The 144,179-nt window shown below is 36.0% G+C and overlaps 1 long non-coding RNA gene across 3 annotated transcripts; it reads right to left on the reverse strand.

Moving 5' to 3' along the window:
* Window positions 1-25,943: 25,943 nt before the first annotated feature.
* On the reverse strand, window positions 25,944-116,079 carry LOC147359326 (uncharacterized). 3 transcript variants are annotated; one of them, XR_015140246.1, is made up of 4 exons: window positions 115,769-116,079; window positions 106,013-106,111; window positions 41,712-41,789; window positions 25,944-26,811 (listed from the first exon to the last, which is right to left on the reverse strand). It is a non-coding gene; the product is annotated as an uncharacterized LOC147359326 (long non-coding RNA). The 3 variants fall into 3 exon arrangements; XR_015140247.1 differs by lacking the exon at window positions 41,712-41,789; XR_015140248.1 differs by lacking the exons at window positions 25,944-26,811; window positions 41,712-41,789 and adding an exon at window positions 89,423-89,510.
* Between the last annotated feature and the right edge of the window lie 28,100 nt (window positions 116,080-144,179).

The raw sequence follows: 144,179 nt of genomic DNA on the forward strand, positions 1-144,179 counted from the left end.
GTTCCATATAGGGAAGGGAGTTTGTCAAGGCTGTATATTGTCTCCCTGCTTATTTAACTTATATGCAGAGTATACCATGAGAAATGGTGGGCTGCACAATTGACACCACCCTTATGGAAGAAAGCGAAGAAGAACTAAAAAGCCATTTGATCAAAGTGAAAGAGGAGTGTGGAAAAGTTGGCTTAAAGTTCAGCATTCAGAAAACTAAGATCATGGCATCAGGCCCCACCACTTCATAGCAAATAGATGGGGAAACAGTTATAACAGTGGCAGACTTTATTTTGGGGGGGGGCTCCAAAATCACTGCAGATGGTGACTGCAGCCATGAACTTAGAAGACGCTTACTCCTTGGAATAAAAGTCATGACCAAACTAGACAGCATATAAAAAGCAGAGACATTACGTTGCCAACAAAGGTCCATCTAGTCAGGACTATGGCTTTTCCAGTAGTCATGTATGGATGTGAGAGTTGGACTATAAAGAAAACTGAGCACCGAAGAACTGAAGCTTTTGAACTGTGGTGTTGGAGAAGACTCTTGAGAGTCCCTTGGACTGCAAGGAGATCCAGCCAGTCCATTGAAGGAAATCAGTCCTGAATATTCATTGGAAGGACTGATGTTGAAGCTAAAATTCCAATACTGTGGCCACTTGATGCAAAGAGCTGATTCATTGGAAAAGACCCTGATCCTGGGAAGGATTGAAGGCAGGAGGAAAAGGGGCTGACAGAGGATGAGATGGTTGGATGGCATCGCTGACTCAATAGACATGAGTTTGGGTAAATTCCAGGAGTTGGTGATGGACAGCGGGGCCTGGCCTGCTGCAGTCCATGGGGTCACAAAGAGTCGGACATGACTGAGTGACTGAATTGAACTGAATGTACAGAATTGTGATTATAGTCAATCATACTGTTTTATATACTTGAGATTTGCTGAGACTTAAATTTTAAATGTTCTCACTAAAAATTGGAAATGATAACTATGTGATGTAATGGAGGTGTTAGTTATAAGCTATTGTGTAATCAGTTTACTAATTAAGTGTATTAAGTCAACATGTTGCGTACTTTAAGCTTATGCAATGTCATATATCAGTGATACCTCAGTAAAGTTAGAAACAAACTATTTTCAAAAATTTATAGTATTTGGTAGCATTGGCAAAAAATTTTGTGATTTTGCTTTGTTCCTTCCATTAAGAAAAATCATCCTGAATGATAAAAAAATTTTGTTTGCAAATTCAGTTTCCTCTTATATCAAACCAAATTGATTACCATGTACCTCTATGTGGTAGCATTTTTGAGGGACACTCTTAAAGAGTGTCAAAGCATACAAACTTTGCTTTTCCAAATGAAAACTTTTTCTACTGTTGTGCTAGTTAGAAATCTATAGACTTGCTATTCTGATTTAATGAGGTACCTAAAAGTTTCCCAGCGATAAACTCCAGGGGTAAGATAAGATCTTACCCTTCAGGTCATAAAGAAGTTGGATTAGTTATACCTCTTACCATTCCCTTATCACCTAGTACTAGTTATATATTACTATTTCTGCTAGTAGATATTTACTCTTAAATGTCAATTTTCTCCATCTATTAAAGTCTTTAAAGGAAAAGATTAGATTTTGTTTGCCATAGGATACTCAAAACCAAGCACATGTGAGTCACCAGTAGCTGTTCAATGGATGAGTGAATGAATGAACGAGTTAAATATAAATCAGTGTATAGATATCTAAAAGAAGAGTATACTTTTTCTCTTTTGATCATGAATGTAAAAATACAGTTCTTTTCCTTACATTTCTTTCACTTGAGATTGTAAGCATAAAGCAAAAATCATAACTTGAGGGAAAACTGGTTTCAAAATTGTTAGTAAGAAGCAAATCTGCTCATTCAGATACTACCTGGAATAAAACAGTCACAGCTCAGTGGAAGCCATGCATAAAATCACAATGGGAGAACTAAAGCAATAACAGTAATGAAACAAATAATAACAGCAGCTAATTGAATATGATGAGCTAAAACAAAAGCAAAATAAGAATTTTCATTTGAACCCAATAATTGATATTGGGTGCAGATTAAAATCAAATGCATTTTTGTGTATTGTCATGCTTCCCAACTAGGGTTTATTTGCTTCTCTATTCATTGAAGGAAGTATTGGCAATATCAGGAGACCTCTTTGATTATTACAAGTTGTTTGGTTGCTCGTGGGTCTGTTGAGTAGGGCCAAGCATGCCAGTGAAGATCTTACAATGCACAGGATAATTTCCTCTATGCCTCTGATCCCTATCAACAAAGAATTATCTAGTCCAAAATATCAATAGTGCTGAGGTTGATAAATCCTGATGTAATATGTAACAATCAATTACTCATTCAAAGCCTCCATTTGAATATTATTCTTCAAGTAAACAAATTAGATTCTAGGCTTTCCACAGTTTTTAATATTTATTCAAATTTGGCTCTTCAAAAGTAATAACTGTCTTGGGTGAAATTTTACAAACTTTATTTCCTCCAGAGTATTTCTTCTGCAATTCTGGTTTTTATCATTAGAAGACTGAATTGGAAATTTGATCTTAAAGACTTTGCTTATGTTAAAATTCTATTCACTTGTATTTTGACTGGAAAACATATAATAAGATAAACAAATGGTGTTTGTCTAATATATTTGTGTTTAACATATATATTAGTTTTTTTTAGGAATGACAAATGGACACAAGTATTTGGAGATTTAATATATGTGTGTGCATGTGTGTTCAGTTGCTCAGTCAAGTCCAACTCTTTGTGACCCCAGAGACTGTAGCTGACCAGGCCCCTCTGTCCTCAGGATTTTCCCAGCAAGAATACTGAAGTGGGTTGCCATTTCCTCCTTCAGGGAAATTTCCCTACCCAGGGGTCTAACCCACATCTCCTGCATCAGCAGGTAGATTCTTTATCACTGAGTCACCTGGAAATCCCTTAGCATATGTAAGTAATATTTTATTTATTTCAGAAGACTTCTGTATTCGTTTTTTTTTATTTCTGTTATAACAAATTATGACAAATTTAGCATTAACATGCGTTTATTATCTCATTATTTCTACAGGTTAGAAATGAAGGTGGACTCCACTGAGTCCTCTCCCTAGGGTCTCACAGGCAGAATTCAAGGTATAGGCAAGAACAAGACCCTCACACAATGCTCTGGGCAAGAATTCATTTCCACATTTGTTCACATTAGGCATACCTATATTAATTAGAAATCTCTCTGTTTTATATGTTAAATAAATTTAATTCTACCTCCAAGTTATTTTGTCACACAAAGGAACATATTCACAAGTTCCAGCCATGAGGGTGTAGATTTTTTTTGGCAGGATGAGGAGGGGGGCGGGGTGGTATTCTGCCTGCCACAAATCCTATTTTATATTTTTTAAATGTTTTAGAAATAATGACAACAATCTTTGATATTTAATTAATATTCATATGTCCTAGATATTTTAGTCGCTTTCATACATAATGTATTTCACTCATCACTGAAGTGAATTATTTTAATGTTTCTAATACAAGCATCATTTGGGTGGATCTTATTAATAAAACAGCAGTTAAAATAGCAATTGCATTGACACATTAAAAATATCCAATGGAATATTTGATTATTTTTACTGAAACTACCTTGTTTTCCCCCAAGTAATTCACTGCTACCTGGGAATTCAATGAGAGACCAAAAACAATTTGGATCCCATTCTTAAAGGACTTTAGTGAAGAGTTTTCTTCTCAACCAAGAATAGACATCTGAGGTTCAAATTAAGGGCACCTTCCAAAGTCATGAAGCAAAACTGAGGTTCAGAATATCAGGATTGAAGCAAGAAAGACCAAAAAACCTAGGAAAGAGATAACAGAAGTGTGTAACCAAGACATAATGTCATATATACAGTTAGAAAGTAATAAAATACAACACAAAGGAATATGTTAAAAAAATATCATTGTTGATTTCTTCATGACTGCTAATTAAATTTCCTTGCTTTTTTAAGCTAATTGGCTCATAGAAAATCTACTTTTAATTTATATCCTGGAAAATTTCATAAATAGGTAATTATTTCAAAAGCAAGCATTCACATAAGTTAAAAAGAAAAACCATAAAAATAGACTAAATAAATAACTTTTAGTGGCTCAGACAGTAAAGAATCTACCTGCAATGTGGGAGACCTGGGTTTAATCCCTGAGTTGGGAAGATCCCCTGGAGGAGGTCATGGCAAACAACTCTAGTATTCTTGCATTGAGAATCCCCATGGACAGAGGAGCCTGGAGGGCTATAGTCCATGGGGTTGAAAAGAGTTGGACATGACTGAGTGACTAAGCACACAAAGTAGCTTTAAGTTTTAAAATAGATCACTAAAAATCTATAAAATTTTACCTTTAATTTTTAAAAAGAACAAAGTAAATGTCATTACCATAGAACTGTGTTTTTAAAATGCCTATCTATTCAGTTTTAGTCTATATCATTACATTGCTAAGAGGAAAGATTGTTAGAAATGCTTGTCAATCAGACCAAATGAAAATCAAAATGAAAATCTGACAAACTGCAGGAAATATTTAGAGTAACCTTCCATTCAGTTCAGTTCAGTCACTCAGTCATGTCCGACTCTTTGCGACCCAATGTCGCAGCACGCCAGGCCTCCCTGTCCATCAGCAACTCCTGGAGTTCACTCAGACTCACATCCGAGTCAGAGATGCCATCCAGCCATCTCATCCTCTGTCATCCCCTTCTCCTCCTGCCCCCAATCCCTCGCAGCATCAGTCTTTTCCAATGAGTCAAATCTTCGCATGAGGTGGCCAAAGTACTAGAGTTTCAGCTTCAGCATCATTCCTTCCAAAGAAATCCCAGGGCTGATCTCCTTCAGAATGGACTGGCTGGATCTCCTTGCAGTCCAAGGGACTCTTAAGAGTCTTCTCCAACACCACAGTTCAAAAGCATCAGCTCTTCGGCACTCAGCCTTCTTCACAGTCCAACTCTCACATCCATACATGACCACTGGAAATACCATAGCCTTGACTAGACGAACTTTTGTTGGCAAAGTAATGTCTCTGCTTTTCAATATGCTATCTAGGTTGGTCGTAACTTTTCTTCCAAGGAGTAAGCATCTTTTAATTTCATGGCTGCAGTCACCATCTGCAGTGATTTTGGAGCCCAAAAAAAATAGTCTGACAGTTTCCACTGTTTCCCCATCTATTTCCCATGAAGTGATGGGACCGGATGCCGTGATCTTTGTTTTCTGAATGTTGAGCTTTAAGCCAACTTTTTCACTGTCCACTTTCACTTTCATCAAGAGGCTTTTGAGTTCCTCTTCACTTTCTGCCATAAGCGTGGTGTCATCTGCATATCTGAGGTTATTGATATTTCTCCCGGCAATCTTGATTCCAGCTTGTGTTTCTTCCAGTCCAGCGTTTCTCATGATGTACTCTGCATATAAGTTAAATAAACAGAGTGACAATATACAGCCTTGACGAACTCCTGTTCCTATTTGGAACCAGTCTGTTGTTCAATGTCCAGTTCTGACTGTTGCTTCCTGATCTGCATACAAATTTCTCAAGAGGCAGATCAGGTGGTCTGGTATTCCCATCTCTTGGAGAATTTTCCACAGTTTATTGTGATCCACACAGTCAAAGGCTTTGGCATAGTCAATAAAGCAGAAATAGATGTTTTTTCTGGAACTCTCTTGCTTTTTCCATGATCCAGAGGATGTTGGCAATTTGATCTCTGGTTCCTCTGCCTTTTGTAAAACCAGCTTGAACATCAGGAAGTTCATGGTTCATGTATTGCTGAAGCCTGGCTTGGAGAATTTTGAGCATTACTTTACTAGCATGTGAGATGAGTGCAATTGTGCAGTAGTTTGAGCATTCTTTGGCATTGCCTTTCTTTGGGATTGGAATGAAAACTGACCTTTTCCAGTGGGTTCAAAATGATAACCCTCCTCACTGAAGTCCTTTGAGAACAGAGTGTCTATATGCCAGAGATAACATAAGCACTGGAATTAAAGAAGTGAGAAAAGCATCTGTAAGGAGTGCAAGTCTATCTTTATTATGGCTTTACAAAGTATAGAAGAAGTAATTATTGTTGTTCAATCACTAAGTCATGTCTGACTCTTTGTGACTCCATGAACTGCAGCACTCCATGCTTCCCTGTCCTTCACTATCTCCTGGAGTTTGCTCAAACTCATGTCCATTGAGTCAATGATATCATCCAACCATCTCATCCTCTGTTGGCCCCTTCTACTCCTGCCCTCAATCTTTCCCAGTATCAGGGTTTTTTCCAATGAGTCAGCTCTTCACATCAGGTGACTAAAATATTAGAGCTTCAGCATCAGTCCTCCCAATGAATATTCATGGTTGATTTCCTTTAGCATTGATATAGGTTACTTTTTTTTTTTTTTTTTTTTGCATTTTGTTAGATCAAAGAAAAGGATATCTGGAACAGTATATACAATATTTGAAGGAAATTCCTTTCAGAAATTAAATTAAAAGATATTTTTAACTGAATATCAAAATAGCATTAGAAAACAAAACTGTAATCAAAGAAAAACTAAAAAAGGAAGAAAATAAAAAGATTATGCTTAGCATTTTATCAAATGTTCATTTGATTAAAAGACAACATGCAAAAAACTCAAGGAGAAACAGTAAATTGCAAAACCACATCAGAGGAGGTAAAAACAGGTGAGTTGCAACTGTTAACTTTACTAGCTAAAAAGACATTACACATCCAATGCCCGGGAGACAGAGTTTTGCAACTTCTTTAGTTGATAATATTGTTTTTATGATACCGTGATACCCTCTTGTATTGAATCCATATATATAAAATTCTTAAATCTATCAATCAAATTTAAAAGTCTGGCCAAAAATCCCATGGGCTCAACGTTAAATTTCCCCACATTTGTCAAACCAGCTTATATGGAATTTCCACTTACATCAACCTATTAGTTCCCTAGCAATGCTGTGTTTTTATAGGGCTTTATACCACTTCCTGGAGCTGCAGAGAAGAGGCAGAACAAGAGATTGACACTACCAATGTGCCTTTCTACAAATATTGAATTGCTTTGTTTTATCGAAATTTCTGTCTGATCTCTGAAAATTAGATATACAGTAAAGTCGCTTTACTTTCTACAGAGTTAGAACACAGTTGACTGAAATTGTTAAGATACCAAACGTTGATGAAATATTTACCTGCTTCTTTCTGTCTTGTCCTAATATTGAAGATTATTATCTTAAAAAATCTCTACAAACATTTCAGGACACTTTTCCTATTGTAGGAAAAGACAGTGGATGAATGTATTTCCCTTTTAGATTATAAAATGTGTTTTAATTTATGGAGCATAAACTGCATAACATCTGTCTTGGGGCTATGTTTGGCACTTAAGACTTTAGAGTAGCTGTAAAAGACAGGATCTTTTAAAAACATGAATATTTATTTCACAATATTATTTTTGTTGTTTAATCATTTTAGGTTAGGCACACACATTTTACTTTATTACGCTTAAGAAAAATTCTTGTTGTTGCATTTTGCCTGAAATTAGAAAATCTTTTTTAAAAAGTTTCTTAACAGACATGTTGTAACTTTCATATTCAGGGGAAACATTTGAAACTAGATTGATTTCTTTGATCAGAGACCAAATTGCCAATATCCGCTGGATCATCGAAAAAGCAAGAGAGTTCCAGAAAAACATCTGTTTCTGCTTTATTGACTATGCCAAAGCCTTTGACTGTGTGGATCACAACAAACTGTGGGAAATTCTGAAAGAGATGGGAATACCAGACCACCTAACCTGCCTCTTGAGAAATCTGTATGCAGTTCAGGAAGCAACAGTCAGAACTGGACAAGGAACAACAGACTGGTTCCAAATAGGAACAGGAGTTCGTCAAGGCTGTATATTGTCACTCTGTTTATTTAACTTATATGCAGAGTACATCATGAGAAACGCTGGACTGGAAGAAACACAAGCTGGAATCAAGATTGCCGGGAGAAATATCAATAACCTCAGATATGCAGATGACACCACCCTTATGGCAGAAAGGGAAGAGGAACTCAAAAGCCTCTTGATGAAAGTGAAAGTGGACAGTGAAAAAGTTGGCTTAAAGCTCAACATTCAGAAAATGAAGATCATGATGGGATCATCCGGTCCCATCACTTCATGGGAAATAGATGAGGAAACAGTGTCAGACTTTATTTTTTGGGGCTCCAAAATCACTGCAGATGGTAACTGCAGCCATGAAATTAAAAGACGCTTACTCCTTGGAAGGAAAGTTATGACCAACCTAGATAGCATGTTCAAAAGCAGAGACATTACTTTGCCAACAAAGGTTCGTCTAGTCAAGGCTATGGTTTTTCCAGTGGTCATGTATGGATGTGAGAGTTGGACTGTGAAGAAGGCTGAGCACCAAGGAATTGATGCTTTTGAACGGTGGTGTTGGAGAAGACTCTTAAGGGTCCCTTGGACTGCAAGGAGATCCAACCAGTCCATTCTGAAGGAGATCAACCCTGGGTATTCTTTGGAAGGAATGATGCTAAAGTTGAAACTCCAGCACTTTGGCCACCTCATGCAAAGAGTTGACTCATTGGAAAAGACTCTGATGCTGGGAGGGATTGGGGGCAGGAGGAGAAGGGGAAGACAGAGGATGAGATGGCTGGATGGCATCACTGACTTGATGGACGTGAGTCTGAGTGAATTCTGGGAGTTGGTGATGGACAGGGAGGCCTGGCGTGCTGCAATTCATGAAGTCGCAAAGAGTCGGACACGACTGAGCAACTGAACTGAACTGAATGTGCATTTTAATTTAATTTGCATAAACCCTGCCATTGAAAATATGTTTTAGGGGTAAAAAACCCACTCCAGTGTTCTTGCCTGGAGAATCCCAGGGACGGGAGGGCCTGACAGGCTGCCGTCTATGGGGTCACACAGAGTCGGACATGACTGAAGCGACTTAGCAGCAGCAGCAGCAGCAAGCTGAAAAATAATGTATTATATAAAGAGTTATCTACTTCTTTTAAATAAATAAGTTTAGGAAATGAAGATCCAAATTTATTCCAAATGGTAAGTATCTGACAAAAGATGAAGAATAAAATAATTTAAGGACAAAAAAAGTGCCTGCTTATATAAAACATTTTGTAAACTGTGTTTTATGAGATATTAGTGCTTCACGGGAGGAGGGCATGGTGACCCACTCCAGTAGTCTTGCCTGGAGAATTCCCATGGACAAAGGAGCCTTGCTGGCTATTCCATGAGGTCACAAAGGGCGACTGAGTGACTAAGCATAGCACAGTGTTTCCTTGGGAGAAGACTTCTGAATTGTTTACATACTAAAATGGATATGTGCATCATAAAAATAAAAAATTGAGCAATATCCTTAACTATTAACTTTAATGACCCCACTGAACATAATTCATTACTAATGAAATTATTTTCATAATTATAATTTTGTTTATCAAGATATGTTCATGGTAAATTCTTTATATTTCATCATTTAGTGGGAAATGTGTGTTACCATGATTGACTTCTCAAATTTTCTGATACAAATTGTACTCCTAGTAAAGATCTTCCAAATTTTTTAACTCAGCTTTGAAAATGTTAATTAATAGTATGACAAATCTCATGAATGGATAAATATGATGATTTTCATGTTCATTGTTTAAGTACTGCTCCTAAGTTTATTGATTCATAATGATGTACAAGACATCTGTGAAGTGCCAACTATGTCTGCAATGGAACTAAGTGCGGTAATGAGAAAATAAGAATAAATAAAGTACAATGCTGTACTTGTGGCATTTTATAGCATACAAGAGTGATTAACATATAAATTATATTTTGATTCAAGATATCAGAAGAAATGTATGAATTACCATGTAAGCAATAAAAAAAGATAGCCTTTTTATGATTAAAGGAACAATGTTCTCTTACAGAAATCAGAGCCAACCTCACTCCTATCACATGGTTAACCTTTTTTCTTTTTAATTTATTTTTTATTGAAGGATAATTGCTTTACAAAATTTTGTTTTTTGTCAAATGTCAACATGAATCAACCATAGGTATACATACATCTGCTCCCTTTTGAACCTCCCTCCCATCTCCCTCCCCATCCCACCCCTCTAGGTTGATACAGAGCCCCTGTTTGAGGTTCCTGAGTCACACAACAAATTCCCATTGGCTATCTATTTTATATATGGTAATGTAAATTTCCATGTTACTCTTTCCATACATCCACCCTCTCCTCCCCTCTCCCCATGTCCATATGTCTGTTTCTCCATTGCTGCCCTGTAAATAAATTCTTCTGTACCATTTTACTAGATTCTGTATATATGTATTAGAATATGATATTTATCTTTCTCTTTCTGACTTACTTCACTCGGTATAATAGGTTCTAGATTCATCCACCTCATTAGAACTGACTCAAATGCAGTCTTTTTTATGGCTGAGTAATAGTCCATTTTGCATATGTACCACAACTTTATCCATTCATCTGTCAATGGACATCTAGGTTGCTTCCATGTTCTAGATATTGTAAAAAGTGCCGCAATGAACAATGGGATACAGGTATTTTTTTTTTCAATTTTGGTTTCCTCAGGGAGAAGGCAATGGCAACCCACTCCAGTACTCTTGCCTGGAAAATCCCATGGACGGAGGAGCCTGGTAGGCTGCAATCCATGGGGTCGCCAAGAGTCGGACACAAGTGAGCGACTTCACTTTCACTTTCATGCATTGGAGAAAGAAATGGCAAACCACTCCAGTGTTCTTGCCTGGAGAATCCCAGGGATGGTGGATCCTAGTGGGCTGCCATCTATGGGGTCGCACAGAGTCGGACACGACTGAAGCGATTTAGCAGCAGCAGCAGGGTATATGCCTAGGAGTGGGATTGCTGGGTCATATAGTGGTTTTATCCCTACATTTTTAAAGAATATCCATATTGTCTTCCATAGTGGCTGTATCAATTTACATTCCCACCAACAGTGCAAGAGTGTTCTCTTTTCTCCACACCCTCTCTATCGATTATTGTTTGTAGACTTTTTGATGATGACGGTTCTGACTGGTGAGAGGTGATATCTCATTGTAGTTTTGATTTCCAGTTCTCTAATAATGAGCAATGTTGAGCATCTTTTCACATGTTAGCCATCTGAATATCTTCTTTGGAGAAATGTCTGTTTAGGTTTTTTTTCTCACTTTTTGATTGGGTTGTTTGTTTTTCTGGCATTGAGCTGTATGAGCTGCTTGTATATTTTGGAAATTAATCCTTTGTCAGTTGTTTCATTTGCTCTTATTTTCTCCTATTCTGAGGGTTGTCTTTTCACTTTGCTTGAGAGTCCCTTGGACTGCAAGGAGATCCAACCAGTCCATTCTAAAGGAGATCAGCCCTGGGTGTTCATTGGAAGGACTGATGCTAAAGCTGAAACTCCAGTACTTTGGCCACCTCATGACAAGAGTTAACTCACTGGAAAAGACTCTGATGCTGGGAGGGATTGGGGGCAGGAGGAAGAGGGGACAACAGAGGATGAGATGGCTGGATGGCATCACCGACTCGATGGATATGAGTTTGGGTGAACTCCGGGAGTTGGTGATGGACAGGGAGGCCTGGTGTGCTGCGATTCATGGAATGGCAAAGAGTCGGACATGACTGAGCAACTGAACTGAACTGAACTGATAGTTTCCTTTGCTATGCAAAAGCTCTTAAGTTTAACCGTGTCCTACTTGTTTATTCTTGTTTTTATTTCTGTTACTCTGGAGGTGGGTCATAGAGGATCTTGCTTTGATTTATGTCATCTAGTGTTCTGCTTATGTTTTCCTCTAAGAGTTTTATAGTCTCTGGTCTTACATTTACGTCTTAAATCCATTTTGAGTTTATCTTTTTGTATGGTGTTAGGAAGTGTTCTAATTTCATTCTTGTACATGTAGATACCTCGTTTTCCCAGCACCATTTATTGGGGAGGCTGTCTTTGTCCCATTGTATATTCTTGCCTCCTTGTCAAAAATAAGGTACCTATAGAAGCATGGGTTTATTTCTGGGCTTTCTATCTTTTTCCACTGGTCTATATTTCTGTTTTTGTGCCAGTACCATGCATACTGTCTTGATGACTGTAGCTTTATAGTATAGTCTGAAGTCAGGAAGGTTGACTCCTACAGCTCCATTTTTCTTTCTCAAGACTGCTTTGGCTATTCGGGGTCTTTTGTGTTTCCATATGAATTGTGAATTTTTTGTTCTAGTTCTGTCAAGAATGCCATTGGTAATGTGACAGGGATCACATTGAATCTGTAGATTGCATTTGGTATTGTATCATTTTCACAATAATGATTCTTCAGGAACATGGAATATTTCCCCATCTGTATATGTCATCTTTGATTTCTTTCATCAGTGTCTTATAATTTTCTGTGTACAGTTCTTTTTTCTCCTTAGGTAAGTTTATTCCAAAATATTTAATTCTTTTGGTTGCAGTGGTGAATGGGGTTGATTCCTTAATTTCTCTTTCTGATTTTTAATTGCTAATATATAGACATGCAAATGATTTCTGTGTATTGATTTTGTATCCTGCAACTTTTCTAAATTCATTGATCAGCTCTAGTAATTTTCTGATACTATCTTTAGAGTATTCTATATACAGTATCATGTTATCTGCAAACAGTGAGTGCTTTACTTCTTTTCCAATCTGAATTCCTTTTTTTTTTTCCTTTTTCTTCTCTGATTGCTGTAGCTGGGACTTTCAGAACTACATTGCAAAATAATGGTGAAAGTGGACACTCTTGTCTTGTTCCTGATCTTAGGGGGGAATGCTTTCAGTTTTTCAACATTGAAATAATGTTTGCGGTAGGCTTATCATATATGGCTTTTACTATGTTGAGGTAGGTTCCTTCTATGCCCATTTTTTGAAGAGTTTTAATCATAAATAGGTGCTGAATTTCGTCAAAGCCTTTTTCTGCATCTACTAAGATGATCATATGGTCTTTATCTTTCAATTTATTAGGTGTATCACATTGACTTGCATATATTGAAGAATCCTTGCATTCCTGAAATAAATACAAATTGATCATGGTATGTGAGCTTTTCAGTGTGTTGCTGAATTCTGTTTGCTAAAATTTTGTTGACGATTTTGTTATCTATGTTAATCTGTGATATTGGCCTGTAGTTTTCTTTTTTTGTGTTGTCTTTGTCTGGTTTTGGTATCACGGTGATAGTGGCCTCATAGAATTCGTTTGGAAGTGGTCTTTCTCTGTAATTCTTTGGAAGAGTTTTAGAAGGATAAGCATTAGCTCTTCTCTAAATGTTTGATAGAATTCTCCCAGGTTGCCATCTGGTCCTGGGCTTTATTTTTTGGGAGTTTTTTTTTTTTTTTTTTTAATCACAGCTTCAATTTCAGTGCTTGTAATTGGGTTGTTCATAATTTCTATTTCTTCCTGGTTCAGTCTTGGAAGATTGAACTTTTCTAAGAATCTGTCCATTTCTTCCAGGTTATCCATTTTGTTACCATATTGTTGTTCATAATAGTCTCTTATAATCCTTTTTATTTCTGCATTGTCTGTTGTAACCTCTCCTTTTTCATTTCTAAATTTGTCGATTTGATTCTTCTCTCTTTTTTCTTGATGAGTCTGGCTAACGGTTTGTCAAGTTTGTTTATCTTCTCAAAGAATCAGCTTTGCATTTAATTTATCTTTACTATTGTTTCTTTCATTTCTCTTTCATTTATTTCTGCTTGGATCTTTATGATTTTTTTCCTTTTACCAATTTTAGGTTTTATATTCTTCTTTTTCTGGTTGTTTTATTTGAAAAGTTAGGTTTTCTATTTGATGTTTTTCTTGTTTCTTGAGGTAGAATTGTATTGCTGTAAACGTCCCTCTTAGAACTGCTTTCACTGCATCCTATAGGTTTTGAGTTGTCATGTTTTCATTGTCATTTGTTTCTAGAATTTTTTGATTTCCCATTGATTTCTTCAGCAACCTGTTGGTTATTTAGAAACATGTTATTTAATCTTCATATGTTTCTATTTCTTACAGGTTTTTTTCTTGTAATTGATATCTAGTCTAATAGCATTGTGGTTGGAGAAGATGCTTGATACGATTTAAATTTTCTTAAATTTACTGAGATTTGATTTGTGACCCAAGTTATGGTCTATCTAGGAAAATGTTCTAGTGCACTTGAGAAGAAGGTGTATTCTTCTGCATCTGGGTGGAATGTCCTGAAGATATCAATGATCCATCTCATCTAATGTATCATTTAAGATTTGTGTTTCCTTTTAAATTTTTTGTTTTGATGATCTGTCCATTGGTGTGAGTGGGGTGTTAAAGTCTGCTACTCTTATTGTATTACTGTCAATTTCTCCTTTTATGTATGTGTTTGTCTTATGTATTGGGGTGTTCCTATGTTGGGTGCATAGATATTTACAATTGTCATGTCTTCCTATTGGCTTGATCTCTTGATCATTATGTAGTGTCCTTCCTTATCTCTTGTAATCTTTATTTTAAGGTCTATTTTGTCTGATATGAGGATTGCTACTCCAGCTTTGTTTTGCTTGCCATTTGTATGGAACATGTTTCTCCATTCTCTCATTTTCAGTCTATATGTGACTTGAAGTCTGAGTGGGTTTCTTGTAGACAGCATATATATGGGTCTTGTTTTTGTATCCATTCAGCCAGTCTGTGTCTTTTGGTTGGAGCATTTAATCCATTTACATTGAAAGTAATTATTGATATATATATATATATATGTTCTTATTGCCATTTTCTCAATTGTTTGGGATTGATTTCATAGATATTTTTTCTTCTTTTATATTTCTTGACTATATAAGTCTCTTTAACATTTGTTGTAAAGAGGTTTGGTGGTACTAAATTCTCTTAACTTTTGCTTGTATGGAAAGTTTTTTATTTCTCCATCAATTTTGAGTGAGATTCTTGCTGGGTAGAGTAATTTTGGTTGTAGATTTTTCCCTTCCAGTAATTTAATTATATTCTGCCATTCCCTTCTGGCCTTCAGAGTTTCTGCTTAAGATCAGCTGTTAAGTGTATGGGGTTTCCCTTGTATATTGTTGCTTCTCCCTTCCTGCTTTTAATATTCTTTCATTGTGTTTAGTCTTTGTTAGTTTGAGTAATATGTGTCTGGGCATGTTTCTCCTTGGGTTTATCCTGTACCGGACTCTGTGCCTCTTGGGCTTGATTGACTGTTTCCTTTTCCATGTTGGGGAAATTTTCAGCTATAAAGTCTTTAAAATTTTTCTCATACCCCTTTTTTTTCTCTTCTTCTTCTGTTAGTTAGTTAGTTCAGTCACTCAGTCATGTCCGACTCTTTGTGACCCCATGAATTGCAGCACACCAGGCCTCCCTGTCCATAACCAACTCCCGGAGTTCACCCAAACTCATGTCCATTGAGTCATTGATGCCATCCAACCATCTCATCCTCTGTTGTCCCCTTCTTCTCCTGCCCCCAATCTCTCCCAGCATCAGAGTCTTTTCCAGTGAGTCAACTCTTCGCATGAGGTGGCCAAAGTACTGGAGTTTCAGCTTTAGCATCAGTCCTTCCAATGAACACCCAGGGCTGATCTCCTTCAGAATGGACTGGTTGGATCTCCTTGCAGTCCAAGGGACTCTCAAGAGTCTTCTCCAACACCACAATTCAAAAGCATCAATTCTTCGGCGCTCAGCTTTCTTTATAGTCCAACTCTCACATGCATACATGACCACTGGAAAAACCATAGCCTTGACTAGATGGACCTTTGTTGGCAAAGTAATGGGACCTCTATAATTCCAATGTTTGATATTGTCCCAGATGTGTCTTAGACTATCCTTGGCTCTTTTCATTCTTTTTACTTCATTCTGCTCTTCAGAATTTATTTCTACCATTTTATCTTCCAGCTAACTGATGCATTCTTCTGCTTCAGATATTCTGCTATTGCTTTTAATAGCAGAATTACAAGCAATTGCTTGTAATTGCTTTGTCTCTGTATGTTTATTATTTAATTCTTCTAGGTCTTTGTTATTGATTCTTGCATTTTCTCCATTTTGTTTTCAAGATTTTTGATCATCTTTACTACCATTATTCTGAATTCTTTTTCATGTAGTTTGCCGATTTCCTCTTCATTTATTTGGACTTCTGTATTTCTAGTTTGTTCCTTCATTTGTGTATTTCTCTGCCTTTTCATTATTTCTTTTTCTAACTTATTGTGTTTGAGGTCTCCCTTTCCCAGGCTTCAAGGTTGAATTCTTTCTTCCTTTTGGTTTCTGCCCTCCTAAGGTTGGTCCAGTGGTTTGTGTAAGCTTCTTATAGAGTGATATTTGTGCTGAGATTTGTTTGTTTGTTTGTTTGTTTTTCCTCTAATGGGCAAGGCTGAGTGAGGTGGTAATCCTTTCTGCTGATGATTGGGTTTGTATTTTTGTTTTGTTTGTTGTTTAGAATGAGGCATCCTGTAGGGGTACTACTGGTGGTTGGGTGATGCTGGGTCTTGTATTCAAGTGGTTTCCTTTGTGTGAGTTTTCACTATTTGGTATTCCCTAGGGCTATTTCTCTGGTAGTTTAGGGTCTTGCAGTCAGTGCTCCCATTCCAAAGGCTCAGGGCTTGATCTTGATTTCAGCTGGAAGATGGGAGATCTGTTTTTCGGTAGATCCAGACTCCTCACGGCTTGAAAATAGTTCAATATACTTAGAAATGATTTGAATCAGAGTACTAATGATGTGCCATTCTTTCAGATGTGTCTGCTCCTTCAAAGAATCTGGGAAGCTTCTTCCAGTGATCGCTGGAAAGTTCTAACACAAACTCACTCCTCCATTTGTCTCTCTCCTTGGAAAGCACACTGCCTAGAGAGAGAGCTGCTTAGCAGCCTCATGCTGGTGTCTATGAAGCCATTCTTGCAGTACTTGGCCTGGGGAATGCCTTTCCTCCTGCACTCGATCATGAAGTCCACTCCTCCTTTACCCTAAAACGGGACAGAAGAGGTTGCAGTCACCTTCCTGGGGAAGCCAGGCAGGCCACCTGGGCACATCCCATGGTTAACTCTTACGTAATTTATTTCATTAATTTATTCATTTAAGAAACAATTTGTGTAACTTTTATGTGCAGGAAACACATATACTGCAATGTGGTATGATAAGTTCAAGAATATAGACAACTAATAAATTTTGCCTGATACACTAGAAAGGGAACTCAGAGAGGAAGCAAAGGTGCCCTTTGGACAGTCTCTGGAAGAAAAAAGTAATTTTCATATTAGAGGAGAGGATGAGAAAGTGTCCTGGGCAAACAGGGAACACAATGTGCAAAGAAACAATGTGAAAGATCAAGTGTTTAAGAAAAATTTTGTAATTTAAAAAATGACATTATTTTTGAGGAAGACTTGCCTAAGCAAAGTATGTAATCTCCTGGTTCCTGTCCAAGGTATAAATCCAAAATACAATATATACCAGTAATTCATTATAAGCATAGTGACTTATTTGTCATGAAATATACATTTAAAAATAACATAAAATGGATGGTATTTTTTAACTTTTTAATTGAAGTATAACATATAAACCATGCTAATATTGTGTTCAGTTTCATGATTGATTTTACCTATAAAATCACTCATATTGCCACCAACTAGATTATGGATGCAAATTTTCAGCATTTCTTTCCCTCTTACTCCTTTTCGTGTTCACTACCTACCTACCAAGAGTAATCATTAGTCTGACTTCTATCATCCTAAATTAACTTATGCTGTTTATGAAGTCCATTTAAATACAATCATACACCATATATATTGTGTCTGGCTTCTTTCATCAAAATTATATTTTGAGATTCTTCTTCATTGTCACATGTATCAGCATTTGTTTTGTTTTCATTATTTGAGTTACATTTCACCATAATATGTTTATTCTGTTTCATGCTGTTGCACATTTAGGTTGCTTCTAGTTTGAGGCTGAATAGAATTAAATTGCTATGAATATCTTTATAATGAATGCTGGCATACATTTCTGTTGGGCATACATTTCTAATGGGTGTGTGTACATGCTGCTTCAGTCATGTCTGACTTTTTGTGACCCAGTGAACTGTAGCCTGCCAGGCTCCTCTGTCCATGGGAATTTTCAGGCAAGAACACTGGAGTGGGTTGTCATGCCCTCCTCCAGGGGATCTTCCAGACCCAAGGATCAAACTGGTATCTCTCATGTCTCCTGCATTGGCAGGCGAGTTCTTTACCAATAGGTCTTGGGAAGACCTTCTAATGGGCATATATCCTAAGTGAAATCTTGGAACATGTTTAGTGCCAGGAGGTGTTAGATAGTATTATTTTTGAATTTAAAATTTGCTTTTATATTTTCACACTGTAGAGTGTTACAGAAAAACTAATGCTGATGATGTTGTATTAGTTTCCTAGGGCTCCTATAACAAAATACCTGATTGAGCTGGCTTAAGTGAAAGAAATTTTCTCACTGTTTTAGAAGCTAGAGGTCCAAGATCAAAGCGTTGGTAGGTTGGGTTTCTTTCCAAGCCTCTCTTCATGGCTTGCAGATGGCACCCTTCTTGCTGTCTTCACATGGCCTTTTCCTTATCTGCATATAGGTGATGTCTCTCTAATCTCTTCCTATTATGTGGAGATCAGTCATATTGAAATGGGACCCACCCTAATAATGGCCTCACTGTAACCTAATTACTTCTTTAAAGGCTCTGTTTACAAATATACATTCTAAAGTATTAGGGGATAAGGCTTCAGCATATGAATTTTGAGGAGACACAACTTGGTTATAACAGTAATTTAGTCAAACGCTCTGATTGCCACACATATTTTAACCTCTAAAAAAATCCCTTAAAAAATCCCTTGACTTGGGAAAGAATAACTCCATGAATATTAACATTTAGAGCTAAACAGATGTGATATTTTTAAAAGTATTTTCAGAGAATAACTTAAAACAGTTGGTATTTGCTGTAATATTTAACTCACATTCTATGCACCAATGGGCTTACCAGGTGGTTGGCTCAGTGTCAGAAAATTCACCTCCAATGCAAAAACACACAGAAGATGTGGATTTGATCTCTGGGTCAGGAATATTGCCTGACTACTTAGGAAATGGCAATCCACTCTACTGTTCTTGCCTACAAAATTTTATGGACAAAGGAGCCTGGCAGGCTACAGGTCATGGGGTTATGAAGAGTCAGATGCTACTGAGCACACACACACTGTACCGATAAAACAACTAGAATTTCTTAAGGTATATTCATCTATTAAAAGAAACTGCTTTCAATTATAAAGAACTTTTACTTATAGTCACATGATTATATACATGTCACTAGGCCAAAGTATCAGATCAGATCAGTCACTCAGTCATGTCCAACTCTTTGTGACCCCATGAATCGCAGCACGCCAGGCCTCCCTGTCCATCACCAACTACCGGAATTCACTCAGACTCACGTCCATCGAGTCAGTGATGCCATCCAGCCATCTCATCCTCTGGCGCCCCTTCTCCTCCTGCCCCCAATCCCTCCCAGCATCAGAGTCTTTTCCAATGAGTCAACTCTTCGCATCAGGTGGCCAAAGTACTGGAGTTTCACCTTTAGCATCATTCCTTCCAAAGAAATCCCAGGGCTGATCTCCTTCAGAATGGACTGGTTGGATCTCCTTGCAGTCCAAGGGACTCTTAAGAGTCTTCTCCAACACCACAGTTCAAAAGCATCAATTCTTAGGCGCTCAGCCTTCTTCACAGTCCAACTCTCATATCCATACATGACCACAGGAAAAACCATAGCCTTGACTAGACGAACCTTTGTTGGCAAAGTAATGTCTCTGCTTTCTAATATGCTATCTAGGTTGGTCATAACTTTACTTCCAAGGAGTAAGCGCCTTTTAATTTCATGGCTAGGAATTGTTTTATTTCTTAAGAATAGAGTCAAAAAGTAATGTTTTCTGGTGTCATACTTGCTTAGAAAAAATTACTCAGAAGAAAAGTAATGGAGAGCTTAAAAAACCTTATATGCAGTTTACATACATTATTTATTTTTAATCCTTCTCTACACTGAGATATTGTATCATCTCAAATTTACATATGTCAGAACTGGAGACTAGATATGCCAAGTGTTCCAAGTTGGGTGGCAACATCTTTGCCTTTAAGTTAAGGAATCTTTTTATAATATTTAAATTTTAATTCAAATACATGTTTTCATAGCCTCCAGTTCATAGCCAGTAGACCATATACTTATCATTCATTCATCACCACTCTCTATCCAAGCACAAAATGGGTATTCACTTACTTGTGCCTGAGACTGTGCTTGTGAAGACAGAAAATCTTTATAGAACTTACAATCTAGCATCAAGTTACGTAATTTTAGAGAATGAAGTAACGTATTTAGTAAGCATATACTGCAACCAATTCACTGTATTATCTTCCTATAATTATATCAAGTTTCCAATTTGGTGGAATCATTTTCTCTGAGGATTTGTTCAGATTCTGGAGAATGCTTGGTGCACCAGCCTAGACATGACAGTCAATGTCATCAACGTGGTGGTCGAGGTGATGAGAAGAGAGGGTTTTCATAAAGCATCCATTCATGCCTGCCACATCCTCAGTAATTTTCCTTCCAGCTCTATTTGTGTATTTCCAGTAAATTTTATTCTTACCTGTTTCAAGTTATAATAGCTCTCAAAGGAACATCTATGCTGCGGTTACCTATCTGCAGAATTCTAGGACCGTAATGGAGATCTGGAGCTGTTTTAGGGTCAAATGCCTAGAAACAGCATTAAGATTTTTTTCCTGCTTTCTCAGCATCATGTAAGGGTAAGGGAATTTAGGATTTGGCCAGTTTATTTTTTAAAAATTTATTTTTATTAGAGTATAGCTGATTTACAATGTTGTGTTAGTTTTAGGTATACAACAAAGTGGATCAGTTATACCTATACATTTATCCACTATTTTTTACGATTCTTTTCCCTTTACAGGGCATTACAGAGTATTGAGTAGGGTTCCTTGTGTTAAATGGTAGGTTCTTATTAGTTATCTATTTTATATGTAGTGGAATGTATATATCAATCTCAAGTTCCCATTTTATCCCTTCTTTCCACCCTGATGCCCTGGTAACCATATGTTTCTTTTCTACATCTGTGACTCTACTTCTGTTTTGTAAATAAGTATATCTGTACCTTTTTTTTTAGATGTCCCATATTAATGATATTTGTCTTTCTATGTCTGACTTACTTCACTTAGCATGACAATCCCTAGGTCCATCCATATTGCTGCAATGGCATTACTTGGTCTTTGTGTGGTTGAATAACACTCCATTGTGTGTATGTATATATATATATATATGAATGTTATTCAACAATATATATATTCAACAATATATATATATATTGAATGTGTGTATATATATATATATAGTTGAATAACATTCCATTGTGTGTATGTGTGTGTGTGTGTATATATATATATATATACATATACACTGTTGAATAACATTCCATTGTGTTTATGTGTGTGTGTGTGTATACCTCTTCATGTACTACTTCATGGCAAATACAAGAGGAAAAGGTGGAAGTCGTGACAGATTTCTTCTTCTTGGGCTCTAAAATTACTGCAGATGGTGACTGCAGCCATGACATCAGAAGACGGTTGCTTCTCAGCAGGAAAGCTATGACAAACCTAGACAGTATGTTGAATAGCAGAGACATCACTCTGCCGACAAGGATTAGTATAGTCATGGCTATGGTCCCCTCAGTGGTCACGTACAGTTGTGAGAACTGGACTGTAAAGAATCTGGCAGAGTGTCAAAGAATTGATGCTTTCAAACTGTGGTGCTTGAGAAGACTTCTGAGTGTCCCTTGGACTGCAAGGAGATCAAAACAGTCAATCTTAAAGGAAATCAACCCTAAATATTCATTGGAAGGACTGATAGTGAAGCTGAAGCTCCAGTAGTTTGGTCATGTGATGAGAAGCTGATTCATCAGAAAAGACTCTGATGCTGGGAAAGATTGAGGGTAGAAGGAGAAGAGGGTGTCAGAGGATGATATAGCTGGATGGCATCATTGATGCAATGGACATGAACTTGGGCAAGCCTTCAGGAGATGGTGAGGGACAGGGAGACCTGGCGTGCTGCAGTCCATGGGGTTGCAAAGAGTTGGTGATGGCTGGGTGACTGAACAATAACAACAGTATATGTACCACATCTTCTTTGCCCATTCCTCTGTTGATGTACATTTAAGTTGCTTGCATGTCATGGATATTGTACATAGTGTTGCAGTGAACATTTGTGTGCATGTATCTTTTCAAATTATAGGTTTCTCCAGGTATGTGCTTAAGAGTGAGAGTGCTAGGTCATATGGTAGTTCTAGTTTTAGTTTTATAAGGAACCTCCAAACTGTTGTCTTTAGTGGCTGTACCAATTTACATTTCCACAAACTGTGTAAGAAGGTTCCCTTTCTCTCCACACTCTCTTCAGCATTTATTATTTGTAATTTTTTCTTAACTGATGGCCATTCTGATAGGTGTGAGGTGATATTTCACAGTAGTTTTGATTTATGTTTCTCTAATAGTTTGTGGTGTTGAGCATCTTTTCATGTGCTTTTTAGCCATCTGTATGTCTTCTTTGGATAAATGTCTATTTAGATATTCTGCCCATTTTTGATTCAATTATTTATTTATTTTATTGAGTCTACATGAGATGTTTGTGCATTTTGGAAATTAATCCCTTGTATATTGTTTCATTTGTGAATATTTTCTCCCATTCTGAGGGTTGTCTTTTTCTTTTGTTGATGGTTTCCTTTGCTGTGCAAAAACTTTTAAATTTAATTAGATCCCATTTGTTTGTTCTTGTTTTTATTTTCATTACTCTACCTACCCTGACTCTGGGACCCAAAAAGGTATAAGCTCTTTTATTCCCTCTCTGATTCCTCTTCTCCCTTTCTCTGGTTGGGAAGAGTTTTATATAGCCATGGGCAATTGCAGGGGATCCAGTGACTATTCTTTTAACTTAACATATATTTTCTGGGTGGAAAAACTCTCTTTTCCAATATATTAAAATACCACACCACCATAAAACTAATCACAAAACTTTAAGAAACATGTGTTGTAGAACAGATTGACCAGGGCTGGAGGGTTCAGAGACTGTCCAGGAAGACTCAGAGAAGCTGAACTTAGGACAGAGATCTAAAGGGTAAGCAGGGATTGACTGGCTAGAAGGACTGCATGTGTATAGGTTTGTCCATAGGAGGAAGGAAGTTGGTAACTTTGAGAGAACAAAGTGTTTCTGGGGGGCAAAAGCAGTGGGAAAAGTTGTTAACGATGAAGCTGTTGAGGAAGGCAAAGGTGACATTGTGTAGGACCCTAATAGACATGTTATGACCAAACAGACATATTTGGTCTTTGGCCTAAAAGTAAATGAAAATTGTTAATGATTTTAACTGGGAAAAGAACCTAACCACATGTGATTTTCTAAATGATCCTTAAAAGAGAATGAGTTAAGGGAGTGTAAAGAAGATGCTGTAAGACCAGAGACTATTTTTAAAATTAGTTCCTTTCCAACAACAAAATCAGTACTAATTATACTGTAGATAGATGAGAGCTGGGTGCTTCTCAGGTGCCAAACACTAGGCACCTTTATGTATTATCCCACTGAATCTTCACAAAATGATAAGCCTCACTTTAAAGGTGAAAAAGATGACTGAGATTAAAAAATTCAAATCTAGGCAATCTGCATCCAGATGGAAAAGGTCAGTTTTCATTCCAATCCCAAAGAAAGGCAATGCCAAAGAATGCTCAAACTACAGCACAATTGCACTCATCTCACATGCTAGTAAAGTAATGCTCAAAATTCTCCAAGCCAGGCTTCAGCAGTACGCGAACCGAGAACTTCCTTATGTTCAGCTGGTTTTAGAAAAGGCAGAGGAACCAGAGATCAAATTGCTAACATCTGCTGGATCATGAAAAAAGCAAGAGAGTTCCAGAAAAAACATCTATTTCTGCTTTATTGACTATGCCAAAGCCTTTGACTGTGTGGATCACAATCAACTGTGGGAAATTCTGAAAGAGATGGGAATACCAGACCACCTGACCTGCCTCTTGAGAAATCTGTATTCAGGTCAGGAAGCAACAGTTAGAACTGGACATGGAACAACAGACTGGTTGCAAATAGGAAAAGGAGTACGTCAAGGCTGTATATTGTCACCCTGCTTATTTAACTTCTATGCAGAGTACATCATGAGAAACACTGGACTGGAAGAAGCACAAGCTGGAATCAAGATTGCCAGGAGAAATATCAATAACCTCAGATATGCAGATGACACCACCCTTATAGCAGAAAGTGAAAAGGAACTCAAAAGCCTCTTGATGAAAGTGAAAGTGGAGAATGAGAAAGTTGGCTTAAAGCTCAACATTCAGAAAACGAAGATCATGGCATCCGGTCTCATCACTTCATGAAAAATAGATGGGGAAACAGTGGAAACAGTGTCAGACTTTATTTTTCTGGGCTCCAAAATCACTGCAGATGGTGACTGCAGCCATGAAATTAAAAGACGCTTACTCCTTGGAAGGAAAGTTATGACCAACCTAGATAGCATATTGAAAAGCAGAGACATTAATTTGCCAGCAAAGGTTCGTCTAGTCAAGGCTATGGTTTTTCCAGTGGTCATGTATGGATGTGAGAGTTGGACTGTGAAGAAGGCTGAGCGCCTAAGAATTGATGCTTTTGAACTGTGGTGTTGGAGAAGACTCTTGAAAGTCCCTTGGACTGCAAGGAGATCCAACCAGTCCATTTTGAAGGAGATCAGCCCTGGGATTTCTTTGGAAGGAATGATGCTAAAGCTGAAAGTCTAGTACTTTGGCCACCTCATGTGAAGAGTTGACTCATTGGAAAAGACTCTGATGCTGGGAGGGATTGGGGGCAGGAGGAGAAGGGGACGCCAGAGGATGAGATGGCTGGATGGCATCACTGACTCGATGGACGTGAGTCTGAGTGAACTCCGGGAGTTGGTGATGGACAGGGAGGCCTGGCGTGCTGCAATTCATGGGGTCACAAGAGTCAAACACCACTGAGCCACTGATCTGATCTGAATATGCTTGGCAGGTTCATTGTGTTTTTTTTTTTCTTTTCAAGTCAAAGAAAACTCATTCCAAAAGATAACTTTATTTCCTCATGCCCTTGTAATTAATAGCAGGGATGTGAAAATGGTTATAAAGAATTAAAAATAGAAACTGTAGAAAACAGTTTTTCTTCATGTAACTTTTAAAACGTCTAGAATGTAAACCTAATTAGATCTAATAGAAGATTAATGTGTAACTTGGCAAGCTTTACTTTCTTCTGCCTTATCAATTTAAAAAGAGAATACTTTATATCAGTATTAGTAATGATCTATGTTTGTAATAGAGAGTATTTTCTCATATTTATTTCAAACTACTAAATTGAATGATTTTACATATTAATTTATCAATTTCATTATTCTTTATGTTTAGCTAATCCTTGTAGATACAATATTAAAAGATAATCATATTCCATGTTGTGTTGAACATTTACCTATCTGAAAATGAAAACATTTACTTTGTACAAAATCATTTTATATCACTATCTGTTCATTGTTTCCAATCCATTCAGTATAGATTATAGGTATAGTTTCCTTCCAAGTTAAAACAGAATGTTAGAGGAAATCTAACATTTTGTGAGCAAAATGATTCTTCATCATAAATTCCTTATATCATAAAATATTTAAAAGTACCAGAATATACCACTTTACCATTTTAACTACAATCTATAAACACAGGATGTGAAATCTCAGAGGTGTTCTTGTTTAATATCAACAATTGAAAAGTGAACCACAACATCTGCTGTTTGGGAATTTTCTCCCCATGATGTCTATTTCAATTTTTAAACTGAGTTGTGTCAGGGCTGGGATTTTTCTTTTAAGATGTAGACTCTTTCCTCCCTTTTCATTTTGGGCTGTGTGATGCTATGAATTTATATTTGACTACTAGAAACTAGTGGAAGGAAAATGCAGATACATACATTGAGAGAAGTTAATAATAGAGTTTGGCAAAATTCTTTACTAAGAGCCAAGTATTTTTCAATTTATTTAATAGTTCTAGCAGCAATCCAACTCTATAGCATGATGACTCAATTTCTGGAAGTGTTCCTAATACAATTTTCACACACACACAAAACCATCAGATCTTCTGTTTAAAACGATACAAAAATATGTAGAAAAAATAGGATAACACAACTAAGAAAAACATTTTTGTTATAGTTGTATCCGATAATATTATATGTTTGATAGTACATCAACTACAGATAATATTATAATTATCCATGTTCCCCTTCTCCTACTCTATAAGCAATAATTATGATTAAATTTGAGGCTATTCATGTTTTTATATTTAGTACAAACATTATCATAGCAGAGATCTACGTATGTACAATATTTATGATTTTTAATTGAAATACTATTATTTCATAACTATAAAGTATAAAGTGTTCTGCATTTGTTTTGTTTACTCAGTATTAGGTCTGTGAGTCCAATCAAAGTTGGACTCATGTATATAAAAATTGTTCTGGAGTATCTATTTTTGACAGCTATGTAATATTTCATTCCTCAGTCAGTCTCCCATTTCTCTTCTGATAGATGTTGATTTGAAATATTGCAATAAAATAGTTGTATGTCTTTAGGGCACATATAATAAATATTCTTTATAATATTTCCCCAGTATACACTGTAAATGTGAATTTTTTATCATAAGGCATATACATTTTCAAAACCAATACATAATAATACAACATTCTACAGGGTAGTTGTGGTGATTCTGCCAGCTCTCCTTTTTATGTGTCAATATCTAGTTGTTTTTTTCTTGATATTGCATTTTCCAGTTTTTTCTATTAAGCTTTTTTATATAGATGAGTCTGAAAAATATAAAAATAAAAAGTAATAAAGAATTATATTTAACTTTGTAATAAGAAATTGGATATTTATCTTTATCTAGACACACTGGGTATACTCATCCAGGGTAACTGTTTTAATACAATCTAATGTGCTTTGAATTTGGGCTTCCCTGGTGGCTCAGAGGTAAAAGAATCTGCTTGCCAATGAGGAGACCCAGGTTCGGTCCCTGGGTCGGGAAGACACCCTAGATGGTTGCCTACTCCAGTATTCTTGCCCAGGAAATCCCATGGACAGAGGAGTCTGGCAGGCTACAGTCCATAGGGTCTCAAAGAGACACTACGTAGCAGCTAAACAACAACAACAACATGCTAAGTAAGTGAAGTCACTCAGTTGAGTCTGACTCTTTGCGACCCTATGGACTGTAGCCTACCAGGCTCCTCTGTCCATGGGATTTTCCAGGCATGAGTACTGGAGTGGGTTGCCATTGCCTTCTCCAGGGGATCTTCCTGACTCAGGGATCAATCCCGGGTCTCCATTGCGGGCAGACGCTTTACCCTCTGAGCCACCAGGGAAGCCAACAACATGCTGCTGCTGCTACTGCTGCTAAGTCGCTTCAGTCGTGTCCAACTCTGCGACCCCATAGACGGCAGCCCACCAGGCTTCCCCGTCCCTGGGATTCTCTAGGCAAGAACACTGGAGTGGGTTGCCATTTCCTTCAATGCATGAAAGTGAAAAGTGAAAGTGAAGTTGCTCAGTCGTGTCCGACTCTAGCGACCCCATGGACTGCAGCCTACCAGGCTTCTCCGTCCATGGGATTTTCAAGGCAAAAGTACTGGAGTGGGGTGCCATTGCCTTCTCCGCTAATGACTCCTAAATTTATATCTCAACTCTAGGCTTCCAAATAAGCTCCAGACTTATATAAATAATAAACTATTGTACTATCAACCTGAACGTCTACTAGCATCTTGGACTTTATCATCCAAATATCAGACTTGTTCTCCCCAAACCCACTCCTTTCAACAGTCTTCTTCATCACAGTCAGTGAGAACCCCAACCTTCCAACCTCGGCCTTTGCTGTTATTAACTCTTCTTATTTTCTTGTATCCCACATGAAATTAATCAGCAAGCCCTGCTGTCTCTATTTTCAAAATACCATAGGTTTAATATTCAACCACATTTTATTATCTTCACCTTCACCACTGTCACAATCCACTGCTAAGGAAAACATCTCTCCCCTGATTGTTGCGATGGATTTCTAAATTATCTTGTTGCCTCCATCTTTGCCAGCTAATAGTCTATTCTCAAAATTGTTGTGGTCTACTAACACATAATTCACATTATGTTATTCGTGTTCTTAGGATCCTCCAACTACCCTAGTTAAAATCCAGTCTTTGCATGACATTCAAGATCCTATTTGATCATGACTCTATTACTTTTCAGACTTCTTCTGCTACATATTTCTCTGCCTTTCTACAGCCATATTGCCATCTTCTCTGTTTGTAAAATACAAGAAACTTCCCCTATGTATACCTTGAGGTAGTACACTTCTTCCAGACATATACAATATCTACTTTGAAGTTCAACTTAGGTCTTCATTCAAAAGCTACTTCAGAGGTGATTTTCAGCCTTTCTATCAAAAATTTCAATAATCTTTCCATGAAACACACCCAGAATATTCTACTTCCCTTTTCTGCAATATCTTTTTCTCCTTAACACTAATCAATAGATAATATGCAATATAACCAATGTGTTGCAGTTCATTGGTTTCAAAGAGTCAGACATGACTTAGTAATTGAACACAGCAACAACATATTTGGTTGATTCCTTAGCTCTTAGCACAGCACCAATTACATGAAAGATACATTCAGTATTTCTTAATTTTATGAAAAATATATCTAGTGAATGTTAGTTTTAACATAAGTTATGCACTATGTCACATTGTTTAAATATATAAATTAAAAATTATTTGCCAATTATAAATGTTGAAATACTTTAAAAATGAGTTTCTGAAGAGATAGCTTTACAGTATCTCTAAAACATGATTTTTAACACAGTTTCCATTTAAGAAGTATCAGGTTGCTTTTTTGGTTACTTTTTTATCAATTTATATAGCTAGTAAAATAAAAAAGATGCCACCATCTTCCTTTTTGGATATAGTGAAAAACAAATTTTGTGTGTTAAAATAAATATTTAACTACAGAAACATTCATATCTTTTCAAAAGGCTGTTAGACAATATCCAACTCCATCAACTGTGTCTGTGACACATTAGGCAAAGGATATCTTTTACGATGTAAATAAGACATATATTATTACAATTCCTTTATTTTCTGAAGAATTCTTATTCAAATACATATATACACATGATATACAAATCTGGCAATGTACCAACTTTTTGCTAGCCAGAAGTAATACAAAATGAACTATATGTACATATACATATATTTCAAATATTTAAATGCTTTACATAAATTTAGAACACATTACTGAGAAATAGATGCAAGTTGAATTTATTTGAGAATGAAATCACTTAAAATCCTGCTATGAGACAATCATTAGAGCATAGTAAGCTGTGGTCTTTGCTTCAGTTTTGCTCACAGTACCTAACTCATTATAAATTTATCCATATTTTCTCTAATTTAATAACATTCACTTGTCCCCATCATCTCCTACCTCTAAAATAAGTGAACCACAAACTTTTGATTGTGATCTTGCAGCCATAGAAAATTTGGAAAATATAATCACAATTTAAAATTAACTCTTTGTCTTTAGGTTGAAAAAAATGCTTTCAATTGCATACTTTTTTCTTAACCACAGGTGATATTTCATAAGTTTAAAGGACTGTTTCAAAAAAAGGAAGGTACTTTCAAATAATTTTCCATGCCTTCATTCAGCAGGTAACCCAAACCTTCATAATCCCCAAATGCTGCACTTCAAAGTTATGCTTAGGAAAAAAATATTGAAAAGAACAGCCTCTCTTTCCAGTTGATTTAAAACATCACTAGCTTATTTTCAGTACACATATGGAGTTACTTTTAAAAAGAAATCTTGGAATATTGCCAGACTACATACAGGAAAGTCTTTTCTCCAGAGAGAGCTAAAATTCATTATCTGAGCTTTGGGACACCCATGTTCCTTCAAAATTTGGACACATCTTTGTTCCTCCATGATTAGTGATAGGAGTTTGACTTAAAATAAGAGACTACTCAATGTGTAACTAGAGTGTGCAGAAACCAAAGAATTGCTATGTTTTGAATTGAAACTGATTAATAATTATACACTTTAATAAAATATTAGTTCCATGGTGTGATAGCTTTGAAAAAAAAACTAGAGTATTTTTTATCTGAACTTGTTTACAAACATAAGACATTATGTATTTATAAGTAACAGGAAGTTGAAGTTTGGGCACTTTATGTTATTTCTCTTCTTAAATGGTTGGCTTCTTTTATTTAAATCTATCTGATTGGTTTTTTTAAGAAGAAAATCCCTAAATCCTACGAATCTAAAGACAGTATAATTATTTTGTTATTGTTGTTAAGTGGTCTTTTACAGCAATAAATGTTTAAGAAATTAGGTCTATTTGTGATCCATAAAATAAATCCAGCAAAGTGGACAACAGGGTTACAAATTAAAAGGAAAAAAAAAGCAAAGTTAACATAGTGATTTCAGTAATAATCTGTAACATTGCACCGTGAAATACTACATAGTGATAATTATTTTCTAGATTACTCATATAAGTATTTTTTCTAACACATGGGATACATTTCATTTCTTTCTTTGGTGAAATGGTAAAATAAAATCTGCATAATTGATGCTGAAGAACCAATAATACAAATCAAAATTAATATATATTAATGTAATAAAATTAATTAGCACAGACATGTTGTCTCTAAAGTACACAATACTAACCTATGCAGTGGATTCATACAATAAAGAAGATGTTAAGAGACTATTGTTAAAATGTCAGTCTTACACATAAGAAAAAAATAAGCGAATTTTGTTGCATGCTGAATACAGAAGCTAAGGGACTTGCTTATTCCCATTTTTAGTCACTGGGAAACAAATATGCAGAATTTTAGAAACTACTTGAAGGAAGAAAAAGCTTTGGCAGGCTGGAAGTTCATTTTATATCACAGTTGAGCATTACATATCAGAGGAGTTTTTAACCACTGTGATTTTGTCCACAAAGAAGGTCTGGACACTTTCTGTATCTGCATAATTTGATGGACTTAGGTATTCTGAGCTTAATGATGAATTATTTCAAATGGAACCAAGTGTAAGTTCTATTTAAAAGAGTAATGGTAGGGCTGGGCAGGATTACTTCTGTGAAATGAATTAGAACACTATGAACTGCCATATATCAGTGATAAGTCTAGCATATTTCAGTACTGCTGCTATTGGAGAAATGAGTCTGAATCACTTGAGCATCACAAATCCTAGGCCATATTTTTATTTCTAGTCGTACCCTTTGTGCTGCTTCCAAATACACAGCTCTAGCTGATTTCAAAGGCAGTAGATGAGAGATAAAGAAGAGTAAGGATTGTTCTACCTCAGCAATTCACGATCCCTCTAAGGCCACTGATTTTGAAAGAATATGGAGACTTTGGTGTCTCAGCAGAATAGAAGCAGCTACTCTTTTCTCTTCCACTCCCGTGAGGCAGCACAAACATTTATCCAGTTTACCATAGCAAATGATTCTCCATGTCCAGAATATTACAACACTCTTCCTCTCTTCACTCCAAGGAGTCATAAAACCTAAATTAAACATAACTGTCCAAGTAATTATTTTTAGCTATGTTAACAAGTCAACAAGGGAAATAAATGGAGCCATTTGATTTGAATAATTTTATAATATGAAAAATCATAATTTGTAACATTTACACATTGCTTATTAACTTTTAAATTCTTATTTAAAAAATATTTTATGGGCCTAGTGTAGAGCTATATAGTATATTACTAAAATGTATGTTCCTCATTCTAAAATCCTTAAAACTTTCTAAGTAATACTTCTTTCATGTTTCTTATGGATTAATCCCATTTCTCCTTTGAAATTATTCTTCATTTCCATTTATATACATTTAAAAGATGTTTAATTATAATATTTCAGTAATATGTTTCAGTGTTCAAATTACTTATAACTTATCTACATAGTTATGCTAATATTTGATGAAATGGATAAATATTTACAGTTTTATGAACTCCATTAATTAAAATATCATTTCATTGAAAAGCAGACACTAAAAGCTACTGAAAGGAATACACTTTTAGGTTAAGAAACTTTAGATATATGTACTAAAAATATCTAATATTTATTGAATACTTACCAGATTTCACTCACTATACTGTTATTATATGCATCATCTCATTTAATCATTGCACAGCCCTATGAGTTAGCATTATTTTGACCCATTTTAAAGATATTAAAACGAAGAATTACAGAAGGTAAGTAAATTGCTCCAGATGGCAGATGAGGAAGACTTGAAGTTTGGATGCAGATATCGGAATTGAGAATTCTTTTTTTGACAATGTTTTATTATTATTCTGGGCTTCCCTGATAGCTCAGCTGGTAAAGACTCTACCTGCAATGCAGGAGACCTGGGTTTGATCCCTGGGTTGGGAAGATCCCTGGAGAAGGGAAAGACTACCAACTCTGGCCTAGAGATTTCCATAGACTGTATAGTCCATGGGGTGGCAAAGAGCTGGAAAGAGTCTCAAAGAGTGGGAAATATTATTCTGGTGACACATGTTCTGGGCTAGAAGAATTCCAAGATACAGTTTCTAGTTAGATTGAGTTTTAGGATTATGGTTGTTCAATAAGGGCTTGTAAATTGAATGCATAAAATATATACTATTTTGAAAACATAGAGTCTACTTTGTGTGTCAGCTATGTGTTGAGTGCAAACTAAAATAAGTAATACATGGCCCTAACCAAAAGGACCACTAAAAAACAGAGAAATACACTTTTTCTGCAAAGGGCCAGGTAGTAAGTATCTTAAACTTTGGGGGGCCACATAGTTTCTCAAAGCTAATTCACTGTCAATTTTTAGCATGGAATTTGCTACAGAGAATATAAATGCATAAGCATTGTTATAGTCCAATGAATCTTTATTAAGAATACTGAAATTGACATTTCATATCATGTCAATAAATATTATTAATCTTATTATTATTTTCATCAATTTAAATGTAAAAATACAGCCTAGCTCATTGGATGAACTTGGTCAGTCATCCAATGAGTCACTAGCCATACATACCTACTAAGCACTAAAGTTTGCTTGTGTGTGAGTGCTCAGTAGCTTCAGTCATGTCCAACTCTTTGTAACCCTATGGACTGTAGCCTGCCAGGCTCCTCTTTCCATGGGTTTCTCCAGGAAAGAATACAAAAGGGCTGTCATGCCCTCCTCCAGGGGATCTTCCCAACCCAGTGATCGAACCAGTGTCTCATGCATGTCCTGCATTACAGGCAGATTCTTTACCACTGAGACACTGAGGAAGGCCAAGCAGTTAAGTTTAAGTAACTCAAATGGAAATATACTGTAAGTGTAAAATATACACCAGATTTTAAAAAGACTTAGTATAACTTTTAAAAAATAATTTTATTTTGAAATAATAAGCTTTTGATATGATTGCATATATTACTAAAATTAAGTTCATCTGTTTTATTTTTCCCTTTTTCTTAACAGAAATTCTAGAAATTTTAAAATTACACATGTCGATCACATTATAATTCTCTATATTACTAAAATGTTACTTTCAGTTCAGTTGCTCAGTCGTGTCCGACTCCTTGCAAACCCATGAAACAAAGCATGCCAGGCTTCCCTGTCCATCACCAACTCCCGGAGTTTACCCAAATCCATGTTCATTGAATCAGTGATGCCATCTAACCATCTCATTCCCTGAAGTCCCCTTCTCCACAGCCCTCAATCTTTCCGTGAATCAGGGTCTTTTCAAATGAGTCAGCTCTTCACATGAGGTGGCCAAAGTATTGGAGTTTCAGCTTCAACATCAGTCCTTCCAATGAACACTCAGGACTGATCTCCTTTAGGATAGACTGCTTGGACTTCCTTGCAGTCCAAGGGACTCTCAAGATTCTTCTTCAACACCACAGTTCAAAAGCATCAATTCTTCAGCACTCAGCTTTCTTTATAGTCCAAACCTCACATCCATACATGACCACTGGAAAAACCATAGCCTTGACTAGAAGGACCTTTGTTGACAAAGTAATGTCTCTGCTTTTTAATATGCTGTCCAGGTTGGTCATAACTTTATTCCCAAGAAGTAAGGGTCTCTTAATTTCATGGCTGCAATCACCATCTGCAGTGGTTTTGGAGCCCAAAAGAATAAAGTCTGACACTGTTTCCACTGTTTCCCCATCTATTTGCCATGAAGTGATGGGACCAGATGCCATGATCTTTGTTTTCTGAATGTTGAGCTTTAAGCCAACTTTTTCACTCTCCTCTTTCACTTTCACCAAGAGGCTCTTTAGTTATTCTTCACTTTCTGCCATAAGGGTGGTGTCATCTGCATATCTGAGGTTATTGATATTTCTCCTGGTAATCCTGATTCCAGCTTGTGCTTCCTCCAGCCCAGCGTTTCTCATGATGTACTCTGCATATAAGTTAAATAAGCAGGGTGACAATATACAGCCTTGATATACTCCTTTTCCTATTTGGAACCAGTCTGTTGTTCCATGTCCATTTCTAACTGTTGCTTCCTAACCTGCATACAGGTTTCTCAAGAGGCAGGTCAGGTGGTCTGGTATTCCCATCACTTTCAGATTTTTCCACAGTTTATTGTGATCCACACAGTCAAAGGTTTTGGCATAGTCAATAAAGCAGAAATATATATTTTTCTGGAACTCTTTTGATTTTTTTTGATGATCCAGCAGATGTTGGCAATTTGATCTTTGTTTCCTTTGCCTTTTCTAAAACCGGCTTAATATGTGGACGTTCGTGGTTCACGTATTGCTGACAGAATGTGGTCCACTGGAGAAGGGAATGGCAAACCACTTCAGTATTCTTGCCTTGAGAACAGTATTAAAAGGCAAAAACATAGGACACTGAAAGAGGAACTCCCCAGGTCAGTAGGTGCCCAATATGCTACTGGAGATCAGTGGAGAAATAACTCCAGAAAGAATGAAGGGATGGAGCCAAAGCAAAAACAACACCCAGCTGTGGGTGTGACTGGTGATAGAAGCAAGGTCCGATGCTGTAAAGAGCAATATTGCATAGGAACCTGGAATGTTAGGTACATGAATTAAGGCAAATTAGACATGGTCAAACAGGAGGTGACAAGAGTGAACATCGACATTTTAGGAGTCAGTGAACTAAGATGGAGTGGAATGGGTGACTTTAACTCAGATGACCATTATATCTACTACTGTGGGCCAGGATCCCTTAGAAGAAATGGAGTAGCCATCATAGTCAACAAGAGAGTCCAAAATGCAGTTCAGTTCAGTTGAGTTGCTCAGTCGTGTCTGACTCTTTGAGACCCCATGAATCGCAGCACGCCAGGCCTCCTTGTCCACCACCAACTCCCAGAGTTCACTCAGACTCACGTCCATCGAGTCAGTGATGCATCCAGCCATCTCATCCTCTGTCATCCCCTTCTTCTCCTGCCCCCAATCCCTCCCAGCATCAGAGTCTTTTCCAATGAGTCAACTCTTCGCATGAGGTAGCCAAAGTACTGGAATTTCAGCTTTAGCATCATTCCTTCCAAAGAAATCCCAGGGCTGATCTCTTTCAGAATGGACTGGTTGGATCTCCTTGCAGTCCAAGGGACTCTCAAGAGTCTTCTCCAACACCACAGCTCAAAAGAATCAATTCTTTAGTGCTCAGCTTTCTTCACAGTCCAACTCTCACATCCATACATGACCACAGGAAAAACCATAGCCTTGACTAGACGGACCTTTGTTGGCAAGGTAGGAGTAAGAGTCTTTAAATTTCACAGCTGCAATCACCATCTGCAGTGATTTTGGAGCCCCCCAAAATAAAGTCTGACACTGTGTCCACTGTTTCCCTATCTATTTGCCATGAAGTGATGGGACCAGATGCCACAATCTTAGTTTTCTGAATGTTGAGCTTTAAGCTAACTTTTTCAGTCTCCTCTTCCACTTTCGTCAAGAGGTTTTTTAGTCCCTCTTCACTTTCTGCCATAAGGGTGGTGTCATCTGCATATCTGAGATTATTGATAGGGGCAGGGGCAGAGGGGAGCTAACCCACACCAGAGGTCAGGGAGCAGCCAATAGGAGCAACCCCATGTCCAAGGAGCAGCAGCTGCATGGGTGCAAGAGGGCCAAGAGGAGCTACTCCACTTTCAAGGTCAGGAGGAGCACTATGAGGAGATACCCCTCATTCAAGGTAAGGAGCAGCAGCTGTTCTTTGCTGGAACAGCCCTGAAGAGATACCTCATGTCCAACGTAAGAGAAACCCAAGTAAGATGGTAAGTGTTGCTAAAGGGCATCAGAGGGCAGACACACTGAAACCATAATCACAGAAAACTAGTCAATCTGATCACATGACCACAGCCTTGTCTAACTCAATTAAACTAAGCCATGCCATGTGGGGCAACTCAAGACAGGTGGGTCATGGTGGAGAGGTCTGACAGAATGTGGTCCACCGGAGAAGGGAATGGCAAACACTTCAGTATTCTTGCCTTGAGAACCCCATGAACATTAGAAAAAGGCAAAATGATAGGATACTGAAAGAGCTCCCCAGGTCGGTAGATGCCCCATATGCTTCTGGAGATCAGTGGAGAAATAACTCCAGAAAGAATGAAGGGATGGAGCCAAAGCAAAAACAATACTCAGTTGTGGGTATGACTGGTGATAGAAGCAAGGTCCAATGCTGTAAAGAGCAATATTGCATAGGAACCTGAAATGTTAGGTCCATGAATCAAGGCAGATTGGAAGTGGTCAAACAGGAGATGGCAAGTGTGAACATCGACATTCTAGGAATCAGAGAACTAAAATGGACTGGAATGGGTGAATTGAACTCAGATAACCATTATATATACTACTGTGGGCAGGAATCCCTTGGAAGAAATGGAGTAGCCATCATGGTCAACAAAAGAGTCCGAAATGCAGTACTTAGATACAATCTCAAAGATGACAGAATGGTCTCTGTTCGTTTCCATGGCAAACCATTCAATATCACAGTAATCCAATTCTATGCCCCAACCAGTAATGCTGAAGAAGCTGAAGTTGAATGGTTCTATGAAGAACTACAAGACCTTTTAGAACTAACACCCAAAATGCAGTACTTGGATGCAATCTCAAAAATGACAGAATGATCTCTGTTCATTTCCAAGGCAAACCATTCAATATCATGGTAATCAAGCCTATGCCCCAACCAGTAATGCTGAAGAAGCTGAAGTTGAACAGTTCTGTGAAGACCTACAAGACCTTCTAGAACTAACATTCAAAAAAGATATCCTTTTCATTATAGGGGACTGGAATGCAAAAGTAGGAAGTCAAGAAATACCTGGAGTAACAGGCAATTTTGGACTTAGACTACAGAATGAAGCAGGGCAAAGACTAACAGAGTTCTGCCAAGAGAACGCACTGGTCATAGCAAATACCCTCTTCCAACAACACAAGAGAAGACTCTACACATGGACATCACCATATGGTCAACACCGATATCAGATTGATTATATTATTTGCAGCCAAAGATGGAGAAGCTCTATATAGTCAGCAAAAACAAGATCAGAAGCTGACTGGCTCAGATCATGAACTCCTTATTGCCAAATTCAGACTTAAATTGAAGAAAGTAGGGAAAACCACTAGACCATTCAGGTATGACCTACATCAAATCCCTTACGATTATACAGTCAAAGTGAGAAATAGTTAAGGGACTAGATCTGATAGACAGAGTGCCTGATGAACTATGGACGAAGGTTCATGATATTGTACAGGAGACAGGAATCAAGACCATCCCCAAGAAAAAGAAATGCAAAAAAGCAAAATGGCTGTCTGAGGAGGCCTTACAAATAGCTGTGAAAAAAAAGGAAGCAAAAAGCAAAGGAGAAAAGGAAAGATATACCCATTTGAATGCAGAGTTCCAAAGAATAGCAAGGAGAGATAAGAAAGCCTTCCTCAGGGAGCAATGCAAAGAAAAATGGAAAACAATAGAATGGGAAAATGTTACTTGAGTTGTAATAATATCTGTAGGTAAACAGACCTCTACCTACATTTGTAGCAATTTTAGGGATTTGTTAGCTATTGAACTAGGATAAAGCGTCATTAAAGAAAATTTTTTAAAGCTCGATCATGCTTTAAAAGTAAAATCAATAGTTTCTGGACAGATAAGGAACCAAGACACTCAAGACACAGATTCCGGTACTATTAGCATAAGTCTGGGGAATTAACAGTTTGTTCATTACTACTAGAAAATAAATTATAATGTAGAAAAAAATGATGAAAGATGATGCTGCATGAGTTAACCAAGATTGGATCATGAAGGATCAGTTTGGCATGCTGAGGATCTTAAACTTTATCTAAAAATGAAGGCACTGACAAATGTTAGGCACTGGTAGGCACTCTGAAGTATTCAGGAAAAGTACTCATTTAATTAGAGGGAGGAAGTAGTCAGAGATAAGTCTCATGCTACCTGCTAATAGCACTGGGTGAACTGAAGTGTCATCTGAAGACAAATGAAATACAGCACTAGAAAATGATGATTTCTTTAGTATGTTTGCAGGTTTATTTATCCCTTTACTTTTTTTGTGGAGATTGGTACTCAGGGTGTTGAGACAATGAAAAAGCATTCAAGTTCAGACATATGGATACTTAGTAGTTGAATGGTAGTTTTTCTGGTATATGGACATTTCAGCTTTGAAACCAACAGGACTAAGTCATAGACTCAGATATTGAAAACTGTAGGAATAGAGATCCAGACATAGGAAACAGACGTGTGGACAACAATTGAGGGCAGGGGGCATCATGCTAAGTGAAGTTAGTCTGACAGAGAAAGACAAATAACCATATGCACTGTCTTGTACATGGAATCTTTTTTACAAAGAAAATTAAAAGAAAGAAGGGAAAATAAAAAATAACCTAATATACAGAAATAAAGATGGTTGCCTCAGGGAGAAGGTGGGGGATGTGGAAATGGGAGAAGTGGTCAAAAGATAAAAGGGAAAAAAGATGCAGTTGATGTGAAATACACATAAAATTTTGGAATCATATTCCAAATATTGAGTTCACATATATACCTTTGTTAAAAAAGAAAAAAATAGCTAACAAAAACGGTACATTTAGATTTATGAGATATGGAAATAAAGTCAGAGCCCAAGAGCTGTTATTATTTGAAAAATCCCTATAATCTTCCAAGCCTCATTCTTACAGAAGAAATAATGATATTCTTCAGTAATTATTTTTCATTAAAAAGCAAAAGAATGAAAATTGGCAGCATGTTTGAAGATAGAGGAGATGATGTGGTCAAATTTAAGTAACTGGATCCCATTATGAATCTATCACTTCTCAAAATCTGCATTAAATTCTCTGCTAACATGTAACGTGTTAATAGAATTACATTGAAAGTAAACATCTCCATGGAGACAAAGGGGGAAGAAGAGTAAGACATGCCTTTGGAGCTACAAAGATATAGCCATAAACCATGCTGCTACTCCTCAAGAAGAAGAAACAAAAGAAATACAAGAAAAAGCTTGTTATTTTGCTCTTCTAACAGCTACCTACCTAACAAGCTAACTAAATCACTATTAATGCCCCTTTATATACTTTCTTTCTGCCTTTTCTGGGGTCACTTTATTGTTTCCTAATTGTTTTCATACTCTTTAGTCTCTCCTCAACATTTATCTGATTTTTAGTCTTCCTTAGAATAAACCTTCTATTTGTCCTGAATCATATATGGCCTTTAGGAGAGAGAGGTCTTTCCACATATACTCTCATATCCAGTGGTTTCTGTAGAAAGAGTTGTTTCAAGGGCAGAGAATTGGAGAGAGAAGGAAGGAGATTCACCGATCAAGCTTTCCAACTTCAATGAATACAATTCTTCTTTCCTTTTTTGAACAAAAGTCAGATTTTATTTGATGAAATAGTTTCACTATTTAGAAACATAGCCAAATATTTCATTCTCTCTTCCAAATACTTACCAACTTAATTGTCTTCCTCTCACCTCTCTTGCAACCTACTCCAGTATTCTGGCTTGGAGAATCCTGTGGGCAGAAAAGCCTGGCCGACTACAGTCCACAGAGTCACAAAAAATCAGGCATGACTGAAGGGACTTAGCATGCATGCACATCTCTTTCAATGAAGTTGTAACATAAGAAAATGGGAGACGTTGTAGAGAAAACAAAAAAATGTAGACGGTTTGAAATGCACAATTTACTATAGGGACAAATGATGAGTTTTGCAACTGTGGGACCGTGGGTCATATCAGGGAAATAAGGAAGGATTATAGTTGGAAGAGGGCTTCCCTGGTGGCACTAGCGCTTAGGAACCCACCTGTCAATGCAGGAGACATAAGAGACAAGGATTCGATCCCTGGGTTGGAAAGATCCCCTGGAGAAGGAAATGGCAACTCCCGCCAGTATTCTCGCCTGAGAAATCTCACGGGCAGAGGAGCCTGGCAGGCTACAGTCATGGGGGTGCAAAGAGTCGGACATGACTTAGTGACTAAACCACCACACCACAGTACTTGAGAGAGAGTTGTAAAGCCACATCTTTGGAGAGAAACTGACAAATGAAGCCATCACCTTCTCCAAAGTAGAGAGGGCTGAAGGCTCCACATCCTTTACCTTAAGTTTTGTGAAAGGGCATTCACAGGCCTCTGGAAAGAATCTGCTCTGGGCCCACTAAACCTAAGTGGGGCCAGGGAGAAAGGATGGTGCCTGACTCACCCTTGGGAAAGCAGTAGGCCAGAAATGGCAGCATTAATAGACCTGCACACCATCATTGTGCCCCACCTAAGAAGAGAGCCTGGGCCACACAGGGACTGCAAAGTCGTTCAGGAGTGACACTGGATTAGAGTCAAGAGGGCTTCAAATGTATCCTCTGGTGATGGACTCTGAATTTTCCACAAATGCCCTCAAAAAGGACAAAGGTCACCTTAATCAACTTCAAGGTCTGGAAGTGTGAAGTCATCTAGAAAATAAAAACTTCAGTTCTATCCCCGACCTCTCCAGCCTTCTCCTACCTCATTGCTGCCATGGGAAAGGGAGGAAATGAATGGGGAGAGCTGACATCATTGAACACGCTCCTTCTAGAAAGACACCCCCAGTTACAACCTTATCATGGTTTAAAGAGGTAATAAGCTTTTAACTTGACTAAAAATAAAATGTTGATGAATATATTGGACTGGATATATTCTAATTGCTAAGTAGAGACTCTAATTTGGCACTTGAAAACACTTTAGGATTTTTATTGTTGAGGTAGCAGCAATTTCAGAGAAACTTTTTATTTTAATCATAGCCCACAAGCAATGTATTTAACATACCATTTATTCAGTGGTTGCTTCAATCACACACACACACACACACACACACACACAGAGGCATTCATTCATACATCATTCACCTTTTGAAGAAAACATTATGTATTTCTATTTTTTCCACAGTTGCACTTTTTACATCTGTTTATTTTCTTCAGAGAAGACATCAAAGTTTTGCAAAGACCAGCTGTATCCTCATTTCTTATATGAAGGAAACTTAGTTCCCAGACTTAATGTCTGTATCAATGGCATTCACCTAGAACTTGGGATGGGGCTGTATCAACACCAAGGTTACATTTAGAATTCTTAAAGGAACAGAACATGACCCTCATCCTCCAGAAGCTCACAAGCAAATGAGAGACGTTTGTGAAATACAAAAAAGAGGTCCAGGAAAGGACTGGATCTATCATTTATTTATTTATTTATTTTCATTTTCTTATTTCCCAAAAGGAAGTAGCAAAAGCTGCTTACCAAAATAAAATATACTGTATTTAACTTCAGTTCACTGTGCTCATTCTGACTGGAGTGATATTTTTCCTTCTCTCTTTCCTGGATGGATCAAAAAGAAAAAAATTTGAGCTTAATTTCTGACAAAAAATGAGGAAGGAAATAATAAATTAGGGCATTTCAAATATATCTTATAGGTCCCTATTAATATCCCAACATGAAAAATTAGATATTCCTTTGCCCCAAACAATATAGAGTTTAACTACAATAGCAATCAAAAGAAGAATAATTGAAACTTTTATGGAAAATTTTCTTCAAAGGCTTGAACAATTTTAATACCCAGTGATAAGTAAAATTTAAATCTAAAAGCATTGTTACATGCTCCTTAATTTTGATTGCCTATACTTTGCAAATCTTGATTTCCTTTTCTAATTTTGTATATATGCAAGCTATTTCCTTGTATTTTCATGTACACATCTCATTTGAATGCAGATTATTTTAGAACTCATGAGAGTGTGCTTTCCAGATTGAGAATAATAGCTCTCTGTCCAATATGATTACACATATTTATTATGACATTTTTTCTAAGCCAATTTTAATAAAAACAAACATTTGCTCACACAGAAGCAGGAGTTGAAGAAGAGATTCCTTTGGGGGTTTATCATAGATTTTTTTTTTGGTTTAAAATATGTCAGAGTCCCTTTTGCCTTTACTGAGGCTATTTGGATATCCTTTTGTTTGGGTTTTTTTGTTGTTGTTCTTGTTGTTGTTTTGGTTTTTCTTTATTTATTTTGTGCCATGCATTTTTTTTGTTTTTTAACTGACAGCAGATTAGTCCAGTCCTGCTTCTATTGCAAGGAGGAATCAGTTCAGGCGCTGAGCTACTCTGGGAAATTTTCGAACAACGAAATAATCTGAGACATCTAATTTTTCAAACCAAAAATTGTTGTTGTTGTTTATGAGCTAAGTCATATCTGACTCTTTTGCAACCCCAGGGACTATAACCTGCCAGGCTCCCCTGTCCATGGGATTTCCCCAGCAGGAATACTGGAGTGGATTGCCATTCCCTTGTTTAGGGGATCTTTGCAACCCAGGGATCAAACCCATGTCTCCTACATTAGCAGGCAGATTCTTTACCACTGAGTCACCAGGGAAGTGAAAGTGTGAATCGCTCAGTCATGGCTGATTCTTTGTGACCCCATGGACTATAGACAGGCAGGCTTCTCTGTACAGGAAATCCTCTAGGCAGGAATACCAGCATGCATTGCCATTCCCTTCTCTATGGGATCTTCCTGACCCAGTTCTCCTACACTGTAGGCAGATTCTTTACTGTCCGAGCCACCAAGAAAACCAATAGCAAAGTCAATATTAGGAATTTGACCTAGAAGTATTTTAATGCTTTGTGTATTAACTGTCCCCTGAGGCTGACTCTGTGTAGTAAACTTAGAAGTGGATTCTGGTAGAGGACACGTTATTTCCAGTCTTCCTCAGAACATCAGCTTTGTAATATAATAAACATTAAACAAAAATCTTAATAGTAGTGTAATTAAAATTATAAGGAAAATAATGTTGAGTTTTGATTCCAAGGAATTTTGATAATTATCTTTATTTAAAATATTATTAGTAATGAAATTGTTTAAGATACTCTCTGGAAATGTCCTCAAGGATATTTTACAGTTTCACTCTTTTTGAGTATGGCTAATGTAAAATTATTAGAACTACCACAAAATGTGCTTTTACCCAAAAATTAGATTTTCCTTTTTAATTAATTTGAGCAGTTTTCATTTAAAAGTTTATTCTGAAAAATCATTTGTCTTTTTTCATATCACACAAACACAAAACCCCACCTACAGAAGATGTTATATCACATTTCTTGTCAGGGACTTCAAAAACATATTGAATATTACAGTAGTGTAGAGAAGATCTTTAAAAATATCAAAATAGCATTTTTTTTGAAATAGTATTATTATATTCCTTACTCTTTTAGTTCATTCACCAAATTTAAGGACCCAGTAGATATGCAAATTCTAGTTGTAAAGGATTTAAAGACAATATCACCTGCCCTCATGTATCTTATATTCTAGAAAAAGATTACAGTAACACTCTTGTAAGAAAGCATTAGAATTACTACACTAGGAGCACTAATTGTGCATTTTATGATCAAATTTTCTCTCTTTTTTCAGTTTTCTCAGTGTTCTTAGTATATCAAAAGTGACCAAACTTCAGTTCAGCTCAGTTCAGTCACTCAGTTATGTCCGACTCTTTGTGACCTCACGAGCTGCAGCACGCCAGGCTACCCTGTCCATCACCCACTCCCAGAGCTTGCTCAAACTCATGTCCATTGAGTCGGTGATGCCATCCAACCATCTCATCCTCTGTCATCCCCTTCTCCTACTGCCTTCAGTCTTTCCCAGCATCAGAGCCCTTTCCAATGAGTCAGTTCTTTGCATCAGGTGGCCAAAGCATCAGAGTTTCAGCTTCAGCATCAGTCCTTCCAATGAATATTCAGGATTGATTTCCTTCAGGATTGACTGATTTGATCTCCTTGCAATCCAAGGGACTCTCAAGAGTCTTCTCCAATACCACAGTTTGAAAGCATCAATTCTTCAGTGCTCAGCTTTCTTTATGGCCCAACTCTTACATCCATACATGACAACTGGAAAAACCATAGCTTTGACTAGACGGACCTTCGTCAGCAAAGTAATATCTTTGTTCTTTAATATGCTGTCTAGGTTGGTCATATCTTTTCTTCCAAGGGGCAAACATCTTTTAATACTTTAATGTATTAATTTTTCATCTAGAATATGAAAGAAAGAACTTGGAAACAAATACATTTTCCTTTGTATACATATCCTACCTAAACCGAAAGAAAGTCTTAATACTCATTTTAAAGTACCTGAGAAGTCAGCTTTTCACAGGCTTGAAAATATATGTTGAAATACAGCTGTGCTGGTGGGCATGCCTGTAATATAATTTCTTTGACTTCTCTTTGAGAAAAAGAAGCCTTTTTTTTTTTTCCAAAGGCACTTCATGTAGCACGTTAATTCAGCATTAATTATAGAACATGTCAAACTGTATTTCAGTCAAAGGCCCCCTGTAAGTCTCCAGAGCTTTCTTAATGACAGTAATTATAGGTCATAAAAAGAGTCGTCTAAAATTAACATTTCTCTCATGTCTTAATAGGAAAATGTAAATGGCTGCACCGTACAGATGTTTTGATTAGTAAAATTTACACTTCCTTTTTTGTTTCAATGCTTGTCAAACTTCACAGTGTTAAACATAAGGTGCTGCCTTTCTCACATTCCTGAATAGACGAAGGTGCATCAAAGCAGTTGTAGGAGTTCTTCAAATGCTATGCCTTATTATTTTGTGCTGCAATTAAACAAAAATAAATCAACAGTTTCTTCTGCCATAAATGAAAGGATCCTTTAAAAGACAGAACAAACTGACTTTTTTTTTTTCGCTTTTGAAAATTTTCACGAAAAAAGATTAAAGAACTGTATTGGACACAAGCTTATAAAATGCTTTATTCCAACATGGAAAAACATCTTGCCTACTTATATATTTAAGTCTCCTGGTAAGCCATATTTTATCATATACCATCAGAAAGAATACATGAAACCTGCTCTACTCTGAACTGTCAAAATTTACTTACTAGAAAATGAGAATGGAAACATCCTGGTTTAAACAATGTTAATATCATCAAACATCCAGGGAAATATAACAAATTAAAAGAGAATCACTTCAAAGTATAAAAGGCCTACACCTTAAGTAATAATAAATCTAATACTTGACATTCATCTCCCTGGAAAGTAAAATTAGATAAACTTTTGCAAGGGCATTCAGAACAGCCAATCCAGTTTATTAATAATTTCCTGTTTTCATATTGGAAGCTCATATTATCTGGTCGCAGCCACAGTAGACCTCCACAGATATTTAATAAAGCTGCCTTCAGTAATCCTCTCTGATTACCTATAACCTCCCAGCTATAACACACACTGTGCTGCAGCTTCACAGAAGGACAGCACACTGTCACCAGCTATGATGTTTGACAGCTTATTCTGCTGCATCAAGCTGGCACAAAATTACTTTTTCCAAATCCATCCCTAGTTAATAACCAAAAGTAATAATGGTATTCAGCATGTGTAATACTCTGAGAAGGCAAAATGAGGCAACAGAAGGGGGGAAAAAAAAGATTAAAGAGTGACTATTATGGAAGGGAGATGAAAAACGGAATCTTGTAACATACAACGTTTCAATTATAATGCCATGTGGAGAGTTCTACGTATCACCCTACAAAATCCACACTGCAGGACCAAGAAACATGGAAGAGATTTCCTATTGTACTTACACTATGTGTATGATTTTTCTCGTTCATACCGAGCAACATGGAGAATTTTCTTTCTAAATTATTCTGAGGCATTCTCTTGGGAGCAAGAAATGACTTACCTTTAGTGGAAAATGTCTAGTTAATAGAATGTATTGCTTTGATCTCATCTTAAAGTTTGCAAGAGTAATAAGCTATTTTGCTTATAGAATAGAGCAGACTAAACTTAATCCAAATTTACAAGCATACCAAACCCAATTCAACCTTTCTTTCTTTTTTGAAGATGAAACAGCAAATTAAAAGTCTGAACTGTCAAATGAAAAAATGGATTTGTTTCATCATCTAGGCAGAATCCAGTACATTACATTTGTCTTCATTACAGGTGGGTGAATGACCTTGGTAGAAGGTCAAATATGACAGTGACAATTAATAGGGAAAAAAAATCCTTGTCTCCTTCCTTTCTTCTTTTCTTCTTTCCTTCCATTCCTCCCAATTTCTATTTCTTTCTTTATTCTTTTTTCCATTAATTCCTCTTTCTTTGTTTTCCCTTCTTTTCCTTTGCAAATCTCCCCACTTTTCCTTCCCTTCCTTCTTCTTCCTACAATGTTTTTCAGAAAAGCTTCATATACTTTTCATTTTCTAGGTGGCTAACTATACGCAGAATATAGAAATATATTTTGAATGAGCACAGATGTAATGAAGTCATAACCAAGTTAAATATTTCATCAAAAACTAAAAAAATTCCCATATGTGTTTATATTTATATGCAGAGATTAAAGGTGTTTCTCACTTATATGTGTTTTTTTATATTGGATATAATTGGAATACATAATCAATACCTTTAGCATCTGTTATGGCCTTCAAAGCAGCTTTCTTCCTGTGGTTGACATTCTCCTAGATAACATGAACATGTACCCAAGTGTTCGTGACAGAAATGGGACTATGATTTTTGATACTTTCCTCTTCTCCTGTCTATAACTAATTGTCCACTCAGTGCTACTGTTAAAATGTCTTTTGAATCCAACCATTTACTTCTCTATATCCTCTGGCAACATCAGCCAAAGCCAAGATCAGAGCCAAAGATTGTACCTAGTAGTAGCAGTTTAGTCACCAAGTCGTATCTGACTCTTGCGACCCCATGGACTGTAGCCAGACAGGTTCCTCTGTCCCTCTGTCCATGGATTCTTCAGGCAAGAACGCTGGAGTGGGTTGTCATTTCCTTCTCCAGGGGATCTTCCCAACCCAGGAATCAAAACCAGGTCTCCTGAATTGCAGGCAGATACTGACTAAGCTATGAGGGAAGATTGTACCTAGATGTCCCCCAAAGACGTTATGCTCTTGTTTCAGTTTAGACTAAACCAGGACCTCTAAACAAAGCAATCTTTTGATCATATCCCTTCTCTTCCTTGGCTTCCCTGGTGGCTTAGATAGTAAAGAATCCGCATGCAGTGTGGGAGACCTGGGTTCAATCCTTGGGTTGGGAAGATTCCCTGGAGGAGGGCATGGCAACCCACACCAATAATCTTGCCTGGAGAATTTCCATGGATAGAGAATCATGGCTGGCCATGGTCCTTGGAGTTGCAAACAGTCAGACACATCTGAGTGACTAAGCACATGCACTTTTCCTAAAATTCTTCAGGGTTACCCATTGCCTTTAGGATAAAACAGAAATTCTTAATATGCCAGAGGAAATGTATGATTTGGCACCTGCCCACCTGCCTTGCCTTACATCACACCAATGTTCACTCTACCAGGGCCATGCTGGCCTTCTGTCCTGCTCCTAAGACTTACTCTTTGTTTTCCACTTTGGAGAAATCCCCCCATCCTACTCATGTGATTTTCTCCTAGTCATTTTTAGGTTTCAGTTTCAATATTACTTCTTTAAGGAAACTTCCTCTGATAGTCCAGGCTATTTTACCCCTCTCCTATGTTTGCTTTCATAGATCCTTCATAGAAATAATTATGTATCTTCTTAAGTATATCATTCATTTAATGCTTGTATCTGTCTGTCAGTAGAATTTAGGCAGGAAGAGCTCTTGTTCTTGCCTATGTGCAAAGTTCTTACTACAGTGCTTTACACTTAGTAGTTTCTCAATAAATATGCATTTAATGAATTCATTGACTATATGCATTTTCTCTCACAAAGAGATCATTCACTGGATAATTCTAAAATAAGAAAATTATTGTACAAGAGTATTTTTGCATAAGATTGTCCTCGGATTGGATTCCCCAGAAATAGACTTAAGAAAAGGATCTGTATGCAAGTGATAAATTAAGAAGTGTTCCCAGGATAAACTAGTAAGGAACTGAGAGGAACAGAATAAAGACAGGGAGAATGGGGAAAACAAGCAAGGAAGTGATTTCAGGTTGTCTTTTTCTTAGAGGCTAGCTTCAGTCTGATCTTGCAAAGGATCTCTGAAGTGCAAATTATACCTCAGTGTTGTTTGTCTTGAGGGAAGTTAGTGTGGAGTGCTGTAAACTCAGACCCTCACTTCCAGGTCTCTCTGCATCCATATAGAAAGTGACTCCAGTAGAAGGAGGGAAATTCTCTAATAAAGCATAGTCCATGTGGGCTGTTGGGAGCAAAGACACCCAAGGCCAGGGAAATGGGGCAGAGAAATGGCAAAAGGTTTTTGAGCCATAGCAGCATCAGTAGCTATCATTGTCTATAAACAGAGTATTTTTGGACTCATTTTTTAAAAGATGTGAAGTGAGATGTTACTGTGTTGGTGAAAAGCAAATCACATAAGCTCTGCTAAACTTCCTTTAAAATATATCCCATCATCTTATCTCTTAAAATGTCTTTTCCTCTCTTGTGGAGGAAACATTCTGATTTTCTATTCTTTTTTATAAACATTTAAGTAGTATTTTAATATGACATCCCCAAAGGCTGTTATCCACAAATTAACCTTTTTTTTTTCTTGGTTTCAAAGTTATCATCATGGTTTACAAAAAGAAAAGGAAAGAAAAAGAAAAAGCTAGTTACACATCTGAGGGATCCTAAGAAAAAGAGAAGAGAAGGAAAGGATAACCCACTCCAGTGTTCTTGTCTGGGAAATTCCACGGACAGAAGAGCCTGGCAGTCTACTGTCCATGGTGTTGGACTACAGTCCATACAGTAACATAAAGAGTCAGACATGACTTAGCAACTAAACAAAACAATAAGAGAAAATAGAGGGGAAAAATAAGACAGGAACAAGTTTGGAGAAAATTTGGTAGCCCTAAAATCCCAGTTTTCTACCCGCATCGGTCCTCTTTAAAGTGAAGAATTATATCAATTTTGTGTAAGAGGTTTTATTTCTTTTTTTTTTTTTCTCTTTAGGTTTATTTGGTGTTTTAGTTGATATGACACTTGGATGGTTTACCACATTATTATATGCAAAATTTTTTACTTACATGACAATGTTCACTATTCTAACACAAATAGTACATAAAATAAGATTCTTTAGAACAGTTATGCAAAGATATATGATATGGGATTTATACATTGGATCCCAGGATGTGATTGATTGGAGAAAACAAGTTGGATCAGGCATGTTCGCTAAAGGAACCAGAAGTATAACTGGTATACACACATAGTAAACACACAGCTGGTTTGAAGGACAACTGGAGCGTGTGTGACACTGACAGGGGTGCCTCTTGAAGAGGTAATCTTAGAGCAATGCCAGGACCTGAAAGTAATACTAAATTGTATATGATCTCACCCATCATTCAGAGCTTTGAAGAACTCTGATGTACCATGGCCCTTATGATTCTCTTAATCTAAGCAATCCACAAAGGTTCTTTAAATTTGACTCTTTCTCCCAGGGAATGCCATGGATTTGCATTGGTTTAATGGACTATTTCTAATGGGTAAAACAATACCTCCCTAGGCCATACCATTCTGTGCCATATAGCACAAAGGAAATTTTCTCAACACAGCTAATATATTAAGTTAGGCAAAGGAAAATTTAAAGATTCCTCATATTCCAAATTTAATTTCTAATTACTATCAGTGGGAAAGTACTATAACATCTGAGAGCAGGGAACTCTAAGGGTTTTGCAAAAGTTCCAAACTTGGTAACTTTCTACATCATATTAGAGCTGCTGTATAGAAGGAGGCTGTTTTGAGGTTCTTAATTCCATTCTGCAAAAACCAAGTACAGTATCATTCTGGAATTTTATAAAATATTACTAAAACACACTGTAACTGTTTTTTGTTCATTAGATATAGAAAGCTATCTTTGTTGATAGAGGAGAGGAACTGCCTCTTATGTGTCTTCCTATAGACATCTTTTTCCAAAATAAATGTTCACAACTGAAAACTGGAAGTATGGCAGCCAATTTTGGGTTTAGTAAACTACTCAGTCCTATCTCCAGGAGAAGAGAAAAGGAAGGATGTGCTGGATAAAATTTTTGAATGGCATCCAACTTTCTGCCTTTTATTTTTAGCAGTTTCTTGGATCTTGACTGGAAACAAAGATATTAACCCATTACTTACTTTCATAGAATTTTAATTTCATACCAAACTTCAGTTTGGGGAACACAATCGACATTGATTTTGCTCTTAATACTGAGCTTGATAAATACCATGCTCAAGTCTGAAGATACAAAAATGAATAAGACATTGCCTGTCTTCAAAAAGGTCAAAGTCTTCAAAATTAGATAATTTTAATAAAATGTGCTGGTCAACCACTTGTAAAAGAATGAAACTGGATCACTTTCTAACACCATACACAAAAATAAACTCAAAATGGATTAAAGATCTAAATGTAAGACCAGAAACTATAAAACTCCTAGAGGAGAACATAGGCAAAACACTCTCCGACATACATCACAGCAGGATCCTCTATGACCCACCTCCCAGAATATTGGAAATAAAAGCAAAAATAAACAAATGGGACCTAATTAACCTTAAAAGCTTCTGCACATCAAAGGAAACTATTAGCAAGGTGAAAAGACAGCCTTCAGAATGGGAGAAAATAATAGCAAATGAAGCAACTGACAAACAACTAATCTCAAAAATATACAAGCAACTCCTACAGCTCAACTCCAGAAAAATAAACGACCCAATCAAAAAATGGGCCAAAGAACTAAATAGACATTTCTCCAAAGAAGACATACAGATGGCTAACAAACACATGAAAAGATGCTCAACATCACCCATTATCAGAGAAATGCAAATCAAAACCACTATGAGGTACCATTTCACACCAGTCAGAATGGCTGCGATCCAAAAGTCTACAAATAATAAATGCTGGAGAGGGTGTGGAGAAAAGGGAACCCTCTTACACTGTTGGTGGGAATGCAAACTAGTACAGTCACTATGGAGAACAGTGTGGAGATTCCTTAAAAAACTGGAAATAGAACTGCCTTATGATCCAGCAACCCCACTGCTGGGCATACACACTGAGGAAACCAGAAGGGAAAGAGACACGTGTACCCCAATGTTCATCGCAGCACTGTTTATAATAGCCAAGACATGGAAGCAACCTAGATGTCCATCAGCAGATGAATGGATAAGAAAGCAGTGGTACATATACACAATGGAGTATTACTCAGCCATTAAAAAGAATACATTTGAATCAGTTCTAATGAGGTGGATGAAACTGGAGCCTATTATACAGAGTGAAGTAAGCCAGAAGGAAAAACATAAATACAGTATACTAACGCATATATATGGAATTCAGAAAGATGGTAACAATAACCCGGTGTACGAGACAGCAAAAGAGACACTGATGTATAGAACAGTCTTATGGACTCTGTGGGACAGGGAGAGGGTGGGAAGATTTGGGAGAATGGCAATGAAACATGTAAAATATCATGTAGGAAACGAGTCGCCAGTCCAGGTTCGATGCACGATGCTGGATGCTTGGGGCTGGTGCACTGGGACGACCCAGAGGGATGGTATGGGGAGGGAGGAGGGAGGAGGGAGGAGGGTTCAGGATGGGGAACACATGTATACCTGTGGCGGATTCATTTTGATATTTGGCAAAACTAACACAATTATTTAAAGTTTAAAAATAAAATAAAATTAGAAAAAAAAATAAATAAAACGTGCTAACTTTTGTGAGATTTGTTTCTGCACAAAGAAGAGGTACATATTTCAGGAATTTAAAAATGATTTGAAAAGTTTCTAGAACCATCCATAAATTCATTCTTACCCATAAAATCTGTAAGGAAGACCAAATATGTATCACAGGTTGAATTAGCTTTGTAGACCCAAGAGGGAGTTACTCCTACCGGGATCCTTCATTAGTAATTCTAAATTTCGATAACTTTTGTTTTACTGTAAATGCTCCTCATAATCAGAAGCACAATTTATCTGGATGGCCAATTGCCTTCTGACCCTAAATAAAGTTAACAATGTGGCCCCAATCATTGATATTTTCTATTCTTCTCTTCCTCATTCTTTATCTTTTAAAGCTTCCTCTTCTTCCTTTTAGCTTCCTTTCTGTTTTATGAAGTGTTAAATTAAGTGTATTTATAACATCTAAATTGGCTTCCTTAATCATTTTTAACAAACAGTAATAATTGAACAGAAGAGAAAACAGAGGCTCAGAAAGGCTGTGATTGCTATCATCTCTTTCCTGGCCAGCACTCTTGGTAGGTGCCTGTGCCAATCCTTCCTCATACCCCGTGCACCTTTCAACACAATAAAACATGAATGCCATGTGTGGAATGCCACCAATTCTTGCATAGACTTTTTTTTTTTTCCAGTCAAGGTCTTATTGTGGCCTCTGCTGCAGTAGGGAGGGAGCAAGAACAAAAGCAGGCTCCACTGCTTGTCACCTGAGGGGAGGCAAGCTTGTTCCTTATATGAAGGGAGGGTAGGGATGTGTCCAGGAGTCAGACTGAAGGGTGGCTTAGGTAGTTTGCCCACCCATAGGTAGTGTTGTGTGCAGCATCCTGCTTTTGCTTCTCCACCCTCTATTTTTGCTTCTGGCTCTTCAAAACTGGCAGTTTTGGGTTTTTTGGTCTCTTTGTGTCTTTGTCCAGAATTTGCCTTAGCTGCACATGCATGCAGTTATTTTTAGTTTCATACAGATTCTTTGTATTTTGTTGCTCAGGAGAAGTCCAGATACAAGCACTGCAGCTCTGCAACAAATGGTCCCAGGTCCCAGACTGCCTCATTCCTCTCTAAGAGACTCTGCATCCTTATTCTGTAGGGTGAAGCGGCCGAAGGTTTCTTCTGAAACACCTTCCTGCTGGACAGGGGCCACATGGCCTAGTTTGTTTATTCTTTTTGGTTGAGTTTGTGTCTTTTGGTCTCCAACAGTTGAAGTAAGGCTCATGATGGTTCTAGGAATTCAGCCCATTCCAGAGGGAAGTGCCCAGGTCCCTGTGGGTTCTTGGAACATCATCAGCAAGGGACTTCATTAAGAACTTCTACCCTCTCTTTATTACTAAATTTCCCTGTCTGCTTTATTGTCTACAGTATTTCACAATTTTGACCTCTCTCTTTCCAGGTTATTGTAGTTTAACACTCAAATGGGTCTCCTCTTACCTTCAGTTTCCTTTTCCCACACTTATGTATTTGTTTGCTTATTTTTTCATTGATTTTTTCCTTGTTGTTCTTTTTCTAGTCTTTAAAATGAACTTTATAAGAGATTTCCCCAGGCCAGTGTCTTCTCATTCATTATACATCATTGCATGATTAATTTAATCACTTTCCATGGTTTCAATAATTATTTAATTGATGAACTGAATCACTATAGTATCTCTCTAGATATTTTTCATGGAATTGAAGTTGAGGTCTTAACCATTGACATTTAAACAAAAGAGAAAAAGAGATAAAAAGGAGATAGGGAGAGGATTCTAAGACTTACCTAAGTTGTTTGAATGAACAGCTCAATACAGTTTAAAGGAATTTATTCTAATGAGAAAATACAAGATTAGAAGAAGGTGTGCAAATGGAGTTTATGCATTCAGTTTAATTTGGTAAGTATGATGGGCTAGTAGGTCATTTTGATGCTGTTAACTAGACCTCATAAGAAATATATGGGAGGGAGATAATAGATTTGAGAGTAATTAGTAGATAGTTGCAAAGGAAAAGAAAGAATGGAGAATGGATAAGATAACTCTCAGAGAACATATAGTCTGAGGAATAGGCAATATGTGGAAAAATAGATTTGAAATATGATTATGAGTTTAATTTGGGATGTATCTATAACACCAAATATAAAGGTCCAGGAGATTAACTTCCACCCCCCTCTCCCCACCCTCCCCCCCGCACCCCCCCCCCCCCCGCATTGGCTCCTCAGATCCCAAGTATTCCTTTTTTTTTTATTTTTTAATTTTATTTTATTTTTAAACTTTACATAATTGTATTAGTTTTGCCAAATATCAAAATGAATCCGCCACAGGTATACATGTGTTCCCCATCCTGAACCCTCCTCCCTCCTCCCTCCCCATACCATCCCTCTGGGTCGTCCCAGTGCACCAGCCCCAAGCATCCAGTATCGTGCATCAAACCTGGACTGGCAACTCGTTTCTTACATGATATTTTACATGTTTCAATGTCATTCTCCCAAGTCTTCCCACCCTCTCCCTCTCCCACAGAGTCCATAAGACTGATCTATACATCAGTGTCTCTTTTGCTGTCTCGTACACCGGGTTATTGTTACCATCTTTCTAAATTCCATATATATGCGTTAGTATACTGTATTTATGTTTTTCCTTCTGGCTTACTTCACTCTGTATAATAGGCTCCAGTTTCATCCACCTCATTAGAACTGATTCAAATGTATTCTTTTTAATGGCTGAGTAATACTCCATTGTGTATATGTACCACTGCTTTCTTATCCATTCATCTGCTGATGGACATCTAGGTTGCTTCCATGTCTTGGCTATTATAAACAGTGCTGCGATGAACATTGGGGTACACGTGTCTCTTTCCCTTCTGGTTTCCTCAGTGTGTATGCCCAGCAGTGGGGTTGCTGGATCATAAGGCAGTTCTATTTCCAGTTTTTTAAGGAATCTCCACACTGTTCTCCATAGTGACTGTACTAGTTTGCATTCCCACCAACAGTGTAAGAGGGTTCCCTTTTCTCCACACCCTCTCCAGCATTTATTATTTGTAGACTTTTGGATCGCAGCCATTCTGACTGGTGTGAAATGGTACCTCATAGTGGTTTTGATTTGCATTTCTCTGATAATGGGTGATGTTGAGCATCTTTTCATGTGTTTGTTAGCCATCTGTATGTCTTCTTTGGAGAAATGTCTATTTAGTTCTTTGGCCCATTTTTTGATTGGGTCGTTTATTTTTCTGGAGTTGAGCTGTAGGAGTTGCTTGTATATTTTTGAGATTAGTTGTTTGTCAGTTGCTTCATTTGCTATTATTTTCTCCCATTCTGAAGGCTGTCTTTTCACCTTGCTAATAGTTTCCTTTGATGTGCAGAAGCTTTTAAGGTTAATTAGGTCCCATTTGTTTATTTTTGCTTTTATTTCCAATATTCTGGGAGGTGGGTCATAGAGGATCCTGCTGTGATGTATGTCGGAGAGTGTTTTGCCTATGTTCTCCTCTAGGAGTTTTATAGTTTCTGGTCTTACATTTAGATCTTTAATCCATTTGAGTTTATTTTTAGGGATCAATGTGAGTTACAAGAAAGGCAACAAGATTTCCTTTAAATTGCAGCCTATTATACAGCTTGAGGTAAGTCAGAAAGAAAAACACCAATACAATATATTAACGCATATATATGGAATTTAGAAAGATGGTAATGGCGACCCTATATGTGAGACAGCAAAAGAGTCACAGACATAAAGAACAGACTTTTGGACTCTGTGCGAGAAGGTGAGGGTGGGGAGATTTGAGAGAATGACCAGTCCAGGTTCGATGCATGAAACATGGCACTCAAAGCTGGTACACTGGGATGATCCAGAGGGATGGGATGGGGAGAGAGGTGGGAGGGGGCTTCGGGATGGGGGACACATGTACATGTGGCTGATTCACATCAATGTATGGCAAAAACCACAGCAATATTGTAAAGTAGTTAGCATCCAATTAAAATAAATTAATTTTGAAAAAAAAGAAAGGCAATATGGGAAGAGTTGGTGACTTTGAGACTTTGGAGCCTCACTCTCTAAATCAAAGAGACTTCATGGCAGACTATTGTATTCATTTATTTATTGCTGACATAAAGATTTGAAAACCGCTAAAGAAAACATATTTTTTAAGCTGAGAAGATTGACCCCTAAGAAAAGTTAAACCATTTAACCAAAGTCCCACAGCTTCTAAGTGGCCAAGAATAAACTTGGGTGTTTCTCCATTATACTTTATTCTTATACTGTTTTATTCATTCAATTTATATTCAAAACATCTTTAAGTTCAATGATTTTATTTGCATCCTCACTCATACTTTGTTAATTAATACTATCTTCAGCTATCTTATAGATTATGGAAAAAATTTCCTCTAGACTTACCTAACCCCACTCGCCCCACTTGATTCTCTCTCCCTTCTCTTGTCCTTTGCACTTGTTATTTCCTCTACTTTAAACTAGATGTTCAGCTTCCATAGAAGTAATTTTTATCACCTTTCCATAATTAACTTAATTTCATTCTCTACGACACAGAGTAAATATTATCTATTTGGAGAGTGTATTAGTCACAACAAGTTGAATTTTGTAACAAACAACTTCAAAATCTCAGTGTTTAACATAATAAAGTCTATTTCTCACTAGTAAAATCCAGTGTATATGTCCCTGGATAGACACTTCTTCTGAAAGCCTTTCTTCTGAGGGATGACTCACAGACTTGACTCACTCTAAATTGTGTCTTCTGGACAGTAGATTCTAATATATATATATATATATATGGTCTTGAAAGTGTTTACAAGTACAATAATATTATTTAAACACAAAATCATTGACTGAACTCTGAACCAAAATATCCATGAAATCTCAATACAGTTGAACAACAATTATTGTTGTTGTTGTTTAGTCAGTAAGTCGTGTCCAGTTCTTTGTAACCCCATGAACTGTAGCTGGCTAGGCTCCTCTGTCGATGAGATTTCCCAGGCAAGAATACTGGAGTGGATTGCCATTTACAGGGATCTTCCCAACCCAAGGATTGAACCTACATCTCCTACATTTGCAGGAAGATTCTTTACTACTGAGATACTGGGAAAACCCTTGAACAACAACTACAAATTTTCAAATTGTTAATAATTTAGATTCCTTAGGTATCAGTTTCCATCACTATAGCCTCATAATAAAAATATATCTAATTATGGTTTTCTCTGGATACATACATGCACCCCAATATTCATTGCAGAACTCTTTGCAGTAGCCAAGACATGAAGCAACATCAACATTACTCCATCGACCAAAGGAATAATGAAAATATGCTTATGTGCAATGGAATATTATTCAGCCATAAAAAAGAACAAAATAACCATTTGCAGGAACATGGATAGACCTAGAGACTATCATACTAAGTGAAGTAAATCACACAGAGAAAGACAAGTATCATATGATATCACTCATACTGGAATCCAATTTTAAAAAGTAATATCAATGAACTTATTTACAAAAAATAAACAGACTCACAGATTTGAAAAAAAATTATGATTAGCAAAGGGGAAGTAAGAGTGGGGGAGGAATAAATAAGGAGCTTGGGATTAACATAAACAAACTTTTATATGTAAGATAGATAACTAGCAAGGACCTTCTGTATAGCACAGGGAACTCTACTCAATCTTCTGTAATAACTATATGGGAAAAGAACCTGAAAAAAATGTAAAGACATGTATAACTGAATCACTTTGCTGTACACCTGAAACTAACACAACACTGTAAATCAACTATAATTTAATAAATTTTTAAAGATAAATAAAATTTAACTCTAAATATATATATATGAACTGGGGTCTCCTGCATTGCAGGTGGATTCTTTACCAGCTGAGCTACCAGGGAAGCCTGTGTAGACATAGTCACTATCTAATTTTAAGATTTATTTTCTTGAGACATTGCTTGTAATAAACAGCTTCACTATAGTTAACCTAAAATTTTTCAATAAAAACATTGTTCTTTTTTTTTTTTTTTCAAAATTTCCCCATAGAACTATAAGCAGAATTTCTGACTCAGTGTAAATATGTAGGATCATATTGCTTTCTATAAAAAAATTCTGAAAGTTTCTAGTCTTAAAATGATCATTAAGGCAATACATTGAAACAGATATACTACTTTAATTTGTAAATTAATACTTAATAAACAGTGAGGATGAAAATGGACTGCTTAAAATGACTTTCTGTCATGTGTCTTTCAGAAGGAACATTTACATAGGCAAAATATTTTTGATAGTAGTTGATTTTTTTAAGTAAAATGAAAAAAAGTTCTTTAAATTTACCAGCCTTAAAAAGCATTATGTTCACTGTTTTGTAACATTTTTATTAAGTAGAATACATTATTTTTTCAATAAACAATGAGTTTTTCATACTGAACTTCCAGTGATATCTGAAAAACATAATTACAGTTATGTTATCACACATATTAATTTTCATTTTTCAAAATAATGCACAAAGTTCCAATAATGTTTCTTGTTAATATACGCTTTTTCTATAATGCATTAATACAATTGGCTAGCAGCTTTATCTTGGACTTTGGTTTTGTGATTTTAAAAAGGCAAATATAGCAATTAAGAGCCCAGTAGAAATCCCTCATCAAATTAAAATCGGATGGCAAATTTGGACCATAGCTAATTAACTGTGCTTCTAAGAATTTTTCTGAGAAATGAACTCAATTTAAACTTAAATTAATTAAATGAAAATATATTCTAAAATCTGATAGATCAAAACTTATTAATTTCAGTTTGGCTGGTTCAATCCAGCCAAATCGTGTCTTCTGACTCCATGCACCTCTCACCCATAACAATTATGCAGTTAGCATGACAAAGGACAAGGATTCTGCACTAAAACATGTCAGATACCATTAACTTGATCTAATAAAATTATATGTAGTGTTGTTATGACTCAAGCATGAATAAAAGTGAAAAAAACAAAGTAGTTCTTTTCTTTCTAAAGTGGTCATTAAATGGACATACAGAAAAATGTTTCTACTTTCTCCAAAACTGAAAATTGTTTTTACTCCAAGTATTCACTAAACTGGTCCCTCACATTCATGCTCTGTTGCTCAGTCTTGTCCAACTGTTTGTGATCCTGTAAACTAGCCCACCAGGCTTCTCTGACCATGAGATGTTCCAGGCAAGAATACTGGAGTGGATTGCCACTCCCTTCTCCAGGGGATCTTCTCAACCCAGGGATTGAAACTGTGCCTCCTGCGTTTCCTGCATTGGCCTGTAAAATGGGGATTCTCTACCACTGAGCCACCTGGGAAGTCCAAATTGGCCCCTACAGCAAGTTTATCACAATATAGTCAACAAAGAATATATTGGGTCTAGGCTTTTCCCTTTATGTTACACACACACACACACTCACTTTTTGTCTGTTATTTTCCTCTCTATATACATTTTGTCTCACCACTGTCTGAAAGAAGAGGAAAAAAAAATCCATAACAGCCTATTTTATTCAATTTTTAAAAACAGTTTTTATGTGAAAGATTTTAAAAGTTCAGAAGGAACAAAACAGTCATAAAGTGTCAAACACCAAGCTTTTTTACTAACAAACTCAGAGGGAGCTAAAAGACAATGTAGGCTAATTAGTTAGAAATTTAAGCAATTATATATACGTAATTTCACACAAACAATGGTGAGATATAGTAGAAGAATAGTTATTTTACTTATGCTTCATAATAACCATTATTGGCTAGATAAATATAGGCCAGTAATTTCACAGGACAGTGCTGTTTATGTGTTACCTTAGTCAATTTAATAATTATTAAATTTGTTTGGACCTAAAATTATATAACTTCTTAATTATAAGAGTCTTTTTGTAGGATAATTGTGCCAATATTTAGAGAAGCCTGGTCAGTTGCTAGAAAATCATATATTGTAAGTTTCAAGAAAATAGGAAGAGTCATAAGATGCTCAGAAATATGAATTAAAGTAAGTATGAATGAAAGATTAGACTAGAATGAGTAGCTCTTGAAGAGTAAAGTGGGGCGGAGGGTTGCATTTATTTACACTTTTTTAAAAGTCTCTCAGTAGGCTAAATGTGTGTGTGTGTGAGTTGCTCAGTCTTGTCCAACTCTTTGCAACCCCATGGACAGTAGCCTTGCCAGGCTCCTCAGTCCATGGAATTCTCCAGGCAAGAATACCGAAGTGGATCACCATTTCCTTTTCCAGGGATCTTCCTGCTCCAGGGATTGAAGCCAGGTCTTCTACATTGCAGGCAGATTCTTTACTGTCTGAGCCATCAGAGAAGCCAGAGATTTGAGTAACACTTCTATAGATAGAATTAGCCAGTTTCAGTAATCTAGTATAAGTGGTCTCCAGAGCTAAGCTTGAAGAGAAACTAGTTCTATTGATGTTCAGTTTTACTTCACTTTTTCCATTCTTCTTTTTGTACATGTTTCATAATGAATATAATAGTATTCAATAGGTTTTAAGTAAATAAATTAGCATGTTGGAGACATGATGACAAAATCTATACCTATAGGCTAAGCAAACAAATTGATTTTGCTAAAGCACATCTATTGAATAATATATGTTGAATCTTTATTAGGCATTTTATTAGACAATATTATGGACACTAACATATTCTTATCACAGTCTACAATTTAAAAGCCTTGGAACTGTATTTTTAACATCTGGACTATATTATCACTATTAATAGTATTATGTAAAAATAAGAACCCTCTCATACAAGCTTTTTTTTTTTTCCCCTACTGTTTGTATTTGGGGTTGCACCTAATGGCTGTGCTATGCTTAGTCACTCAGTCGTGTCTGACTCTGTGATCCCATGGACTGTAGCCCCACCAGGCTCCTCTGTCCATGCGGATTCTTGAGGTAAGAATACTGGAGTGGGTGGCCATGCCCTCCTCCAGGAGATCTTCCCAACCCAGGGATCAAACCCTGATCTCCCACATTGCAGGCAGATTCTTTACCATCTGAGCCACCAGGGAAGCCCATGAATACTGGAGTGGGTAGCCTATGCTTTCTCCAGGGGTTCTTCCAGACCCAGGAATCAAACTGGGGCTGTTTATTTACAAAAAATAAACAGACTCACAGATTTGAAAAAAAATTATGATTAGCAAAGGGGAAGTAAGGGTAGGGGAGGGATAAATAAGGAGCTTGGGATTAATATAAACAAATATAAGAGAGATAACTAGCAAGGACCTTCTGTATAGCACAGGGAACTCTACTCAATCTTCTGTAATAACTATATTGGAAAAGAATCTGAAAAAAATGTAAAGACATGTGTAACTGAATCATTTTGCTGTACACCTGAAACTAACACAATATTGTAAATCAACTATACTTTAATAATTTTTTAAATATAAATGAATAAATAAAATTTAACCCTAAATATATATATGAACCAGGGTCTCCTGCATTGCAGATGGATTCTTTACCAGCTGAGCTACCAGGGAAGTCACATTCCACCGAATAGTCTTAGTTAAAAGTTACGTGAATGAAGTTTTCTATGCAACAAAGCAAATTTTGTTCCCATGATCTAGCATGAGAAAATTTAAAAGAGTAATCATTGTTCAGGATATTACCTACACAAAAAGCCATGGACAAAATAACTAAAGTTATGTGAGTCGGTATGTAACATCACATCAGGATATGCAACAACGCTGTTTTGATTTGGCATACTAGATGTTTTAAAATTAGCAATGTGGAAAACCCCACAACTTTAATTTTAAAACTTCCTGAATTCTGGCAATCTTGAATTTGAAGACAGATTATACAAACATATAGTGCACTTACTAACACATCTTTCATGATAATTTTGAAATAGATTTTCAAACTATAGTGTTTACATATGTTGACTTTCTGGCTCTCTTGATGGAGAAATTATAAATTTACAGTCCTTGTTGTATGACAGTATTTCAGTATATGAAGTTTCTATTTTTGCTGTTAGAGGAATACAAAGTGTAACTCTTGAACAATTTAACCAGAGATATACTTTTTTACTTTCAATTTATGAGGCTAAGTTTCTTCTAATACCAGCAGAATACTAGCACACAGAAGAGACACCGTAAGTGCATAATAATTCATGCTCTATGGCCAATTTCATACCAGGTACTGAAAACAAAGCAAAGAAAATCACATGAAACCAAACTTAAGAACCCCTAATTTAGTGCCTACCATAGCAGGTTGGGTTTATACAATTGCAAAATTAAGACTAGGTGTGATTTTCATAGTTTGTGTAAGAATTCTTCCTGTGAAAGTGGCAAAGGCCTGAGACAAGGGCCTCTGTATGAAAACCAAGGTGATATAAGTCAAATTCTGGTGACATCATGTGACCGATCTGGTAAGCACAAGAGTCAAAATCTCCATTTTAAAGGCTGAAGAAAAACACATTTGATTTCTTTTCTTTAAAGGAAAATTGAATAAAAATACTATGAATAATTTATACCCATTTTAAACCTGTTTCATCTTTCTTTCAATAGTCTAAATGGATGAAAAGATCATAAGTACTTTGCGCAAGAAAATATAAATCCATAAAAATTCTTTGAATGATTTCAATCAGACATATTACTTATTTTAATCATAATGTGGTTATTATGACTAAAGTAGAAAAATATTAACAAATATCATATAATATAGTACTACTATAAATATATGCTTAAAGACAAAGATATTTATAGTCTGAAGGGAAAAAATTTTTTTCTAAATTTTCCTAAACTTGTTTGTGCTTTGCTATGACCAAAGCCTGTCAATATAAAATGGTTTAATCACATACTAAGAGCAAGATTGGGTGACTCTGAAGTCTATGAAATAAACACTGAGATGAATATCTGGAGACAAATTGATAAACACTAGTGTCCTGTATTCTAAGACATAAGGTTATCTAAAAAATTTATTCAAGAAAAACAAATAAGCAAAAGTGCTGCAATTGATATATATTAACAATAGTAAGGTTCAAAAATATTAAAATCTTGAAAAACATTCATCTTTGAATTGTGGGAATGTTGTACATCTTTATATGTCTACTTGGGCCTCTTCTTTTTAGAAAGTCCTTGGATATAATGCAGTGGATTTGCATAAGTAGATAGACTATCTTTTCTGGTGTGCACAATGAATTTTATGATTTATTATTTTATAATCAAGTATAGCCAAGAGATATGAGCTCCAATTCTGTCTGAATGAGTGACCTAACCTAGTAGACCTCTTGTCTCTTCTGAGTTACAGTGTTTGGTCTGCACTTAAGGAGCTGTAAAATTCTAGCCTTATCTTCACATCAGGGAGAGTGGTGGTGACAGAATTTAGGGCTAGATTTGCTCCTTTGGGGAAGAAATCAGTGTTATTTTTTTTAGGAAGTCATGGCAGACAAAGCTCTATGTCAAGTCATAACGGAACTCCTTGTGGAGGTAAGTAGTGGGCAGTGAGATTTGACAGCTGGGTTGTCAGATCCAGGAGACAGAACACAGAGAAGGAACTTGACGTAGAGGATGGTAGAAGAGTGGAGGTGCACACTCTAAGCCAAGGAAATATTCAGCTGACATAAGGGATCGGTGAATAATAACAGGATCCAAGCCACTATTTGCTGCTACTGGGAAGAGAATAGGAAGTATAATAGTATAGCCAGGACCACTGGTGAAGCTGAAATCAACCTTTAACTCTAAAATATACACTGATGGCTGATTGCTGTTGATGTTTGACAGAAAACAACAAAATTCTGTAAAGCAATTATCCTTCAGTTTAAAAAATTAACTAATTAAAAAATAAAATACTTTCACTGCACGATGGCAAGTGAAAATAAAATTTTCAGAAATTCACTCATCTGATTTTCTGATATAACTGTAAGGATATAAAAAATAACTATGTAATTTGTGATATTTCAAATAAATAAAGCAAAAAAAAAAAAGATACGTTCTCTTTGGGGAAGAGAGTATAAGACAATCTTTGGGTGAAAGATTTGAATTTACCCTACCTTAAACATACACTTGCCTGGAGAAGTCTATAGACAGAGGTCATAAAGAGTTGGACACAGCAAAGACACTAATGAGTGACTAAAAGTTTCACTTTTTTTTTTCCCCCCAAATATACACTATAATGTTGCTGTGCAGAGTTAACAAGATTTTATGATTAAATCATTTCACACAATGATCAGAACACTCTAAATGCTTTTAAAATGTTTTAAATATTGTTCTCCAAAATAATCTATTAAACTGAAACCCTTACTTTATTTTAAATATAAAGTTCAAGATGCTAGACTAGGTGCAGTAGGAATTAAAGATGACTAAGTCTCTGCCATCCAAGAGTTGACAAGTTTTTGGTCAAAATTTTGCAAATGAAGTCTTGCTATGGCATGAATGCATTATTTAGCCTCTATGGAATCAAGAACTAGGAGACAGCTCCAGCATTCCAAAAGTCAAAAGGGAAATTTTTATCAGTTCTGTTCCTATTAAGGATCATTTGCTATCAAGCAACTTGTTTGCAGCTAGCAATGACTGTCTTCTCTAAACTGTTGTTTTATTTTCTAATCAAAATGAAATAATTGATGAATCCCACTACCAGCAATGTTAGGCTTGATTCTCTTGTACCAACCATCTAATAAAAACAACTAGAAAGCTTAGATTAAAAAGTAAAAACTATGTGTGAAGTTATTGGAGATCTACAGAGAAAGCAAAGATTTGAGGAACTAAGTTTCAAGAGAGAAGAAAACCACAGAAAGGTGAGCTCAACTTTTGATATCAAATAATTCAAAAAAGCAGAAGAATAAAACTTATGATGAGACAAATCAATACATAAATCAGAACTGACATAGATACTAGACTTTGCAGACAAGGACATTAAAAGTTATTACCATGTCCCCCATGATCAAAAAGTTAAGTAGAGACAGATACAGTGTTAAAAAAATTAAATCAAGACTCTAGAAAAGACAACTGGAGTGTCTGAGGCGAAAAATATACTAAATCTTTGTTTTAAATCACTATTTCAATAAATACACTAAATACTAATATTAAATCATTTATCAATATCTCAGCTTTAACTCTTGAAGTGAAACTAAAAAAAGAAGATCAAATGTAACTGTAAGTAATCAGAAATAGGATGAATATAAATGATAAATTATATTGATTAAATATTTAGAAAGTCTAATAAGAGAGAGTGCCGAAGAATTGATGCTTTTGAACTATGGTGTTGGAGAAGACTCTTGAGAGTCCCTAGGACTGCAAAGGAGACCCAACCAGTCCATCCTAAAGAACATCAGTCCTGAATGTTCATTGAAAGGACTGAGGCTGAAGCTGAAGTACCAATACTTTAGCCACCTGATGCAAAGAGCCGACTTATTGGAAAAGACACTGATGCTGGGAGAGATTGAAGGCAAAAGGAGAAGGGGGCAACAGAGGATGAGATGATTGGATGGCCTTACTAACTCAATGGACATGAGTTTGAGCAAGTTCTGGGAGCTGGTGATGGGCAGGGAGGCCTAACGTGCTACAGTACATGGGGTTGCAAAAAGTCAGACATGACTAAGTGACTGAACTGAACAAGAGAAAAATCAAAACCAAAATATAGCTTTATGAGACTAATATAGTTGATAAACCTCTGGCTAGACCAAGAAAACAAAAAGAGACAAGATGCAAATTACCAATATTATTAATGACAAAAGTTGTATCTCTACAGATAGATGGATGTTAAAAGAAAAATAAATAACTGTCATTAAAAAAAGCTTTATTATGTCAAAAGCTTAGAACTTAGATGAAAGGGAAAATTTGCTGAAAGGCACCTGTGTAGCTTTATGTGTATTAAATTGAATTATTTGTTAAAACATTTGTTAAGAATCAGTCCCAAATAACTTCAGGTCCATGCAATTTTCCTCATGAAACTCACTTAAAAATCAAAAAATGAAATAATTACAAATTTCTTCTTGAAGAGAAGGAAATGTTTCCTATTTTATGAGTCTAGCATCATTCTTATTCCAAAGCTAAAAATATCACAAGTAACACAGACTACAGACAGCTGTCCTCCATGAACACTGCACAAATAACAAAAACTACAGACAGCTAACCTCCATGAACACTGCTGCAAATATTCTTAAAATTTTGGCAAAATAAATGTTTTAAATTATCGTATTTCAATGCAAAGGAGGTTTTATTATAGGGATACTAATTTAGTTTAACATTTAAAATAAATTTATATAATCCATTGCATTAACCAGCTTAAAAATATAAAGCTAATGAACATCTTATACAGAAAAAAATAAGTTAACAAAAGTTAACATCCATTTCTTCTAGAAACAGTGAAGTAGGAATTGAAATAAGTATCCTTAGGTAAAGTCATCTAAAAACATATAGCTAACTTCATATTTAATAGTAAAAGATAGAATGCTTTTACAATTTTAGGAAAAAGTCTAAGACATCTATTCTCACCATTTGTCTTCAACATTGCACTAAAGGTCTTTGAGAGTATAATATGCAGGGAAAAGGATGTATTCAAAGTTGTGAAAATTAACAAAGAGAAATTTCACTAAAATGGATTGAAGCAGGAACTCTCATGAAGTGCCACTCAGTGTCAATTATAGTACGAATTATCAATTATAGACCCTAACAGAAGAACTATCAATAGGGGGGAAAAATCATCAATTATAGGCCCCAACAAGACAATATGTACTTTGCATCTTCTACAAGAAATTACAAGTTACTCTAGTAACTCAACCAATGAAAAACTGTCATCATCCTGAACCCTTACTTTCCTCTGGTGGACTTTTGTTCAAAACAGCCCATTCTAACCTCCTCTTCTTTATAAATTAATGTTTTTCTCCAGTGTTTGTTTGACTTGCCTATGACTTTTGCTATAGCTTGCTTGTCCTGAATTGCCATTCCTCTGCTATTCCTGAATAAATTCCATTTTTTGCTGGTAAAATAATTGACTGTATTATTTTTAAAGTCAATAAAGTTTAAAAGGAAAAAAGCAAAACAATTTAATAACAATATGGTCATGTATCCAAATGCAATTCAAGGACAAAACACACACACACACACACACACACCTTTCTAGAATGTATAAGAAAGTATATCAAGTATACAAGCAAATATTTATAAAATCTAGTGTAAGGAAATGGCAACCCACTCCAGTGTTCTTGCCGGGAGAATCCCAGGGATGGCAGAGCCTGGTGGGCTGCCGTCTATGGGGTCGCACAGAGTCAGACACGACTGAAGCGACTTAGCAGCAGCAGCAGCAGCAGTGTACTTTTATATATTAGTGAAAATCAAAATTGAGATTTTTAAAATATTAAATACTTATATACTTAGAAATAAATCTGATTAAGTTTAAACACAAGTCAATAAAATTTATGAAGAACTTTTTGGTTGACATTAACAAGTTGTTTCTAAAATATATAAAATATATAGGGGACTCCAAAGAATTTAAGATATTTAAAACAATTTAAAAAAAGAATAAAGTCAAAGTGCCAAAAGTATCCTATGTCAAGAATTATTATAAAACCTCCAAAATCAAGACTTTGTGATACTGGCATAAAGACATATTAATAGACTAAGCAAAACACACACGCAGTCAAATGTTTGACAAGGCTACAAAGGCAACTGGGTGAAGAAAGGATCGTCTTTACCAAAACACAGTGCTAGAACGAGTGCTTCTTCACTGTGTGTGTAAGTCACTCCAGTCATGTCCGACTCTGTGACCCTACGGACTGTAGCCCGCCAGGCTCCTCTGTCCATGGGATTCTCCAGGCAAGAATACTGGAGTTGATTCATTAGGAAACAAAAATAAAAACAAATTGTCATGTCAAAAATTGATTAAAATATATAGTAGGTTGAAAAGTAAAATCTAAAACTATAAAATTTCTAAATGAAAATGTATGAGAAATATTGTTATATCCTTAGTTTTGGCAAAGATGTTTCAGATGTGACACCAAAAGCATAATGGGTAGAAGAAAAAAAATACACTAGACTTCACCAAAATTATAGACTTCTTCTTTTCAAAATACTGTAGTATATACTTTTTTGTGTGGCTTTGAGGAGAAGAAAGGATAGAAGATAAAAAGGACTGTTAGACAATAAAACCGTACTACCAGAAAATGACTTAGAAACAGATTAAAAAAAACTGTTAACTATGTTTTCCAAGAAAAATACAAAAACCATTTGAATTAAATGGTTTGAATCAAACTATTTGATAGCAAAAATCAGAATTAGAAAAATTCAGAAATAAGATATGAGGACTTAGGAAATGATTGCATATTAGAGGGGAAAAATAGTATCAGCAATGAAGACTAAACTAAAAGAAACCAAGAGTAAATAAGCATAACTGATAACACTTTAAAATTCATTAAAAATGAAAAAGAAGATTCTAAAATTTATGAGAAATGCAGAAAAAGATGAAGTGTTTGAGGGAAACTGACTAATACTGAAGATAAACAAAGATGATCCAACAACAGATAACAGAATTTCTTAAGAAAATCAAAGCAAGGGAAGGGAGCAAATAATAAAATTGTATTTCATGAAAAGTATTCTAACATGCAGAAATAAGCACTAATTGATTTAATGCATTATATCACTAAAAAAGTGATCCACAGAGACCAACACCAAAATCTTGTACGAAATTACTATAATGTAGAGAAAAATCAAATATTCTTTTGATGTTTATTAACAAATAGCAAATGTTTCATAAGACAAGAAATTGATTAGCGTCAGTAATTTTGACATCCTAAGTCAGAAAAAGATATATTTAAGACATACAAGGATTTAAAATGTGAACTAAAGACTATTTCTAAACAAGTAGACTTTCAAATATATTAAAAAAATAGACTTATCAGCAAACAACAATGTAAGAAATACTCTTTATATAAGTCTCTCTTGATGATTAATCCACTAGAGGATAAACTTCAAGCATTCAAAATTGCTAAAGATATGAAACTAAATATAAACTGTGTGATAAATATATAATTAATTGTATGATTAAGACCAAATCAAGGCTAAAGATGAGAATATTATATATAATAGTTATATGCCCTGACAACATAGATATAGTGCATCTATAAAAACATAGGAGAAAGTGGACAGCACATGAAAATAATAAGTATAGTAATTGTATTTGTGGTAGTATAATATTATTAGTCTTAGACTGATGCCTGTGTAAAACAGCTAATAATAGAATGCCCTAATGCTACTCTCCTCTCTATCTATATTACCAAGATTCACAGTGTGAAAGGAAGATGACATTGTTATAGTATAAGAGATGTTATATAATCTTTTTAGTGTTGAACAGGAAATATCTATATAAATCCATGATGATTATATACACATACATATATTTATGTATATATATATAATGTAATATATTTTATATCTAAATATTATTTATTTCTAAGTATAATTTTATATATATATATATATATATATATATGTATAGTCGGGCTTCCTTGGTGGCTTAGAGGGTAAAGCGTCTGCCCACAGTACGGGAGACCCAGGTTCAATCCCTGAGTCGGGAAGATCCCCTGGAGAAGGAAATGGCAACCCACTCCAGTACTCTTGCCTTGAAAATCCCATGGATGGAGGAGCCTGGGAGGCTGCAGCCCATGGGGTCACAAAGAGTCGGACACGACTGAGCGACTTCACTTCATATGTATAGTCACTCCATCTGGAAACATTAGGCAACTGAGAAGTTATGATCATTCTTGGTACCTGGAGTTTCCTTTTAAAATACTATTGTTCTTATTTCCAATATTCTGGGAGGTGGGTCATAGAGGATCCTGCTGTGATGTATGTCAGAGAGTGTTTTGCCTATGTTCTCCTCTAGGAGTTTTATAGTTTCTGGCCTTACGTTGAGATCTTTAATCCATTTTGAGTTTATTTTTGTGAATGGTGTTAGAAAGTGTTCTAGTTTCATTCTTTTACAAGTGGTTGACTGGTTTTCCCAGCACCACTTGTTAAAGAGATTGTCTTTAATCCATTGTATATTCTTGCGTCCTTTGTCAAAGATAAGGTGTCCATATGTGCGTGGATTTATCTCTGGGCTTTCTATTTTGTTCCATTGATCAATATTTCTGTCTGTGTGCCAGTACCATACTGTCTTGATAACTGTGGCTTTGTAATAGAGCCTGAAGTCAGGTAGGTTGATTCCTCCAGTTCCATTCTTCTTTCTCAAGATAGCTTTGGCTATTCGAGGTTTTTTGTATTTCCATACAAATTGTGAAATTATTTGTTCTAGCTCTGTGAAGAATACCGTTGGTAGCTTGATAGGGATTGCAAAATAAAAGCAAAAATAAACAAATGGGACCTAATTAAACTTGAAAGCTTCTGCACAACAAAGGAAACTATTAGCAAGGTGAAAAGGCAGCCTTCAGAATGGGAGAAAATAATTGCAAATGAAGCAACTGACAAGCAACTAATCTCAAAAATATACAAGCAACTCCTACAGCTCAACTCCAGAAAAATAAATGACCCAATCAAAAAATGGGCCAAAGAACTAAATAGACATTTCTCCAAAGAAGACATACAGATGGCTAACAAACATATGAAAAGATGCTCAACATCACTCATTATCAGAGAAATGCAAATCAAAACCACTATGAGGTACCATTTCACGCCAGTCAGAATGGCTGCGATCCAAAAGTCTACAAGCAATAAATGCTGGAGAGGGTGTGGAGAAAAGGGAACTCTCTTACACTGTTGGTGGGAATGCAAACTAGTACAGCCACTATGGAGAACAGTGTGGAGATTCCTTAAAAAACTGGAAATAGAACTGCCTTACGATCCAGCAATCCCACTGCTGGGCATACACACTGAGGAAACCAGAAGGGAAAGAGACACGTGTACCCCAATGTTCATCGCAGCACTGTTTATAATAGCCAGGACATGGAAGCAACCTAGATGTCCATCAGCAGATGAATGGATAAGAAAGCAGTGGTACATATACACAATGGAGTATCACTCAGCCATTAAAAAGAATACATTTGAATCAGTTCTAATGAGATGGATGAAACTGGAACCTATTATACCGAGTGAAGTAAGCCAGAAAGAAAAACACCAATACAGTATACTAACGCATATAATATGGAATTTAGAAAGATGGTAACAATAACCCAGTGTACGAGACAGCAAAAGAGACACTGATGTATAGATCAGTCTTATGGACTCTGTGGGAGAGGGAGAGGGTGGGGAGATTTGGGAGAATGGCATTGAAACATATATAATATCATGTATGAAATGAGTCGCCAGTCCAGGTTCGATGCACAATACTGGATGCTTGGGGCTGGTACACTGGGACGACCCAGAGGGAGGGTATGGGGAGGGAGGAGGGAGGAGGGTTCAGGATGGGGAACACAGGTATACCTGTGGCGGATTCATTTCGATATTTGGCAAAACTAATACAATATTGTAAAGTTTAAAAATAAAATAAAAAAATAAGTCAAAAAAAATAAAAAATAAAATACTATTGTTCACACAATCACATACAAAAACAGAGTTCTTTGGGGAAACATCTGATTTTAGGTATTAACCATTCTGAGAGTATAACATCTTGTTATACCAAAGAGAAAGAAAGAAATTACTACTATAATCATTTCACAATGAATCCACCTATGAAGAGAGAGAAGCCAATGAACTTCAAAAAAGATATTAAGGTAGTGATGTTGTTGACACATAGGCAGGGCACCAGAGTATTCCTAGACATTTCCGAGTTTAATAAAAAGTATTATAATATGAATATAGTCAAGTAACTACTTATTTCATATTTCTAGACTAAAAAATGATAAATGATAATTTTAGTTGATGAGAGCATACTGAATTCTGTAACAAATCACTATGGAAAATTTTGCTTCAAAAATAATATAGATATATTCTCAAGTAAATGAAAATATTGATTTATTCATTGTTAAAGGTTAATATTTTAATAGAAAAAAGAAAAAAAAAAAAAGTTGCTCCGGAGTGACCAACTCTTTGAAACCCCATGGACTCTAGCCCGCCAGGCTTCTCTGTCCATAGAATTTTCCAGGCAAGAATACTGGAGTGGATTACCATTTCCTTCTCCATCTGAGTCTCCAGGAAAACACAGAATTTTAATGTATCTTTAATTATAACTAGGAAGCACAAATATGATGGATTTTTGTGATCTTTCTACTCCTCTCTCGTGTTTTATTCCCCAAAATATAGTTTTCTATTATCAACAACTGATCTGATCTGATCTGATTATCAACAACAAAAGATGCCTTAGGTTTGCATAAGTTATTATGGTTACTTGACTATCAGTTACTTCACTAATACCTCTATGTATTTTTGTAATAGAAGGGGCTTCAAAATTCAAAATGAGTTGTGTTAATATATGAGCATTTTACTTAAGGTAAAAATTCTTATTAATATATCATGTGTGTGAATGTTATATATAATATTTGCCCAGTGCCATCACTGAAGTACAGATTTTAATCACAGTAGTTCATGTAAGACATTGGATGCATATTTCCTGCAGAGGAAATATAATATTTTAAAATATGCATGTGTATTTTCATGTACCCATTACAAAATATTATTTTCAGATAAATACTAAATAAAATGTTTGTGAATGTTAAAAAAAAGATATTAATTACACAGATCAAAACACATCAAATAACTTAAATCCACAAATTCAAAATATTATGACACAAAGACTGATGAATAAACTCATTTGAAGTTTTGTCTAACCTTCATGTCTCCCTTTATAAGCTGAGAAGGATTAAAGACTAGGATTGCCAATAAGAGTACATGTGGTATCTTCACCTTCTTAATCTTTACACAGCAGTATTACCACAGAATAGTCCAGTTTCTTACATGACAAACATCATATGGTATACATTGCTGTAGTTTGAAAATAAATTGAATAGCTGGTAAACTCTCTTAGTTTTATCAGTTTTAGTTTTGAAAGACTATGCGTGATTGGTATCTTGGAACTAGAATCACGTGAAGGTTGATTCACTTGTATGTCTAGTGCCTTGGTGGGGAAGACAGATTAGAATTGCTGACCATATATAGCACAGGGAGTCCAGCCTGGTGCTCTGTGATGATTTAGAGAGGTGAGATAGGGGGAGGGGAGGGAGTCTCAAGAGGAAGGTGATATATGTATAATTATGGCTGATTTGCATTGTTGTATGGGAGAAATCAACACAGCATTCTAAAACAATGTTCCTCCAATTAAAAAAAAAAAAAAAGAATTGCTGATCAGAGCACCTGCAATGGCCTCTCTATGTGGTCTTACTTTCTGACAACATAGTGACTTCAAGATAATTAACTAGACTTCTTAGGTGTTGACCGGGCACTCCAAAATGAAGTGTTCCAGTAAACAGGGCAGAAATGCATACACTTTCTGCCTTAACTTTGTAAGTTATATAGTGTTTCCACAACATTGCTTTGGTTATAAGGAAATCACAAGTCCACCATGTTCAAGAGAAGAGACACAGACTCCACTTTTCACTGAAAAAAACATGACGGTCACATTGCAAATGATCATGTAGGATGGGGGATATTGTGTGGCTATCTTTGAAAAACACAGCCTGTCACAGAAAGCACACATATCACTGGTCTCCTGAAGAGAGAAGCACCACCACATATAGTTCATGCTCTGTATTTACCAAAAGTGATCAAAATCTGTCTTATCAAACATATCTCTTCATATTTCAATAGACTGAAAATGTATAGACTACCTGACCATAAAAAGTCAAATTAGAAATTAAAAACAGAGATTAAAAATTCCAAAAATTTAGAAATTTAAAACATACTACTTTAGACATTACTTGAAGTGAATGGTAATGAAGATGCATATGTGTGTGTGCTAAGTCGCTCCAGTCATGTCTCTTTGTGACCCTATGGACTGAAGACCACCAGGCTCTTCTGTCCAGGGGATTCTCTAGGGAAGAATCCTGGAGAGGGTTACCATGTTCTGCCCCCAGTGGATCTTCCCGACACAAGGATCAAACCCACATCCCCTGTGTCTCCTGCATTGTGGGTGGGTTCTTTACCACTGAGCCACCAAAGAAGCACAGTAATGAAGGTATGTCATGTCAAAAATACAAAAGGCAGTTTTTATAAGGAAATATTTGTATACTAGAAATATTCATATGCTAGGAAATAGTCCAGATTTTTCTAGATACTGGCAAACAAACTCCAAAATGTACATGGAAAGGCAAAATACCTAGAATTTAGAGTAGGAAAGGAAGTCTTCAAAAGAACAAAAGTAGAGGATTTGTTCACCATAAAATTTATTTCCAAACTGCAGCGATTTATACAGTATGGTGTTTGTATGAAGATAAATATTTCAATGGCAGGGAATTACAGATTCCAGAAACAGACCCACATGTATATAGTAACCTGATTTATGACAAAGCCACCTCCACAATTCAGTGGGGGAAACGATTGTCTTTTCAATAAATGGAGGTGGGTCAATTGAATATCCATATGGAAAAAAATGGACCCTGACCCTATACAAACCATACACAAAAATTAATTCCAGATGTATCATAGAAATAAATGCAAAATCTAAAACAATAAAGCTTAAAAAGAAAACATAGGAGGAAATTTTCATGAACTTAGAGTTATTAAACAGTATAATATCACTAACAACAAAATTTTTTTAATGTGCTTCATGAATATTTAGAACTTATTTTCATCAAATACACAATAAGAGGGGAAAGTCAAGTCACAGAGTTAGTAAAGATATTTGCAATACATATATTCAACTAATGATTCATTCCAGATTATATAATAGGTCTTACAAATCAAAACTAAAAGTATAAAAAAGAACAAAATGTGGCAAATGTCACTAATGTGCACTTTACAAAAGATATACAAATGGTAATAATCACATGAAAAGTTGTTTAAAATATTAGTTATCAAGGAAATAGAAGCACAACCACAATGTATTATCATGACCATCCTATGAGAATTGCAACAGGATTTCAAATATCATGGAGGATGTGGAGCAATTGAAACCCTCAGAAATTTCTAGTAAGAAATCCACATTGGAAAGTGGTGTGGAGGGTATCTACTGTAGCTAAAAATGTATTACCCTGTGACCTAGTAATTTCACTCTTAGGAATAGCCTGAACAGAAATAAGTGCATGTGTTCATTCTATGGAAATAATAACAAAAAACCAGAAATAATTCAAATACATTTGAGACGTACGATGGATAAATAAGTAATGGAGTATTCATATAATAGATATTTAAGAGCAATGGGGTGGGGAGGAAGAGCTGAAGCTGCATGCAGGACAATCATGAATCTTATAATTTTTAGGAAAAAAGGCTAGACATCAAAAGGACATATTGATATACATGAAATTATAGAACATGAATATAGAATAATAGAACTCGGAACTGTGTTCCTAGGGATGGTAGGTAATAACGGCCTTCTGAGATTGGAACCATTATGTGTCTTGATTTGGATGGTGGTTAATGAACTGTATACACTTTAAATGAGCTGTACTCTTAGCATTTGTTCTCTTTGTTCGATATAACAGGCACATATACTAGAAAAATTTTGCATGTGTTCATTAAGAAAAGTATACTAGAATGTTCAAAGCAGCCTTAAATATTTATCAACAGAAAAATAACTAAATTGTCACATTTTTACATGTGCCATGAACACAAAAATAAAGAAATTAGAGTTATGCATAATGAAAATTATAATTATGGACTCCAAAGATGCAAGAGTGAGGGTTGTAGAAGAATACTTGTACTGTTATACACTTGTGGTACCACTTACTTTATAAAAATTAGAACCATGCAATACACAATTACATACTCATATAGCAAAATTATAAAGCAATAAATAGTGATGAGATCAGATCAACATTTTGGAAAAGCTATTTTGTAGAAATTTAGAGTATGGCTGGATAAGAGATATTACCAAAAGATAACTGGGGAAGAGATATTGATTAAGAGGCTATTCCACTGGAAAAAGCTGATGAGAAGGAGATTAATAAGAACATATTCAATGGGAATGGAAAAAGAGGAAAGACATAAAATATTTCAACAGGAGATCAATAGAATCTGTTAATCCATTTGAAATGGGAGGCAAGAAAAGAGGTAATGTATATTTATGAAATATATGTGCTTTATATGCCCAGCCATTAAGCCAGGTGTTTTACATAAGCTGTGACTTTTAATCCTGATAATAGCCTTGTGTGATACACATATTTATTTCTATTTTACAAATGAAAAAAAAAAAAAGATTCTCTTGCAGGTTATTTAATTTGCCCAAGGTCAAATGGCAAGGAAATGGAGATGTCCTATTTGAAGCCAGGTGTGTTTGATTCAAAGGTCATGCTCTTTTCATTTCAAAATGAATCCTAATTCATCACATAGCATTTGAACATTGTTGCCTTGGCAAATGGTGATCCTATTAATTGAAACAAGGAATTCAAAAAAGTAGCTTGTTCTATAATACACAGAAGGAGAATCTGATTGTTGGACACATTTTAATTTTTCAAACTGAATGTAAGTTAAAAATAGGCCTAGATCTGTGCTATCTAATACTGTACAGTAGTCCCTGGTCACATGTGGTTATTTAAATTTATATTAATTAAAATTAAGGAAAATTAAAAATTTCAGCTCCTCTTTCACAGTAGCCACATTGCAAACATTTTGCAAGTTACATGTGGATAATGGCTGCCATATTGAATGCCAGAATTGTACATTTTCATCATAGCAGAGAAGTGTATTGAATAATTCTTGGATCTATAGTGCTCAAAGAGCTTGGATCCAGCAGTCATCATTATGTTAGATTAGAATATATCACTATGAACACTAATGATTATAATAATATTTCCCATTTATTAATTAAAGCTTTTGTGTGCTCATCAGCTCAATCATGTTCTACTCTTCGCAACCCCATGGACTGTAACCCGGCAGGCTCCTCTGTCCTCTTGTAATTCTCCAGGCAAGAATACTGGAGTAGACTTGGCATGTGTCAATAATTTTGCATACACTATATTACTTGATCTTCACTGCAACTCTTTGAACTCAACACACAAATCGTTATATGTGGAGAATGTGAGAGAGACATAAGGTAACACACGCTTTTAAGAAAAGAATTTAGAAAGAATAGCCTATATGATCAATTTAAATAAATAGTAAAAAGAGAATATTGGGTTTTCCTGGTGGATCAGTGGTATAAAACCCACCGACCAATGCAGGAGATGTGGGTTTGAACCCTGGGTCGGGAAGATCATCTGAATAAGGAAATGGCAACCCAGTCCAGTATTTTTGTCTGGATAATTCCATAGACAGATAAGCCTGGCAGACTATAGTCTATGGTGTAAAAAATGAGTTGGAGACTACTTTGTGACTAAAAAACAATAACAAAAGAGAATATTATAGATGAAGCTAAAGGAAAAGTTATTTTTTTTCCAGGAGGACTGTTCCTCAAAGTCAAATATTGTACAATATTAAGTATTCAAGTAGGCTTTAGATAGAGAAGTTGTTGGATTTAGCATTAAGGAATCTCTACTGATGTATAGAATGTATTTCAGTAGAAGCTTGAGCAAGCTTATAGGTCAAGAAGTTTTCTTATGAGTACAAAAGAGAAGTGGCTAAAGTAAAGGGAAGGTTGGAAGACAGTTGCTGTTGTTGTTGTTGTTGTTTTAATGCATGGAAATCATAGAACATAGCTGTAGTTGGAAGGACACAGAGTTAGTGGACAATGAGAGAATTAACTTCAATAAGGAAGTGATAATTAATGATATAAGACCTTGGGGGAAGTAAAAGCTGCAACAAGGGACCAGCTGGGTTTAGAATAGAATGTATCTGTCTTCCCATAAGAAAGAAGGGGAAATGACAGATGAAAGTGTGAGTTCATTGAAAAGAAAAATGGTTTCCTTTTTATGAATATTATTTTTACACACACAAAAAGTCTTTATTCAAAGTTTAGAAACTGTCGTTCCATTGTGTAATCTCCTCTGAGAAATCGTCCCTGTTATCTCCTAAAACAACATTCACACTTCTCCTGGTTATTTCTATGGCATTCCAATATGTCCAGTTGTATGGATAACACCCCAGTGACCCTCATTATGCCCAGGAATGTCTTATTTTAATGAAGGAATGAATGAGTTCTCATGGGGATGGAATGACCATTATTATTGTTGTCACTGCCATGAGGGTAAAGCAGAGTTAGAGATTAATAATTAATACATTAGGTCTATTTAACCTTCCTAGATGTTGTTGTTCAAAGTAGATGTGAAAAAGAGAAAATACGGATTATGAATTGGAAATTTTCAAAGGATAAAATTCATTTCTATCTCACTTGATCATTCAGACTGAACATTTAGATAATTTTGTGTTTTGGCCTAAAAACACACATATGCATGCACAGACACTGTGTCATTACAAAATGAGATTTGGTGTTTGGATTCATAATGCTGAGTCAATTTTCTAGTAGATAAAGAATAACAAATAAATGTGAGTATATGTAATTACCATATGAAAACCTTACCTTAAGGATATAGAGCTCCATAGTATCTCAGAGAAAAAATGATTAGAAATTATGTTACATCATTTTATTTCATAAATGAGGCATAAGATGTAGAGAAGTTTGTAACCTGTTGAAGAATCATACAGATAGTGGTTAATTTTTAAGCCTGGGTCGCTGTGTGACATATTTGAGCAGAGTTCCAACATAAAATAAGGAAAAGTATTGAGTAAAAGCTGTCTTCTGGAACAGGAATTTGCTGGACTATTTATTTTGTTATTGTTGATAATAAGTATTATATTTTATTCTTCTAATGTGGTCAAAATATGCACTAACTAAAGATGAATAATCTATTTTTCTCAGAATATTTCTTGATTTAATTGAAATTCTTTTTTTAAGTTAAAGCATGATATATTTAGACTGGAGGACAAGATGGCGGAAGAGTAGGTGGACGTGGAGTACATCTCTCTTCACGGATACATCAGGAATGCACCATCAGACACAGAATGCATGCAGAACACCAGCTGAGAGCAAACAGGGCTACCTGACCAGTGGAAAAGAATATATAGAACCACGCAAAACTCAGTAGGATGAAGGAACTAGGGGGAAAAACAGGAGTAGGAGTGGACCTACCTTCAGTGGGTGGGGGAACTGAAGCGTGGTCAGATCCCCATAGTGGGGCAATTATCTGAGTCAGAGGAGAAACATTTAAGGCTGAGAGTGAAACAGCTGATCTGTGGCAGCCTAAGTGGAATGAGAATCAGACAGTCCTTGTCAAAGCCATACATATGCCTGGTAGGAACGTGGGTATCCTGGAAGGGGCAGCAGCTGGGAACTGAAGTTCAGGGATTGTGGAGCAAACCCACTGTGAGGGCTGCTGTTGATTGTAGACAGAGGGATCGAGGGGATGTGAGGGAGGAGATTGTGATGGGAAATGCCTGTGGAGGAAAGCCAGGCAGCCATAAAGCAAGGCAATACTGCTGAGTCATGTGTAGAGGGTGGAGCCATCACCAAGCCTCTCTCTCCCCAAACGGCAGCATCACAGCTGAACAATAGACAGGCTGGCCCATCAAATGCCTGACTGCTTGAGGCACTAAACTGCAGAGTAGGACCTCTCCCAGGGTACTCCTTTCAGTGACTGATGCACTGATCTACAGAGTAGGACCCCAGCCAAAGGGGCCTCTCTATGTGCCTGACATGCTGAACAATAGAGAAGGGCCCCAGGCAAGGGATTCCTCTAAGTGCTTGAATAGGCAGAGCTAAGGAGAAAGTCTGGCCAAAGAGACCTCTGACTGCCAGCTACAAGAGGCTTGAAAAAAGGCTCTGATAGGGCCATAAGTCCTGCCACAGAGGCGTCTGTGTCCCTGAACACTTGGCACCACCAGGGTCCCTGCGTGCCAAGCAACTGCACTACTTTTATGCTCAACTCTCACTGGGGCAGAGCTGTCACAGGCGAAAAAAAAAAAAAAAAGTCTTGTGTTTATGTGTGCAGGGTCACTTTGGTCTGCAACCTTGTAGGTGGTGGCCTGCCAGGTTTCTCTGTCAGAGAGGGGGTTCTCCAGGCAAGAATACTGGCACATATTGGCTAATACTGGTTGCCATCCCTTCTAGAGCACTATATTTCCTGCTGCCCTAGCCACCAACCCCCCTGAATAGCTGATGCTCCCAGAACCCCTGCGACCCAAGCAGCTGTGCCACTTCCACACCTGGCCCTCACAGGGGCAAACCCAAGCCCTCCAGGGCAGCCTCAGGAGCTAAGCCCCAGTGGACGACCCACACATAGAGGTGGAAATAAAATCACAATGGAAACCCAGGGACAGTGTGGTTAAGCAAAAAGACCCAAAACTTTCCCAATAGCTGTACAAGCTGCAGATTAAATCCACCCAATCAACTAAACAGACTCTGTGCCTATGGAATACATAAAAAGCCATTAAGAGCTCCCACAAAAGAAAACACACTAGCTCTGATAGCTGTGGACATTGGAGGCAAGAACACACAGGAGTAGAACCAGATTAGAATCTGACCTGCCCCCATGGCAGGTCCAGAGATCAGTACAGTGTTGGAGGGCATCCCAGGGAGGTAAGGTGGACTGTGATTCCCATTGTGGGAAAGGACTCTGACAGCAGTGACTCAAGAAAAACATTTATTATTCTTATTTTTTGACTTGCTGTAGATTCTTTCAGATTTTTTTTCTTTTCCCCCCTCTGTTGTAATTGTCGATTTTATTGATACTAAGAATTTCAATTAAGCTTCTGAGGTTGTTTTATTCTTTTTTTCTTTTACCTCAGTCACATTTTTTATTGCTGTCACAAACCTCTGCCTCTATATTTGGGCTTCTGCAGGTCTGTGTTTTTCTCTTTTTTTTTTTTCTTTTATCTCTTCTTTAATTTTAATTTTTTAAATCTATTACTATTTTTTCTACATTTGTTCCTTTGTTTGCTTCTCATACTGTTCTTTTCCTCTTGCAGTTAATCTTTAATGTATATAAATATTCTTTGTCTACCTCTATTTAACTTTGCATATCTATTCTTTTTTTTCTTTCTCTCCTTTCCTCTCAACAAATTTGTTACTTTTATTTTCATTGCTTTATTCCCCAATTGGCACCTTGCTTTAGTTTTGTTTTCCAGTTTGTGCTTTAGCTAGTTTTGTTCTGGTAGATACAATTTCTGGTTTCCTTTGTTCACCAGGTCAATCTATTGTATCTAGGCTCTGTTGAACTGTTTTGATTTTGCTTGTGTGTGTATATATAAATGTGTATATTCAATCACAGTTTCTATTGTTGTTATCAACCTCTGCCTTTACATTGGGCTTTTGCAGTTCTGTAGAATTTTCTTTTTTTTCCCTTTTTCTTTCTTCTTCTGTTTTTTATTTTCTCTTTGCTCTTTTTTTATAATTTGAATTTTTAATTTTGTTAAACCTATTATATTTTTTTCTACATTGGTTCCTTCATTTGTCTTTCTTACTGTTTTTTCCCTTTGCAGTTAATCTTTAATGTATATAAATCTTCTTTATCTACCTCTATTTAACTTTCATATCTATACTTTCTTTTCTTTCTTTCCTTTCCTCTCAACATATTTGTTAGTTTTGTTTTCATTGCTTTATTTGACACTTGGCCCCTTGCTTTATTTTTGTTTTCCAGTTTGTGCTTAAATTAGTTTTGTTTATAACTGGCAAATATAATTTTTTATTTCCTTTGCTTGCCTAATCAATCTACTATACTTTATTTTTGTTGGACTATTTTCACTTTGCTCATGGGTGTATATGTATATGTGTATATCCCATTGTTTTAATTATTATTTGCCTGATTTTGCAGCTGCCATTTGTCTGAGGTTCATCTTTGGTTTCTCATTTTCGGATATCTGTTTTACTCTCCCTTAATGCCACAACAAACCACTTGTGGAATCTTCACTCCTGACCAGAGATCAAACCCTGAGCCTTTGCAGTGGGAGTACTGACTCCAACATTCTAGACTACCAGAGAACTAAACTAAGGAGTTATCAAATAGTGAGAACTCACACAAAGGAAATCACTTGAATACAAGACCCAGAATCACCCAACCACCAGTAGCACCCTGTGCAGAACACCTCATCTAAGCAACAAACAAAGCAAAAATATAAACCCAGTCATCAGCAGACAGGAGTACCACCTCACTCAGCCTTGCCCATCAGAGGAAAAACTAACAAACAAAAACTCAGCACAAAGCTCACCCTATACGAAACTCACATAAACCACTGGACCAAACTTAGGAGGGCAGAAACCCTTCAAGGAAAGAATTCAACTTTACTTGAAGCTTGGGAAAAGGATACAAACACAATAAATTTTAAAAAAATGAAAAAGCAGAGAAATATTGCACAAATGAATGAACAAACTAGAAACACAGAAGTTCAAATAAATGAAGAGGAAATAGGAAAATTAACTTAAAAAGAATTCAGAGTAGCAATATTAAAGATGATCAGAAACCTTGAAGACAAAATGGAGAAAACACAAGAATCAATTAACAAAGACCTAGAAGAATTAAAGCCAAAGCCTACAAAACAAATAGCACAATTACTGAAGTTAAAAATACTCTAGATGGAATCAGTAGCAGAATATCTGAAGCAGAAGAATGAATTGGTGAGGTGGAAGATAAAATGGTGGAAATAACTTCTGAAGAACAGAAAAAGTGAAAAGAATGAAAAGAGCTGAGGAGAGTATCAGAGACCACTGGGACAATATCAAATGCACTTGCATTGAAATTATAGGGGTCCTAGAAGAAGAAGAGAAAAAGAAAGGTATGAGAAAATTTTTAAAGAGCTTATAGGTGAAAATTTCCCCAACATGGAAAAGGAAATAGCCAATCAAATCCAAGAGGCACAAAGAGTCCCATACAGGATAAACCCAAGGAGAAACATGTCAAGAAACATATTAATCAAATTAACAAAGACTAAATACAATGAAAGAATATTAAAAGCAGCAAGGGAGAAGAAATAAATAACATGCAAGGGAAACCCCATGAGCTTTACAGCTGATCTTTCAGCAGAAACTCTGCAGGCCAGAAGGGAATGGCAGGATATAATTAAAGTACTGAAAGGGAAAAATCTACAACCAAGATTACTCTCCCAGCAAGGATCTCATTCAAAATTGATGGAGAAATAAAAAGCTTTTCAAAAGGGCAAAAGTCAAGAGAATTCAGTACCAGCAAACCAGCCTTGCAACAAATGTTAAAGGGACTTATATAGTTAAGAAATAAAACAGAAGAAAAGAGATATACAAAATGAACCCCAAATAATTAGAAAATTGCAAAAGAACATAAATATCAATAATTACTTTCAATTTAAATGGATTAAATGCTCCAACAAAAAGACACAGACTAGCTGAATGTATACAAAAATGCTACTGCTGCTGCTGCTAAGTCACTTCAGTTGTGTCCAACTCTGTGTGACCCCATAGTTGGCAGCCCACCAGGCTCCCCTGTCCCTGGGATTCTCCAGGCAAGAACACTGGAGTGGGTTGCCATTTCCTTCTCCAATGCATGAAAGTGAAAAGTGAAAGTAAAGTCGCTCAGTCGTGACCCCATGTACTGCAGCTTACCAGGCTCCTCCGTCCATGGGATTTTCCAGGCAAGAGTACTGGAGTGGGGTGCCATTGCCTCCTCCAATACAAAAATGAGGCCCATATATATGCTGTCTACAAGAAATTCAAGGAATTAGATCTGAAAGAGTGCCTGATGAACTATGGATGGAGGTTCGTGACATTGTACAGGAGACAAGGAGCAAAACCATCCCCAAGAAAAAGAAATGTAAAAAGGCAAAATGGCTGTCTGAGGAGGCCTTACAAATAGCTGTGAAAAGAAGAGAAGCAAAAAGCAAAGGAGAAAGGGAAAGATATACCCATCTGAATGCAGAGTTCCAAAGAATAGCAAGGAGAGATAAGAAAGTCTTCCTCAGTGATCAGTGCAAAGAAATAGAGGAAAACAACAGAATGGGAAAGATTAGAGATCTCTTAGAGAAAATTAAAGATACCAAAGGAAGATTTCATGCAAACATAGGCTCAATAAAGGAGGGAAATGCTATGGATGTAACAAAAGCAGAGGATATTAAGAAGGGGTGGCAAGAATACACAGAAGAACTATACAAACAAGATCTTCATGACACAGATAATCATGATGGTGTGATCACTGACCTAGAGCCAGACATCCTGGAATGTGAAGTCAAGTGGGCATTAGAAAGCATCACTACAAACAAAGCTAGTGGAGGTGATGGAATTCCAGTTGAGCTATTTCAAATCCTGAAAGATGATGCTGTGAAAGTGCTGCACTCAATATGCCAGAAAATTTGGAAAACTCAGCAGTGGCCACAGGACTGGAAAAGGTCAGTTTTAAAACCAATCCCAAAGAAAGGCAATGCCAAAGAATGCTCAAACTACTGCTCAATTGCAATCGTTTCACATACTAATAAAGTATTGCTCAAAATTCTGAAAGCCAGGCTTCAACAGTACATGTGATGTGAACTTCCAGACGTTCAAGCTGGTTTTAGAAAAGGCAGAGGAATCAGAGATCAAATTGCCAACATCCGCTGGATCATCAAAAAAGCAAGAGAGCTCCAGAAAAACATCTATTTCTGGTTTATTGAATATGCCAAAACCTTTGACTATATGGATCACAACAAACTGTGGAAAATTCTTCAAGAGATGGGAATACCAGACCATCTGACCTGCCTCTTGAAAAATCTGTGTGCAGGTCAGGAAGCAAAAGTTAGAACTGGACATGGAAAAACAGACTGGTTCCAAATAGGGAAAGGAGTATGTCAAGGCTGTATATCGTTACCTTGTTTATTTAACCTATATGCAGAGTACATCATGAGAAACACTGGGCTGGAAGAAGCACAAGCTGGAATCAAGATTGCCAGGAGAAATATCAATAACCTGAGATATTCTGATGACACCACCCTTATGGCAGAAAGTGAAGAACAACTAAAGAGCCTCTTGACGAAAGTAAAAAAGGAGAGTGAAAAAGTTGGGCAAACAGTGGAAACAATGAGAGACTTTATTATTTGGGACTTCAAAATTACTGCAGAAGCAGACTGCAGCCATGAAATTAAAAGATGCTTACTTCTTGGAAGAAAAGCTATTAACAACCTAGACAGCATATTAAAAAGCAGAGACATTTCTTTGCCAAAAAAGTTTCATCTAGTCAAGGATATGGTTTTTCTAGTAGTCATGTATGGATGTAAGAGCTGGACTATAACGAAAGCTGAGCATCAAAATATTTATGCTTTTGAACTGTGGTGTTGGAGAAGACTCTTGAGAGTCCCTTGGACTGCAAGAAGATCCAACCGGTCCATTCTAAAGGAGATCAGTTGTGAATATTCTTTGGTAGGACTGATGCTGAAGCTGAAACTCCAATACTTTGGCCACCTTATGCGAAGAACTGACTCTTGGGAAAAGACCCTGATGCTGGGAAAGATTGAAGGCAGGAGGAGAAGGTGACAACAGAGCACGAATTGCTTGGATGGCATCACTGACTCAATGCATATGAGTTTTGGTAAACTTTGGGAGATGGTGATGGAAAGGGAGGCCTGGCATGCTGCAGTACATGGAGTCACAAAGAGTCAGACACAAAGAGCAACTAAACTGAACTGAACTGAACAAGAAACCCACTTCAGACCTCAAGACACATATTGACTGAAAGTGAGAGGATAGAAAAATATATTCCACGCACATGGGAAGTTAAAAAAGGTTGGAGCAGCAGCCTTCATATCAGACAAAACAGACCTTGAAATGAAGAAGATTATAAGGGATAAGGAAGGATACTACATAATGATCAAGGGATCAATCCAAGAGGAAGAAATAACAATTGTAAATATCTACGCACCCAACATAGGAGCATCGCAATACATAACACAGACACTAACAGACATAAAGGGAGAAATTGACAGTAACACACTAATAGTAGGAGACTTTAACACCCCACTCACACCAATGGACAGGCCATAAAAACAGAAAGTTAGAAAGGAAACACATCTTAAATGATATATTAGATGAGATGAATTCCATTGATATCTTCAGGACTTTCCATCCAAATGCAAAAGTATACACCTTCTTTTCAAGTGCACATGGAACATTCTCCAGGATAGACCACATCTTGAGTCTTAAATCAAACCTCAGTAAATTTAAGAAAATTGAAATCATATAAAGCATCTTCTCTGACCACAATGCCATGAAACTAGATATGAATTACAAGAAAAAAACTGTAAGAAACACAAACACATAGAGATTAAACAGCACATTTCTAAATAGCCAACAGGTTACTGAAGGCATCAAAAGGGAGATCAAAAAATTTCTAGAAATGAATGACAATGAACACACGACAAGTCTAAACCTATGGTATGCAGCAAAAGCAGTTCTAAGAGGAAAGTTTATAGCAATACAATCCTATTTCAAGAAACAGAAAAACATTGAATAGACAACCTAACATTACAGCTAAAGCAACTGGGAAAACAGCAAGTAAAAAACCCACAATTAGTAGAAAGAAAGAAATCATAAAGATCCGAGCGTAAGTAAATGAAAAAGAAATGAAAGAAATAACAGTAAAGATTAATAAAACTAAAAGCTGTTTCTTTGAGAAGATAAACAAAGTTGACAAACCTTTAGCCAGACTAATCAAGTGAAAAAAAAGAGAGAAGAATCAAAACAACAAAATTAGAAATGAAAAAGGAGAGGTTACAGCAGACAATGCAGAAATACAAAGGGTTATAAGAGGCTATTATGAACAACTTATGGTAATAGAATAGATAACCTGGAAGAAATGGACAGATTCTTAGAAAAGTTCACTCTTCCAAGACTGAACCAGGAAGAAGTAGAAATTATGAACAACCCAATTACAAGCACTGAAATTGAAGCTGTGATCATAAATGTCCCAAAAAACAAAAGCCCAGGACCAGATGGCTTCACAGGAGAATTCTATTAAACATTTAGAGAAGAGCTAATGCGTATCCTTTTAAAACTCTTTCAAAAAATTACAGAGGGAAAAAAAAAAAATTACAGAGGAAGAAACACTTCCAAATTCATTCTACAAGGCCACCATCACCATGATACCAAAACCAGACAAAGACAACACACAAAAAGAAAACTACAGTCCAATATTACAGATGAATATAGATGCAAAAATCCTCAACAAAATTTTAGATAACAGAATTCAGTAACACATCAAAAAGCTCATACAAGATGATCAAGTTGGGTTTATTCTAGGGATGCAGGAATTCTTTCACATATATCGAAATCAATCAATGTGATACACCATATTAAGAAATTGAAAGATAAAAACCATATGATCATCTTGATGCAGAAAAAAGCTTTGACAAAATTCAGCACCTATTTATGATTAAAACTCCAGAAAATGGGCATAGAAGGAACCTACCTCAACACAGTAAATGCCATGTATGATAAGCCTTCAGCAAACATTATTTCAATATTGAAAAACTGAAAGCATTCCCCCCCTAAGATCAGGAACAAGACAAGGGTATCCACTTTCACCACTATTATTTAACATAGTTCTGGAAGTTTTAGCTAAAGCAATCAGAGAAGAAAAAGAAAGAAAAGGAATCCAGATTGGTAAAGAAGAAGTAAAGTTCTCACTGTTTGCAGATGACAGGATACTGTTCATAGAATACCCTAAAGATAGAAACAGAAAATTACTAGAGCTAATCAGTGAATTTAGCAAAGTTGCAGGATATAAAATCAATACACAGAAATCATTTGCATTTCTATATACTAACAATGAAAAATCAGAAAGAGAAATTAAGGAATCAATCCCATTCACCATTGCAACAAAAAGAATTGAATATCTAGGAATAAACTTACCTAAGGAGAAGAAAGAACTCTACACAGAAAATTATAAGACACTAATGAAAGAAATCAAAGATGTCATAAACAGATGGAAAGCTACTCCATGTTCCTGGGTAGGAAGAATCAATATTGTGAAAATGACTATGCTACCAAATGCAATAGACAGATTCAATGCCATCCCTATCAAATTACCAATGGCATTCTTGACAGAACTAGAACAAAAAATTTCACAATTCATATGGAAACACAAAAAACCCGGAATAGCCAAAGCAGTCTTGAAAAAGAAGAATGGAGCTGGAGGAATCAAGCTTCCTGACTTCAGGTTATGCTACAAAGTTACAGTCATTAAGGCAGTATGGTACTGGCACAAAAACAGAAATATAGACCAATGGAACAAGATAGAAAGCCCAGAACTAAACCCATGAATTTATGGGTACCTTATCTTTGACAAAGGAATCAAGAATATACAATGGGGCAAAGACAGCCTGTATAGTAAATGGTGCTGGGAAAACTGGACAGCTACATGTAAAAGAATGAAATTAGGACACTTCCTCACACTATACACAAAGATAAACTCAAAACGAATTAAAGACCTAAATATAAGACCAGAAACAGTAAAACTCTTAGAGGAAAACATAGGCAGAACACTCGATAACATAAATCAAAGCAAGAGCCTCTATGACCCACCTCCTAGAGTTACGGAAATAAAAACGAATGTAAACAAGTGGGACATGATTAAAGTTAAAAGCTTTTGCACAACAAAGGAAGCTCTAAGCAACATGAAAAGACAACCCTCAGAGTGGGAGAAAATAATAGCAAATGAAACAACCGACAAAGAATTGATTTCCAAAATATACAAGCAGCTCATACAACTCAAAGCCAGAAAAATAAAAACCCAAACAGAAAGTGGGAAAAAAACCTAAACAGACATTTCTCCAAAGAAGACATACAGATGGCTAACAAACACATGAAAATATGCTCAACATTGCTCATTATTAGAGAAATGCAAATCAAAACTACAACGAGATATCATCTCATACCCAGTCAGAATGGCTGTCATCAAAAAATCTACAAACAATAAATGCTGGAAAGGGTGTGAAGAAAAAGGAACACTCTTGCACTGTTGATGGGAATGTAAATTGATACAGACACTATGGAAGACAGTATGGAGATTCCTTAAAAAACTAGGGATAAAACCACCATATGATCCAGCAATCCCACTCCTAGGCATATACCCTGAGGAAACCAAAATTGAAAGAGACACATGTATCCCATTGTTCATTGCAGCACTGTTTACAATAGTTAGTACATAGAAGCAACCTAGATGTCCATTGACAGATGAATGGATAAAGAAGCTGTGATATACATACACAATGAAATATTACTCAGCCATTAAAAGGAATGCATTTGAGTCAGTTCTAATGAGGTGGATGAACCTAGAACCTATTATACAGAGTGAAGTGAATCAGAAAGAGAAAGATAAATACTGTATTCTAACACATATATATGGAATCTAGAAAAATGGTACTGAAACATTTATTTACATGGCAGCAATTGAGAAATAGACATAGAGAATAGACTTACGGACATGTGGAGAGGGGAGGAGAGGGTGAGATGTATGGGAAGAGTAACATGGAAACTTACCTTTACATATTTTACCATATGTAAAATGGATAGCCAATGGGAATTTGCTATATGGCTCCAGAAATTCAAACAGGGCCTCTGTATAAACCTAGAGGGGTGGGATGGGGAGGGAGATGATAGGGAGGTTCAAAAGGGAGGTGACATATATATACCTATGGCTGATTCATGTTGACATTTGACAGAAAACAACAAGATTCTGTAAGGCAATTATCCTTCAATAAAAAATAAATTAATTAAAAAATAAAAGCCTGAGATATTTACTTTAATTCCCATGTTTTCTCCTAAATAATCTTGGCATACTAATCATTGCACCTATATTTTTAAATTAAGAAAAAGCCATTAGTTTTACCTTAAAGTACTTTAAATTCACTGCTGGTATAGTTTACACTTATGTAGTGATTACAACCAAAAGAAAATAAATAGAAACCAATGTCATATAATTCTCTATTCACCTAAATTAAAGAAAGATATTGGCATAACTTTGTGTTTCCATAATCTTCATATACTCTTCAATCACAGCATTAGCACATGACCTCCTAAAAGTCCATCTAACCCTCTCCTCCCTAGTCCCTTCCATCTCACCCTCTCCTCCCCTCTCCACATGTCCATAAGTCTATTCTCTATGTCTGTTTCTTCATTGCTGCCCTGTAAATAAATGTTTCAGTACCATTTTTCTAGATTCCATATATATGTGTTAGAATACAGTATTTATCTTTCTCTTTCTGATTCACTACACTCTGTATAATAGGTTCTAGGTTCATCCACCTCATTAGAACTGACTCAAATGCATTCCCATGGGAGACCTGGGTTCATTCCTTGGGTTGGGAAGATCCCCTGGAGAAAGAAATGACAACCCACTCCAGTACTCTTGCCTGGAGAATTCCATGCCTAGAGGAGCCTGGTGGGGCTACAGTCCATGGGGTCTCAAAGAACTGGACACAATTGAGTGACTTTCACTTTTTCTAAATTATGTCCATAATGTGGCTTACAAATATTTTTTAATTTTTCTGTAATTTAAAAAAAAAATCATCAAGAAGGCTATAAAGAAATTATTCTATTGATAAGAGTTTTTATTCTTCATTTAAATTCCTCACTATTAAAAATAAAACTGTAAATGATAATTTGTATGTAAAAATATTTTTTACATACTTCCTAAATATAAACAGTGATAAACCAATACTGTTCAAATCATGTAAGATATGCCATCATAAGCCTGATAAAATGCCTTATTAAAAACAATTTCAATTTTTGCACTTACATTTTCATGAACATTTAAAAGTTTGTCACCTCATCTATTCAATGACAATAAAATCCAAGAAATAAATTTAATTAATAGTTTCTGATATTTATATTTATATTATGCAGCTTAATAAGAGCTATATTTTTCCATCAACATCTTTTCATCTTTTATTAATGACTCTTTAGAGGAGACACTAATCTGAATTGCAATATCCTGAAACATGTTAGTATTTACTGTTACAAATTTTGAAATTGCAAAGACATAGAAATCAACTCATCAACTCATAAGGCTGCTACCTTTATCCATTTTTTGTTGTTGTTTCGTTTTGTTTTTGGAATAAATTGTGGAAAGGTTAGTTAACTAGCAGTTGAAACAGCAGTAATTTTCTCTGTAGGCAAGGAAGCAAGAACCCAAGTTGAGTGCTGTGGGTGGAGATAGAGAAAATAGCAAAGCTTTTGGCATTTTTAGAATTAAAAAAAAAAAATGCCTCAGTGCCTGAAGAGTTTAAAGTTAATAGTTTGATTTACCATTAAAATAGTTGTCCAAATGCTGAACCTGTGGGGAATGGTAGGTTAAAGTCTAAGCCAAAAACCCTTGAAAAGCAGAGCAGGTTTTGTAACATTCTCAAAATGCTGAGAATGGAGCTTTAAAGTTCAAGTCACACTGGTAGAGGGGCTTTGGTGAAAACAATAGGCATTCAACTGAATTCCCTGGAGATTTATGCCTCAAAAATAAGGCAAACAAAAGGTACCATACCTACAGCATGGTCCAGTTTTGAATCAAGGCAATCTTGGATTTGATTAAGCTGATAGCTCCCACGTGTATCTGCCTTCTAGAGGAAAAGATGTCTTCTCTCAGGAGAAAGTTAATATTACTGGGAGCTACACTCTTTAATGGAGAAGGCAATGGCACCCCACTCCAGTACTCTTGCTTGGAAAATCCCATGGACGGAGGAGCCTGGTGGGCTGCAGACCATGGGGTCGCGAAGAGTCGGACACGACTGAGTGACTTCACTTTCACTTTTCCCTTTCATGCATTGGAGAAGGAAATGGCAACTCACTCCAGTGTTCTTGACTGGAGAATCCCAGGGATGGGGAGCCTGGTGGGCTGCCGTCTATGCGGTAGCACAGAGTCGGACACGACTGAAGCGACTTAGCAGCAGCAGCAGCACACTCTTAAAAATAAATAAATACATAAAATATATGCCATTAAGTGAAAATTGCAAGTCATTTGCAAGTCTTATCATTCAATACAAATGACAAAAAAAAAGATGAGACCAAATGACCAAAGACTAAAGGACATAATAAGAGATGAAGTTATTGGGGTTATCTGAAAGGATTTTAAAATAATAATTCATATATTCAAAAATAGCTGTAATGAGACAGAAAAAAAATGTTTTAATGGAAATTTTCATCAAATTAGAGGAATCTATAAAATAACCCTAAAACTTAAAATCAGACTAAGAAATTTGAAACCTCAGTATATCTGTTTAAGAGCAATTAGAGTAAAACAGAAGTCAGGATTGATAGATTTGAAGATGGGTCAATAAAAATATGCAAACTGAAAATAAAGAGAAAAAATAAAAAGTACAGATGGGAACATAATACCTATAAATGGTTCAGTCAATTATTCTAGCTTGCATGTTGATGATGTCTCAGAAAGTGAGGAAGGAGAATGAACAAAATCAGTATTTGAAAAGTTGATCTAAGATTTTTCAATACTGAGAAAAGGTATATAGTCATAGATAAGCAAGATAAATACAAAGAACATCATATCTACCAAAGTCAAATTATGAAAAATAAAGACAAAATAAGAAAAAAGGTCAAAGAAAAATGAGAAATAATAAGACAGAGATTTGACCTCTCACCAAAAATGATGGAAGCTTGGAAAAAAAAAAAAAAAAAGATCTATTTAAAGTATTGAATCAAACAACTACCAATATAGTATTATATATCCAGAGAAAGTAGTTTTAAAATTAGGGCAAAATAAAGTGTTCAGATAAATCACAGCTAAGAGAAATTACCAGTAGTTCTTTTTTAAAAGAAATAGCAAAAGAAAGTCTTTGGGCCAAACAACAATGTTCTCTAAGGAAAATACTACACTCTGTGAGGCATCATAAACATTAACTATACAAAACAATAATCATACTACCTCCTAGAATTTCAAATATATGAGAAAACAAAAAGCAAAACCAAACAAACAAAGAACTGTGTTCTCAGTAATGCAAAACACAAAATGGAAGTTAGCAAAGTTAAAGAATTTTTGGCAAAGCAATAAAAACGATATTTTGAAAGCTCCATGAGTTGCAAATGCATGTTTTAATATTTAGGATAAACATTAAGGTAATAATAAAGAATTAGGTAATGAACTTGTTAGTAGAGGAAAGCAAAAATGTTATATTATCTTGTGTTACACAAATGAAGGCAAGGAACAAGATAAGAAATAGAGTAAAGTAGATGGGAAAAACAAAACAAATTGTAGAATGACTGATATAAATGATCATTGGTAAATGGATTAAATGCTCCAAATAAAAGACAAACATTGTCATAATAGATAAAGTAAAACCCAACAATTTAATGCTTATAAAAGACATGTTAATTATAAAGGTACAAATTGAGTGAGTGACAAGATGGAAAAAAACATCAAACACTAGTAAACAGAACATTTAGAGTCATTTCAGAAAAAGAAAACTTAGAAAAAGGCAGAATATAGATAAAAAAGGACATTTCATAATGATTTATAATTCTCCATGAAGAGATCAAAAATTTAAATTTGTATACTTTCAATGGCATATACATGATCATTTCAAGCTAAGCTCAAAACCTGGAGTATAATAATTATTCAATAAATGGTACCTGATTTTGAAATTCACTGATAAAAGATGGTCATTATTACTCTGTTAGCCCACATTTCGTTTTATTCATGTATCTGCTCATTTATTTATTCACCAGATAGTAACTGATTGTATACCAACTCCCAAGTGCTGTGCACTGGGTGGACAACAGACATGAATTTTGTATTCACATAAATTACAGTCAGAGCAGGAGATGGATGTTTAAAAAACACAGATGAATTAAATATCATGAACTCTATCATTTATAGGCAAATATTATAAAAGAAAATATTGGCAAATATCTATTAACCCTATCATGTAAAGTCTCATTGTAAAGTCAGGTATGTTGCAGTTGGCCAATTATAATTATTGTGATATTTAAAATTTATTAACATTTTTCAATGTTCAATAAACAGCACAATTTTTACACAGACTTTTTTTTCTTGTTTACATACTAATTGTAAATATATCACAAAGCTCCCATTACATTCCATGTATATAAAATATGGGAACACAGAAATATTCTCCAGTAGAACTTCCACAGGGTGTGTTTACATTTAATTAATGACATTAACAATAATTTAAAATTCAGAATTCTGAAGTTTTTCTAATTTAATATATGGTAAAATTGATCATTTTAAGTATTTATATGGTTGTTTTGATTTTTTTTAATGAATTTGCTCACCCTATCAAAAAGCAGATATGAATCAAAAGGTTCACCTTTCCTTTTCTATGGAAAGAAAGGGAAGGATTGAAAAGTCATTTTTGTAATTTCTAAACTGTGATATTATGCAGTTTATTTTTTAATATCTAAAATTTTGTCAGGATGTGAAACAAAAAATCTCGAACAAACCCCACACAAAAGAAATGTGTGCTCTAGCAGTGCACAAAATACTACTGAAAGTTACACAATTCTTGGCTTGCAAACCAAACCATTATTTATTTTTCTTTTAATTTAAAAAGACTCTATGGTGAAGATTTAAATTATTTTTATATATGCTTTTATCACAAATGTGTTTTTCCTTTGCAAAACAAACCACAAGTGAAAATTGGTCATTTTCTTTTGTGTCTGTCTCTTCTGTTTGATATAGGCTTCCCTGGAGGCTCAGATGGTAAAGAATCTGCCTGCAATGCAAGAGACCTGGGTTCGATCACTGGGTCAGGAAGATCCCCTGGAGAATGGAATGGAAACCCACTCCAGTATATTTCTGCCTGGAGAATTCTTTGAACAGAAGAGGCTAGCAGGCTACAGTCCATGGGATCACAAAGAGTTGGACACGACTGAGTGACTTTCACACATACCCATCAGGAAAGGAATTGTTTTGTCTGCTTGATTTCCTGTCATAATTCTCAAGGATTTTAAAAGGTACCTGGCACACTGCCATATCAATAGATATTTGTCAGTAACAAAATGAGTGAACGAATAATGGAATATTAAACATATAATAATTTATTTTGATACCACATAAATATAAATATATGTATTTGAAAATTACAGTCCAAAACCATAGTATGAATGAAAAGAGACCTATGAGGAAAGTAACAGATTCAGAAATATTTGTGGTTCTAAGTGAATGGTGACTATTATGTCTGGTTTCTTAAAAATAGAGTGCACTATTTATATAAGGAAACATAATATAAACAAAACACCCTACATAACCATGAAGAATGCTATTTTAAGAGCCTATCTGTTACTCATGTATATGTTTTTGTTCTTTATTTGAATAGTGTATTATAGTTTCTTTCATGGATGTCATCAACACTGCATATACATATATATGAATGCATGTATATATACATATATATATATATACATGTATTGTATGTGTGTGTGTGTATATATATAGAATTAGCTCTGGTGGCTCAGAGGTTAAAGCGCCTGCCTCCAATGCGGGAGATCTGGGTTCAATCCCTGGGTCGGGAAGATCCCCTGAGAAGGAAATGGCAACCCACTCCAGTATTCTTGCCTGGAGAATCCCAGGACAGAGAAGCCTGGTAGGCTACAGTCCACAGGGTCGCAAAGAGTCGGACACAACTGAGCGACTTCACTGTGTATATATATATATATATATATATATGCAGATAAACAGATACAACAGTACTTATATCAGTAACATCTGTGAGAGGAAAATTTTGTGATTGAGCTGCTTTTAAGAATATATATGATTTCTCTGAATTTACAGGAAAAAAATCAGTCTCCACACACCACCAGTAAGATTTTTCACTGTTGTTCAAAAACATGGAATTCATCTGCACCTAGCAGTTGGACTATAAAGAAAGCTGAGCACCAAAGAATTGATGGTTTTGAACTGTGGTGTTGGAGAAGACTCTTGAGAGTCCCTTGGACAGCAAGGAGATCCAACCAGTCCATCCTAAAGGAGATCAGTCCTGAATATTCATTGGAAGGATTGATGTTGAACATGAAACTCCAATACTTTGGCCACCTGATGTGAAGAACTGATTCACTGGAAAAGACGCTGATGCTGGGAAAGATTGAAGGTAGGAGGAGAAGCAGACGACAGAAGATGAAAGGTTGGATGGCATCACTGACGTGATGGACATGAGTTTGAGTAGGGTCCAGGAGTTGGTGATGGACGGGAAGCCTGGTGTGCTGCAGTCCATGGGATCACAAAGAGTCGGACACAACTGAGGGACTGACCTGAATGGAACTGAACTGAAAATAATATTATAGAGGATTCAAAGTAAAGATTATCTTGTCAATTATTGCCTGAGAGTTTTCTTTGTAAAAGTTATTGTGAATTTTAGTTTTCTAATTTTCCATTTTGTATACTGCAATACACAGAAAACCACACTATATAGAATAGTACAGTACAAAGAACAAACACGTTTTATTATCACGGCAATGGCACCCTACTCCAGTACTCTTGCCTGGAAAATCCCATGGACAGAGGAGCCTGGTAGGCTACAGTCCATGGGGTTGCTAAGAGTTGGACACGACTGAGCAACTTCACTTTCACTTTTCACTTTCATGCATTAGAGAAGGAAATGGCAACCCATTCCAGTGTTCTTGCCTGGAGAATCCCAGGGATGGAGGAGCCTGATGGGCTGCCGTCTATGGGGTCACACAGAGTTGGACACGACTGAAGTGACTTAGCAGCAGCAGCAGCAACAAGTTTTACTGTAGCTTTATTAATATTGTCTTAATCTCCAAATATAAAGAAAGAAGTATGATATTGTATCATGATCATAGGAATATTTTTATGGTTAATCTTATTTTTTCTTAGAGGAAATCCAATATATTTTGCCAAAAAATTTCCTGGTGTAATAGTGAAAAAGAAAAAAAGAAACCTAACACATTAAAATAAGACAGAAGCAGGAAACCTTGCAATAGATTGAATGAGTATTTCTATTTCTGGGAAACTTAGACGTGTTCTGTGGGGACAACAATCTGAGGTATGGCATATATTTGGTTTAAGGAATGATTTCTGTCTGTCTGAGTCAACACTTATTGGATGTCCACTCATGCAGAACACTGTGCTAGATGCTGAGAATATGCAGAGGGGCAGAAGACCTGCTCCCTGCCCTTCGACGAGCTTACTAATAATTGGATCATTGTTTTCAACCACTGAACAGGGAGAAAACCAAGACTAATGAAGAAAATACATTTTTTCCAAAATCCTATTAAATCTTATAGTGTTATGAGTCAAGTATAGTATAACTGAATAAAATGTTGGCCTTGACATTAGAGGTCCTAGATTTAAAATTCTAACCTGCAGCTTATCAGTTAAGTGACCTCAGCAGAGTTAAAACATATCTCTGAATTCTTCTGCTCACTTGTAAAATAATCACATTGAGACTGTATTTCTGATGTATGAAAGTTTCCAGTAACATTCTGGTAGAACATGTTAGCAACTTATTTTAATAAATGTTTAGTGCTTGCATGTTTAGTATATTATCAATGAATCTAGAATTATAATAAATTAGATCAAATTTCACAAGAGAGAACTTGACAAGATGAGCTTGAACAGTTTTGCTTTCTGTAATCTTTTGGTTGATGATTTGGTTGGGAAGGAAGATTTGTCTATCCTACTAAATGTTGCAGAAAGGTTTTCTTGTGCTAAGCAGAAGAAGTAATTAGGCAAGTTGCTAATTAAAGATTTGGTGTCTAGAGAGAAGAAACAGAAGATCAAAACTTCAACCATGTGCACCAAGCTCAAATATACAGATTCTTCCAAAAGTTTAATCTCTCAAAACCTCCTAATTCCAATACATGATGGGAGTATTGTTAAATTGGGCTTCCTTAGTGGCTCAGTGGTAAAGAATCCACCTGCCAATGCAGGAGATATGGGTTCAATTCGTGGGTCAGGAAGATCCCCTGGAGAAGGAAATGGCAACCCACTTCAGTGTTCTTGCCTGAGAAATTCCATGGACAGAGGAGCCTGGACATGACTTAATGACTAAACAACAACAACATTGCTAAATTTGGTATCACTGTGATGATTTTCTACAGAATAAAATGACATTGCAACAAAACTTTAATTCATAATTTTAACCTGGAGAAAAGGGGATATTACTTTGTATTTAGCTTCTGCATCTGAAAAATTTGCGCTAACTTGTATCTCATTGACTATAGTGTTTCATGGATGTTAATTTAATTACTACTCATAGTGATATTTTAGTAGTTAAACTTAATAGAGCAGTAAGTTGAAGCCTAAATTGTTCAAAATCTCTGTTTATACATCTGGACAAAATATTCTAACTATTTAGCCCAAGATCCAGTGAAAGGAGCAAATTAAGTTTAAAGCCAAAGTAAGTGCTTAAATCATTCAACCACTTATTATTAGATGACAAATATCACACATCATATGGAGACAATAATCTTGACCTATCTCAGGAAATTGTGAGGACAAGTCTAAAACATATAACCACATGCTTATACAATATGAAGCAGCTATGCTGCCATATGTATATATCCAGTGCTATGTATCTGTATATATATATGCATATATATCCAGTACTATGTATCTGTGAAACCTTCAATTTCCAAGTCTACACTTCCTGGACTCTGAGATGATTGGCCTAAAATGTAGGCTCAGACTCAGAAAATAGTACAGCAGTGTAGGGTAGCGCAATTAGGTTGTAAAAGTGGAACCATGTTCCGAATAGGAAGCAGATGCATTCTCTGAGAAAAACAAAAAGAATGTGAACTCTTGTCAGCAGCAAATTAATCAATCTCTTTCTTCTTTACAGGGGCTATGTTAAAACTATATCTAAAATAGTTAACAGAATACTAAATTTAGGAGACTGCAAGTTTAAAGAGAATAGTTCTAGACAATTCTAAGAGAACCAGATTTTTCTTTTTTCTAATGAGGTAATAATATTGCAAATATGATGCTGCTGAGTTGTGGAGGAAAAACCTTTGTTTTCTTGAGAGCTGATACTAGTCAATAACCAAAAAACCCTTATTTAGGGGTTGCCAAAGGCTACTTTATATCCGTTTAAGTAAGGGCAATATCCTTTAAATACATTAATCTGTTTAATCTTGTATCCATCATGGCTCCATGCAGAGGTTAATGGTGGAGTTTTGCTGTTAGAAAATGTATAACATGTTGTATCTTATGAAAAAGAACCTTTATTTCTAGTTTGATAATGTCTACCAGTAATTGAGAATCATGACTATGTCAAGCACAGTGCATGCCCCCTATAAAATTGTCTATTTTCCTGTAACATCCCTATGAGGAAAATATTATCTCCAAGTTAAAGCTGAAAATACTGAATCCTAAAAGTAAAGTAATTGAGGAACATCCCTGGTGGTGCAATGGTTAAGACTCTGAGTTTCCACTGCAGGGGATGCAGTTTCAGTTGGAAAACTAAGATCCCAGATGTGTTGTGGGACATGGCCAAAATAAATAAATAAATAAAGTAATTGGTTCAAACTGGTTATAGCTTAAAAGGATTCGAATTCAGGTGTATCTGAACTCTATTATCCATTATGAGATGCTGCTCTAGTCTTGGAGGTCTCATTCTATTATTTTTAAAGAAAAAAAATAATTCATTCAACACATTAAAATATTTTTTTAATTTTATAAAATTTATTTTTAATTGAAGGATAATTACTTTACAATGTTGGTTTTATTTCTGTGAAATATTTTTTATAAACCAAGCTGAATTTTGTGTGACATTAACCATACATGTTGCTTACAATTATTTCCAGTAAAAATCTTTGAAGAATCACTCCTGTATTACTATTGAAATGAATGTATTTGTTCACCTTATATCAACTTCCTCTGTGAGCAATTGAGGACTCTGTTCCTTTATCTGCAACAGTCAAATCCAGCTAAAAACATTTGAGGCAATACATCTCAAACTTTCTCTAGTGTCAAGCAACATTTCTCTTTAGCCCAGTCAGGTTCAGCTTTGAGCATTACTGTGTAATTTTAATGACTTATTATTTTTAAAGGTGGGGAAGGGGATGGAGATTGACTATGTGACACAACTTACCTGAAGAAGTTTCATTTCAGAAAAAAACAAATATGTCTTTGGATAAATGTATCGCCATTAATAAGTGTTTTTATACTACTGGGTGATTTTGATTCCTCAAGGTCATTTATTAATTATAAGAAGAAAAATAATACACTACATTTTACCTAAGTGAAATTTATTTCTTGCATAAGCAAAAATTTACTTTAACCTCAAGTGCAGAATATCATATTTGAAATACTCACCTAAGGCTAAGAATTATTTTGTACTTCACATTCTTACTGCTTATCTACTGAATTTCAACTCTCAGACTCAGTCTAAGCCATATGAGGAGGAGATAGAGTCCTTTGGTAAAGACATTTTTATAATGGTCAGATTTCATTTAATGGAGCTCCAAATTAGAAGATTATTGACACTTGTCAGAAAATCAGTGTTCTGGTCTCAGATCCTGCACAAGACAGGGAGTAGCTCACAGACTTTGTCTATGCCTTTGCGTGTGTGTTCAGTCTCTCAGTCATGTCCGATTCTTTGCAGGCCCACGAACTGTAGCCCACCAGGATCCTTCTGTCCACAGAATTTTTCAGACAAGATTACTGGAGTAGGTTGCCATTTCCTTCTCTAGTTCTCTTTGTTATTTCTCCATAATTTAAAAAAAAAATGGGATGGACTATCCTGCAAACCTCCATGCTTAATATATGTATTAATTTTCTACTGAGATAATATAAATTAAAATTCTAGCATATAGATGAGGCTAAAATACACTGAAAGTTCAAGTTGACATGTTTCTTTTATTTTTTCAATCTTGTTCTTTTCTTCTTTTTGTGCCTATATATTTCCTAAATGCTAGTATAAGTTCTCTTTAACCACAGGCATGGCACTGTGGTACCTTTGCTTGTCTAAGCACACAGCTGAATTTAAAAGTAGAGTTATAGGCAACTCTGCATAATACTCCTAAGAATCTAAAATAGAGTCAATATATGTATATGTATAACTTTGTATATGATTCACTTTGCTGCGCACCCGAAACTAACATAGCATTGCAAATCAACTATACTTCCACAAAATTTTTAAAAGTGGGGAAGAGGACTTCTCTAGTGGTACAGTGGTTAAGAATCCCCTTGCCAAAGCAGATTTGATCCCTCATCCGGGAAGATCCCACATGATGCGGAGCAACAAAATGTGTGTGCCGCAACTACTGAGCCGTCGCTCTAGAGCCCTGCTCCACAAACAGAGAAGCCAGCACAATGAGAAGCCTGTGCATGACAAGGAAGAGTAAGCCCTGCTTACCACAACTAGGAAAAGCCCACAGGCAGCAATAAGACCCAGATCAGTCATAAACAAATTAATAATTTTTATTAAAGTAGAGTGAGACTTCCAGATTCATCAGGGGAAAAAAATGAAAGCTATTCCATAGAAAGTAGTACGCTCCTAAAGTATCTTCACTTGTTACAGAAGCTAACTTCTGTGCTCACTGAGCACAAAGCATCTTGAAGGTGAGAGAGCAGGGGAGGGGTCCTAATAATCAGTTCATTCCTATGAAGGCAGGGGCAAGGTTTCACAAATTCCTTTTTGTTGAAAAGAAAAAAAAAATGTTGTTTACAATAAGACAATAGACCAGAAAGCCTGACTAATTTGTTAGGAGGAAAGTAAATCTAGGCAAAGCAATGTATATTTATTCAAGTGCGTAACTTGAAAATAAGAGCAAATTTTCCTGAAAAGTCTTTTACACAAGCAAACAAACTCAGCCTTGTTAAGTCATAATGACAGCACAGCACTACCTGGACTTCAAAAAAAAAAAAAAATAAAGCCCTGCCTACTTGTTTCTCAAAAATACCAACAGCTGATGATTTGACAGCATTTTTTTTGGCCTTTAAAATTCACCTTTGGTCCATTTTGCCAGTGGAGTTACAATCCTTTCCACAAACAGTTTGTGGTCCCATTGCAACCTCAAATGTGTCAGGTTTTTTCAGCATAGTGGGACAGGGTGAATCTCCCTTATTTTTTCCTTCCCATTTCAATATTTTAAGTTTGCCCCAGGTGTCTTGTCTCAAGTAAAGCTGCAGCATCAGACATACTGGATTTTAGGCCAAGTATTAATTTATTGAAGTCAGATGCACAAATGTAGTGATTTTCATAGCTAGACACTTCCTACAATCTTTACACTTTGTTCTTTTTGTTGTGTTGTTTGTCATTTATTTTGATTGGAGAAAAAAAAAAAGAGCTTTAATTTCATCTTTCCAAATCTTTTCTTGGGCTTAATAAACAAATGCATCAATATATATTTTATATTTTGATAATATATTTGTGAACGTCATTTTACACCTTAAGAAATTTAAAATTCACTGGAGGGTGAATATTCAGAATTTTTCTCAAAGTATCCTAGAGTCTTAGCTCTGTTAAATGTCTACCAAATATACATGGAACTCCATTTCCAGGGTGTTAGTCATTCAGTTGTGTCTGACTCTTTGTGACCCCATAGACCGCAACCCACCAGGCTCCTCTGTTCATGGGATTGTCTAGGCAAGAATACTAGAGTGAGTTGCCATTTCCTATGCCAGGGGATTTTCTGACTCAGGGATTGAAGTTGCATCTCCAGAGTCTCCTGCATTAACAGGCAGATTCTTTACCATTGAGCTACATAGGAAGCACAAGCAATAGGTACATTGGCAACTGAAAGCACGGCTCAATTAGATAGGTTAGGAACAATGTCATAGAAACATTTGCTGTTGACTGTGACAGTAAAGTCTAAACCCTTTCTAAGTTCCATATTTATCATTTGTCATTCTTTGACATTAAATTATTTGATATTAAATTAATTGGTTAATGAATAGATTCTCTGTGCTCTCTTGAGATATTTAGTCAGCCTTGGTTTATCTGTTGTCTTAATCCAAATCAAGAATAATCCAGACAAAGAGCAGTCACCACTAGTTTGAATCCATCTTTGATCAAGTGTTTTATATATGGACTATGGAGAAGACTGGTTGGATCTCCTCGCGGTCCAAGGGACTCTCAAGAGTCTTCTCCAACACCACAGTTCAAAAGCATCAATTCTTTGGCACTCAGCTTTCTTCACAGTCCAACTCCAACATCCATACGTGACCACTGGAAAAACCATAGCCTTGACTAGATGGACCTTTGTTGGCAAAGTAAGACTGCCCGGAGATCCAACCAGTCCATTCTAAAAGAGATCAGTCCTGGGTGTTCTTTGGAAGGAATGATGCTAAAGCTGAAACTCCAGTACTTTGGCCACCTCATGCGAAGAGTTGACTCATTGGAAAAGACTCTGATGGTGGGAGGAATTGGGGGCAGGAGGAGAAGGGGACGACAGAGGATGAGATGGCTGGATGGCATCACTGACTCAATGGACGTGAGTCTGAGTGAACTCCAGGAGTTGGTGATGGACAGGGAGGCCTGGCGTGCTGCGATTCGTGGGGTCGCAAAGAGTCGGACGTGACTGAGTGACTGAACTGAACTGATGGAGAAGACAGCTCAGGCTTCCAGGAGAGTAGAGATTCAATGCCAAAAATGATAAAAATAGAATAATTCCAACATGAAAATTAAAATAACTTTACTGGGAGCAGAAGAAGCACAGGGGAGAGAGAATCCTTAATACTTCTGTGCTATAGTCCACAGGTTCTTACACTTTAGATTCATCTCTGTAAGTGAATCCATGAGATCAACAGTAAAGAGGATGGCGAAAAGAAGAAAAATTTAGATTTTAGAGTTGCATCAAAATAAAAAAATACAAGATGTTTCCAAATAAAAGTGAAAATGTGATTTGAGTATGTATTGTAATGGTATGTCAATCATTGTCATAAAGTTTTCATGGTTTTTATTATAAAGAAATATTAAAATATTCACTTTTCTAGTCTTCAGAAAGAATGCAAATCATAAAATCCAAAGACATGGATTTCTGAGGAAAAAATATTCCCAGAACTGGAGGATGCTATGCCATTCAAGCACTTTCACATCCCTAATAACAAAGTCTTTTTTAATATAACAAAGAAAATTATACATAAGGACCTATTGTATAGCGCAGGGAACTATACTCAACACTATGTAATAACCTATATGGAAAAGAATCTTAAAAAGTGTATATATACACATATTTATTTATAAAATATATATATATAACTGAATCATTTTGCTGTGCACCAGAAACTAACACAACTGTATTTCAATAAGAGTTTAAAAAGATCAAAAAAGAGATATTTATAAAACCCAAAAAAGATACAGTCCCCATTATATAATTTTATTGAACTTTTTTTTTCTTTTTTTGTTATCTGACTCCCTTCTAGAATGTAACCTTTTTGAGGGCAAGGATTGTTATTGTGTTCACCGTTTAAACATAAGATCAGTGTTACAGGCAAAGCTGGATCTAAGGAAATAATTGTTGAACAAGCTAATTTGGTATTTTCAAATTCACTTTAGCTCAGTTAATCCTTGCCCCTCAATATCTTATGAGTCTAATTTACCTTCAGCACATACACATTAGTATATGCTGCCTTCTCATTTTCCACTCAATTCTCAATGGTTTGAGTCATTTTTGACAGTCCTGTTTACAGTCCTCTAAACCCCTGCTATATTCATTCTGTCAGATGACTTTATTTCAAAAGCTACTCTCATTTTCCTGCCATCTGTACCCATCATTCACTCATATCTTCTCTCAGATGTAACAGATATCCTTGTAAGTGTCTATCTTTACACTTCGTAAATGTCTACTCTATGTTCTGAATACTTGCCCCATCAATGACTCACTTTCAGTCTTGTATCTTCCTTGTCCATGTTTTCTTTATCTTTCATCTATCGTCAAATTCAAGTCGATGTTGCATGAGGACTTAGTCCTTCCTCACTCCTTTTAATCAGCTACTCTACTTTTTCTCTCTTTTCTTTTCTTTCTCCCCACCTGTCTTAGTGACTTTGAGCTATTATAACAAACACCATAAACTCAATGGATTATAAAGGGCAGAAATTTATTTCTCAGAGTTCTAGAGGCTAGGAAATCAGAGATGGAGTCACTGGCAGATTTCATGCTTTGTGAAAGCCTGCTTCTCGCTTCACACATGACTGCCTTTTTCTTATGTCTTCACAGGATAGAAGGGGCAAGGGACCTTTCTCAGGGCTCTTTTATAAGAACACTAATTCTATTCATGAAGGTTGTACCCCTATAACATAATCACCCAAAGATCTCACTTATTAATACCACCACTCTTTGGATTAGTATTTAAACTTGAGAATTTGAGGGAACACACACATAGAGACCACAGCATCACCAAATATTTAAAGCAATAATGCAGGTACCTCTGGCTTACTATACATTTCTGTGTCAATTTGTTGCAATTTACCAACTCTCATCTATGTCAATAAAGCTTCCATTTTTCAATTCCATTTCTCTCAAGCTTGAATAAATCGTTTGACCATATCTCAGCCAAGGGCTAATATTGTTACTACCCTTAGATAAAAAATCAAGTCTTCTTTTGATATTTGCAATACATGCTAGAAGTCAGGACAGCAATTCTGAATGTTTTACTAGGAGATGGATGATATATTGAACCAGGCACATAGCTAAGTTCATTCCTTTCATTAAGTACTAGTTTACTAAAAATTAGTTAAAAGAGTGCAGTGCCTATCATGGTCCAGGAAGGTAGCAATGAACACAGAGCTAGCCATTGGGGTAAATGGGCCTTACCATTACAATAATAGGTAAAATAAGGGATATGCTTACTATAGTAGTGTATGCATTAGGTCCCATAGAGAATGTGAAATATTTAACATAATTCAGTTTGGAATGAGTGAAGAGGCAGTCATAGGGAGGAGGTGACCTAGATACCAATATTTAAGGATGAATAGGAATTCGCTAGTTGAAATATTAAGAGAAAATGGTGAGAGATTCAGCCCATTGCTTCTCTAACATTAGTGCGATTATATGCCCTTGACTATTATAACTCTTGAAAATCTCCCCATTACTTCTAAGCAAATTATAAATTCCCAGAAGGGTCATGGAGACTATCTACAATGTGGTTTCAATCTGCCTTTCTATACATCCAACTATTCTCTATAAAATAAAATCACTTACCATTTTCTAGGCCAAAAATACACTTTCTCATTGTGTTTTTGCTTCTCAATCTTTTTGTCCATGTAAACATCTCATCCAGCTCAGCGGTAAAGAATTCACCTGCCAGTGCAAGAGACACAGATTCAATCCCCAGGTCAGGAAGATCCCCTGGAGAAGGAAATGGCGACCCATTCCAGTATTCTTGGTTGAGATATCTCATGGACAGAGGAGCCTGGTGGGCTGCAGTCCATGGAGTCGCAAAGAATTGGACATGACTGAGTGACTAAACAACAACAACAAAACATCCCATCAAATATTTACACAATTTGAAAAGATAGTTGCCAATTATTGCCTCTTTAATTAATTACCCCTTCTGAGACAATTATTTCAATACTATGATAATTTTCTTTTCAATATAAAGGACAAATCACGCATTACCTAGGTTTGTGAATGTTTTTTATCATGTCAGTTCAGTTCAGTCGTTCAGTTGTGTCCGACTCATTGTGACCCCATGAATCACAGCATGCCAGGCCTCCCTGTCCATCACCAACTCCCAGAGTTCACTCAGACTCACGTCCATCAAGTCAGTGATGCCATCCAGCCATCTCATCCTCTGTTGTCCCCTTCTCCTCTTGCCCCCAATCCCTCCCAGCACCAGAGTCTTTTCCAATGAGTCAACTCTTCACGTGAGATGGCCAAAGGACTGGAGTTTCAGCTTTAGCATCATTCCTTCCAAAGAAATCCCAGGGCTGATCTCCTTCAGAATGGACTGGTTAGATCTCCTTGCAGTCCAAGGGACTCTTAAGAGTCTTCTCCTCATTAGCTTATGAATGTGTGTGTGTGTTATTCAGTCAGTCGTGTTCAACTCTTTGAGACCCATGGACTGCAGCCCACCCCTTCAGGGTAAAAAACCCTACCTTAGCTGTTTTTTGTGTTCCTCACAACCCAAAGAAACAGTGCCTTTAAAACATTAGCTTTTCAATAAACTGTGAGCCAATATATAGTTCGATCAATAAATTTTCCTAAGAAATACAGTTCTGATCATTTTGTTTTAGTTAAAAAAGTAATTCAAAAATTTTGCCCTAGACCTCCGTGATTTTATAAAATTCTTAGTTAGTTACCTCATTATTAGTCCAACATAGCATTAGCTTGAAAACAAACTGGAAATGTTAGATTCACTACAAAAGCCAAAGACCTGCAATGAATCTCGGTATAATTACCTCATATAATTTTTGTAACAGAATACAAAATGTGTCATGGTGGAAAATATTACTTATTACTCTGGAAAAACAAAGTTCTATATTACTCAAGATAAGTACTTTCTCTCAAAGGGGTCCCAAATATTTGAAATGAAGAAGTGAGGCACAAAATGTTTACCAATTTACATTCTACTAGGTACATTAAGGAATTAAGGAGCAGATCTGTATGATCATAGCTAAGAAAAACTATGTTAAAAGTTTTGGAGAGGGAAGTAGTGTGTTTTCAATCCTAGTCATTAATTTTAAACAACGTCTAATCTGTACAATAGAGAGAAGAAGCCTGTATTTGTACTGTTTTGCTTTTGACCTCTGCCCCTTTTGTAAAACCCAGAACTTCCAATAATATGAAAGGATTTTGATACTGTGCTTTAGTTTTAGCTTTTATAGGGGCATCGAGTTACCTCTCTTTGATTTGGCTTTTCCCTAAATGCTGATTCTATGCCTAAGTGTCCACCAGAGGCCAGGCAGTGGGTTTCTCTGAAAATGCGATGCACCTAAAAGATGATAGCTGAGTTAATAAAAATTTCAAGTTAGAAACATCACAACGAGCATGTGTTTCCATTCATAAAGTATGTCTTAAACACACACAAACTATTTTTTGTCATCTGGTTTTGTCCCATTTTGAAATTATTCTCTGCTGTTAATTAGAAGTGACTACAATTTGATTAATCTCAAACATGTGTCACGTATAAACAATGTGGAAAACTGAATTCAATTTTTTTTTCACTTGGAGTATGCAGGGTGTTCACAGAAAGGAGACACATATATTTTCCAAATAATCTGAAATCTGATATTATCACACTAACGGGATATTATCAATGTAACATATTCTCAAATATAAATACATCATGTTTATTTGATGCATTAAATCCACAGGAGAACTTAATTATAAGCAGGTTTAGACTGAAAATGTAAAAATTAAGACTTCTTTCTCATTTGTTATACTTCTAAAGCTTTAGATTTGGGAATCTGTTTCTTAACCTTGAGAATTCACCTGATCTTGGTCTCTGGTTTTTGATTTACTTCTTTTGTCAATAACGTCTCAGTGCTTGCAAACTCAGACAAGTATACATGGATTTTGCTTAAAGAAAGGAAAGTTTCAATTAACAAGGAAAAAATGTCTCTTTGGCTTAATTTGAATTATAATTATTGTTATAGGATATATACTAAAACACTCATTTTTCAATGTGCTAATTAAATTTCCATAAATGCACTCAGCCTTTAACCAGATTATAAAAGAAAAATCTTATGATAAAGTAGTTGTGATTTAAGAAATAATGATTCCAGTTAGGATTTTCAGTTCAACTTTCTAACCAAAAAAATGGTTTTCTTTCTTATTACACAGCCTGCAGTAATAAGTGAAATATAATCCTAATTAATTTTTCCTACAGCTATATATAAATCAATAGTTGCAACATCCCAAAGGAAACACACACTACAGTCCTCCAGGTTCCTAATGAATGCAAATAGAATGACCTTTTTCTGACAACTATGAATATTGTTCCATAGTTTTACCATTAAAATTGCTGCTATCAGCAATTCATACAGCAAACATGGAGACTACAATAGTTGTAAATAATCATTCATTATGGCAAGAAAGGAATGGGAAAAACTAAGCCTAAGTTATGCAACTTTTAAGCCTCAGCCTGATTTTTATATTTCATTTTTCTTATTTTTTCCCACATTTGATCACAGTATTTATTTATACTTCTGACTTACATTAGAATTTATTTTTAGTTTTTTAATTTAATTTTTACTTTATATTGGAGTATAGTTGACTTAAAATGTTCTATTAGTTTCAGGTGTACAACAATGTGATTCAGTTATACATATACTTATGTCCTTTCTTTTTCAGATTTTTTCCCCATATAGGTTATTATAGAATATTGAATAGAGTTCTCTGTGCTATACAGTAGGTCATTCTTGATTATTTTATATTCAGTAGTGTGTAAATGCTAATCATTTTGATGTTGAAATTCTGTCTGTAACCACTCATCATTTAGATTCTTTCTTCTCTATTCCAGATGAAAAGACATTAAAATAATTCAATGTTTTATATTATTTACTTGAGAAGTTCAGTATTGAAATGTTTTTGCAAATGAAGTAAAATCACCAGTCAATAATATTATAAGGCTCTAAATACTATAGTCAGACTACTAGGAGACTGTGATGATATTCCACAGACATATCTGTACAGAAAACCCTATTGGTGTACTTAACGGATCAAGACACATACCATTCATGTAATGAGCATGTGGATGAATTCAGAAGCTATAAAAACAGATAATGACATAAGAATGACACCTATGGGAACCTGAAGAAAAGGTAAGAAGCAATTCAATTGCATTATTGAAGAACCACTTTATTCCAAAATGCAGTAACACTGTGTGTATTTATGCTAGTGCATTTAGTTTCCCATGAAACTTCATTATAACCATGACAATGTCTCATTAAGTGTAGAAGTTAAATTCAAGTTGTATGAGAAGAGTAGTTGCTGCTGCTGCTAAGTCGCTTCAGTCGTGTCTGACTCTGTGCCACCCCATAGACGGCAGCCCACCAGGCTCCCCCATCCCTGGGATTCTCCAGGCAAGAACACTGGAGTGGGTTGCCATTTCCTTCTCCAATAAGAAGAGTAGTTAAGTTTGTTAAACTTAATTCTGTCACTCATAGATCTATATACTGGAAATTCCAATTGTTCTCTACAGTCAAGAATATAATTAGCCAATAGAATTTAAATACTCATGAAAAATAAGACTGCCCAAATTGCAGCAAGTTTTAAAAGAAACTCACAACAATAGTACATTTTCACAAAATTCCAAAAAATATTTCTTCCTTCCCTTATTCTATGATTAATTTATATACTTTTGTACAAGACTGGAGACCACTATCATATAATTATTTGATATCTCAAATATGTATTAGTGACACAAGTTTACATAGACTTTATTTATAGAGATATATTAACGGTCTTTGGTAAGTAGTTGTACCACTATTTTAGTATAAAGTCAACCTACTCCACTTTCAAGTTGAGAGCTGTTTTAAACTTCATTCAATTTCTTGAAACAGTTAAGAGAGCATTTCTGTGAGTGTGGTTTGGGAACATCAGGCATAGATGGCATTTTTTAACTGTATTAAACAATCTCCTCTTGATGGCATCTCTCCTGAAGATGACTATACTCTCACACCTGTAATGCTTTCATGTTCAAAATGAATCCCTGCTACATCTCACTCAATATTGATCTTTAAGGCATTTCTCCCAATCCTTTTCCCAGTGTGGTCACTGAACAGTATCAGAGTTCAATAGGAAGATCAGCTGCTCATCCACTTTTTGCTAAAGCAATTTGTATTATGGATTTATTTTAGCAGTCTACAGTGGCAGTTGCTGTTTTTACTATTTAAATGCTTTGATTATCTGACCTTGCTTACTTTATCTTTCTAAGTGCTATGCATGGGCTTTAAAATTGATCAATAAGTGGGGATTCCTCTACAGGATTATGCTGAAATCAATCTCAATTCAGACTTTTCGTATTTTATGTTTATTACTAGATCCATCTTAATTGCATTCCTTATTTTGGTAAATAATTTTAAAACACCTAGTTGATTACAGAGGTAAGAGTCTTTCAAGATCCATGTATATTATAAAATAACTTGTATTCTTTATATGTTATTCTGTCCATTCTTTCAATGTGAAGTAGGAAAGAATTAGCCATAGATATTTTATTCAAATATCATTGCATTATAAATGAAGATCTATTCTATTAGAAGAAAAAACACAGCTTTGTATATATATATGAGTAACTGAAAAATCTAGACACACATTAATGTGCTATATTAATTGTGATAACTGTGAAGCTTCAACCAGCACAGTCTATATATATATACATATATATATATATATATTGCACATAAAAGTGTTTATAAGACTTTTAACAGGATAAATTAATACTCCCTGTAAGAAAAATCAAAGCAAATTCTCAATATTTGTATTTCTGAAATTCAATAGGAAAAAAGCCATAAGCTTGCTGAATATCAAAAAAAAGGAATATTCAGTATGAGAAAAAATTTTGTTTCACACTCTCACTATTAAGATAGGAGATTTTACTCATTTCTTTGGATTGAAATAGAAGTAAATTAGAACCTTAAAATGCCTCTCAACTCAAATTATGAATTTCATAACCAAAATCCCATATTAATAATTCATGAATTTTAATAAAGATAAAATTCCTAAAATTAACTATGTGAGACACAAACATTAAGGAATACGAATTATCTTGCATAACTATTAAAGCTTGTGCTAAATTTTTGGTCTAATTTAGTTATATTTCATGACTCTGGGTGGTCACATGAAGCTCCTGAATTTTGTCTTTGGATCAATTTATACTTACATTAGATTTTTCAAAGTCATAAATAAAAGAAATGCAGATATGAGTTAAAAAAAGAAATTGATGTCATCTTTCTTAATCTCATTTTAAAATCCAATCTAATGTCTAAATCTCTGTCATCAACTCTTACATAAAATTGCAGTGAAATATTTCCATGTATGTAAATGAGAGTATAAAATCTGCAATTTCAGAGGCCAAATATGCAAGCAGAAAAGAACCTGAGGTAAATAAATATATGACTATATACAGAAGAAAATATTGCAATATTTTCACCCGTGCAAATACAATCTTTTACTGTTCAAATAATTTTAAAAACTCTCATAGGACTAGAGAAATAGCACATATGTCCAATAGGCCTATACTCACATATTCATACTTTGGAATTATTGGCCAAAATGATTTAGTATGTAACAGCTTTCATTTTAGACTAAATTCTAGCCTATTATTACAATAATTTTTTTTCTGTGGCTTACATTAAATGAGACGTAAAGTACATGTGAATGAAAGCAAAGCCATCACAAGATATTTCATTTTAATAGTTACATGTATGGAGTTAGGCTAGGAAAATTAAGATTCCCGAATACGAAAAAAATGAGGAAAATAAGAATTTTAATTCTAAGTAGTTGTCATCATGGTATTTCTAAAAACTGTTACAACCAGTTACTTCCTTTCTACTGTTTGTAGTGGAATAGCACTTGAGATAAATCATTTTTCCAGAAAGTTTTGCATCTCTGTAGATCACAGCCCTGGCAAGACATGTCCATACTTTCATACTTTTTTCCTCAAGTGGGTAAATGTTAAGAGAGAAGAATCCAAGTTTCATGATGCAGCAACACAAAGCTGGGAAGTGAAAATTATGTTGCAGTGGAGTCTTGAAAATATGACTGTAAAAGTTAATCAATAAAATGTCTATTCCTGTCTATTCACTGGAGGCCCCAGCTGCATAGCTTCACTCAATCGATACTACAAATTATTACGATTTCCAGGTTCCCACTGGACATTCAGAACAAATCTTTCAAGTGTAACAGTCTTATACTGAGTATATGGTGTGTGTTCTCTACATTTATTTCAAAAAGAGAAGGGGAAAAATAAAATCTAAATCCTATGTGTTCTTTAAAACTTCAGCTCTATGGAAAATAACTTACGAGTTACCTTTTAATGTTAAAAACATCTTCCTTTTGATTGCCAAGTTCTGTGCACATTTCTTTTTTAACTGTTTTACATTTAGTTAAGAAATGACTTACTCTAATAATAGATGTAGGTGATATAGCAACCTGGTTAACTCTGAATGTTTCCCAAAATAAATGAATGAAAGAAATACCTTTAGGATAACTTATCATACAGTCACTTGAATACATTATCTCTGTTAGAGAGATACATATAGGACCCTGACTGACAAATGTTTCAAATTGTAGCAGATCCCTTAAAATACACATTCTAGTTGTTTTTATGACTTATCCCAACACATTTTAAAAAATCATGTTTGAGGTATTCAGTTTTTTCTAAAATAAAAAATTATAATTTCAAAAATGAGTTGCTGTTTTTCTAAATAAAAATCCCAGAATGTTTTGTTCTAAGTGAGATTATCTGCTCTCTGCAGAAAGATTCTACATTGATTATAAACTCTAGAAGCTACTCAAGACCTTAAATTTACCCTCCACACATTTTGTTCCTGTATCTGCTAGTCAAAATTCAAAGAGTTTTCCAGATAAAGGGATGACAGGTTAAGGGAACTAACTATAATACTTGCATGCCTTATGACACCTAACATGGTCTTTCTTTCTTCTGACTGGCGAAACCTATGGTGTCTGGCACTGCCCCAAACCAAATCAATTGGTAAATTTGATCAATTCATGCCACCTGTCGATTGAGTGGGAAAAAAAAAATCAAAACTAATAAACAGAATATTTTGTTTGCTAAGCCAAAAAGGTTTTGATTTTTATTTGACATTTAAACAATAGTGTATTTTTCCATGTACATTGGAAAACATATAGACACATATATCTAACATGTACTCATATCCTGTGACAATCTATGTTGAAGCTCTATTTGAAAAGAAAGATAAATGTGTTCCTCCTAAGAAATCACTGTTTTGATTATGATCATTTATCAATCCCTTTAAACTTTAATAACATTTTCTTATGTCTTAATAATATTTCTAATTTTATGATTTTTAAGATATTTAATTGCTAAAAACCATTTCAAATAGTTAGATTTGAAATCATGCAGTTACAATTTTAAATACTCTCTTAGATGATATCTGTATACCTTGCCAGCAGTTTCACATTAAGAGAGAATATCATACTTAATTTCATGATGAATCTATGTTAGAAATTAAAGTAGATAAATATAGATCAAACATATAGAACTTAAGTTTGATTTTTCATTATATTTTAACTAGATGAATCACTGTATAGTCTATTTACTTATAAAATTCAAGATTGAAAGCAGATTACTGCATGTCAGTTTTCAGATCAAAAATTATGTTTTTGTGGGCATTCTAAATAATGTGCCTTTATGGTACTATTTAACTGTAGAAAAAATGTTGGCATTATTTTAATAGCAATATGCTAACATCAAATACTATCATTAGTTTTATATGAGTTCACAACCATTTTTATATATTTCTTATTTTATAAACATATCTTAGGCATATTATCCCCTAATATAATTTTGCTTTTTTAAGACACCATGATATTTATAACAATAGTACATAACTATTAACAATAGTTAATAACATATAACAATATATGCATTCCCAAACAAACTTTGCCCTATATGCTTTTAATTCTTGGTACCAATTTCTACCTTTTAATATTTGTTAAATGTGTCTTTTTTTGTTGTTGTGTGTGTCCTGGCATCTGATTAAAGGTACATGAATGGCAAACAGGGTTTATTATAGGATTTGATTTTATTTGGAAGCACACAAAATGTTATCCTAGATTTTATAATTGTTTTGGTGCCTTGTAATATTAAATCATTGAATTAAAACATAAATAAATTGCTCATGAATAAATTTCAAAAAATGTGTTTTTATATTTTATGTGCACTATACACTACAAATCAAGAAAGAAATGTTTACTATATATATTATTTTGAAATCCTTTTGATAGGTATATCAAGATATGCATTAAGGAGTATAAGTTTAGAATTTGACTTCCAAAGAGCAGTTAAGATCAAATAAAATAGGCCAAATTTACTTCTGGCTGTAGGACTTTGTTCAAAGGTATGAGTGACAGGGGAAAAAACTTCAGGTGTGAATGCTTCATCTAACTGCAATTACTCGATTCAAGCAAGTTCAGCGAGTAAAGTTCAATTCTTTACAAACAGAAAGAGAGAGACAGAGAAGTTCATCTGAGCTATGCTACTTTCAATTTGTTTTTTGAAAACAGACTAAGAGAATGAATACAGGAAAAAAAAACACAAAGATGATAGAATACTTAATTATCAGAACACCAAAATAAAAAAGAAACTAATATTTATTTGAATTGCCGATGATAAAATCTGAAAACATTGCAGAGATATAAAGTAATTGCATTAAGATTTAGATAATAAAAACAGAAATTAAATACTAGAGGCTTCACTAAGGACAGTTTTCATGAATGTTTCAGAACAACATAAGTCTTTATTACTTTTCAGAGTTTCTTCCATGCCTCAATGGTCTGATCAAAAATTTTCCACTCTCAATGTCTCCCAATTTAATAGTGTCTTGCTTAGAGCTGCTACTTTAACAAAAAAGAAAAGCAACAAGAGCCATATGTAACCTTTGGACTCTGAAAGGAGAAAGATGAGAATGCCATTGGCAGATAGGTGTTACAGAAACACAGTGTACTCTTTCCCTTGAATCCTACCTTCAACATTTCTTGATAGTTAACAAGAAAGTTGACTGCCACATCATTATTCAGAATCTGGAATAAGACAGTTACCGTTTTCAACATGTGCCATTTCAGTTAAGAAATGTTGCAGACTGAAAGTTTATCTATTTTGGAAAGAACAATATATTGAACAAGCTAGAATATTTACACATAACCTTTTGCAAGCAGAGAGAATTAAACATTTAGCAACTGAAGTCAAAAGGACTGACTTGATTTCACTTTCTAAAGTAAAACTTTCTGAAAAACTGAAAAACAACTCACTTGTAATCATTTTTTTCTTCTTCAGAAGCAATAATCCCTTCTGTCACTGTCTTCGGCTCTGCCTGGGGTTTTCTACTGTTCTGTTCTTGGCGAACTGTTTCTGCTATTTGCTCAGTTAGCTGCTCTTGAGTAGCCTTAAAGCTGGATTCCATTAGAAGAAGTTTTTCATCTTGACTGGCAAGTTCTTGGGCTGAAAGATAAAACAAGAACATTGCCTTTTAAAAAACCAAGCTAATCTGTTTTTTTTTTTCTTTTGTTTTTGGTTTAAATTTTATGCAATGCAACTTTGAGAAAGATTTAAACAGATCCTTCTTGTCCAAATACAAATTCATGTATTCACATTTTCAGATTCCTTTATTTTAAGCACAAGTAAACAAAGGTATGTATGAAGAAATACAAGATGCTTGTCAGTAATCTTGAATTTATAAAACATTTGAATGAAAAACTTAAATGTCTTCATCAGACAACTCCCCAAGATAATTTGTAAGACCTTTGCTACAATGTAAGTGTATTATAAAATAACATTAATGTATAGTACTCTTGTTCTTTCTTTAGCATAGGCCTTGGGTATATGTATATATATTCACATAGACAAAGACGGACACATTATAAATTTTGCCAAAATGATGACTCTCCACTGATTTATTTTCATGTATAATATTTATGAAATTTAAACACTTTTTCAAGGTCATCCAATAGATGGCACTCTTTCATTAGACCAAAGCAGACAGGCGGTATGCTTCAAGCTCTCAAAAAATAAGTGATTTAAGACAAAGACATTTTTCCTTTGTTCTTTGTTGACTGTATTCTTAGAGATATATATCTGCATATTTTATTTGACTATCCCCCCTTTATAAAAATGTTTATCTGTTTTTTTTTCTTTTCAACTGGCTTAAATACATATCATCAATTGCAAATGTTACCAGGTTTTAAATTTTATTTTTAATCATATGTTTAGATTTATTTATTTGCTTTATTTTAAAAGTATCTTTTTAGAAGTATTCTTAAATATAACTGGATTTATAATCCATTGCATTAAAGATCATGATATTTTACGAAAATTAGTAATTTCAGTCTTGCAGTCCAACTGAAGAAGAAAAAAGAAATGCTTTTTAGTATCTCCAAATCAATAAAAATAGAAATGGAAATAGAAAAGATCAGATTTTTATAAAAAGAGCATCTTCCCTTTTAATGATTCTCATGTTATGTCCAAAAATGGTGTTTATTTTAAGCTTCAATAAAGTTGGAAACCACGGTATTACAGTCTTACATCAGAGGTATCTTTTACAGTCAACCTCATAAAGAAGAAACTCATATAAATATTCTGCATTTATCACTCATCTTTGAAGTTGAATGATGTCTCCTTTATAAATTAGATCTAAGAATATCTGATTCTTGGTTTCTCATTTATAGATTTTTTTAAGATTCTAGATTATATATAAACCACTGTGTGCTTATATTTTAATAAATATATACACACATTTGCTTTGTTTTCTTGCAAATATTCAAAATGACCAGTTTACCACAGAAGAAATTATGGCATCTACTATTTTTATAGCTTAAACCTGCTCTATATTAACAGTTTAAATTTGTGCCTCAGGAAACCACAGAGCTAACACAAACAGCTAAATATTTAACAAGGAAGAATGCATCACCCAGAGCTCATCTTTATTAAATTTCAAATACCTTGAAATCTCTCTGAACAAATGAGCTAAATGTTTAATAATTTCAACATATGTTAAAGCATGGGGAAAAAAATCCAATAAAGAACTTACAAGCTTGATTTCACAATTTTAAAAAAATCCATCAAGCTTAAAATATGTATAAATATACTTTAGCTTTCCTTGATCTTGACCAATAAAAAACTATAAACAAGTTATCAAGTGAAAATAATCAGTATTTTTATAGTGATAGATTTTTAACATTGTACATGTAGTTCCATAAATAAAGTATGATATTTCATTTTATACGCTTTTTCACCTTTTACAATATACATATCTCTTATCAAAAAAAAAAAAAAAAACTGCACCAAAACTTTTTAGATAATTTTAAGGAGAATTTTCTGATATTGAAATTGAGAGGTTGATGGCCATGATATTGAGCAATCAAGCTATGTACAAAATATTGTAGATATAACATTGTTTCAGGAAGTTTCTTGTTTGAAGAACCTACTTGTACCAATAGATTGACTTCTAGACTACTAGAGTCAACTTGTGGCATATGTGCAAAAAAGACCTTTTATCAACTATGTATGTTGTGAATTTCCTATGAAGTTTGCCATTTCAAAATGACTAAGAGATTTATGCTTCACGGTTCTCCTAAGAGTCTATTCTAATTCATTATATGCTGGTTAAAAAGGGGTAAATTATTTTAAGTTTACCTATGCCTTGGACTTGAGCTGGAGTTGATCCCAAGCCAGAGGCACTCGCAGCTGCATGCTTTATTTACAATCCCTTTGTCAGACTTACAACTGCCCCAGGCTATAACATAGTGTACCTAATGTTCAAACTGGCAGGTAATCTTATGTCAAACATACTTCTTTGATTTAAAGTGATCAATAGATTCTTGTAAAGAGGTAATTTCTCTGATGTTTCCACCTTGCCTTTTTTACAGGTGATTCACACAAAAGCCTGCTTATATGATGTACGAACAATAAACAGAAAGCTATAATCATGTTTTTTCAGATGTTTCCGGTGCACAACGATTTTGGATCGATACACTGTGTAATACAATTATCTGCAATGATCTGGTTGTATTGAAAAAGAATTTGCAGGAGACCTCTAGGGGGTTTTATCCAGAAACATGTATTTGGAAACGTTGTGAATAGTAGAAGGAAAAATTAAGGGGTTGATGATGACTGTCTATTAGGTACCCGATGACTTCATTCATATTCTAGTTCATAAAAGTATTACACCACAAACTTTAGTCAAACAACAGCTCACAGGTAATAATAATAATTCTCATAGCTTCATACTATTTACTTATATGGAAACAAAAACACCTAGCAAACATATAGACTTTTAACTATAGAGATTCAATGTTGTGTGAATATTATGTGTCATAGATTACAAGTAATACCAATGATTTATTTTTGCTACAAAATAAATTATCTTATTTCTATCTTATCTAAGTTATGTAAATTCTAGTGCCTATGAAATTCTTTGATGTCTCTTCAACTACTTTTTTTTGTTGTTAGAATAGTAAGATTCTAGACAGAATATCAATTTGAACTGCTTCAGAGTACTATATAATAAAACCTTTATTTCAAGTTTTGTATTCCCAAATGAAGATTTTTGCAACATCAAGGGGAAAAGCTAAGATAAAAAGTCTGTATTCAAAAGACATTATACATTTTCTGCAAGGATTTCTGTGTATGGAAACAACTCAGTTTTATTTTTATGGTTCTCCGGAAGATGCTGACTCTTCGCAGCATCTTCTTCAAAGCCTGAAAAGATCCACATTTTCTATTTCGAGCCTTAATCATATACCTGGAACAGGAAATTCTCTTTTGTCAGGCTGAACAGATTTCCATTCTGGTGAAGCTCACAATTTGGGGTACATTGGTTTCTCTCACAAAGCCCTGCTCTCTGCAGACTCTGCATGTCCCCACGTGGCTGCTGCAGACCTGCTCTGATGAGGAAGATTGATCTTGCTAAGACTTCCCTCCTTGTAGATTCTGGATTTTCTTTCAGTTTCTTGACCACACTGTCCAGGCGCCTCCCCATCACCCACTTTGACTTTGATGGCTTCGTGAGCTTGCGGAGACCAGCTTCTGACTTTCTTACAAAGTCTTATTTTTTTTTTTTTTACGTATTGCCTTTTATGATGGACTTTTTACACTGCCATCCTGCTATTTTGAGCTATAGGATACTAGAGATTATTCAACCCCTCATTAGCAACTGGGTCAAGTATCTACTTCTTTTCTAGGATCAAAACCTTAAAGGGACTTCCAAACAAGGAAAATAAAAGGAAAAAAAATGTAAAAAGTCAATTGGGGAGAAGATTCACCCATCATTATCCTAAATGAAGTGTTAATACATAAACATTCCAAGACTAAAGAATAATATTTCCCACGATTCTTAGGGAATTAAAAAGGAGACTTGTTAGATCAAAATGAATTCTTTCTCTTTAAACTATAAAGAAGAATTTAATGAACACAGAAAGTGTATTTAATTTCTTGTAGTTAACACCTATATGGCTTTTTCATTTAGCTCTAAAGCAAACTACACTAATGTAACACACAGGGAAATTCCTTCACCATAAAATAATTATGATACCCTCCTAATGACTTCTCCACATCACTTAAACTAATTAGCTGTAGAAGAACACAATGTTTGTCACTTTCTTTTTCAATTTTATTATCTTTCTAACACACCAGGTCTCAGCTTTAAATTTGAGTGAAGAAAGGCATAAAAAGTAATCTAAGATGAAAATGATGTGCTTCCTTAAAAGAAAATTCACCAACCTTTACTTGTGCTGTTTTCATATCCATCAATATGGTATTCCTGGCTGTGTCTCTCTTTTTTTTTTTTTTTTTTGGCTCTCCGCCACACCTTGACTTTCTATCATGCTCCATCATGCTTCTTTTAATCTGAATATTTAGTGTTCTTTCATGTCTTAATTACAGCAAATTGCGGCACAGTTGGCACCATTTCTTGAAATTAATCCCAGAGTACTTTGTTTCTGTCAAACAGTCAAAGCCTTGGAGAATAATAGTAAATGTTATTGCAGATCTAAATTTAAATGACTGTCTATGTATTTAACTTAAGCCTTTAATTATTCGTGCCAAACTGTTTTTGGTTCAAATGTTAAACATTATTCACTGAGAATGTAGAATTACACTAGACAGCTTAAAACCTACACACTTTTGGCTATATTTTTAACATAACAATTATTTATATTAACATTTTCTCAGGTGTACAAAACTTAGTAAATGGCATATGATATCTTCGTATGGATATGTATTTCATTGTTCTATTACTTCCGTTATTATTAATAAAAGGTGTGGGTTCGGTCTATTCGATTCTACATGGCTTTTCCCTAACCAACTGTTAAATTGTAAGTTCAATGCAAGAATGATTTGGTATTACTATAGCTAATAGTCTTTAAATAATTCAACATAATGAAGTACTTCAACAGTTGTTACAAATCTAAGAATTATATTGTTTTGTTTGTTTTCTATGGGAAATTTCAAAGTCCTAGATCTCTCAGTGGCCATTTCTTCCATATCCTTATTCTGAGCAGGCTGTGCAAATATCCAGATTAAAAAAAACAAAAACCCCAAAACACTGCATTATAAAAGTTATATAGTAACACCAGCTTTAAAAGAACTAGGAAGTAGAACTCATTTATCCATGTTTTATGCATGTGTGCTTAAAATTTAGAAATTGAAAAATTCTGAAATGTAGAGATTACGTATTTGTTGATTAGATTTCAGATAATTGATTTTCGTGCTAATTTTTAAAAAAGGAAACCTACTCTTAATGAATAATAAAAATTGCATACTTAGTAAAGTGAACTTGCATACTTTTTAATGAACATAATAGCAGCCTGTGTACCACATAGTAGTCCACTCAATGAACTCCCATCAGGAAATAAGCTCCATGTAGATCAGGACTTTGTCCTATTTGCCTATCTGTGTGTTGCCAGCATCTAGCCCAGAGTCCTATATTTAGCTCTCTATACAGTAAGCGCTTAGTCAATTGAATTGGATAGATGGTGTTAATTTCACCTGTCAGACACATGTCATTTTCCCCACCAGGAAAAGTGTGTCGTTTGCTTTGCCTCTGAAATACAAAGAGAATAGGGAAGGATTTACACTTACAGTTTTGGCAGATTTATCTTCAAGCCATCTTCAGGCATAAGTTAATAAATACTGCATTTTTATTTCATTTTAATCTCTATCTAAATGAAACCTGATGGCATTTCTATTACCAGCACTTGCGGTATATATTGAATTTAGAGACAAACAACAAGAGAAAGATGGATTCACAAAATTTATGGCAAAATAGATACTTCTCAATAATTCAGAAAAAATGAACAAAGTAGTATGTTTCCAGTTCCCTCTCCTTATCAATAGCAATGTGATTTTTTTAACAGATATCTGCTTCCCCATGTCTCACAATCTCAAGGGTGTAGCTGATCTTTCTAACTACAAAGTTTCCTGGCAGCTGTAAAGTCGCTTTCAAGCTGTGTTATCTGCTGTTCTAGCTGAGCAAGTTCCACTTTGTGTTTCTGTTGGTTAGCTATTACATCCAAATGCAGTGACTGCAAGGTCTTTTGTAGCTTTTCAATGGTAAGAACCACTTTCTCCCCGACACGTGACCCCAGATACAAGTATATTGGTCAAGTATATTAGCCCTTTCAGTTTTCTCTTCCTCTGTGATCGACTCACATTCTTAAACATAGTTGTTTTTATTGCATTTAAAAATTGTGGTTAAAATGAGAAATTAATGTGCATGATATGAGATATATTCTGTCCATTGTATTCTCTAAACATTATTATAGGTCTACTTTGAAAAAAATAAACAAGCCTGCCTCTTTGTTAGTACAGCTAATGTAAATGTAGAAACTGAGCAATATAAAAGCGAAACCAATTATCTCAGATAGTTTCATATCTACTGTTCAGACATCTTAGGGAATCAAGGAGCTATCTATAAGTAGGACTTCTACACACTTGTTTTGTGTAATTGAGATATTTCTCCTTTCATAAGAATCATTCCAATATGTTTAGTCAATTTGATGTCCTATTTTTACAATTAATTACCAGATAGTTATCTGAGTTAAAACTACGATAGAACTTTATAAAAGTGTTTCATATGACTTTCTTATTTTGTCCTTCTTATAAATTTGTAAAGTATTATCACTCCATTTTAGAAACTAAACTTCAAGTCCCTTCGTCTTTCTACTATCAGATCAGATCAGATCAGATCAATCACTCAGTCGTGTCCGACTCTTTGCGACCCCATGAATCCCAGCGCTCCAAGCCTCCCCTGTCCCTCACCAATTCCCGGAGTTCACTCAGACTCACGTCCATCGAGTCAGTGATGCCATCCAGCCATCTCATCCTCTGTCATCCCCTTCTCCTCCTGTCCCCAATCCCTCCCAGCATCAGAGTCTTCTCCAATGAATCAACTCTTCGCATGAGGTGGCCAAAGTACTGGAGTTTCAGCTTTAGCATCATTCCTTCCAAAGAAATCCCAGGGCTGATCTCCTTTAGAATGGACTGGTTGGATCTCCTTGCAGTCCAAGGGACTCTCAAGAGTCTTCTCCAACATCACAGTTCAAAAGCATCAATTCTTCCGTGCTCAGCCTTCTTCACACTCCAACTCTCACATCCATAAATGATCACTGGAAAAACCATAGCCTTGACTAGACAAACCTTTGTTGGCAAAGTAACGTCTCTGCTTTTGTATATGCTATCTAGGTTGGTCATAACTTTCCTTCCAAGGAGTAAGCGTCTTTTAATTTCATGGCTGCAGTCACTATCTGCAGTGATTTTGGAGCCCAGAAAAATAAAGTCTGACACTGTTTCCACTGTTTCCCCATCTATTTCCCATGAAGTGGTGGGACCGGATGCCATGATCTTCATTTTATGAATGTTGAGCTTTAAGCCAACTTTTTCACTCTCCACTTTCACTTTCTACTATACCATGCTATTATTTTTCTTGAGAGATCAGTTTCATGATACTCACTAATCGATTAACAAAATGATTTTTAATTAAAATATGTTTATATATTTTAATAATCATAATATAACATTGAGAATGATAACATTGGCCCCAACATACATCACAAATCCATTATCAATCATGTATCTAAAGGAGTCCTCTCGAAAATTTTGGCATTGTGATTTGAGCTCTACCATGTACTTATTTTAAATAGTAACTATAATCTCCACTTAGCAATAGAAAATAAATCTCTCTGTTTCTTGTTTTTTAATGGGGCTATATTTTTACTATTTGCATGGTGGAGGATTTCCTTGAAACCAGAAATACAATCCTTATCAAAAGCTAGATAACACCATTAGCTACAAATATTTAGTTTGACCATATTGTAACTGGGATGTTGGTCAGAAGATAAGTAAAGATAGAAACATGCTTAAGAATAACAGAATAATTCAAAGTCCTGAAGAACTGGGGATATGACCCTGACAGCAGTTGGCACTGTGTTTCACAAAGTAGAATCAGAAAAAGTAGTCTATAGGCAGTTAGTAAAAAATCCTGTGGTGGAATAATAGACTGCAAGACATCGAAGATTATAAGTTAAAATCAATAGATATTAGGCTGTAAGCAGAGAGTACCCAGTGAGGTAAGTACAGAGCAGAGTCAGTATTTCCTCTAAATCTCATTTTACAAAGGGCCCTAACTGAAAATTGCTGCGCTTAATGTGTAATAAAATCTGAAAATTCTAATTCTAGCCAGTTACATTATTAGGAGCTTAACTAATCGCTTTTGAAATTCAAAAATGAACTTCTGTAATTGCTACTCTATACAGTGTACTAAATTTAAGTCTAAATTTGGCAATAAAGAAATCATGGTCTGAGCCACAGTCAACTCCTGGTCTTGTTTTTGCTGACTGTATAGAGCTTCTCCATCTTTGGCTACAAAGAATATAATCAATCTAATTTCGATGTTGACCATCTGGTGATGTCCATGTATAGAGTCTTCTCTTGTGTTGTTGGAAGAGGGTGTTTGTTATGACCAGTGCATTTTCTTGGCAAAACTCTATCAGTCTTTGCCCTGCTTCATTCCATATTCCAAGGCCAAATTTGCCTGTCACTACAGGTGTTTCTTGACTTCCTACTTTTGCATTCCAGTCCCCTATAATGAAAAGGACATCTTTTTTGGGTGTTAGTCCTAAAAGGTCTTGTAGGTCTTTATAGAACCATTCAACTTCAGCTTCTTCAGCATTACTGCTTGGGGCATAGACTTGGATTACTGTGATATTGAATGGTTTGCCTTGGAAACAAACAGAGATCATTCTGTTGTTTTTGAGATTGCATCCAAGTACTGCATTTAGGACTCTTTTGTTGACCATGATGGCTACTCCATTTCTTCTGAGGGATTCCTGCCCACAGTAGTAGATATAATGGTCATCTGAGTTAAATTCACCCATTCCAGTCCATTTCAGTTCGCTGATTCCTAGAATGTTGACATTCACTCTTGCCATCTCTTGTTTGACCACTTCCAATTTGCCTTGATTCAGGGACCTGACATTCCAGGTTCCTATGCAATATTGCTCTTTACAGCATTGGACCTTGCTTCTATCACCAGTCACATCCACAGCTGGGTATTGTTTTTGCTTTGGTTCCATGCCTTCATTCTTTCTGGAGTTATTTCTCCACTGATCTCCAGTAGCATATTGGGTACCTACTGACCTGGGGAGTTTCTCTTTCAGTGTCCTATCATTACTAGACCATTCAGCATGACCTAAATCAAATCCCTTATGATTATACAGTGGAAGTGAGAAATAGATTTAAGGGCCTAAATCTTAGATAGAGTGCCTGATGAGCTATGGAATGAGGTTCGTGACATTGTACAGGAGACAGGGATCAAGACCATCGCTATGGAAAAGAAATGCAAAAAAGCAAAATGGCTTTCTGTGGAAGGCTTACAAATAGCTGTGAAAAGAAGAGAAGTGAAAAGCAAAGGAGAAAAGGAAAGATATAAACATCTGAATGCAGAGTTCCAAAGAATAGCAAGAAGAGATAAGAAAGCCTTCTTCAGCAATCAATGCAAAGAAATAGAGGAAAACAACAGAATGGGAAAGACTAGCGACCTCTTCAAGAAAATCAGAGATACCAAAGGAACATTCCATGCAAAGATGGGCTCAATAAAGGACAGAAATGGTATGGACCTAACAGAAGCAGAAGATATTAAGAAGAGATGGCAAGAATACACAGAAGAACTGTACAAAAAAGATCTTCACGACCCAGATAATCACAATGGTGTGATCACTGACCTAGAGCCAGACATCCTGAAATGTGAAGTCAAGTGGACCTTAGAAAGCATCACTATGAACAAAGCTAGTGGAGGTGATGGAATTCCAGTTGAGCTATTCCAAATCTTGAAAGATGATGCTTTGAAAGTGTTGCACTCAACATGCCAGCAAATTTGGAAAACTCAGCAGTGGCCACAGGACTTGAAAAGGTCAATTTTCATTCCAATCCCAAAGAAAGGCAATGCCAAAGAATGCTCAAACTACTGCACAATTGCACTCATCTCACACGCTAGTAAAGTAATGCTCAAAATTCTCCAAGCCAGGCTTCAGCAATATGTGAACTGTGAACTTCCTGGTGTTCAAGCTGGTTTTAGAAAAGGCGGAGGAACCAGAGACCAAATTGCCAACATCCGCTGGATCATGGAAAAAGCAAGAGAGTGCCAGAAAAACATCTATTTCTGCTTTATTGACTATGCCAAAGCCTTTGACTGTGTGGATCACAATCAACTGTGGAAAATTCTGAAAGAGAGGGGAATACCAGACCACCTGACCTGCCTCTTGAGAAATTTGTATGCAGGTCAGGAAGCAACAGTTAGAACTGGACATAGAACAACAGACTGGTTCCAAATAGGTAAAGGAGTATGTCAAGGCTGTATATTGTCACCCTGTTTATTTAACCTATATGCAGAGTACATCATGAAAAACACTAGACTGGAAGAAACACAAGCTGGAATCAAGATTGCCGGGAGAAATATCAATAACCTCAGATATGCCGATGACACCACCCTTATGGCAGAAAGTGAAGAGGAACTTCAGTTCTAATGAGGTGGATGAAACTGGAGCCTATTATACAGAGTGAAGTAAGCCAGAAGGAAAAACACCAATACAGTATACTAACTCATATATATGGAATTTAGAAAGATGATAACAATAACCCTGTATATGAGACAGCAAAAGAGACAGTCTTACGGACTCTGTGGGAGAGGGAGAGGTTGGGAAGATTTGGGAGAATGCCATTGAAACATGTAAAATATCATGTATGAAACGAGATGCCAGTCCAGGTTCAATGCACGATACTGGATGCTTGGGGCTAGTGCACTGGGACGACCCAGAGGGATGGTATGGGGAGGGAGGAGGGAGGAGGGTTCAGGATGGGGAACACATGTATACCTGTGACGGATTCATTTTGATATTTGGCAAAACTAATACAATCATGTAAAGTTTAAAAATAAAATAAAATTTTAAAAAAAAACTAAAAAAAAAAAAAAACCTCTTGATGAAGGTGAAAGTGGAGAGTGAAACAGTTGGCTTAAAGCTCAACATTCAGAAAACAAAGATCATGGCATCTGGTCCCATCACTTCATGGGAAATAGATGGGGAAATAGTGTCAGACTTTATTTTCTGGTCTCCAAAATCACTGCAGATGGTGACTGCAGCCATGAAATTAAAAGACACTTACTCCTTGGAAGGAAAGTTATGACCAACCTAGATAGCATATTCAAAAGCAGAGACATTACTTTGCCAAAAAATGTTCATCTAGTCAAGGCTATGGTTTTTCCTGTGGTCATGTATGGATGTGAGAGTTGGACTGTGAAGAAGGCTGAGCACTGAAGAATTGATGCTTTTGAACTGTGATGTTGGAGAAGACTCTTGAGAGTCCCTTGGACTGCAAGGAGATCCAACCAGTCCATTCTGAAGGAGATCAGCCCTGGGATTTCTTTGGAAGGAATGATGCTAAAGCTGAAACTCCAGTAGTTGGCCACCTCATGCGAAGAGTTGACTCATTGGAAAAGACTCTGATGCTGGGAGGGATTGGGGGCAAGAGGAGAAGGGGACGACAGAGGATGAGATGGCTGGATGGCATCACTGACTCAATGGACGTGAGTCTGAGTGAACTCCGGGAGTTGGTGATGGACAGGCAAGCTTGGTGTGCTGTGATTCATGGGGTCACAAAGAGTTGGACACGACTGAGCGACTGATCTGATCTGATCTGACAGTGTACTATGCTGTGCTGAGTCACTCAGTCATGTCTGACTCTTCGTGACCCCCATGGACTGTAACCCATTCCAGGCTCCTCTGCCCATGGGGATTCTCCAGGCAAAAATACTGGAGTGGGTTGCATGCCCTCCTCCAGGGGATCTTCCCAACCCATGGACAGAACCCAGGTCTCCTGCAATGCAGGCAAATTCTTTACCATCTGAGCCAGTGTACTAGAATTAGGCCTTTATTGAGGGTAGGAACTGTGTTGTTTTTCATTCATCAGCCCTTGCTTTGGTTTTGGCACATGGAAATTGCTCAAAGACATGTTGGAGTGAACTGAAGTCTTCAGCAGCAACAATAAATGTGATAGTGACCTAGTAAATGTACACCCAATCACTATGTAGGCAGGATAATATCCACAAAGAGACAGTATTATATAACTGATAAATTCACTAATTTGGAATTTTATGTAATAAAAATTATGCAATAAATAAGTCATAGTTTCCAAAATCTGGAAAATGAACAGGTAGTGAGTAATTGTAGTTAGACTTATAACCTATAATATTCTCTCATAAGCATACAATGAATTTGTGAAAATAAATGTCTAATTCTGAGGAATAACCATGAAGATTATATTTATCACAAAGAACATATAAGTCTTTTAAAAGCAAAATTTAGGGGAAAAAAACAAAAAAAAACCCTCATAGCCAGTCTTGTTTAGAGATACAAAAGTGATAGTCTTCATGTGTTTTCAAAAAATGGTCTTTGTTATTTAAATACAGGGTATGTGACTGTCAGAGCTATACTGATTCTCACTGAAATTTCTGTCTCAGTGTTGTTTTTTTTATTTTAATTGTAATTTAAAAGTAGCCAAAATCAATATATCATGCTATTGAACTGGAATCCAGAACAGAGTTTCCAATCAGACTTGTTTCCATCAAAGCTTCACTACTTATTAACATGTAAGCTTAATTAAGCCATTAAGCCTCCCTGAATCCCACCTTGCTCACCTTAAAGCGAAGCTATAATATTTATATCATAGAGATGCTAAGATAAAAAAAGAAAAATAGTAATATATCTGGTACATTTCTGACACTGTAGGCACATAATAAAAGTCTGTTAATATTATCATAGAGTGATCTTTTACATTAAAAGTTCATTTCAACTAAAGAGTTTAAAAATTATTATAGAGCCGCCATGTATAAAAATTACTCTATTTTTTAATCTCATTTTTGAAAAGTGACTTTCTCCTTAGCTTCTTATATCAGTATCTTTCGAAAGATTTCCCCATGATAATGTGTTTAAGTATCTCCTTGATATGTTTTTATAATATAAAATAAATATATCAAAGGAAGTCTATGGAATTTTTAAAAACAATGTGATGTTAGGTTAAGAAATAAGTCATAATTCAATAAAAAAAAATTACCTTTAACAGAACAATGCACCATTATTATTTTTTGCTTATTTTCAAATGGAAGAGTCTGGCGCTTTTTCTCAGAGTTGGCAGTATAACTCTGGTTAGTAAATGTTAACCCTACATGATTTAATCTAGAGGGCAAATATTAAGGAATATATGTGTGTTTGCTCAGTCGTTAAGTCATGTCCAACTCTTTGCTAATCCATGGGCTGCAGCCTGCCAGGCTCCTCTGTCCATGGAATTTCCCAGACAAGGGTACTGGAGTGGGTGGCCATTTTCTCCTCCAGGGGATCTTCCAAACCAAAGAACTGAACTCCCATCTCTCGCATCTTTTTCACTGGCAAGCAGATTTTTATACCACTCTTATACCACAGTTGGTACAGACAAATAAAACCATCAGGTCAGAATTTGGTTTTCAAGTCAGATATAAAAACATAGAGGCTATGATATTGGCTAGAAGAGAGGGGGAAAGATTCTATGCAAGTATATGAGTACAACTGTGATGGGATCCTGAAAGGAAAATAATTTGTGTCAGTGAGAATGAGATTAAGATGTGAAAAGGGCAGAATATCCACAAAGGAATAGGTGCCAGCAGCTAGCTTCTCTTTTAACTGTGGCCAGTAGGCGACATTTCAGTGATCTGCCTACCCTACTCTCTCGATAAAGAATTCTTGGATAAACTAATATTATTTACAACCAAGCAAAAATAAACATCTTGTTGTTTCACAGATTGGTTCATGAACTTTTTTGGTTGTTTCTATTAAGTTGAGTTTGCCTCTCTGCCATGTACAACTCTGGGATATACGCAGAAGTCTTCATTCAGTACAGTTCAGTTCAATTTAGTCGCTCAGTCATGTCCGACTCTTTGCAACCCCATGGATGGCAGCATGCCAGGCCTCCCTGTCCATCACCAACTCCCAGAGTTTACTCAAACTCACGTTCATTGCTCTTTGGAAGGAAAGTTATAACCAACCTAGATAGCATATTGAAAAGAAGAGACATTACTTTGCCAACAAAGGTCCGTCTGGTCAAGGCTATGGTTTTTCCAGTGGTCGTGTATGGATGTGAGAGTTGGACTGTGAAGAAGGCTGAGTGCCAAAGAATTGATGCTTTTGAACTGTGGTGTTGGAGAAGACTCTTGAGAGTCCCTTGGACTGCAAGGAGATCCAACCAGTCCATTCTAAAGGAGATCAGCCCTGGGATTTCTTTAGAAGGAATGATATTAAAGCTGAAACTCCAGTACTTTGGCCACCTCATGTGAAGAGTTGACTCATTGGAAAAGACTCTGATACTGGGAGGGATTGGGGGCAGGAGGAGAAGGGGACGACAGAGGATGAGATGGCTGCATGGCATCACTGACTCGATGAATGCGAGTCTGAGTGAACTCCGGGAGTTGGTGAGGGACAGGGGAGGCCTGGAGTGCTGCGATTCATGGGGTCACAAAGAGTTGGACACGACTGAGTGACTGAACAGAACTGAACTGAATGTCCATTGAGCTGGTGATGCCATCCAACCATCTCATCCTCTGTCGTCCCCTTCTCCTCCTGCCCTCAATCTTTCCCAGCATCAGGGTATTTTCAAATGAGTCAGTTATTCATATCAGGTGGCCAAAGTATTCAAGTTTCAGCTTCAACATCAGTCCATCCAATGAATATTCAGGACTGATCTCTTTTAGGATGGACTGGTTGGATCTCCTTGCAGTCCAAGGGACTCTCAAGAGTCTTCTCCAACACCACAGCTCAAAACCATCAATTCTTCATGGCAGTGCACATAAATCAGTCCCAATCTCTCAATTCAACCCCCCCGCACCCTGCCTCTACATGCCCATTCTCTACGTCTGTATCTCTATTCCTGCCCTGAAAATAGATTCATCAGTACCATTTTTCTAGATTTCCACTAGAGTCTGTCATACAGAGTGAATAAGTCAGGAAGAGAAAAATAAATATCATATATTATGCAGCAGTGTTTTGAATGCAAAAGCATTATGATCAAACCATTGGTTCCTGTTAGTGCTTTTCAAAGCCTCTTCTTTCTTTCAGGAAACACAGTTGGATGACAGGGTGATTCTTAGTTCTTAGTGATTCCCAAGGATAGCAGTTATCATCAGTTTCCTCTGTTACAGGGGCAGCTACTGACAACAAATATTCCAAGTGACTTCTATCTTCCTTATCAATTTATTGCCCATTTTCTGGAGAACATTTCAATCAATCATTACTTTTTCAACACCTTATCTACAGGACTTTTTCCAGTATGCTTCTAATTTTCTTAGTTAAATGAAATCAATAAAATTATACTTAGAATAATCCTTGACACATAACTGCAAGGAAATGCATTCATTTAAGGTAGTACCTATGGTTTGGGCTTCCCAGATGGTGGCAGGGGTAAAGAGCCTGCCTGCCAATGCAGGAGACCTAAGAGACACAGGGTTCAATCTCTGGGTTGGAAAGATCCCCTGTAGGAGGGCATGGTAATCCTCTCTAGTATTCTTGCCTGGAGAATCTCCATGGACAGAGCAGCCTGGCAAGCTACAGTCTATAGGATCACAAAGAGTCGGACGTGACTGAAGGGACTTAGCATGCATGCATGCAACTTTTTTTAAAGTTCACCTGTGATGTCCTAGGGAAGCAAGCTTGAATAACACTACTTACTGATTGTAGTCATGTTTCCATCAGCTGTATGCCCACAGATAGCCCTGTCTGGAGAGTAAGAGCAGAAATGTATTTGCTTTCCAAGTTCAAACTGATTGTTATGTATTCTAACCTTTTCAAGTGGTTGCAATGGAAATTTCTCTAGTATTGTGTTAATTTATTTAATATTCCTAAAGTTTATTTTTATGTATATCTCCTGATGCTACTTCTCCTCACCTATCAGTAAAAGGCTCATGAATACTTGTGTAAACTGGGGTTTATGTGGAAAATTCTTAAAGAGATGGGAATGCCAGAAACCTGACCTGCCTCCTGAGAAATCTGTATGTAGGTCAAGAAGCAACTGTTAGAACTGGACATGGAACAATGGACTGGTTCCAAATCAGGAAAGGAGTATGTCAAGGCTGTATATTGTCACCCTGCTTATTTAACTTATATGCAGAGTACATCATGAGAAAGACTGGACTGGATGAAGCACAAGCTGGAATCAAAATTGCTGGGAGAAATATCAAAACCTCAGATATGCAGAAGACACCACCCTAATGGCAGAAAGCAAAGAAGACCTAAAAAGCCTCTTAATGAAAGTGAAAGAGGAGAGTGAAAAAGTTGTCTTAAAACTCAACATTCAGAAAACTAAGATCATGCCATCTGGCCCCATCAGTTCAGTTCAGTTCAGTCTCTCAGTCATGTCCGACACCATGAACTGTAGCATGCCAGGCCTCCCTGTCTGTCACCAACTCCTGGAATTTACCCAAACTCATGTCCATTGAGTCATGATGCCATCCAACCATCTCATACTCTGTTGTCCTCTTCTCCTCCTGCCCTCAATCTTTCCAGCATCAGGGTCTTTTCCAAAGAGTCAACTCTTCACATCAGGTGGCCAAAGCACTGAAGTTTCAACTTCAACATCAGTCCTTACAATGAACACCCAAGACCGATCTCCTTTAGGATGGACAGGTTGGATCTCCTTGCAGTCCAAGGGACTCTCAAGAGCCTTCTCCAACACCACAGTTCAAAAACATCGATTCTTCTGCACTCAGGTTTCTTTATAGTATGACTCTCACACCCATGCATGACTACTCCAAAAAACATAGCCTTGACTACATGGATCTTTGCTGGAGGAGTAATGTCTCTGTTTTTAATATGCTGTCTAGGTTGGTCATCAGAGAAGGCAATGGCACCCCACTCCAGTACTCTTGCCTGGAAAATCCCATGGACGAAGGAGACTGGTGGGCTGCAGTCCATGGGGTCGTGAAGAGTCGGACACAACTGAGCAACTTCACTTTCCCTTTTCACTTTGATGCATTGGAGAAGGAAATGGAAACCCATTCCAGTGTTCTTGCCTGGAGAATCCCAGGGACGGGGGAGCCTGGTGGGCTGCCATCTATGGGGTCACACAGAGTCAGACACGACTGAAACGACTTAGCAGCAGCAGCAGCAGGTTGGTCATAGCTTTTCTTCCAAGGAGCAAGCGTCTTTTAATTTCATGGCTGCAGTCACCATCTGCAGTGATTTTGGAGCCCCCAAAATAAAGTCTTTCACTGTTTCCACTGTTTCCCCATGTATTTGCCATGAAGTGATGGGAAAGTGAAGTCACTCAGTCATGTCCAACTCTTTGTGACCCCATGGACTGCAGCCTACCAGGCTCTTCTGTCCATGGGATTTTCCAGGTAGGAATACTGGAGTGGGTTGCCATTTCCTTCTCCAGGGGATCTTCCTCACCCAGGGATTGAATCCAGGTCTCCCGCATTGTACGCAGATGCTTTACTGTCTGAGCCACCAGGAAGTGATGGGACCGGATGTCAAACCGATAGCTAGTAGGCACCTACTGTATAGAACAGAGAGATTCGCATGGTGCTCATTGATGACCTGGATGGGATGTAAGGGGCAGGGAGGTCCAAGAGGGAGGGTATATATGTATGTACGTAGCTAATTCATTTCTTTGTACAACAGAAACTAACACAACATCATAAAGCAACTATACCCCAATTAAAAACAAACAAATAGTAACAACAAAACACTGCAGCTCCATGTTGATCATACATATAGTTTAAAATTTAAAATGAACTGTGTGACTCAGGCTCCATTTATCTCAAAAATGTCATTTTCCCATATTACACACTAAAATCTCAGTTGTGCTGGTTTTCTTTTAGTTCTTAGAATGTCCCCAAATTCCTTTCTTTCCACATCAGGCCCTGGTGCATGGTGTCCCTTTATTTTGAACGCTCTTCCTTCACCCTTCCCTGCTCCTATCAACAGTAAGCCTGTTATCTCCCTCATTTTTAAATATCTTAAATCACAGCTTCTCAGAAAACCCTGCCTACCCGATCCACTAGATGAAGTAAGGCTCCTCTGACATACCATCTCCTTGATCTTATATATTTTCATTAGGATCTTAAATAATTGTAAAATTTAAAAAATGTCTCATTATGTGTCCAATGCCATTTTCTCCCATGAAATTTTATGTTCTCTGCATGTATAAAAGTCTAACATGGGCAATTTTAACATGCACTGTGTTCCCACTACCTAGCTTAGTACTTGGCAAAGGCTTGCAATCATTTGCCTAGTATCTATTATGTGAACAACTAACAAACTGAGTACTTACATACATAAACAAAATTAATCCCACTGAAAAAACTACCATTGGAATGGAACTGTGTTAGGCTGCTAAATCCATATGTGATTCAACTATGGCATACAAATGAAAGTTTACAGTTATTATTTTCCTTTCTCTTTGGAGAACTTCTTATAACCATTCTTTAAAGGTAAGTAGGCTGATGACAAATTCTCTTAGTTTTCTTTCTTCTGAGAGTGCATTTATTTCTAAGAATATTTTTGCTATATATAGAATCTGAGGTTGATATTTCTTTTCTTGAAAAACAAATTGCACTTCCTTCTGAAGCCATAGCTTCAGATCAGAAATATCCTGTCACTCAAACCATTGTTCCTGTATAGGAAATGGATCATTTCTATTTTGCTGTATTTAGGCTTTTTTCTGTCTTTAGTTTTCAGAAGTTTGATCATGATGCATCTCAACCTGGACTTTTTCTATTTTTTCACTTATTAAAAGAGTTCATAATTGTTCATGAAAGAAGTAGATGATTTATTACTGTTGTTCAGTTGCTAAGTCATATCCAACTTTTGCAGCCCTATGGACTGCAGCAAGTAGATGATTACTTTTTTCAAATACTAGTCAGATAATTCTAATAGTTGAATTATCTCAGTGTTAGCATCTATAGATTATCTTTCATCATTCAAGTTGTGATTATTCTGGTTCTTGGATTGGTGTGTGACTTTGGATTGTATTTTGGACTTCTAGGATATGTTGTGAGATTCTGGATTCACAATTTAATCTGTTTTAGTGAAGAGTCACCCTGTTTAGTGATGGTAGAGATAGGGTGGAAGTGGAGGTTCAGATGCTCACTGGGCTCTACTGACACTGCCCTTGAAAGGGCAGAGCATGGCATTCTACTACCTTGCTACTGGTGGACAGGGGTAGAAACTCAGCCCTTTATGATCTCCACCAATACTATCCTATGAGCAAAAGCAGAATGTCACTCAGTGCTGCCTCACACCATTTTGTGCTTCCTCAGTGCTGACAGCAAGGCGGAGAACAGTGAGGGTGGAGGTTCATCACTCCACTGAGCTTCCCGGATACTGGCGCAGATGCCAGGGTGCTGGATAACACCAACGAGCACTGCTTTATTCCACAGTTTTGCTGCCTAATAGGGTCAAAGTTTGGCTCTTTGCTTAGCTCAAACAAGAACAATCTGGTGTGATAATCAGAGCACCATATGTTGCTATCTATTGTTGGTATGGATGAGGGGAGAATGTGTGGAACTTTGGCCCAGTGCTCAGCTGCCCTGACACCAAGAAAGGGGAGAGGAAAAATTTTCCACTGGTATTTAGATAAAATACAGTGGGTATCGTCAACAATTTTACCACTCTGTTAAGCTACCATTTTCCTTCTTCTTTGGCTAAGTAGAGCAGGCTTCTCTTAGGGGTTTTGTCTACCTCTTTTGATAGTTTCAGGTTGCAGGCCCCTGTGCCTCATCCTGGCTATATAAAAGTTGAAAATGACAGCCAGGAAGCTCACTGTATTTTCATTCATCAAATCTCATTGTCCTTAGTCAGCTCCACATTTTCTTTACAATCAGTCAGAATCTTCCTATGTTTGCTTGTTGTATTATGTTCAAGTTTTTAAGTTGCGTCAGGAAGGAAAATTTTTTTTCTACTTTCATAGTTTTTTAACTCATCTAATAATTAGATTGACATAAGACAGATTAACAGGAGAAAAACAAAATTAAGTTCATGTGTACAGGAACCTCCCATAGACATAAGAGGTTCTCAGGCACTCAGGCAATTGAGACTTATATTGAGCACACAGGCAAGTATGTCATCCTTAACTAAGGAGAAGAAGGTAGGGGTCTAGGTCCTCAAATGATGACAAATCACAGCAAGATGGAAAGAGCAAATGTTTGGCAAACAAGTGTTTTCCATGCCAAGCAGAGACAATGGGACAGAGAGGAGTTTGAACAGACCCTGCTGAGCACCCCCAGCTTATCACATGTAACCCATACTCGTCATAGTTATCTCTGGTGATAGTTTCTTCCTAGAACAGACCCTTTATTTAAATTATTTTAGGTAGTTAAGGTGAAGGCAAAAAAGTTTTTTTTTAAATCTGCTCTATCTTGATTGCCTGTCACTCAAAACAATCCACATGCCAATACGGCACCTTCTGAGGCAGTGTTTTCTATCTTCCTTTCCCGGGTGGTGCTGGTGGTAAAGAACTTGCTTGCCAATGCAGGAAATATAAAGCAATGTTGGTTTGACCTCTGGATCCGGAAGATCCCCTGTAGGAGGGCAAGGAAACCCACTCCAGTATTCTTGCCTGGATAATCCTCATGGATAGAGAAGCCTGGTGGGCTACAGTCCATGAGGTCACAAAAGAGTCGGACATAACTTAGTGATAAAACATGCAAACAAAAGGGCTTCCCTGGTGACTGAGATAATAAAGAATCTGCCTGCAATATAGGACATCCAGGTTTGATCCCTGGGTTGGGAACATCCCCTGGACAAGGGAACAGCAACCCACTCCAGTATTCTTGCCTGGAGAATCCCATGGAGAGAGGAGCCTGTCAGGCTACAGTCCATAGGATCACAAAAAGTCAGACCCACTGAAGTGACTAAACACACACAGATTCTACTCTTCAGTTGATAGCCCACCATGCTACTCTGTCCGTGGGATTTTCCAGGCAAGAGTACTAGAGTGGGTTGCCATTTCCTTCTCCAGAGGATCTTCCCAACCCAGGGATAGAACCCAGGTCTCCCGCATTGTAAGCAAGATGCTTTACCTTCTGAGACACCAGGGAAGTCTGTTTCACAACTTGAAATTACATCTTCAATGAAAACTGTACATATACATATATATATCCATATATTTGTTTATATATAAAGCTATATATATATCTGTCTATATATATCTGGATGGATAGATATATATTTAGATAGTATATCTCTATATATGCAGTGTATGTATAGTGACATTATATATTTTTATACACCTATATAGAATGTGCCAGTACCTATGAGTTATATCTATAAGGATTTTTATTAAAAACACAAAAAAACCTGTGTTCCTGTAAGTAGCAAACCATTAGTTGTTTTTGTTGATGTTTTGAAAAGTGGAATAAAGTAGAAATTTTATTTAGCAAGTTTATTTTCTATTAGCAGCATTCCATATTGCATAATGAAGCTAAGTTTGTGCTAGGAATCAGCAATATGATTATTAATTATTTCACTACCACTCATGACTCTAGGCAAGTTATAGAATCTCCCTGAGTGTCACATTTCTCATTTGGAAATGGATTTTGTGGGTATGTGATAGAATATATTATCTTGACAATCCTTCCTAGCTCTCAAGTTTTTTTTTTAATTTTTTAAAACATAAAATTTAAAATTTGCATACTTGTTCTTTAGATATACTAGGAACAGAATGTTACTCAAGTCTTTAGTCAAAAGCAAGCTGCATTGTACATTGAATAGGAAGGATGAGTGTTTAACACTATCACACCCAGTAAATTTTGCTTTTCTTAGAGACAGCCTCATTTATAATAAAATTTTCCTTGGTCCAATCGTTCTATGACAGCCACAGCTGTGCCTTCTCTGAGCCCTCTCCACTCTGGTGGGTGGCCTGCTGTTTTACTTTAGGAAGCCTCAGATATGCTCTTGCTAATGCTTAAGACCTATCTCTCAAACTTGAGTCTTATCTCTCTAATGAATGCCTGTTCACCCTCAGAGCCAAGTGCCCAGGGAGAACCAAACCTCTTGATCCTTGCTTTATGAACATTTACTTACTGGATCTCAGGGTCAGAAGCTCTGTGATGTAGTCACTCTGGTATTGTACTCTCTCCAGGAATCTAGGGTTCAAACAGCCCCTGCAGCTGCTAACCACTATGGCGATAGATGGCCTCAAGCTGGTTTGACTGTTCCAGACTTCAGGTGTATGAATCCCTGTATGTCTGGACTTGCTACTGCCCTGCTCTCAAGCCGTAGTATTCCTTCTGCTCTCTCTGGGCAGCCTATCTTTAATGAGGTGCTTTCCCAACACCTTGGTTCCCATCTTATCCCAGTGTCTTTATGCCAGTCCAGGCAAGACCCAGAGCGAACAACCTTATTTTTAATGGCCTTCTGCAGCACCTATTCTAGTCTCATTCCTTCTTTCAATAAGAAGAGAAAATGCAGATAAAAGCCATGCATTATACTCATTTCTTATTATACCATGATACACTTTGATACAAGGCTGTGGTATTTTTCTCCCAATCAAGATAGACATTTACCTCCATTAGTAAGATAATCAGATGATGTCTATTGCCCTCAGAAAAGAATCTGAATGTACAGCTTATCCTAAAAGCCTTTTTAGGACTTCTGTGAGAGTAGAACTTTAAGGAATTTCAAGGAAATGGTTAGATAATAGCTTTATAGAAAGAGAGATGGATAAACATAAGAGACTGATATAAGAGAGGGGGGAACAAAGAGAGATGCAGAAAGTTGTTAATCACTACTCTAGGTGTACTAGTTTAATAATTGGCCTTTTTGGTTTGCTTATTCTTAAAATTTGAAAATGTTGCATTTAAATATTATATTGGTGTTTTGTTTATTTTGAATGCAAAACTATCAATGTATACATTGCATTTAATGCAAAACTACTGCTATATATCTAATTAGTTAAATACTGAAGTTGCATACTAAAGTAAATAGTGTACAAATGAAAGCCCTAACAATTAATTATGCTCCAGGGAAACCTCTGCCCCTTCACACAAATACAAAACAAATCTGAGATGAAATATAGAATAGAATGCAAAGGAAAATAGGACACTTGGACATTTCTGAGTTTTTAAAGAAGAAATGGAGAATGAGTCAACCACTATGAAGTCATTTATAAAGAATAACAATGATTCAAGTCACCTAAGAGTTACCTGGACATTAGGCACTCTGTGAGCACAAATAAAAAAGCATCGAATGTTACCAAATATTGTTTAGATGCTTTAATGTTGCAGATGTTGGTGCTAAAGCAGTCAAGTTCAAGGAGATAACAGAATAGGTACATACATGGAATAAGTCTCAGTCTTAATGGGTAATTAAGACTGGGTAATATTACCCATGCTTCTGGGTAATATTTGGTAGGTTTTATTTAATATTTCTGTAAATGGGTGTCATGGGTGAGATTAGTTTGGAGTTCCCTTTATTTTTCTTCATCTTTTTGAAAGTGTAGGGGCTATGTAGAAGATAGATTATATATATATATTTTTATTACTGTTCTGTGTTAATACTTTCCACCTTGGTAAAAAAGATTTGGAAGCTCTTTTTGTGCTTCAAAGGATTTTAAATAGCTTAGAATTAACTGTTTTTTAATGAACTGCTCTGGGAAACAGTCTGGTTTTTTGTTTTTTTTTTTAGTATATCGCTTTGGCAAATCTGTTTTGTAGTTCACATTACTCAGTTCAGACTATCTGTCTGTTCTGTGATTGGTGGTGGCATTTTACACTTTCCTAAAAAAAAATTTTTAAAAAGATGCATACACACACACATATATATGCACATATAATTTAAGTTTGTAAATGCATAGGCATAGAATGGAGAAAATTAGTCTCTTGTGATTTAGTTAACATCCCCTATATCTGTGATTATTCTCTTATTAGTCTGTATGTCATATATGTGTGTGATGTCGATCTTCCTTGTTTGATTTAGAATATGACATATATTTTCTTAATTTTCCCCCAAGATAGGTCATTTGTTTATTAATTTATTTATCATAATTCATTTATTTCTGTATATTTATAGTTTATTTTCAGTTTTTCTTATGTGAATTTTTGTAATTTCAAATTTGTTGAGTTGAATGATTAACTCACCTGTTTTTCACTTTTTTGTTTTCCATTAACTAAATATGTTAGGTCATCAGTTTTCTTCCCCAAAAGCTTTAGTTTTATTTCATTAATTGATAAAAAAGATTTTAATTATTTTCTATGCATTATTTACATATAATTGTTAAACATAATATATACCTATATGTAACATTGTATGTAATGTATACATAATACTTTATCTTTTATACTATATAATATTCAAGACTATATATATATATATATATATATATGTATATAAAATGAGCAAAAGATTTTAATAGACATTTTACCAAAGATGTAGAAATGGACAGTATTCATGCATGCTAAGTCACAACAGTCGTGTCCCACTCTTTGAGACGCTATGGATCATAGCTTGCCTGGCTTGTCTGTCCATGAGATTCTCCAGGCCAGAATGCTGGAGTGGCTTGCCAAGCCCTCCTCCAGGGGATCTTCCTGACCCAGGGATCCATCTTGCATTTTTTGAGCATTTTGCATTGGCAGGTGGGTTCTTTACCACTAGCACCACCTGGAAACCCAAATAATGTAGTCCTGTGGTTTATAATAAGAAATACAGATTTGGTCTTTCTCCAGTTCCTGGCCCAGAGCTTCTAAAACTTTTAGAATTCCCTAAGCAAGGAAAACATTAAGGGCTTCTTTTGTTATGTTAGTGAGGTGACTTTGGAGAGCCCCTAGGTAACAGAGGGTGAGATCTGGTTGCCAAGGGAGACCATTCTGTGTTTAGTTGGTTGGTCTTTCAGTCCCATCCCACCAGCCCCTCACCTCTGGGGAAGGGAAAAGGGTGGAAATCGAGTTCCGTCACCAAGGGCAATGACTTAATCAACCATCAGTCATTTCAGTTTAGTCATACAGTCATGTCTGACTCTTTGTGACCCCATGGACTGCAGCACACCAGGGCTCCCTGTCTATCACCAACTCCTGGACCTTGCTCAAACTCATGTCTGTCTAGTCAGTAATGCCATCCAACCATCTCATCCTCTGTTGTCCCCTTCTCCTGCCTTCAATCTTTCCCAGCAAAAGGGTCTTTTCCAATGAGTCAGCTTTTTGCATCAGGTGGTCAAAGTATTGGAGCTTCAGTTTGAGAATCAGTGCTTCCAACAAATATTTAGGACTGATTTCCTTTAGGATGGACTGGTTGGAACTCCTTGTTGTCCAAGGGACTCTCAAGAGTCTTCTCCAACACCACAGTTCAAAAGCATCAATTCTTTAGTGCTCAGCTTTCCTTATGGTCCAACTCTCACATTCATAAATGACTACTAGAAAAATCATAGCTTTGACTAGACGGACCTTTGTCAGCAAAGTAATGTCTCTGCTTTTTAATATGCTGTCTAGATGCTCTTAACTTTTCTTCCAAGAAGCAAGCATCTTTTAATTTCATGGCTGAAGTCACCATCTGCAGTGATTTTGGAGCTCAAAAAAAAAGAAAGTCTGTCACTGTTTCCATTGTTTCCCCATCTATTTGCCATGAAGTGATGGGACAAGAAGCCATGATTTTCATTTTTTGAATCTTGAGTTTTAAGCCAGATTTTCACTCTCCTCTTTCACTTTCATCAAGAAGTTCTTTAGTTCCTCTTCACTTTCTGCAATAAGGGTGGTGTCATCTAAATATCCGAGGTTATTGATATTTCTGCTGGCAATCTTGATTCCAACTTGTACTTCATCCAGCCCAGCATTTCACATAGTGTACTCTGCATGTAAGTTAAATAAGCAGGGTGACAATATACAGCCTTGACATACTCCTTTCCCAATTTGGAACTTGTCTTTTGTTCCATGTCCAGTTCTAACTGTTGCTTCTTGACCTGCATACAGTTTTCTTAGAAGGCAGGTAAGGTGGTATGGTATGCCCATCTCTTGAAGAATTTTCCACAGTTTCTTGATATTCACACACTCAAAGGCTTTAGCATAGTCAATGAAGCAGAAGTGGATGTTTTTCTGGAACTCTCTTGCTTTTTCTATGATCCAACAGATGATGGGAATTTAAAATATGGGTCCTCTGCCTTTTTAAATGCAGCTTGAACATCTAGAGTTCTCAGTTCATGTACTGTTGAAGCCTAGCTTGGAAAATTTTGAGCATTATTTTGCTGGTGTATGAGATGAGTGCAATTGTGCAGTAATTTGAACATTCTTTGGCATTATTTTTGTGATTGGAATGAAAATTGACCTTTTCCAGTCCTGTGGCCACTGTTGAGTTTTCCAAATTTGCTGTTGTATTGAGTGCAGAATTTTCACAGCATCATCTTTTAGGATTTGAAATAACTCAGCTGCATTCCCTCATCTATAGTACCTTTGTTTGTAGTGATGCTTCCTAAGGCTCACTTGACTTCATATTCCAGGTAGTCTGGCATTAGGTGACTGTTCACACCATCATGATTAATGGGTCATTAATATCTTTTTTAATGATCTTAATTGAGATCTTTTTTTTAAAAGCCTTTGACTGTGTGGATCACAATAAACTGTGGAAAATTCTGAAAGAGATGGGAATACCAGACCACTTGATCTGCCTCTTGAAAAACCTATATGCAGGTCAGGAAGCAACAGTTAGAACTGGACATGGAACAACAGACTGGTTCCAAATAGGAAAAGGAGTACGTCAAGGCTGTATATTGTCACCCTACTTATTTAACTCATATGCAGTGTACATCATGAGAAACATTGGGCTGGAAGAAGCACAAGCTGGAATCAAGATTGCCAGGAGAAATATCAATAACCTCAGATATGCAGATGACACCACCCTTATGGCAGAAAGTCAAGAGGAACTAAAAAGCCTCTTGATGAAAGTGAAAGAGGAGAGTGAAAAAGTTGGCTTAAAGCTCAACATTCATAAAACGAAGATCATGGCATCTGGTCCCATCACTTCATGGGAAATAGATAGGGAAACAGTGGAAACAGTGTCAGACTTTATTTTTGGGGGCTCCAAAATCACTGCAGATGGTGACTGCAGCCATGAAATTAAAATACGCTTACTCCTTGGAAGAAAAGTTATGACCAACCTAGATAGCATATTGAAAAGCAGAGACATTACTTTGCAACAAAGGTTCGTCTAGTCAAGGCTATGGTTTTTCCCGTGGTCATGTATGGATGTGAGAATTGGACTGTAAAGACGGCTGAGCGCCGAAGAATTGATGCTTTTGAACTGTGGTGTTGGAGAAGACTCTTGAGAGTCCCTTGGACTGCAAGGAGATCCAACCAGTCCATTCTGAAGGAGATCAGTCCTGGGATTTCTTTGGAAGGAATGATGCTAAAGCTGAAACTCCAGTACTTTGGCCACCTCATGTGAAGAGTTGACTCATTGGAAAAGACTCTGATGCTGGGAGGGATTGAGGGCAGGAGGAGAAGGGGACGACAGAGGATGAGATGGCTGGATGGCATCACTGACTCGATGGACATGAGTCTGAGTGAACTCCAGGAGTTGGTGATGGACAGGGAGGCCTGGTGTGCTGCAATTCATGGGGTTGCAAAAAGTCGGACACGACTGAACGACTGAACTGAATTGAAGATCTGTTTTGTATGGTTCTTCTGTGTATTCTTGCCACCTCTTCTTAATATCTTCTGCTTCTGTTAGGTCTATACTGTTTCTGTCCTTTATTGTGCCCATCTTTTCATGAAATATTCCCTTGGTATCTCTAATTTTCTAGAAGAGATCTCTATCCTTTCTCATTCTATTGTTTTTCTCTATTTCTTTGCAATGATTATTTAGGAAGACTTTCTTATCTCTCCTTGCCCTTCTTTGGAACTCTACATTCAGATGGTCATATCTTTCCTTTTCTCTTTTGCCTTTCACTTCTCTTCATTTCTCAGCTATTTGTAAGACGTCCTCAGATAACCATTTTGCTTTTTGCATTTCTTGGGGATGGTTTCGATCACTGCCTCCTGTACAATGTTATGAACCTCAGTCCATAGTTCATCACATACACTATCAGATCTAATCCCTTGAATCTCTTTGTCACTTCCACTGTATAATCATAAGGGATTTGATTTAAATCACACCTGAATGGTCTAGTGGT

This window comes from Bos grunniens, chromosome 14 (genome assembly GCF_055505025.1).
Source record: "Bos grunniens cultivar Pamir isolate PY7600 chromosome 14, Bosgru_T2T1.0, whole genome shotgun sequence".
NCBI classification, from domain to species: Eukaryota; Metazoa; Chordata; class Mammalia; order Artiodactyla; family Bovidae; genus Bos; species Bos grunniens.